General features: G+C 33.0%; 7 protein-coding genes and 1 long non-coding RNA gene across 8 annotated transcripts; 4 read left to right on the top strand and 4 right to left on the bottom strand.

The window, feature by feature from the left end:
* Window positions 1-2178: 2178 nt before the first annotated feature.
* On the bottom strand, window positions 2179-26816 carry LOC123662099 (ubiquinone biosynthesis monooxygenase COQ6, mitochondrial). The gene is made up of 9 exons (XM_045596986.1): window positions 26225-26816; window positions 25765-25955; window positions 25033-25281; window positions 10518-10625; window positions 8687-8857; window positions 7124-7326; window positions 6076-6191; window positions 5709-5875; window positions 2179-2358 (listed from the first exon to the last, which is right to left on the bottom strand). The coding sequence occupies exons 1-9, from the start codon at window positions 26391-26393 to the stop codon at window positions 2329-2331; spliced, it is 1404 nt and encodes a 467-aa protein (XP_045452942.1). The 5' UTR covers window positions 26394-26816; the 3' UTR covers window positions 2179-2328.
* Window positions 26817-30909: 4093 nt separating this feature from the next.
* Window positions 30910-35560, top strand: LOC123662086 (protein FAM161A). Its single transcript, XM_045596975.1, has 6 exons — window positions 30910-31748; window positions 32123-32287; window positions 33812-34033; window positions 34206-34485; window positions 34616-34911; window positions 34984-35560. The coding sequence occupies exons 1-6, from the start codon at window positions 30910-30912 to the stop codon at window positions 35354-35356; spliced, it is 2175 nt and encodes a 724-aa protein (XP_045452931.1). The 3' UTR covers window positions 35357-35560.
* A 572-nt stretch (window positions 35561-36132) lies between these two features.
* LOC123662501 (CLIP domain-containing serine protease 2-like) lies at window positions 36133-44057 on the bottom strand. Its single transcript, XM_045597343.1, has 7 exons — window positions 44054-44057; window positions 39015-39169; window positions 38626-38872; window positions 38402-38492; window positions 38111-38295; window positions 37907-38011; window positions 36133-36735 (listed from the first exon to the last, which is right to left on the bottom strand). Exons 1-7 carry the CDS (start codon window positions 44055-44057, stop codon window positions 36416-36418), a joined length of 1107 nt encoding a protein of 368 aa, XP_045453299.1. The 3' UTR covers window positions 36133-36415.
* Window positions 44058-51927: 7870 nt separating this feature from the next.
* On the bottom strand, window positions 51928-64898 carry LOC123662502 (CLIP domain-containing serine protease 2-like). Its single transcript, XM_045597344.1, has 7 exons — window positions 64880-64898; window positions 62245-62391; window positions 59474-59582; window positions 58482-58663; window positions 58083-58219; window positions 54362-54493; window positions 51928-52115 (listed from the first exon to the last, which is right to left on the bottom strand). The coding sequence occupies exons 1-7, from the start codon at window positions 64896-64898 to the stop codon at window positions 51972-51974; spliced, it is 870 nt and encodes a 289-aa protein (XP_045453300.1). The 3' UTR covers window positions 51928-51971.
* A 4395-nt stretch (window positions 64899-69293) lies between these two features.
* Window positions 69294-70232, bottom strand: LOC123662503. Its single transcript, XM_045597345.1, has one exon. The coding sequence runs from the start codon at window positions 70230-70232 to the stop codon at window positions 69294-69296; it is 939 nt and encodes a 312-aa protein (XP_045453301.1).
* Window positions 70233-73526: 3294 nt separating this feature from the next.
* Window positions 73527-79439, top strand: LOC123662507 (CLIP domain-containing serine protease 2-like). The gene is made up of 7 exons (XM_045597350.1): window positions 73527-73554; window positions 74725-74894; window positions 75550-75841; window positions 76921-77111; window positions 77522-77627; window positions 78557-78734; window positions 79198-79439. The coding sequence occupies exons 1-7, from the start codon at window positions 73527-73529 to the stop codon at window positions 79433-79435; spliced, it is 1203 nt and encodes a 400-aa protein (XP_045453306.1). The 3' UTR covers window positions 79436-79439.
* Window positions 79440-83916: 4477 nt separating this feature from the next.
* On the top strand, window positions 83917-86860 carry LOC123662187. The gene is made up of 2 exons (XR_006744448.1): window positions 83917-84014; window positions 86617-86860. It is a non-coding gene; the product is annotated as an uncharacterized LOC123662187 (long non-coding RNA).
* Window positions 86861-97317: 10457 nt separating this feature from the next.
* Window positions 97318-102636, top strand: LOC123661993 (CLIP domain-containing serine protease 2-like). Its single transcript, XM_045596892.1, has 5 exons — window positions 97318-97491; window positions 98031-98136; window positions 99664-99851; window positions 100349-100450; window positions 101539-102636. The coding sequence occupies exons 1-5, from the start codon at window positions 97356-97358 to the stop codon at window positions 101847-101849; spliced, it is 843 nt and encodes a 280-aa protein (XP_045452848.1). The 5' UTR covers window positions 97318-97355; the 3' UTR covers window positions 101850-102636.
* Window positions 102637-115650: the final 13014 nt, after the last annotated feature.

Genomic DNA, 115650 nt, shown 5'->3' on the forward strand with positions numbered 1-115650 from the left:
ATTAGATATAACTAGAAAAGACCTGGTCAGATCTCGATTAAATTTAAATAGGATCACATGACAAGCACCTCAACCGATTCGATTAAAAAAAGAATCATCGAAATCGGTTCACCAGTAAAAAGTTCGGAGGTACTTATCATAGTACATAAAACTCCTAACTGCGTTCAAGCAAATATAATCTGTAGGAGTTATAGATCACGTTCCACGTGACGAAAAAAACTGCCCCCTTTAAAATTTTACTTTGTTTCAACATACCAGCTACTCTGGCAAGGTACTTCTGAATAACAGTCCAATACTGTTTTTTAGCCCTAAAAGCGTAGGTAGATAAACTGAAATATTATTACTAACTGCCGCATATAAGGGTAATTTTTAATAAAGTCAAATTTAAAAAGGGGCTAGAAATTGTTTTTTCACAGAAAGTTATCTATTTGAATATATATTTTTGTTAGTTATTTTTTAAATATTTATATTTTGATCACTTATATATTTTTTTATGAACCGAAGATATTAAGAGTTTGTTACTTTTTTACATTGCGTGCAATTACAAACAATATTCCCGACTTGGGAACTACCTCGATCTTACAGAAAATCACAGCTAAATAATATTGTTTTTAACCAGTGTTGTGTTCTTGGTTGGTGTATAAGGTGATCAGAGCTCCTGGGGGATTGGAGTTAAGGTCGGCAAGACGCCTGCGTACCATCCATCAGGTGAACCGTAGGTATGCTACACTTGTTTACGCAGTACGATTGTTTGCCGACCTAGCTGTATAAAAAAAAAATACTATGACACTGTCTAATTACGACATTTCTAATTACTAGGATCCCCTAATAACATAATGTAATATTATTGTAATCGATTTCTTAACGTGTTTTTGGGCAATACCAAATTATGATTGAATTTTAAGTTTCAAGAAATATTAAAAATAAATTAAAAGATTAAATATACAAATAGTAATAAGAAAAATATATAATAAACTATAATAAAATCTACCTATAACTTGTTATAACAAGTACTTTTTATTGTATACTAAAAAATTTATTCACAAGAAAAATATACGTAGGTACAATAGACCCTTCTCTGGAGTAATTATCCAGGTAGCATTATGATTCAACAATCGTAATGAAGCAAAAATAATAATACTTACGTTTTTTCGTTTCTTTTTGTGTTTTGTAATGTAAAATAGCGAAGTGGTAAGAATAGGGTAAGAATGGGTATCCATTGATATAATATATATATGTTTAGGCTACATATTTAAGAAATATAAATATCGAAATAAAATAGTTTGAAAATGAATACATTCTGTTTACAGCCAGTTGTCTAAAAGAGTAATTGATTCATCAGTGTTAGAAAAAGACCAAAAACAAAAATAATAATATACAATATTTTCGATTTTAGCGTCTTCGGTGCGTCAAAGCCGGCCCTGCGGTCACCAACCCGCCTGACGCCTGCCCAGCGTGGTGACTATGGGCAAAACACAGTCATGAGTTCACGCCATTTTTGGCACGAACTTGTGGAGGCTTATGTCCAGTAGTGGACTGTATTAGGCTGAAGTGACGATTTTGATTTAAAATATTATTATTTTGAATTATATTTTCTATATTATACAATAAATAAAACAACAATTGTTTAACAAAAATTATAATATTCCTGTCAATTACTCAATATCTTATACTATTAAACGAGCAATTCTTGTATATATATATATAATCTGAATCTCGGAAACGGCTCCAACGATTTCCATAAAATTTAGTATATAGGAGGTTTCGCGGGAGATAAATCCATCTAACTAGGATTCATTTTTAGAAAATGACGTTTTATCCCTGTTTTATCCCTGTGAAAAAATAGCTACAATATCGTTAGAATACGAAGGTAAATTTCGCAACTGTCATTAAAGTTGTAATAGCTCGGTGGGAAATCGGCCGGTCGGGATCAACCGAGGAGATCATGGTTCAAATCCCAATGTTCCTGATCAATTATTTTTTTCCTTTTTTTAATTGCACTCGTTATTTAAAAAAAAATATTAATCATATTTTATAAATATGTAATTCGAATTTAAATATGAATTCCAAAAAAAACGATTTACTAAAAATACCGAGCTAGGCTCGGTCACCCAGGTACTACTTATAAACTAGGGAAAGAGCAATGTTTAGTGTTTATGAACAAAATAAATTTTAAGGTTTATCATTATACAAGATCATTTTAATACCTTTAATAAAATATGTAAAATAGTAGTAAAATATTATTAAGTATATTTTTATTCATATTCTTTATTCACTACAAATCTTTTAATTATTTAGTTGTAGGTATTCAGGTTTTCTCTTCATTTTCTATGTCGCAGCATGAGACATAATCAATTTCTGAAAATAAAAATAGCAAGGTTATTTTATAAATATTATACAATTATATGACTGGGCAAAATGTTGTTTCTGGCATAAAAGCAAAATGTAAAAATTATCCAATTTTATATAAGATGGAAACAGCTGCGTCGACATCAAATTAAATTTAGAGTCTAAAATATCATTTACTACATACAATATGACAGAATGTTTTTCTGGAAGTCAAGATTTCGTCTTGCTTATTAATTAACTAACGACGCACCCCGGCTTCGCAGGGGTGCAATGCTGATACTAAATATAAAATAAATATTTGCAATGTAAGCGCAAAACAATGTGTTTATTTACAATATTACATTAGAAACCTCTATAACTATTAGTGTTCCTCTATTATATTATGCACGTATTATACATATAAACCTTCCTCTGGAATCACTCTATTTACTAAAGAAAACCGCATCAAAATTCGTTACGTAGTTTTAAAGATCTAAGCACACAGACAGCGGGACGCGACTTTGTTTTAAACTATGTAATGATAGCACTTTTACTGAATCTCATTACAAGCAAATACCTCACCTACATATTTCAATATAAAAACTGTTATACAATTGTAACATAAACTTTGCGTATTAGCCTCCTTTTATTTTTTTTTTTTAGTTATGTAATGATTAAAGGATTTTGAATAAATATCTCATGCGTAAAATATGTTCGTAAATATGGAGGGAGGGATTTTGCTTATTGTGATGAGATAAGACGTGGAAATGTTACAATTGCAGTTCTTTTTTTTTTGTCAACTTTTTTCATAACATTAATTTTTTAAGAATATATTAAAAATGTTTAAACTGTAAACATCTGCCAGTATGCTATTTTCAACCACGTGTGGTCAAAAATCACGTGTGGTTTTGTGATGTAATATTTGTCAAGAGGTCGCTGCAAGTGTGAATTAGCGTGACACAAGGGGAAGGGAGTTTTTCGAAATGGTAAAATTCCACTTGCAGTATATTATGAAGATTTCCTAACATTCCGTAGAGAAAGTTCATTATTTTTTTTTTCATTTTTTATATCTTAACAGTTCATAAAAAAAAAATTACACAATAGAACGAACATTTATGCCTACCTATATTTTTTTTTATCACGTGCCATATAAATCACGACTCACGAGTGATCAAAGACAGTACCTATTCAGGTAAGTAAATTGTTCCATCGTTGTGTGATTTTTAGACTCTTCTGTAGACGTGGGTAATAAAACCGGGGTAATTTTTTTAGGCCGACGCATCTATTTTGTAGTAAAATCTTTTGTGTTATCTAATATAACTGTTTATTGGAGAAAGTTGTGGATAAGTGTTTAAAAAGTTATGACAAGAAATTTAGGGTTTTCATGTAGTTATGGGCTAAGACGAAGCAAACATAATACTATGACTTATAAGACTGGAATGGTAAATATAAAAGCAGGTAAAAACCGGTGATTCTATCTATTTTTACAACAACATTGGAAACTATCCCAAGATAATATAAATTAGCCTGTTTATATGTTTTTTAGTAATGTAACGATTAAAAGATTACGAATAAATACCTATGTCATGCGTAAAATATGTTCGTAAATAAGGAGGGAGAGATTTTGCTTATTGTGATGAGATAAGACGTGGAAATGTTACAATTGCAGTTCCTTTTTTTTGTCAACTTTTTTCATTACATTAATTTTTTTAAGAATATCTTGCATAGTATAATATATATAATAGTATACATTTGCCTGTATGCTATTTTCAATCACGTGTGGTCAAAAATCACGTGTGATTTTGTGATGTAATATTTGTCAAGAGGTCGCTGCAAGTGTGACGTAGCGTGACAAAAAGGAAAGGAGTTTTTTAAAATGGTAAAATTCCAAGGTCCGTATTTTATGTAGATTTCCTAAGAATCCCTAGAGAAATGTGGTAATTGCAGTTGATTATTCTTTTTTTTTTAAATCTTGACAGTTCATAAAATTTTTACACGACAGTATAATGAACACTTTATCCGTATGCTTTGTTTTATCACGTGTAATAATAACCACGATTGATCAAAGACAATACCTAATCAGGTAAGGAAATTTTTCCATCGTTGTGTGATTTTGAGATGTAATATTCTTTTTTTTTTTTTTTTTTTTTTTTTTTTTTAAATATATAGACTAGCGCTTGACTGCGATCTCACCTGAAGTCAAGTGAAGATGCAGCCTAAGGTGGTGCGCGCTTGCCTAGAAGATGCCTATTCACTCTTGATTTAAAGATACCCAAGTTATAGTTCGTTGGAAAAACGGAAGCCGGAAGGGCATTCCAAATTTTTGCGGTGCGTATTAGGAACGAGGAAGCAAATCGTTTAGTGCGAGATCGTGGGATTTCAACCACATAGCGGTGCAGATTCATGCGATGCCTTGCGGTTCGGTGGTAGAAAGGTGATGGTGGAACCAAATTGTATAGTTCTAGAGCACACTCTCCGAAATATAACCTGTAAAATACCGACAAACAGGCAACCTTGCGCCGATGCTCGAGACTTTGAAGTCTAGAGCGAACCAGCGATTTGTCACCGATGAGTCTTCTGGCGCGTCGATCCACAGAATCCAAAGCAGCGAGCTGGTACTTGGCAGAGCCATCCCATAAGTGGCTGCAGTACTCCATACACGATCGAACTTGTGCTTTGTAGAGAGTAAGAAGCTGTTCCGGTGTGAAGTACTGCCTGACTTTATTGAGGATACCAAGTTTCTTACCAGCAATTTTTGCCTTGGATTCTATGCATTGTCCGAAGTTCATATTAGACGAAATATTTATGCCTAGAAGATCAATACTATCGGTGATCAGTACAGATACACCCCGGAAAGTCGGAGCCAATGGGAATGGACTCCGTTTAGCGGTGAAAAGACACGCTTGCGTTTTGGAAGCATTAAATTTGACTAGGTTGGCGTCACCCCAATCGGATACCTCTTTCAAAGCCAAATTCATGCGTTCAACCAGAGCCTCTCTATGCTCATGAGTTTCAGCCCCACCAGCTCGGGGACCGGACACGTATCTCTCCGTAACAGTGCTGTCATCCGCGTATCCAAAGATACCGATTCTTCGCTACAAGTGTGACTTAGCGGGACAAAGAGCCGTGGAGCAGTCCAAAGCGGTAAAATTTCACATGCCGTGTTTAATACAGACCTCTAATCAATCATAAATATTTTATATTAATTTATAATAGGCTTTATTATTAATCAACGTTACGCCCCTAATATCTACCTTGTATGAGAAAGATACAGACTATTTTATCATATGCGTTCTATATCACACTGTATGCTCCCTTCCACACACTCTGCAAGTTTATGTAAATATGTAATGTGTACCACTAAAATAAAATTATTATACCTTAATAGGATGGAAAGCATTAGTTAGTTGCAAGCCGATGCTTCGGACTAGTACGAGGGGAGGCAGTTCGATGCCATAAAGACGGTTCAAGGCGTCTACTGCTAGTTGAGTGGGAACATTATGTCTCTGACGAGAACTCTCATATTTCTCCATCCAGCTTGGGTGTGCTGAAAAAAAAAATACTTTGTATATTTTTCATATGTGCTTCTGATCGATACTACATTTATATATTTATCTACATTAATTTATTTTTTGTGATCGTAATTTTTTTGTGAAAAAATAAACAATGTGGTTAATACTACATACACTCAAAGATTATAACAAATATATGTAAATGTAATTACATAACAATACAATAATTACTTACTGATATCTAGTCCAGTGTAGATAGCGTCAGATAGAAATTGTACTAGGTCTTTAACGTCACCAAAACCTAGGTTCAGACCTTGACCAGCCAAGGGATGGACACGATGAGCCGCGTCACTACAAAATTAGACATGCTTTTTTAATACATAAATTAAAATAGGTTTCTTTTCACTAACTTTATAAAAAAAACTGAAAGGAAAAAGGAATGAACAGTAATAATAAATTTATAATATAGGACAACATAATGGTTTATCTTGTTTTGTTGACTTCAATATTTACTAAGATATACGCTTCAGCCTGTAATATCCCACTACTGGGCATAGGCCTCTTTTCCCCATGTAGGAGAAGGATCAGAGCTTAATCCACCACGCTGATTCAATGTGGGTTGGCGGATATATTCCCTACTATGAGTAACAATCGCTATCAGGTGTACATGATAACGACCGGGACTGGGGGATTTACTAAGATATATTAATTTGTAATTAATTAACTCTGAAACTACTCAACCAATTCGTACGATTTATTTTTGTGTTACCCACACATTAGGAAATTCTAAACAATTTTTTAATATCATATCAAAAATCAACTGTTCCAGCGGGGATCGAACCTGAATCTCCTTAGCCAAATTAAGCTATGGAACGATGTACCCGCTAGATCGAAATTATTGATATGATGATTTTCATATTCGGTCTAAGCGCTTAGGCTAAAGCACCGACACGGTAAGTCGGAGATGCAGGTTTGATCCCAGCTGGAATGGTCGATTTTTGATATGATATTAAAAAATTGTTTACTCAACCAATTGTTATAATTCTTTCGCCATTACTAGGCTACATTATTTATACGTAAGAAAGACATCTTATTAATAGTAATAATAGACGTTATAAAAACACATCTATGAAACGTTCATTGATTGATTTATCCTGTAATAACCCACTTTTGGGCATATGCCTGTTCTCATGTAGGGGAAAACAAAAAAGAAAGTAAAATAAAAGAACTAGGGAAAATAGAGAGAACGAATAATATAAAATTCTTAAATATAATCTTATTACCCAATGAGAGCAACACCTGGAGCAACATATCTCGTACTGTGACCAAAACCGAGGGGGAATGCAGCCCTTGAGCCCGGTACAATTGACTGAACACTGGGAGGCAGTTGCCTTTCAGTACTGTCTGGTAGGTCGAAACGTTTCAAAACTGATCCCAACCATGATGTGCAAGCGTCAACTGCACTGTTGCGAGGATATTGTTTCCACTGGAATTTAACAAGTTCAAGGGGTAAATCTCTGATAGATAAACGGACATGTGGTAGTAAGTGATTAATTTGGTAGTTAATATTTTTAAATTGCCAGAAATTCAGCATAGCATTTATAGATATAGCTTATTATTGGATTAAATAGTATATCAATGATAAAGATGAGTTAATTTAGTGGCGCTGTTTTTAGGCAGTATTTTACTAATTTTATATTAAAAAAATTTGTTTTTAAAGAGTAACTGCAGAGTTTCTTGTCGATTCTTTTCGAAAGAAATTACATTAAGAATTGGTAGGTTTACATTTAACTATATATAACATATAGCTGTGCCCGCGACTTCTTCCGCGTGGAATTTTACAAAATAGTTATTGTTGAGTTTGCAGTTATTAAAAAAATACTAAAATAAAAGTAGCCTAAGTTACTCCCTTATTACATCAGCTATCTTCCAGTGAAAGTCCCGTCAAAATCGGTCCAGCCGTTTTCAGAGATTAGCCATTAAACAGACAGACAAACAGACAAAAATTTAAAAAAATGTTATTTTGGTGTATGTATCGTATGTACCCATATGCATTTAGTAAAATGCGGATATTTTAATATTACAAACAGACACTTCAATTTTATTTACTTGTATAGATTAATAAATTAAAGGTGATATGAATTGGATTTGTAAAATGAGGATTCAAAAGTGATTTTGCTTTTAAACCTACTTGAAAAAATTGATTTTTGATTTTTTTTTTTTTTTTTTAATATACAGACTAGCGCTTGACTGCTATCTCACCTGAAGGCAAGTGAAGATGCAGCCTAAGGTGGTGCGCGCTTGCCTAGAAGATGCCTATTCACTCTTGATTTAAAGATACCCATAGGCCTGTTTCTCAATATAGAAGAAGGATAGTTTTATGGTACTTATTAAAAAGAAATTATGGACATAAACAGATCAGATTTAGTAAAATGTTTTTTCTTTCAATTTGATAACCACGTGTTTGATTTTACAATTGACACCATTGATATTTATGTTTCTAGTAAAATGTTACAATGACATGGTTGTACGAATTCAAAAGATATTCTTAAAGTCGTATATATTACATCTGCTTTTGTTACAATTCAAAAGAAGTTAATATTTGAAACAGATTTGAGCAAAGCATGTCTGATGGATATAGAATCTTAAATAGTCTTTTTTATTTGATGTTTTAAATATTGAAACTTTAAACTAACACGATTGCTATAGCAACAAATATTTTAAATTTGTCAAATAAATTTTAAATGGAAATGGTCAAGACAATATATTCTTATCACATACGAGAGCTACTTGAATTCCCTTTTTTCTATTTAATGGTAGAACTAATCATATAGCTTTAAAAGTACCATAGCATCGTTGAGAGCATCAACGAATCTTTCTTCTGGTAGACTCAATAGTTCTTTACTGAGCGACTTGGGAGTGGTCCAGACGAGAGAGCTCTTTGTCGAGTCGAGAGGAAGGAAGGCGATAGGTCCGGTAGGTAGGAAACGTTGCCAAGCTGTTGTATTAGCCGATTCCTGAAAATATTAACACATACCTTTTACTGCAAAATAACAATAAAGGAGTTATTGTTAGTATTAATAATGAAATGTCCTCGTCTGTAATTTTTTGGAAGGATATTTTTAAACAAATCATATCGTGATTGAGAAATTTAAGTGTCGTCTTTTGGTAGTAAATGTAGTATGTAATGTTTACCTACGTTTCACTTAAAAATTAAAACCGTCATTAGGATAGCTCGTTAATTGAAATGAGTTTATTATTACAGTTATATTGTAATGAATACTAATGTCTCAAAACGACAAAATAACTATGCGATAATAAAATTGAACTAATAAGTTCATTAACTCATTGGAATTAATAGCTATCGTAACGTAGATTAGATACGAAGGAAATTATTTTATGAGGTTGAAGTAACAAGCTCAATATAATTTCGATGACCATTGTAAAAAGGCTAACCCTTTAATCCATTAGAGTTATGTGACTATAAACAACATTATGTAGCTATTCATTTGGTAACGGACGTAATATAGCAGCTGGTTGTTGTAAAAAATTGCAGACTTACCAATTTTTATTTTTATTTTTGAACAGTATGGCCGATCGTATTTTTAACTTACTTCAATAAAAGGAAGAGGGTCTTAATTCGAGTGTATATTTTTCATATGTGTGTTAACTTATAACTTTTGACTGGGTGTACTGATTTCGATGATCCTTTTCTTATCTGAAGCTGGTGCTCGTCATGAGCCGTTTAAATTTGATTGAGATCAGTGAGTAGGTACTTTTTGAGTTATCACTAAATTGCATATTAAAATGACTATATTTTCGTTTACCTACGGTGTATTACTTATCAATGTAAATTGAAATCAGTTTTTGTTTGTTTAGGAGCCAGCAAAATTATTACTATTGGATGTACGATTTATAGAGTTTATTGAAGCATGTTTTCGGTTTTATAACAACATATTGTCTGCAAATAGAATCGGAGCAGTAATCGAAAACATCATTTATTCTAACACCTAGAGAAAATCAACATCTTTCTTTATATGCATACACACACATATACTATACTTGCATGTTCGGGCTTCTGGACAGGTAACCGTGCTGGTAAGTATTATATAAATATATTTATTTACTTATTGTTCACAAACAAATGTATATACTTTTTTATAAATTCTTTTTACGTATACTGCACTAAGTGAGTAATAAAACCGGGGTATTTTTTAGGTCGACGCATCTATTTTGTAGTAAAATCTTTTGTGTTAATATAACTGTTTATCAGAGAAAGTTGTGGATAAGTGTTTAAAAAGTTATGAGAAGAAAGTTAGGGTTTTCATGTAGTTATGGGCTAAGAGGAAGCAAACATTATGCTATGACTCATAAGACTGGAATGGTAAATATAAAAGCAGGTAAAAACCGGTGATTCTAGCTATTAAATTTACAACAACATTGGAAACTATTCCCAGATACAATTTACTTAAAGTAATAATAGTAACCATAGACGTATACCAAATGTATAAAAAATTAAGATAGAAGAAACCGCGCTAGTCGTATTTTTTATATATTTCACTCAAACTAAATAGATTATTCACATTTAGCGATGTTACGTTGTTTACGTGAAACTTCGATTAATTACGAATATCGATCGTGCAATCTTACTTAGGAGTTTATGTGTCTGGACATTACCTCGGCCAAGTGTAACGTAGCAACAATGCCCATTTGATCGTAATTCCACGAAACGTACTGCACGCCCATCGCTTGACGGACCGCTGAATTGGCGCCGTCCGCTCCAATCTGGAAAACATTACGAGATAATTGAATCTGGATACTGATAAAAATATTGCAACTAAGTATAATTATGTATAGTAAAGATAATATGAATTTTTAAGGGCATTCGAATCTGAAATCTAATCTACATTTTTTTTTTTCTAATTTTTGACTGTTTTATTTCTCATCTTGGCCACAAATCATCTCAAACTAATCAATGAATTTAAATACAACTTGGTATGATTTCGAAAGAGTAAATCAGTTAAACTGTCAGATATAAAAGTGGACGAGAAAGGGACTAGATATAAGTACGGAAAAAAAGAGATTCTAAAAGCAGTCTACACAAAAAACCTATTTCATAGAACAAAATAGATAGGTGTCTTTTCAATTAGGATGCTAATAAGCAATTTGTAAGCGTAATTTTACAAAGTATACCTACAATATTCTTCTACTCATTAAGGTAAAGCTACTTCTAAGTCGGAATAGAGATTCTACTGAGAAGAATCAGCAAGAAAGTTCACAGTTACGTCATTCATCATTTCAGCCTAAATACACAGTTATAAATGCTAAGTATACATATATAATGTTTTTTATAATGTTTATTTACTTTAGCGTAGAATTAATTATGTAATTAACGTACGAGCGTAACGACTATAATTTCGAGCCCCATCACTTGCTTGTGATTTATATTCATAACGTATTTATCTCACACATTTAACTTTAGATTGAGTATTTTAATGATTTAGTCTAAAGCACATTACTGTTGACAATTTACAAGTGAGAAATATTTAAGATCCTAATTAGAATAATAAATATTATATTGTAAGGAGTCTGGTAAAACACTAAAAATAATACACTTCGTGTTCTACACCCAGTGGATGTGCAAATGTATGTATGTACGTGAGTATTTTATTCTATAAAGATAATGATGTTTAAAGATATATGAGTACAGTCAATTACTCGTATCTCGAGTAGCATATTCAGCGCCGTAGTTCCTTGAAACATTGAACCATCCATGTATTACTTTTGAGGACGATTGTGGCGTATGAAAAGTAACCTTTTTGTGGTATGCTTACAAAGGGAATATTTGAGAGCGTCTCAAACGCGATCTTATTCTATAATCATACTCGACATTCTCATAATAAACAAATTCAAACACGCCATTATAAACAAACGCTTTTCGACATACAACATTCAATTGAAATAACACAAGGTTTATTTTTTCATTCAACGTAGGAAGGTTTTCGGTTCGGAACAGTAGTTTCAGACATTCTGTGGAAGGGTGAACTATTTTGCGTTTACTGGAGTAAACAACTTTTGATAAGTACAAAGTCAGAAAAAGTAAAATTTGTATGGTGAAAGATTAGTTGAAATTCGACGATTAACGAGTGGCGTAATAGCACATTTTTTTTTTTAGAAAAATGCAAATTCTTCAAAAATAATCATTAGGTATACGATAATAGTGGACATTGCAAAAATAGTTGAGTAAAAATTCTTTGCTTCGAAGAGGTATACGTATATGTACTATTTCGCGAAGAAAATTTATTTAAAGAGTTCTTAGAAAACGAATCTAAATAATGAGGGCACAACTTCTCATTTAAATTTCCCGTTATCATGACCGAATCCTTTTAATTTCTGAGAAAATACTCGCTAAAAATGTTAATATTTGACGTCTTCCGGCCAATTGCTTGTGTTAAAGACAGGCACGTGCTGCTGGTGCCAATGGGGTTAAACAAATATATATTTTAATTTATTGACTGCAAAGGTGCAGGTGCTGGAAATCGTTAATATCAATTGATTTTGAAACAGCGAGAGATTTACTTCAGAAAAATAAAGATTGTGAAGTAATGTTTCGAGAAGCGGATATTGACAATGGTCAGGTGAGGGTTTAAATTGTTTTACTATTCATAATCAAGAGATACAAAGTTACTATCATAATATGCCGTTTTAGGTTTAGAGATTTCGTTTATGTTCTTGTTGAATCAGCTAATTGAATAATTATTTCAATGACACATTCAGATTAACTTTTATTCATTACTATCCCATAAATTCGCATGATTTAACTATTTTTTTTTTAAGTTTAGTCCCCATCCTTTCACCCTCCACTCTTAAGGGCACAAAATGTAAGATGAAAGTGTGAAATTAATGTTTTAAGTTTTTCACTAAACTAAACGACGTAAAAAATACGGAGTTTTTTTATGCGAGCAATTTAGAAACCGACGGCTAGATTAAGTAATAAATAGTAAGAAATAATAGTTAAGAAATAATCCAAACACACGATGCTCGTCAGCAAGACGCATGTCTAAACAGAGTCTAAAACAGGCCCAAACTTTGAATAGGTAGTGTAAACAGTGAAGCTATAAAAGAGCACAAAAATTTTTCAGAAAAATATATACAAGACATTAAAAAACTACTTAAAGATAATTTTATTATTTAATTTAAAAAACTATTTAAAGATAATTTTGAATAATGGTCGATTAAATCCTTAACATAAAAATTTTAGAACACATATCCGACATGTTTGAATTGCTTTGTGCAGAAGAAAATATTAAAAAAAGTCACTAAAATGTAGTAGAATCACATATTGACAAAATTAGGAACGAAATGAAACAAGGGTAAATTTGATAATACTTCCAAATTAAATACAAATTTTACTACATATAAGAGAGTTCTATACCATTCCATTGCGGTTTATTATATAAAAAAACTGAATCGTTTTTCTTAAAACATCATACCGACATTATCTATTCTTCAGACTGTTTTCATCATTCAAGATATAAAAACTATCGCTATTATTAGTTTAAATATAATTCATACATTCATTGCAAGACGTTGATGCCTCTCATTTCCTCATGTCTGTTATGTCTCTCGATCGTTATTTTTAATACTTTTTTATAAACACCAAAAAATCAATGTATGTATGTATGTACGTATGTATATGTTTTATTATTTTAATATTTATTATAAATTTATTGTAATTTGTACACCTATGCTGACACGAGACTATTTCCTTTGCCCTAAGGTTGCTTGGAAGAGATAGCTTTTTAGCGATTAGGCCGCCCTTTGTATCTAATGAATATATTGTTAAAATCTTTCTTTATTTGCTATGTTAATTTTAGTAATAATAGACGAAATAACATTAAATTATTTCTCTTTTTGGTGTACAGTAAAGTGTATTATTATTATCAAAATTCAAAATTCTTAGAATAATCTACTTGGCATCGATCTTAATAGCCAATTAATTGAAGTGAATTTGGTTCATTGTATCGACGACTGCCAAACCAAAGAAGTATTTTTGGGAATATTGTGTGCAATAGTGTATGTTACTGGTAACGACCAATAATAGCGAATATTATGATGATGGTACATCAGTAAACTAGTTCTATAGTGGCTTGCAGACAACAGACAACAACAAAAAAAAAAAAAATATTTTCAAGTCCATAATATAGTATTAACAGGTTAAGTTCCATTTTTCCTGTCAGGGTTAGGTCAAGGTATAAAAAAAAACTTCCTCTAATAAACTGTTAAAATGAGTACTAGTATTTCTCAAGATACGTATTGAAAATTTTCTTTGTTTCAATATTGAATCATTTTTCCTCAGTATGAACCAGTCACGTGTATAGATCCTTGAAATGTTTACATTATGGTAGGTGACAGTAAACGCGCCCTTTTTAGTGACTTTTCCGCAACTTATGTGTATAAAATTACTCACACAGATTGTTTAGACATTTGTATAAACGATGTCGAGAAGTTTTTAGTTGAAGGTTATACAGCACACAAGAATGGTTAAAAATAAAGATAATAACCGATATGTTTGAACGCTTGATACATGTATTTTTGTTAGAGAAGTTAGGAGATTGAAGAAAGGAATGTATACAAAACTAAATGTTCGAAACGTTACTACTCAATTGAAATCATCCTCTTATCATATTGAGACAAAACAGATGTAATGGTATTGATTAGTTTTTTATATCATAGTATTAGAATAATAATTAGCATAAATGATAATAATCAGGGTTACAGTATGAAGTCAGTGCAGTCGTAATGTTGGCAAGTAGTGTTTTTAAATCAACGATTTATTTTAAGAATAATTGTGCAAGTACGGAACTTGGTTCGTGGAAAAATTTACTCACGCTAAAATTTAGCCACCTGCACTCCATAATTCTATTTCTACTGCACTAACTAGACTACAGCACGATTGTAACAGGGCTTAATTCACGAGAAAATGTAAAAATAAAGTAATGCATTTAAAATTAATATATTTATATATACTTTTAAACAACCATTTTTGAACCATCGAAATTCGATTTTTTTTTTGATATTGGTGTTTCTATACCTATACTTTTAAACAACCATTTTTGGTCCATCGAAATTCGTTTTTTTTTTTTTTTTTTGATTATTGGCGCATTAAAAATATATATTCTAAGAAATAAAACAAGCTGTTCTTCAATCGATTGGCTGAAAGACTAATTCGTTTAATTTTATATCTACCAATCGTATTTTAAATTTTATATAGAATTTGTAGATGACTTGTCGTGTTAAAAAGTATGGAAAATGAAGTCCACAATAAATTATGGTAAAACTAATATTCGTGATTAAATTTACATTGCTACATTTTATTACAATGTTGAAAATAGAAGTTTGGATTGTTTAAACATTTGGCTCATACTGTTATCGATACTACCAATACGTGCTTACGCATATTGACAAAAAATCATAACTTTTTTTGATAAAAATTGCATAAATATATATTTTGTATTTTTATGAGAAAAGCCTAATTAAATTTAACCGTTATTAAGTAATCACCAACATAACATATACTAAAACCTTCTCCGAAACACGCTGCGTCTTATGGTGTAAGTATTATTCCGATCGGTTCAGTAGTTTTACCGTAATTACTACGTTCTATATTTTTCTTTACTTTTTGTAACGCAAATATATTTTAGATTGAACTGTCTATTTTCTTTCAGCCCTAAGGAAGTTTTAGGTTCTAGGGTCTAGGGTAGGTACTCAACATAATATTCCTCTATCACACAAGCTAAATCTAATAGCAATACCTATTTTAAAATTATTTCAAATGGTTATTTTACGTATAAGAAAGAGAAAGTATACAAATATTCAAAATCTCTTGTAACTTCCAGAAAGTATTTGTTTTCTTTGAATACCTAAATGTTTAAATAATATTATAAATAAAATTTGAACCCGACCACTGGTAAACCGTTTGTTCGAACATTGACTAACATCAGAATAAAAATGCTGTGATCAAAAAATAGCTGAAGAATGTCATCAAGGACGTAGATTTTGCAATAAAACTAATGCTATAGACGACATAACATTATATTTTGGTCCGACTAGACATCGTCCTACTGAACTCAGAAAAAATACGTTACGTAATCAAATAATTAATTGTTTGTAATAAAACTATATTGTATTCCACTACTAATCTTTTTTGGCGGAGACGATTCGTAAACCGAAGCTTTCAGTTTTCACCGAAGCGCGGGCGGACGATGTTTTGATATGCGTGCGTGTTTTAGTGAAACGTTATGCCTTCTGTGAAAATTTCGAAACGTAAAAGGAGCAAAAAGGTTAATATTTTTGAAATTATAAATAAGTGTGTGAACGTGCACTTTTGTAAATAGTTAGGATGAATATTTATCGGATTTAAAAAGTGTTATATTATCAAGTTTTACAAACATTTAAAAAATGTAGCAATAGGACACCTTCAAATAACTCTTGAAATTAATGCAATAATTGGAATTAGTTAATTTGTTTAACGGTCGTATACTACGAAACAATGTGTCATCGTTAAATTAATCAATTACTTACCTAAAACCTATCGTAAATCACGATCTGTATCCAAAAGTAATTAAATAAATATTTCAAATATTTTGATTAAATAAACCAAAAATTTGTTAAAGATGATACTTAATATTATGTAATTGTTAAAAAAAACCAATATTAGTACTATGATACAATTATTTTTCTAGTATTATTTATCAATAATTTTTGTAGATTAGAGGGTGAAAGGTAGGTTTTCAAGTCTTCTACGCACACGCATCGTGATTTTCGCAAATTTTGTTATTGTTTATAGTAGGTTTACATTCCTAACACGATTGTGCATACAGAGAAAAAGTAATATTGACAGTTTATTTGTAATTTCGTAATCAACCTAGACTTTTTTTTAAAGTTAAAGACGGCTAAACGTGGCTTCTTAACCTAAAAATATTTTTTAAAGTATAACATTTTAAGTTTGATTGCGATGTGGTAAAAAACAAAACTATATTTCTTTGCCTTTTTAACCGACTTCCAAAAAAGGAGGAGGTTCTCAATCCGACTGTTTTTTTTTTTTTTTTTAATGTATGTTACATCAGAACTTTTGACTGGGTGGAGCGATTTCGACAAATTTTCTTTTAATCGAAAGGTGGTGTGTGCCAATTGGTCCCATTTAAATTTATTTGAGATCTAACAACTACTTTTCGAGCTACTTTTATATCTAATAATGCGTTTTTACTTGACGCTTTTTTCGTCGACCTACGTTGTATTATACCGCATAACTTTCTACTGGATGTACCGATTTTAATAATTCTTTTTTTGTTGGAAAGGAGATATCCCAAGTTTAGTACCATGATAAGGAAACCAGGATCTGATGATGGGATCCTAGAGAAATCGAGGGAAACTCTTGAAAATCCGCAATAACTTTTTACTAGGTGTACCGATTTTGATAATTCTTTTTTTGTTGGAAAGAAGATATCCCTAGTTTAGTACCATGATAAGGAAACCAGGATCTAATGATGGGATCCCAGAGAAATCGAGGGAACTTCTTGAAAATCCGCAATAACTTTTTATTAGGTGTACCGATTTAAATCATTTTTAATTTAATCGAAAGCCGATGTTTATCATGTGGTCACATTTAAATTTCATCGAGATCTGATAACTACTTTTTGAGTAATCTTTAATAATTCGTTGTTACTTGACTATTTTTTCGTCGATCTACGTTGTATTACTCGTCGATGTAATTGAAGTCGGTTTTTTTTTCGTTTGCGAGCAAACACAATTATGTCCATAAATTTATCATTTTTTTTTTAACAAAAAATGCTGTTATGGTAAGAGGAATAAAATATCTGTATGTTCAAATTTTGTGAAAAATATACCTACCTACTATTTAAAACTAGTATCTCAAATTAATGAATTATTAAAAAAAAACAGTATTGCATAGTTATTATGTTAAGATTAGACAGATCTTAAGAGAACGAGATAACACTACTAATTTTAAATGTCCTAACTGTTTATGGATAAGGAAGTAGACTACACATTTGTAAAATGAAATAATAAATACTGTTAATAGTGCCTACTCAATAATAGGCGATTATTGTTTAATATTGACAAAACACAACTTCAATATAAACAAAAGAATAGCAAATTAATGAATATGGATTTAAATCATTAAAAAGGAATAGAAACAAAAAAAAAAACAATAATAATCATACGAATTAAATACCTAAAATAATAATAATAATCAATTACAAAATGAATCCTGAGAGATGCTGAGACGAGTTAATTATGGTAGATGTTAACTTAAAAATTATATTTTAACATTAAAAAGTACAAAATTGATATTTTAATAGGGATATCGCGAAGGTAGTACGCGATGGAGGGAGGAGATAACTGAGGTAGCAGAGGACTCAGAGGAGGGAGAGGCTGGCTACATATCCAGTGATGAATCAGCACACGCCCCTGATCTTGGGAACCGTTTAAGAGTTAAATCTAAAGACATTTGGGAGTGTGGTAAGGGTCTTAAAAACTTTTTTTTTTTTTGTATAATCAACAAAAGAATATTAATTAGCTAAATTCTTAATTTATTTGTTTGTTTTGAATAGAACTTATTTATTAAAAATAATTAATGAAAGTACGGGAATATAAAACTATTTTTTTATTTTTATATAACGATGTACCACAAAGCTCCCATAAACAATCGGATAAAACCGTAAGTTAAGTAATCTATTCTAATATTAAACAATAAAAAAGTTTAGTTTTGTTTGGATTAAAATAATGGATAATTTCAATAACTACTAGAGCGGTTTAAAAACTTCTATCATCAGGAATGCTATGTTATCACTGAGTAACATAGACTATATTTTAACGGGAGAAAACGGAACAGTCAAAAACTTAGTCAGTAGAAAAGCAAGTTATAACAATATTTTATTTTGCAGAAGAAATACAATTTTCGCTACGACATTTACCCTATGCTGACGAGTTAGCAAATTTATTAGAAACGGGACATTACGAAGATGTTTTGACTTTTGTGTCCCAAGAAGACCCAGATAAGATTCGCACTGCAGTTCTATGGGCTTGTTGGTTGGGGCGCAGTTCCCTGCTAACAAAACTGTTGAAAGCGGGAGCTGACCCCAACAGTTGTGATGATGCCGGGAGGTAAAGGTTCATTTATAAAACTACCAACTTTAATCTCAACATTTAACTGTTTTAAATTCATATATAGAAAAAAAAAATTAAATTAACGAATAAAAATGAATTCATACGAATTGACGCATACTTTGCATTGATATCGTTAATTGTAATACATTTTATTTCAGATCATGTTTACATCTTAGTTGTTTAGTGGACAAAGTGGAATGTGTTAAAATTTTATTAGAGCATGGAGCAGATCCAAACGTATGGGATTCCTTAACGGATAAAAAAGCAACACCATTACATTGCGCTGCGAGCGCTAAATCTTTGTCTTGTGTCGAGGTAAGAACATTCTTCTGATGTACGAGAAAAAAAAAATTTTCAAACTTTGATTTATATCAGCAGTCAAGTAGATATAGATTTAGTACTAGCTGTACCTGAGAATTCGTTCGCATGGAGGATCCTATGATCTCGTACGAATTATGGGATAAAAGTATATGTTGCCATGTGACCTCCTTTACCTTATTTTAACCGTTCCAGAGACAGATGTACTGACATATGGACTACATTAAAAAACATTTTAACTTATCATTTCAATTAAAAAAAAAATACGAACAGTAATTTTTAGTATGCAGAATATAGTATTTTAATTTTATTTGTTTTTTACAAACCAAAGAAAAAGAGTCGCTTAGAATATCTTCAAAATACCTGATTTTTTTTGCAGTTCAGTATATACATTTTATTTTAAATATTTTTAGGGTTCCGTACCTCAAAAGGAAGAAATGGAACCCTTATAGGATCACTTTGTTGTCTGGCTGTCTATCAAAACCCTTTTTCTCAGAAACGCGTGGAGGTATCAAACTGAAATTTATGTCAAATAATCAAGTCTACTGCCCCTGAGAGCTGTGAAAAAAATCAAACTTTTATGTCAACCGAATCAAAAGATACAGCCAGATTATATAGCAAAAATAGAAGAAAAATTGCAAAAACAATAAAGTTTTAATTACGTCATATAATATTTTTTTTTTAATAATTTTGTTTGTATGGAACCCTCGGTGCGCGAATCCAACTCGCACTAGGCCGTTTTTTTATAATTTAAACCATTTGGGATTTAAGTTGTATTTGATAAATGTTTGGTAATTCCATATCTATTTGGGCGGTTACTGCGGTTTTTCGTGCGGTAATCCCGATTTGGCGGAAATTCCGGGATAAAAAGAATAATCACAGACAGACACTTCAATGCTCTTTATATGTATAGATAATATGAAATATAAACCAGCGGCTTCATGGTAAAACGTTTTGTGATGTTTTTGACTCATTTGACGTATTTATATATCTATATAGTTATAAAAAATGATGATATATAGTTATAAAAAAAATATACTAATATTAGGTATTTTATGTACAACTATATTTAAAAAAAAAAGTTATCATCATCATCACTACAGCCTATTGCAGCCCACTGCTGGACATAGGCCTCCACAAGATCGCGCTAAAAATGGCGTGAACTTATGTGTGTTGCCCATAGTCACCACGCTGGGCAGGCGGGTTGGTGACCGCAGGGCTGGCTTTGTCGCACCGAAGACGCTGCTGCCCGTCCTCGGCCTGTGTATTTCAAAGCCAGCAGTTGGATGGATATCCCGCCATCGGTCGACTTTTTAAGTTCCAAGGTGGTAGTGGAACTGTGTTATCCCTTAGTCGCCTCTTACGACACCGACGGGAAGAGAAGGGGTGGCTATATTCTTTACTGCCGTAGCTACACAGCTTAAAAAGCTTTAAAGCAACTTTTAAAAGAAAGTACAATAGACTATTGTAATTTCAGACTTTAATATGTCACGGAGCAGATGTTAACGCGGGACTAAATGAACATTCTCCCTTACACTACGCTGTACTTAGTGACGCGCCGGAAGTAGTAAATGCGTTGTTGGAAGCCGGCGCATGCCCCGATACACCGCAGGTGCGTCTGCTTTTAATCATATCTTGTCAAACAATGTTCTTAAACAAATAACTGAGTCGAAGAAGGCATTGATGTTGTATAAATGAGGAAAATCGTGTGTTATGCTTATGGCTCAGTGTTGAAATAAAAATAAACATATTTGCAGTAAATACCTATCTTTTGTATAAAAGTTACAATTTTTATAAATGATTTGACATTTTAGGTTTTCACTGAAACACCTTTACACGTAGCAGCATCTTTAGGGTCAGCAACTTGCATGAAGCTTTTATTGGATGCCGGTGCAGATGTTCGAGCAGCTTTAGGCCCTGGTCGAGCCACATCGTTACATTTGGCAGCGGTCGATGGACACGCTGAATGTGCTAGTCTTCTACTCGAACACGGAGCACATATAGACTGTATAAATTCTAGAGGACAAACTAGCCTTCATCTAGGTAAATAATATAAAATGTCAACGTAGTGTTGAAATTCTTGCAGTGAAATGTTACAGTAACGCCAATGTTCCTTAGGAAATTATCATCGCCAAATCATATACCTATGGTATTTTCATAGTGTAACCTTCTTCAAGACTTCATAAGATCAGCTTATCAAAGAATTCTCTTTCTTTTCTGTTTTTGTTTTGAAGAAAATAAATTTCTCCTTTCAGCGGCGTTAGCCCAATCTGTGGAAGTAGTGGAACTTCTAGTAGCAAAGCGTGCTGACGTGCGCGCCAGAGATGTTGATGGCAGAACTCCTTTACACGGAGCTATAGTCAGAGGTGCTCGAGCGTGTGATGTTGCCCGGATGCTTTTAGCCGTGGGAGCAGATCCTAATGCTCCCGATAATTTTGGATACACTCCAGTCCATATAGCGGCTTTAAACGAGTTCTCTGCATGTGTTCTATTGCTTTTAGGTAAGACCAAACCCAGATACATTTTGCGGCAACTATCTGTAGTAAAATTATTTAAAAAATTCAACACATTACTGATGTTGTAGATTATGGAGGTGATGTGACATTGCGTACAAATGGTGGTGTATCGGCTCTGTCTTTCATTGTTCGACGAGTCCCTGACGTTATTCCAAGATATTTGTGCAAGTTTGACGACGCGGTTCATGTGAGCGAACATGAAATTGGTGACGTTGATTGCGAACTCACTATTGACTTCCGACCGTTGGTGCCGTCTCTATCGAGAGGAGAGGCTGAGTTACTACTAGCTTTTATCGAGGTAACTATATCGTACAAACCTTGATTAATACATAGGAACATAAATAATAGTATTGACAAATAGACTTTATTAGTAGCTACTACCGAGTTTTGTTTTATAAGAAGATTTATTCTAATTTACATATTTTATTTCTGTCTTAGAAATGTGAAGCCGTGTACATATCAACATATAAATTAACTAGCTGACCCACCTACGCATTGCTGTGGCTCAGTAATTATAATAGATTAAATAACTTAGATGTCCAACCGCCATCTAATAGGATTTTATAGAACTAACCGATAAATAATAAGCATTTAATTTGCAATAACAAATATTGAGGTCAATAAGTTGTACCAAATAACAGACTTGAGCTTACTAAATTTGATAAAAATCGATTCAGTAGTTGGATGTAGTGGAGCGGAGTTTATCACTAACATATATCGTGATACGAAATTTATATATATTAAAATGTATGAAAATTGTACTTATTGCTATTATTTTTGTAACTGATATTTTTGTTTTTGTCTTTTCATGAGGTTGGCCGGAAAGATGTTTTAAAGCACCCAGTAGCAGAGACATTCCTATTTTTAAAATGGAGAAGAATAAGAAAATTTTTCGTTTTAAGTTTTGTATACCATGCGATATTCATAACTTTATATAGCCTGTACATACTACGTAAGTACAAACTCATAAAGTAATGTACATATCTTTTTTCTAAATTCCCCCATACTAAAATATTATTTCTGTTTCTAGAGTTGTTCTTGTGTGAAGATGAAACGTGCGATGTTCCAAGTTACCTACGACCAATACAATATTTAATCGTCCTGTTAAATTTATGTTTTTTGATAAAAGAAATATTTCAAGCTTGTCTTGATTATTCTGCTTACATTCGACAATGGGAAAATTGGTTGCAGTTATTAATAATTATAGGCGTTTTTCTTTGCACGGTAAGATCCTAAACTAAATAATTTTAAGCATCATCTAAATTTATGAGAAATTTTATATATTTTTAGATTCCAACTTGGTATAGAGGAAATGGGGCAGTGCACGCGAATACTTCAAACTGGCAGCACGATGTTGCAGCAATAACGATATTCTTCTGCTGGCTTGAATTAATGATGATTATTGGGCGTTTTCCAACTTTTGGGTTGTATGTGCAAATGTTTACAACAGGTATCTATTTCTGTTATACTTAAAAGTTTACGCGTGCCATTATTTATCAATCAAGCAGTTCAAGGATAAATTTACGAAATATAATTTCTCTTTTTCAGTAACGGTGAATTTCGCGACGTTTTTATTGGCTTACAGTTGTCTACTAATTGCGTTTGGTTTAGCATTTAGTGTGCTATTCAGTAACTATCCAGCGTTTCATTTACCAGCTGGTCTCGTCAAGACGGTCATGATGATGTCCGGAGAATTGGAATACGAGGATATTTTCTATAATAATTGCACACACTCTCAAATACATTATCCACTGACCGCGCATGGAATGTTTTTGATATTTGTGTTGCTCGTCACAGTTATATTGACGAATCTTTTAGTCGGTTTAGCTGTGAGTGATATACAGGTAATAAAATCAATTCATGATTACCTCGTATTTACTGGCCTTAAATGACAATGAATGGCTTGAATATTTTATTGTAAGTTTCTCTTTGTGGGTAAGACGTTTTTTTTTTTATATTCCAGGCGTTACAAGAGAGTGCTGGGCTTGATCGTTTAGTTCGACAAACTCAACTCGTAGCGCATCTCGAGAGTATGCTCTTCAGTACTCTTCTATCATGCGTTCCACAACAACTGATAGCAGTACTCCGTTGGGGTGCATTATTGACAGCTTCGCAGATGCGAACATTAAATATTAGACCGAATGACCCGAGAGAGAATAGAGTAAGAAATTATTTTGGATCTATATTTTTCTTATTTTCTTGTTTTATAACTAACATTTCGTAAGTCCGTCTTTGTTAATCAATTTTGTAATATTAATAATTCTATAAAAGGTTCGTCTTATTAAATTAGCTCTATTTAAATATAGTAACGCCGCAACACACCTGTTAACTTTTCAATTCCTCAACCTCTTATATGTTTAAATTATAGCATCAAAAGTCATAATCCTTTAATTTTAGATACCAAGAGATTTAATATCATCGATTTACAAGATGGTAGCAAGTCGAAAAGACACAAAGAAAAGTGTTCGTAAAAACAATAATTATGAATTTCGAATAAAAAAATGTACAGATGACGAAGATATCGAAAGACAAGTTGTAAAAAGGAAGAGTTATCTCTACGAACGATTCTCTTTGGAAAGTCAAAATGTCGAGCGGCGTAAACGAAACACATCCACATCCGCAGAAAATAGAAATAGACCGGTTTCTTTTAGTATTAATGCGATCCAAGAGATATGCATGGTCGATATTAAAAACCAATTACTAGACTTGACAAAGAAAATAAACAAACTGATCGAAACGACGGATGTTAGGTTAAATTTGATCGAGAAAAAATTGCAAGAACGACCGCCTTAACATTTACATACAATATATAATATACCTACTTTAAAAAAATTATTATGTCATTAAAAATGTTGATTGGTAATTGTTAATAAATATTTTAATAGAATATAGTTTTTTATTAGCTATATAAAATAATATTATTGCATAGAGATTGCAAGATAAGCGTTTATTTACGTCTTCTTGTATTTGTAATATTAATTAATTTTCTCCACAATTTTGAAATTTAATTTAAATTTTAATAATTATAGAAAATAGAAGATATGATTACATCACCAACTTGTTTTTTATTAATGTCACCAAAAAAAAAGAAAACATCAGTTCAGCTGATCGCAGTCTTAAATTCGTCATATTCATTCAGTTAGTAGTCAGTATAATTAGTTACTTACCAACAGATCGCAAGAATAACTATCTCCATTATTCATTTTGACTATGTTTCCTTGACATCCGGATTTTGACAATTCATATCCAGTTACTTTTGCTTCATAAAGAATATCTACATTTTTAACAGATGATGATTTCAATTCGATATTAACAGCTTCAAGTAAGACATCGTTTTCAACAATGTATGCAACATCATCATCTAAAATTTCACGACTACTAAATGATATTAAGGCATCGGAACAAGCATCCCAAACCTGAGAACAAAAATTTTCATTATTTGAAATAATCATAAATTTCACTTGAGATATTATGTAGTGTATTAGTATTATTATAAATATTACTTTTAACTATAAACAAAAAGCGTATCAGCGTCTTCTCTATCAGCGTGGTGACTGTGGTATTTTCACTGGGTGTACCAATTCGGATGATACTTGTTTTAATTAAAAGCTGATGCTTGTCTTGTAATTTCATTTAAATTTGATCGAGATATAATGAGTAGTTTTTGACTGATTGTTGATGACACGTATTTATTGTTTTATCGTTAGACGCTACATTTATTTAATTCTACAATATTTAAAATCCAAAATTTTTTATAACTACAAATTTTTATAGTTTACCTAATCACCACACAAGCCTTTAATGAAATATTGCTACTTATATCAGTTTTCACAATTATGATTTGTCTTTTAAATTATTTGAATTAAGCATGTTTTGTTACAACTATTTCTACAACTTACTTGCATGTGTCTCACTGGTTGTAGCCTCATTTTTTCAACGTGCTGCCATATTTCTAACGAGTTCATTAGTGATTTTGTACTTTGGTTTAGAGCTACCACTCTATTGCTATACTCTGGTTTTAATTGAAACTTCTTATCAGTACTACCTTCTAGTAATAAGATTTTCAAATTTGAAAATAAACCATTCTTACCTATAAATTTTTTTAAATAGTTTAAATGACATTCAATGACAATTTAATATTACAATAAAAAACAGACTGAATATTTATAATTTATTTTCTGTTATGAAATAAAATATTTATTATATTAATCTATAGGTACAATATCTGCCAACCCACAATGGAGCATCATGGTAGATTAAGCCCTGATCTTTCTCTTACATGGAGAAAAATGCCTATACCCAGCAGTGGGACGTAACAGGCAGAATGAAAAAAAAATTAAAATTAAAATCCATACATACCCATAGCACATGCTAATGTACAGCCTACCATACCACCACCAGTAATTATAACATCATATTTTCCCCGGAATCTCTGCTCATTTGTATCACTATATTTTCGACATGAAGCGAGAGATCTGACTCTAGTCACCAGTATATTATTATATCGAATACTTTTTGCAATCAACATTTTCGTAATTATATGCTTATGTCCATAGAACACTTAGACGGTAAATTTTTTTAATACTTCACTCTTTCAGTAATAAAAAATGCATTTGCCTTTTTATTTAAAATCTTACACAATAAGGGGTGTATTTTTGCTATCTTTTAATAATGTTATTTTTGAATGTTTTTAAGTGTATTCTAGTTCTCCTTTTGTTGTTTTAATGGTTTAGTTGCGGCAAATAAGTATAAATAACTATTAACGAATTAGCTATTACAAATTCTACTCTTCACTTCTTCAGTAAAAAATGTTTTTTTTTTATTCTTTAAGTGTCAAATTTTGTTGCAATTGACATTTTGTTTTTTGACAAATGACATTAACTTTTTCGTTCAGTTATATAAAGCATGTAGGTACATATTTTTACAAAAATTTGAGTTGCAAAATATATTGCAATAAATACCATTAAATGGCAAAGAATACAAATTATTTTAATAATCATTTAATTGTAGTTGTAAATTTATTTCTTTTCAGCTAACAATAAGAGAGACCTATTAAATATATCAAAAGTATTATACTTTTGAATATGGAATATGCGAGAAAGATATGGTATGGGCACCTAAACACCGGTTACAGGTTCGAAATATTTCTTTTCGGAGTCTGTTCTTGTGTATCTTCCCACTGTGCCTCGGAGAACGCGTTAAACTGTCGGTCTCAGTTATTATCATATACCTGTTAGCAATCGTTCTCGCATTAGAGCTCCGCCAAAGTGAGGTAGGGCAGCGTGGTGGATTAAGCTCCGACTAGAGGTGGCTCATCCTAAAGAGCGCTGGTGCAGTGCACTGCCACGAATATTACATAAGTAATCTTAAATCTATATTTCTTTATAATACATACTGTCCTTAAATCACATTCTTTGTAATCTACTGTACCTATACAATAGTAACGTAACAACATTATCTATACCTACGCGTACATTTGGCGTCAAGCTAACAAGTAACGAGTGGAGCGCTAGCAATTGTAGTCCTGTGAAACGAAGTTTAGTATGATTTCTAGCACTGTATTCAATGAGCGCTAATGTGAAACATCGACACGGGCCGGCGAGTGTAACAAAATACTTCGTATGAGAAATTAGCCTAATCTGGAGCGCCACTCACGCGCGACCTTACGTGGCCTTAAGAAACATACAAAAAAAAAAAATTGCCGAATTGGTCGAGCCGTTCTAGAGTTATGCGCCTAACAATTACGATACCTATTGATTTTATTATAAATAGATTAGATACTTATTTTATCTTTTTTCAACAATATTTAGGTTGTATCAAAATATTATACAAAAGAAGTATCTAGATAGTAAGAGAAAGCAACTCGTCTTATAAGTAAGTTTTGAAACTAGTTAGTTCTGTTTCTATTTTGCGTTGGAAAAATCTCAGTAAGTCAAATGTAACAAATTAAAATTACATATTTAGATATTTAACATAAGTGAACAAAACATCGAAATTGGACCATCTAATCAAGAACGTTATTTTAAAAAAAGAAAACCTCATGGATTCTAAATATATTATCCAACTATAGCTTGGTTATTATAATATACACGATTAAAATGGGTCAAAATAGAAAAATTGATACAATTCTTGGACACATTCCACGCTTAAACCGCTTGACTTAAATACCTGAATAATCTATACAAATGGAATCTCTGAGATCCCATCATCAGATCCTGGTTTCCTTATCATTGTACCAAACTAGGGATATCTCCTTTCCAACAAAAAAAAAGACGACGGAGTTATCCCCGACAACTCCGGGCACACAAAATAAAACTAATAATTACAAAAAAAAAGGATTACAAACGAGAATATAAAAAAGGATTACAAAAGAGAATATTAAAAAAGAAAGAAAAAACAACTATATTATTTGTGAAAATGAGCAATAAGTTTCCGTTTAAAGGCATTATAATGATCACCAAATATGTCAATGCCTGGTAAATCTTTTGCAATTTTGTTATAATTCAAACACAGATTACCCACGGGTGCCTGATTTCCCATATGAGTTTTTGATCGTGGAATATAAAAGATGTTATGGATTATATTTCTTGGGAACCTACGTGGTACTGAAAGAGATATACGCTCGGCCAGTTGCTACAATGTACATCATGATGCAGAATTTTATATAAAAAGCATAGCTTGAGAAGTGCGCGCCTGTCCCGTAGGCTCATCATCCTAAAACAAGCCAATCGTTGATTATATATGGCTGTCTGTGTGAGATGTCACTGGCAGAAAAAGCGAGATACCTCGTAAAAGTACGTTGTATACTTTCTACGCTTTATGAGTGCACAATACAGGTGGGGCTCCAAACAACACTAGCATAATCGAGAAGGCTCCGAACCAAGGCATTGTACAAAACAATTTTTGTAGACCAAGAGAAACCGTTGGTATTACGTCTAATAAACCCTAGCAGAGCCGCTTTATTTTACTCATTTATGGAATGTTAGGATTAGAAAATCTGGTTGAAGAAGCATTATTGTTATATGTGAAAATGGACGAAAAATGAACGGCAAAGAGATTTGTGATTTCGGAACCAGAGTTAGCTGTTACGTTATTCAATGTCATTGATGCAAGTAGAGACAATTCGTCATCATTCTTATTTTTGAAAAAACTCCAGAAAGCTTTAGGTTTTATATGAATATTAGTCTGAGTCCTGTCTATATATTCAGCGTAACAGTTATTAAAAAGCTTATGAGAGCGCTTCCGAAGTATTTTAAATTCTAATTTATCCCTAGGATTTTTGTACTTATTGAGTTTTGCACGAATTTTATCTTTTTCCACCAATAATCTAATCAAATTTCTACTAAACCATACGGGATACCTGGCGTTGCGTGGTTTACGTGTCGGTACAAAATTTTTCTATAACACTAGACAGAGAAGTAGAAGTATAAAACATTGCAACCATGGCATAAACATTATCACAGGCACAAAACTTTTCAAAGCAATCTATGCTTTTTAAGTCACTTTAAGTCAGAAGACAGGACACGTGAGTATCACTAATAACTATTAACAAATTTGGATGAAATGGATCTAGTTTACTAAGCATATCTGGAGAGTTGCGTACTGAAATGCTCGATAAATTACTTAATACTAGGTCTAGAATCTTATCCATAGAATTTTTAATACAATTATATTGGTGAAACCTATTAATAGACAAGAAGTCAACCAAAGCATAACCCAATGTAGAAACAATTCGACGGTTCGTAGTATATAAAAAATTATCATTACAATTCCAATTTATGAAGCTCATATTAAAGTCTTCCAGAATAACTATAGCCTCTACATGATTAATTACATTATCAACACTCTCAAGAAATTTATTCAAAGTTTCTATTTTCACTGGTGGAGGTAAGTATACTAACTACACATATCGCAATTGTTTAACCCATAATGTCTCTAAATCGCCTTCCCAATTAAGTATACGAGAAGAAGATATTTCACATGCTATCGCAATCAGTACCCCTCCTCTATCCTTCTTCCCAGTCTGAAAACATAACCGATCTTTTCTATACACAACATAACGAGTATCAAATAATTCCTTACTATAAATATTAGAATTTAGCCAAGTTTTTGTTAAAGCTATTACTTTATAATCCGAAATTAAAATATTCTCAAATACTCCTATCTACCTCTAACCTTTTGGTAGTAAATTTCAAGCATTAGAATAAAACAAAACACTGTCACTTGCGTGAACCATTTGTTTCTCAATTTATTAATTTTAGACAATCTTCATTTTTTATTAATTTAGCTTGACTGAATTCATCTTTTCTCATATAAATTCTTCCATTGCAAACCCAAGTAAAACGGTAGTTTAATTGTTTGGCCTTTAAACGCGCAGCTGCGTGGAGAGATTTCTTTGCGGGAGTTAAATGTTCAGATACAAAGACAGGGTTCTTCTTACCACTAATACCTAGATGATGAGAGCTTAATTTGTCGCTAACACTAGCCTTGTTAAAATTTACCACTGTCGTAAGAAGTTCATCACGCTGCCTCGCATTGCGCAGTTTAACAACAACGGAGTGTGGTTTATCATTATTTTTATTAGGTTTAGCAACTCGAGTTATACAGTTGAATTGAGTAACCTCCTCCTTTTTTAGAATAAGGTTAATAAGCGCTTTTTACTAAATGCATATGGATCACACAGTACATATACCAATTTTTATTTTTTTACAATTTGTGTCTGTCGGTCTGTCTGTCTGTTTGTTCCGGCTAATCTCTGAAACGGCTAGATCGATTTTAACGGGACTCCACCGTCAGATAGCTGATGTAGTAAGGAGTAGGTAACTTAGGCTACTTTTATTTTAGAAATTTATTTATTTTATAGTTCTGCTAACTGAACAATAACATTTTTTTAAACGCGGACGAAGTCGCGGGCACAGCTAGTAATACCCAAATACATTTGTTTATACAACTTACCTTTGGTTACCATGACAACGTTCCTTGTACACAAATATTTTGTTCCTTTAATGCAGATGATTAGTGTTTAATTATGACATTAGAACGTTATGCATCGTTATAGTGTGTTTACGAATTCGTGTCTCAATGTTCCAGTCGATCCTATTAGCAAAATGCCAAAAACTGCGTATGAACGTAATGAAGAAACTACTACCGAACAGTGCTCAATTAAATCGTCAACTTCTTGGTCAGATACTGGTGTTGATGTTGACGCTGAAAAACTAAAGGATTTTTATCGAAGTATTCCTGATTATAGAGATATTAATCATCTATCAGAGAGTGAATTTTATTCAACCCTTAAACGTTTAAGGGAGAAAAAAAAATTAATGCTTGGCCTCGCTATCGAACATATTGACGATTGTAAAACATATTATGATGACAAAATATTTGCAAAATCAGAAAGAGATATTTGTCCTAAAACTAATTTAGATTTTTTTCATGAAACAATTTCGAGTACGAGAGATAATGAAAAATTGAAACAAAATTCTAAGAATTGTGAAGGGATAAAGAAAACTACCAAAAGAGGTGTGCGACAATCGAACAGCGCTGTTAGTAAGAATATAGGTGAGACAAATGACACGAATCTTCAAGTAGAGCATACTAAAAATAGCGCAATGACATCAAAAGAAATTTCTAAATCGAATCGACCCAAACGTAACCATTCTGCGTGTTCAATATCTTGGCACGACGATAAAGTTGATGAAAAAAATAATGAAATCGACAAAAAATTTGAGCAATATTTTGACGGTGACAGGCAACTAAATGATGACGATTTATATAGAACACAAAGTATGCCGTCGAGCCCTCTCAGAATAAGAACTGTGGAATCTAATTTACGACGCCATCGGAGAAGTATTACCGTGCCAAGGCCATTTAAGATGACAGAAAGGTATGATATATGATTAGTTCCAATAATAATAAGAGAATTTATTTATCTAATTGAAAAAGAGTTGATGATTACCAAGCGTTTGATTATCTGAGGTATTTTCAATCTAAGTTGATTCTCGTAGCTAGAGTTTCTTGCTAAAAGGTTGATTCTTCTAAGCAGTTAAAATTATTTGCATTTCTTAAGGGTACTAAGAAACATTCCAGCCTTTCGATTATATACTACTTATACTGCTAACCCTAGTTGTTATATAGCTGCGCCGTTAAGCAAAACCATGCGTATTCCTTCACTAATTCAAATACAACTATTTACATGCTTTAATCGTTCTAATGTGGGTATACATACAAATTAATATTAGTCAATTTGAATGATTTAAGAGATGAAGATGGTCGTATTGTTAATGAACTTCGAAGTCTACAAAAATCTCTTTCGGACGATATGCTTCATCATAAAAAGGAGAAAAAGCGTTTCCGAGCTAAGCCTGTTCCAATAGAGTCTCGTATACCTTTATACGATAAAATATTACAGGATCAAGCTATGAGGTATGTATATTGCTTATCTCGGCATAAAAGGTGTAATTTCAATGACTGTTTCTTAAATGACTAACGACGTTTTATGATTACCACTAAGGAACTGCTTAAAAACACTCATACTTATAAGAGAGGAGCAAGAAACATAAACGTTAAATAATTCGACAAAAAAAAATGTATGCACCAATGTCTATTCCTATTGAATAACTACGACAAAATATAGCAAATAATGTATTCGATAATATCTTCAGAGTAAAATGAAAATGAGTGACCGCATCCTGTTATTCTTGTTAAGGCTTAGTCACATATAATATTTTAAATGTTTTATAGACTAAATATCCTTGGTAGTTCCAAATGCACTCAGTAATCAAGCACATCGCATAGTTTAAAATACAGTTGCTGTTATACTCTGTCTAATAGCCTATAGACAGCTTAAAAAAGCAGGCTGTGTTAAAAAACCAAGCGTTTTTAAAACTCAAAATGGTTGTTACTGCTGTGTTTAAATATAAACCCGCACCGTCTACTTAACTGTATTATTAATATAAATATAAACTTGGAAATCCCCAGCAATGTATAATGTTTACGAGTCACAAACACAAACACATACGTATATTATGATAAACTTTTTTATCTCATCTTAATACGAATACACGGAAAAAAATCTTGTTCTTACCAAATATTTTGTGTAGTACATAATGTATATTATGACTCAGCCTGTAACATTTCACCGCTGGGCATAGACCTCTTTCTCCATGTAGAAGAAGTATTGGAGCTTATACCGCCGCGGGAGCTTGCTCCACTGCGGGTTGGCAGATTTATTATCCACTACGAGTAGGTAACGATCGCTTTAGGTATTTATGATAACTACTGGGACCGACAGCTTGACGTTCTCTCCGAGGCATGGTGGGGAAATCCATGTGGACAGAAATCCAAACAGGAAAAAAATATTTGTACAATTTCAAATATCCATCCCGAGCAGGAATCGAATCCGCAAACCGTCGGTGTTTTAGGCGTTACGTAATGTATATACGTACGCGTATATATCTATACTTATAATAAAAGTGTAAGAGGTCAAATTTACGTACATTGAAGATATTTAATATAACTATTTTTTGGCTCTGTAATCGAAATCCTTAGAATGTACCGCTCCACTTAAACTGGCGTAATTACTGCAGCTTATAGGCTCGACAAGCAAGAAGGCAAAAACGATCTCGCGCGTAACCTAGCACTAGCAGTATCAAATGATATATGTATTATTAATATTTTCTTTCACGAAAAGTTAAATGTTAATTTATTAATATCTCTTTTTCCCCGAGTAGCTATTTACCTTATTTACCTATACCTATTATGTATTGGTATTTATTAAGACATGTGCCTTTTAATGTATTTTTTACAGTGATGTTTTCCTGCATTTAAAAGATCGATTATGTAATATTATTTTATGTATATATAATAATATCTAAATTAATATCCTTATTAAGAATCAAGTAATTAATTTTAGAAGCTAGATGTTAATTTTTTATATTTATTCAACAGACGAGCAATAACGAAGATTAATAGTGAAGCTGAGTTGAGGGCACAAATGAAACCTTTTAGTTTTACAAGAAAAGAAGAGGCTGGTGTAGGTAGCATGTGCGAAAGAGCTGCCAAGATTTTACCTAAATGTAAAAAAAAGAAACGCTTCCGAGCGCGCCCTGTGCCTAAGAATCTTTTTACAAATTACTTCTACGATAAAATTAAAGAAGAAAATTTTTTTCGGTTAGCAATTCAAATGTGTAAAGTAACTTCATACGATCTATGTTCAATTGTAGTGAAATATTAATTATCAAAACGTTTATTTATTAACAGATTAATTTTCCGACAAAGACAATTTTAAGCCCATTTTTTCTTCACTGTAACATTTAAATACTTATTCTCTTTATATTTCAAGTGCTATGAATCGCCGTATACGTGCAGAAGAAATGCTGAGAAATTCTAGTTTGCCAGGTAGTACGGCTCGACGGGATCGAAGTCGATTATCGACGCCTGCAGCACACAGTGATCTTCCTATTGATCCATCACCAGCTGTACCTTCTATCTCTTCATCAGATAAATACAGATCAACTAGTCCCACGAAAAATAAAAGAAAATCAAAAGCATATAAAGATAGCTTCATAACAACGAGTCCTCAGCCTTTTCACTTCAACACTGCCGAAAGAGCTTCTAAAAAGGTAAGCATCATCGTTATTACAAAGCCATCGCACAATAATGACCTTAGACGTGTCCTAACCCTTGATCATATGTGGAAATAATAGTTATCGCTGCACGAATATCATTTTATTTGTTTAATTTGGGTTTTAGATAACTGATATTTCGAAGCAAATTTATCAAGATTCTAAGAGTAGTGGTAGCGTCAATAGCAGTGTGGGTAAAACTGGCAACACTGTTGATAAAACTGAAGTTTATAGTGCGTTAGACTTGAAAGGAATTGTGGCGGGGAGATCTAATTTAGCTGCATTGTTGAGGGCCGAAGCTGTTAGACAAAAATTTGAAATGGAAGATGCCAGACGATTAGCAGAACAACGGAAACGAACTGAGATAAGGAATCGCGGACGAGTACTACGAACTAATCCCGCCTGGCATTTAGTTAAAAATAAGTAAGTATAAAAACTGATGCAAATATTTTTACTGTAGAAATGTTTCAACTAATGCTAAATTTTGAACAATAGCCACGAAGAAGATATAGCAATGCGACTACAAACCCGACGCGATGAAGAAAGAATGAGAAGAGAGGAATTCTTACATGAAATGGAATTAATGTACGGTAGAGTGCAACAACAGCCGATGTTATTTGAGCGATACTACGCTCCTCGTTCTGGAGCGACAACTGCCGAATCAATACAACTATCTCCAAGAAGAATTCCCACTAAGAAGCGAACTACAAGAAAAAGTAAATCTTATCATTTTACCAGTCCTAGTAGTATATCACCCGAATTTCGAGGCGATTTATTAAAATATTTGGACAAAACAGAAACAAAGAAGATATCTCATTCGCAATTGTACGAAGGTAAAGGGGACGCGAACAGCTTGGACAGAGAATAACTGAGCCGATGTTTCGGGTCCATCTTGGTCCGTTTTGGTCTTTGTTAATTGTTGTTGTTGTACGCCTTAAACCTTATCAACTCTTGTAAATTGTGTAGGGAAAAAAATAATGTCTTATTTATCGTATTAATTTATTTAACAGACATACGTAACGAACAATACATAGTACAGTGAAATATTTGAAATAAAAAATAAGATTGCTAATTTCATGACTTATTGCATTATGATAATGTATTCATTTTTGAAAAATAACGTAAAATTCGTAATATTAATGACATTTTTGAAATGTAGGTACATAAATAGTTACAATAATAATAAGTAATAATGTCGAAATAGAAACTCAAAATTTATTTAAAGAAATAAAAGTATTTTTTAAATAACTTAAATATAATTTATATAAAAATAAAAAAATTTGTTTTTGTAACTTTCGGAATGCTTTCGGAACGAACAGTGAAAACGTTGAGATTGTTGCTAATTTTTGTAATTGTTTGAATATCAATAGTTTAAAATTATTTGTTATATTATTTAAATATGTATTAATAATATATTAAAAAGAATTATATTTCCTTTGGTCAAGTCATAACTCAAGAACTACTTTATCAATTTTATCCACCTTTTATTTAAAGATTTCTAATACTTTGTAGAAAGTTTTACGGATTGAAAAATTACAAAAATTAGGTATAAAGGTTTAACTGAGGGGAACTTATAAAGGGTAAACTGAATGGTTATTTATTTAAACTTCACCCGTTTGGCAGTCGCAAATAAGACGAAATTTGTTAGGTCATCAAGTATTATATAATTAATTTACATAATCATTTACAATATAAGTTATAATAAATAATACTGTTAAATGACTATCCGTGCTAATTTGCTATTATGATGTTCGAATTATCTTCTACCAAGATGACATCTATACAAGTGAGTTGAAATTTCACATTTTTGTGTTCTTCCTAAGAAGACTTCTAAACTTATAGCTAGTCGAGTCAAATCTGTAAACCTATATATTTACATCTCATAGGAATTTAAATAATATAAACTAATAATTAATTATTGCCTACTTCAATTTTTACTAATAATATCTCTTATCCAATTTATGTATTTTGAAACTCTAGTATAAAATCCAGGCAGGCCTTCAGTGCCGCATCTTCCAGAACCCAAACTTGTTATACCGAATAAATACCAATTGTTTTCGTAATTTTCCATAACTTGCCTAACAAGTGGTCCACCTGAGTCACCTCTACAAGTGTCTTTTCCCTCTCTACCCCCAGCACATATCAAGTATGGGAACGATGTCTTTGGAATCAGAGGGAATATTCCCTCACAAATTTTGGTGGGTACAGCTTCCAATTTAACTTTACGTTTGATGGGTGATGTTTGACCTGAAAAATAAAATAAAATCAAAACAACGGTTTTGAAGTTTTTAAATAATACGACTGTATGGTATGGTAAAAGTAGCTCACATCAGCGACCATTAAAAATCAAGGTGTGCTTGAGGCGTGTTGATGCTCTATTCGATCAATCAAAATAAAATATTAAATACTTATTGCGTTACAAACGATGGATCGATGGAACGATGTTACTTTATCATGTACAAAGAAATGTTTGCTCGTCCTTATAGATATTTTGGATCTACCAAGAAATTTCTTTAGATACAGCGTAGTACTTTTACATTTATTGTATTACATTTACAATTTAACAACTAAAAAACTCTTGTTGCCAGACAGGCAATTGCCTCTAGTAATAGAGATGAAATTGGAAACAGGTTTTGTTACATAGGTCAAAAAATAAGAATGTCAAACTATTGTTATATAATTATAGGGTCGAGTGCTTACTGTTTTTAGGTCATACTTGAATCTTTAGGTTTACAGAAGCTTAAGTACCTACTAAGTTATTTGTAGGGACAGATATTCGAATCCTTATTTATAATAAGTCCACTAATGGAAAGTTTGATTGAAGTAGTACTTTCTTGATGTGTGGTTACGACAGTAAATAATATAGCCACCCTTTCTCTTCCCGTGGGTGTCGTAAGAGGCGACTAAGGAATAACACAGTTAAACTATCACTTTGGAACTTAAAAAGCCGACCGATGGCGGGATAACCATCCAACTGCTGGCTTTGAAATACACAGACCGAAGACGAGAGGCAGCGTCTTCGGTGTGACAAAGCCAGCCCTGCGGTTACCAACCCGCCAGCCCAGCGTGGTGACTATGGGCAGCACATATGAGTTTACGTCATTTTTGGCGCGAACTTGTGGAGTCCTATGTGCAGCAGTGGACTGCGATAGACTGAAGTTATGATAACTTTCTTAGTCATTCTATATTTTTGACCAGCTAAATCTAACTAGGTATTTTTGCAAATTTTGATGTGGATATGTTTCATTTTTCCCAAAGGACCATTTATGATGTAATTTTCTTTTGTCTTTATTATTTAATATTTGCACATCTAATTTTATAGCTTGCCTTGATTGAGAATTATTTTGGTTAAACGTCTTCTGCAATTTCTATACACGGATTTTTAAGCCACAATAAATGTGAAATTTTAATAAATTACCATATTCCGTTAATCCCCATCCTGCAGCCCAATAGGAACTGTCCTGTAGGTAATCTTGCATCATGACGTATTCCGTTGTTGGTAAGCAAACTGGTTGTATGAAGTCTGTTTAAAAGAAATTAAATTAAGTATTAATTCCATCCATTCTTTAAAGAGATCATATTACAATTTATTGTGGTGTAGTGGGTACACTTTCTTTTATACCTGTAAAATTAACCGGTTCCTCTAACTTTAACAAAGCTATATCATGTACTGTTTTGTTTTGGACATTGTATTCGGGATAAAAGAAGTAATTAGTGATGTTTACGTCTACGGGCTTATTATTGCAAATATTTTCAACACAATCTATTTCTGTTTCTTCATCCCAGTCGCCTAAGCGCACGCTTGTTCTAAAAGGACAATAAAAATTATAAGTTGTAGTAATGCACTGTATGTACCACACATATGTACTTACATAATGTACTTTCTATAGTTTAAGTAAAACTAATTACTAACGGTTTACCGATGAGGTTGTCTTGTACGCAATGAGCGCTAGTAATAACATAACGATCCGTTATAAGTGACGCTGCACAACCGTAAAATTCATCTGAAACACAATTTTTATTAAAATCCATATATGAGAAATGCTATGAAATATATGAAAGTTTTTATGGCAAGTAATTACTTAAAATAGAAGACGTGACTTTCTAGTTACGTATTTTCATTTTGATTTAACTTACTTTCGTATTTGAGACGTGCTATCCAGGGGAATTCCCCAATGTCAGTGTTCTTTCCACCGTAAATTCTATTTTGAATTTTAAGTTTACCACACACTTCTCTGACTGGTAAGGGATCTAAAGGCTTGTCTGTAATCAAAGGTATATAATCTACTTGTTTCGCAGTGGTTACCTTATTGGGTCTATTAGTTGCTGTTTCTTCCGTATTTTTATTAAATACGATAACACTTTCTGATAAAGTGCAACATACCTGAAATTGTATTATTTTTGGTATATTACAGATATAACCTAGTTCCCACCATTTTATAAGATATAGTTTTTGAAATGTGGTCGAGATATTTTCATTACTCACAGTTTAATAGAATATTATTTAAAAAAGTATAGTATAGTACCTTAGGAGAATCTTTTTCAAAACCGCAAGAAATATTAAATATTGTCTTTAAATCTCCAAGCTTCAGTAATGAAAGAGCTGTAGGACATTCTGATATTGGTACACACGTTCCATTGTTTGTTTTTGTTGTACAAAGCTCATTAGCTGTGTCGCTTTCTGAAATTATAGATTAGCAGATTTAGCAAATGTGGCAGTCTTAGTTAATAGTTTTGCTCCCTTTAAGCAGAAAAAGAAGGAGGTTCTCAATTTGGCTGTATTTTTCTTTTCATGTGTATTAGCCATCATAACTTTTTACTGGGTGAACCGATTGTGATGATTTTTTGTGTGCTTTACACGTGATTGTATTTAAATTTGATCGAAATCTGACAGTTACTTTGAGTTATATCTAATTATTCGTATTTAATTGACTGTTTACTTGACGACGCGTTGGCGCAGTGGTCTTAGTATTGGCTGTTGCGCTGGCGATTGCGGGTTCGATCCTCGCCCACTACAAACATTTATATTAGCTACTAGCTGTGCCCGCGGCTTCGCTCGCGTTGAAATCAGTGTGTCACAAAGTTTTCCCGGTAAACCTCCAGTGAAACTATCATCAAAATCGGCTTAGCCGTTCCGGAAACCTTCCTCTTGAAGCTCTCTCTCCATTGGTGAAACCGCATAAAAATCCGTTCAGTAGATTTTGAGGGAATCGATCACATACACTTTTGGGGACTTTGTTTTATAATACCTGTTACTACAACTGTTACCCGCGACTACGTTCGCATAGTTATGAAGATATGTACTATTAAGATTTTTAACGCAAATTATTTTTTTAAATAACCTATCAGGCGAACTTATAGCTGCTGTATACGTTTCATACAAACTATCATCCCCAATTAAACCCCCTTAGCGGTGGAATATCACAAAATCCGTTCTTAGCGGAAGTCTACTAACTATAATCTACCCCCCTCCCCTGCCAAATTTCATCTTTGTCCATCCTGGGTGGATGGGACCATCCAGCGGTTTTTGAGTTCTCGTGATGAGTGAGTCAGAGACCTTTCTCTTTTATATATATAGATCACGATGCATTATTTGGACAACTCCTCACCATCTATAGAGCATACATTGTGAATTTCAAGTCTCTTACTACAAAAATATAGGACTTTCATACAAACTACCAACCCCCGTTTTACCCCCTTAGGGGTCGAGTTTCGTAAAATCCGTTCTTTGCAGATGTCTACACCCTATAAAGAAACTATCTGTCAAATTTCAAGTTTGTATCTGTTACAGTTTCAAAGATTTTCTGATGAGCGAGTCAACCTACCATCCCCCGTTTTAACCCCAAGAAGGGGTTGATTTCTAAAGGCACATAATTTAGACACCTTCTCACCATCTATAGAGCATACATTTTAATTTTCAAGTCTCTTACTTCAAAAACATAGGACTTTCATACAAACTTCCAACCCCCGTTTTATCCCCTTAGGGGTCGAATTTCGTAACATCCGTTCTTAGCGGATGTCTAAGTCCTATAAGGAACCTATCTGCCACAATTTAAGTTTGTAGGTGTTATAGTTTCGGAGATTTCGTGATGAGTAAGTCAACCTACCATCCCCCGTTTTAACCCCAAAAGGGAGTTGATTTCTAAAGATACATTATTTAGACACCTTCTTACCATCTGTAGAGCATACATTTTAAATTTCAGTTTCAGTTCAAAAACATAGGACTTTCATACAAACTACCAACCCCCGTTTTATCCCCTTAGGGGTCGAGTTTCGTAAAATCCGTTCTTTACAGATGTCTACATCCTATAAAGAAACTATCTGTCAAATTTCAAGTTTGTATCTGTTACAGTTTCGAAGATTTCGTGATGAGCGAGTCAACCTACCATCCCCCGTTTTAACCCCAAGAAGAGGTTGATTTCTAAAGGCACATAATTTAGACACCTTCTCACCATCTATAGAGCATACATTTTAAATTTCAAGTCTCTTACTTCAAAAACATAGGACTTTCATACAAACTTCCAACCCCCGTTTTATCCCCTTAGGGGTCGAATTTCGTAACATCCGTTCTTAGCGGATGTCTAAATCCTATAAGGAACCTACCTGCCAAAATTTAAGTTTGTAGGTGTTATAGTTTCGAAGATTTCGTGATGAGTAAGTCAACCCACCATCCCCCGTTTTAACCCCAAAAGGGAGTTGATTTCTAAAGATACATTATTTAGATACCTTCTTACCATCTGTAGAGCATACATTTTAAATTTCAGTTTCAGTTCAAAAACATAGGACTTTCATACAAACTGCCAACCCCCGTTTTATCCCCTTAGGGGTCGAGTTTCGTAAAATCCGTTCTTAGCGAATGTCTAAGCACTATAAGGAACCTACCTGCCAAATTTCAAGTTTATAGCTGTTATAGGTTCCCTACCCACCCCGTTTTAACCCCAAAAGGGTGTTCATTTTTAAAGATACATTATTCGAACACCTTCTCGCTATCTATAGAGCATACATTTTAAATTTCAGGTCTCTTACTTCAAAAACATAGGACTTTCATACAAACTTCCAACCCCCGTTTCACCCCCTTAGGGGTCGAGTTTCGTAAAATCCGTTCTTAGCGGATGTTTATGTCTTATAAGGAGCCTACCTGCCAAATTTCAAGTTTGTAGGTGTTATAGTTTCGGAGATTTCGTGATCAGTGAGTCAACGTACCATCCCCCGTTTCAACCCCAAAAGGGAGTGGATTTCTAAAGATACATTATTTGGACACCTTCTCACCATTTATAGAGCATGCATTTTAAATTTAAAGTCTCTTACTTCAAAAACATAGCACTTTCATAGAAACTTTCAACCCCACTTTTAACCCCTTAGGGGTCGAGTTTCATAAAACTCGGTATTAACGGAAGTCTACGCCCTATAAGGAACCTACCTGCCAAATTTCAAGTTTGTGGCTGTTTTAGTTGCGGAGATTTCATGATGAGTGAGTCAACCTACCATCCTCCGTTTTAACCCCAAAAGGGAGTTGATTTCTAAAGATACATTATTTAGACACCTTCTTACCATCTGTAGAGCATACATTTTAAATTTCAAGTATCTTACTTCAAAAACATAGGACTTTCATACAAACTACCAACCCCCGTTTTACCCCCTTAGGGGTCGAGTTTCGTAAAATCCGTTCTTTACAGATGTCTACATCCTATAAAGAAACTATCTGTCAAATTTCAAGTTTGTAGGTGTTATAGTTTCGGAGATTTCGTGATCAGTGAGTCAACGTACCATCCCCCGTTTCAACCCCAAAAAGGGGTTGATTTCTAAAGATACATTATTTGGACACTTTCTCACCATCTATAGAGCATACATTTTAAATTTCAGGTCTCTTACTTCAAAAACATAGGACTTTCATACAAACTTCCAACCCCCGTTTTACCCCCTTAGGGGTTGAGTTTCGTAAAATCCGTTCTTAGCGGATGTCTACGTCTTATAAGGAGCCTACTTGCCAAATTTCAAGTTTATAGGTGTTATAGTTTCGGAGATTTCGTGATCAGTGAGTCAACCTACCATCCCCGTTTTAACCCCAAAAAGGGGTTGATTTCTAAAGATACATTATTTGGACGCCTTCTCATCATCTATAGAGCATACATTTTAAATTTCAAGTCTTTTACTTCTAAAACATAGGACTTTCATACAAACTTCCAACCCCCCGTTTTACCCCCTTAGGGGTCGAGTTTCGTAAAATACGTTCCTAACGGATGTCTACGCCCTATAAGGAGCCTTTCTGCCTAATTTCAAGTTTGTAGGTGTTATAGTTTCGGAGATTTCGTGATCAGTGAGTCAACGTACCATCCCCCGTTTCAACCCCAAAAAGGGGTTGATTTCTAAAGATACATTATTTGGACACTTTTTCACCATCTATAGAGCATACATTTTAAATTTCAGGTCTCTTACTTCAAAAACATAGGACTTTCATACAAACTTCCAACCCCCGTTTCACCCCCTTAGGGGTCGAGTTTCGTAAAATCCGTTCTTAGCGGATGTTTATGTCTTATAAGGAGCCTACCTGCCAAATTTCAAGTTTGTAGGTGTTATAGTTTCGGAGATTTCGTGATCAGTGAGTCAACGTACCATCCCCCGTTTCAACCCCAAAAAGGGGTTGATTTCTAAAGATACATTATTTGGACACTTTTTCACCATCTATAGAGCATACATTTTAAATTTCAGGTCTCTTACTTCAAAAACATAGGACTTTCATACAAACTTCCAACCCCCGTTTCACCCCCTTAGGGGTCGAGTTTCGTAAAATCCGTTCTTAGCGGATGTTTACGTCTTATAAGGAGCCTACCTGCCAAATTTCAAGTTTGTAGGTGTTATAGTTTCGGAGATTTCGTGATGAGTGAGTGACCTTTCGCTTTTATATATATTATTATAGATATAGATTTTTGTCGAGGTCTAGGCATTTGTGTTTGTGTGTTGTGTGTGTTTCTGGACCCCCGACACAGGAGAAAATCCTACTGGGGGCCGTTGAGTGTGAAGCGTTTAGTTTATTAGTTTCGTTTACTGTATTATCGACAACCGACGTCGTAATACTTGTCGATGTATTTTTTTTTCGATTGCGGGGACTAATAAATAAACTTGATTTAGCATCATTACAGCAAAATTAAAAGTCTGTCAGTCTTTGCAACTTTTTTAATCATTCTGAAATTTCTATACATCTATACAAATTTAATGTTAGCAATTAGTAAGAAGATTAGACCGTGAGAGACACTTGAACAAAAAACATGTTTGTCATCCGGTGTAACTTTTTAAACATAAATGCTTTGGAGCTTTGACCAAACTATCTACATACTTAAAACTTCAAATATCCTTATTTTACTAATGTGTTATTTGTTAATACTGTGAATATATTACTAACAAGTAACAAGACAAAAACATAAAATATATATTCGTGCAATAATAATGCGAGGACAGGAAAACCAGAATGAGAATAAAGTAACATTAAAGTATAAAAAAAATTACTCACCGCTTAATCCAGTGGTTAAAATAATTAAAAAACACATTATCCTTAATATATTGTCACCCATTTTTTTAATGTTCGTATTGTTTTTTATTCAACGGGTATTTTGTTTTGTTTTATATTTTTTTGCACAAAAACTACCGAACGGTGATCGTTTCACTCGAGTACTGGCTGTGACTGGTTATGTTTGTCAGAAGTTAATATTATTTATACATGGCTATATTACGTTAGCAAGATGTATAAATATAAATTGTCAATACCTATAGCGTATATCTAGTAATTTTTTATCTTGAATTTACTCGGATTTAAGTAAATACGTATTTAAAAAGGCAATTTTTAAAAGCTTTTGTTGAACTTGCAATACATATATATATATATATATATATATATATATATATATATATATATATATATATATATATATATCTATACATTATATAAAAGCGAAAGGTCACTCGACGACACGAAATCTCCGAAACTATAACACCTACAAACTTGAAATTTGGCAAGTACGCTCCTTATAAGACGTAGGCATCCGCTAAGAACGGATTTTACGAAAGTCGACCCCTAAGGGGGTAGTGGGTTGGGGGGGTTGGCTAAGTTGGTTTTGTGAATTTTTCACATGAATTTTGAGGTTATGTGAAAAAAGTGTCGAAAATTTGCAGCATATACGGGTCAACTTGGAAACTTTAGTCCATAAGAAATAATTGCATATTTACATTTTAAGAAACTAACTAGCAGATAAAAATATGTGACATCGATTCTTCAAGATAAATCTCAGAATTTTCCTAGTCGTTAAAGATATTTGAAATACCTAAATAGTATAATGTTAAATTAATTGTTAGTAAATATTTTGTTATCTATCTTAATATATATAAATCTTGTGTCACAATCTTTGTCCTCAATGGACTCCTAAACTACTTAACCGATTTTAGTCAAATTTGCACACCGTGTACAGTTTGATCCAACTTAAAAGATCAGATAAGGCTATACTTTATTTTCATATATTATGTTATTATTCAGAAAAGAATAAGGTGATACGAAGTTCGCCAGGTCAGCTAGTAATCTATAATAATAATAATAATATATATAAACGCGAAAGGTCATTCATCACGAAATCTCCGAAACTATAACACCTACGAACTTGAAATTTGGCAGGTAGGCTCCTTATAGGACGTAGACATCCGCTAAGAACGGATTTTACGAAACTCGACCCCTAAGGGGGTAAAACGGGGGTTGGAAGTTTGTATGAAAGTCCTGTTTTTGAAGTAAGAGACTTGAAATTTAAAATGTATGCTCTGTAGATGGTTAGAAGGTGTCCAAATAATGTATGTTTAGAAATCAACTCCCTTTTGGGGTTAAAACGGGGGATGCTAGGTTGACTCACTCATCACGAAATCTCCGAAACTATAACAGTTACAAACTTGAAATTTGGCAGAAAGGCTCCTTATAGGGCGTAGACATCCGCTAAGAACGAATTTTACAAAACTCGACCCCTAAGGGGGTAAAACGGGGGTTGGAAGTTTGTATGAACGTCCTATGTTTTTGAAGTAAGAGACTTGAAATTTAAAATTTATGCTCTATAGATGGTGAGAAGGTGTCCAAATAATGTTTCTTTAGAAAGCAACTCCCTTTTGGGGTTAAAACGGGGGATGGTAATTGACTCACTCATCACGAAACCTCCGAAACTATAACAGCTACAAACTTGAAATTTGGCAGGTAGGTTTCTTATAGGGCGTAGACATCTGCTAAGAACTAATTTTACGAAACTCAACCCCTAAGGGAATAAAACGGGGGTTGGAAGTTTGTATGAAAGTCCTATGTTTTTGAAGTAAGAGACTTGAAATTTAAAATGTATGCTCTATAGATGGTGAGAAGATATCTAAATAATGCATCGTAATCTATATATATATATATATATAAGAGAAAGGTCTCTGACTCACTCATCACGAGAACTCAAAAACTGCTGGATGGCCCATCCATCCAGGATGGACAAAGATAAAATTTAACAGGCAGGTAGATTAAAGTTAGTAGACGTCCGCTAAAAACGGATTTTGCGATATTCTACAGCTAAGGGGGTTTAATTGGGGTTGATAGTTTGTATGAAACATACACAGCAGCCATAAGTTCGCCTGATAGGTTATTTATACTGCAGCCTGAAAATAAAACTAAAAATGTGGTGTATAGAGAGGTTTTATAAAAATAACTATTAAATTATACTAAATTGTGCCTTTTAAAAAGTTACTCAGTGTGATAAGCATTTCAAGTGAATGACAGAAAAAAAAATGCGTTAAACATCTTGATTGTAATGCATATCTTTATAACCACGCGGACGTAGTCGCGGGCAACAGTTAGTGTATCATAAAACAAAGTCCCCAAAAGTGACACGTGATCGATTTCCTCAAAATCTACTGAACGGATTTTCATGCGGTTTCACCAGTGGAGAGAGGGCTTCGACGGAACGGCTAAGCCGATTTTGATGATAGTTTCACTAGAAGTTTGCTGAGAAAACTTAGTGACACATTGATTTCAACGCGGGCGAAGCCGCGGGCACAGCTAGTATATATATATACATATCTCATATATGAAATTTTGAATTCACGTTTAGTTTGGATGACAATGCATGGTTGGCTCGGTGACGTAGTTTTTTTTCTAAATTCCATATATGGCGGAACACCCAAGATGGCGAAGTGGTTATTTTTAATGCACTCCTACAATATGGGTATCAAATGAAAGGGCTTGCTGAGACTAACTCGAAAATTAAATTGAGGCTCTCTAAATCTATAATGGCGGACTTTTAAAGATGGAGGACTAGTTATTTTTAATGTACTCCTACATTAAGAATATCAAATGAAAGTACAAAGAAAAACAAAGTGAAATTAATCTCAATTCAATAGGACGGGCTTTTAAAGATGGTGGTCTAAGTTTTTTTATGCATTCCTACGGTATGGGTATTAAATTTAAGGGCTTGCTGAGATTAATTCGAAAAACAAACTGTCGTTACTCTAGATTCAATATGGCTGACATGTAAAGATGGGGAATAAGTTCTTATTCTTTCTTACATTTTAAGGCTATCAATATGAGTGGTAAATATTAGGTCCTTACATATGAAATTGGCGTTTTGTCGTACTGGCCACTTTGATCTCAAATATTTCCTCTTTGTTTGAGAATTCCAAATTGAAATTTATACAGCTCATGAATTTGCATATCGAAAATCGTTATTCTGTGTTTTTTCCTCTTTTGTTCTTCATTTTTGCGTCACTCAGTTTACAAAATTGAAAACTTTAAATATCATGTTATTTATGAGTACGAGTTCCACCGTGGCACCAGTGCCCCAAAAACGGCTTGAAGGTTTAATGAAGTGTATGGCTGCGGTGTCGCAAAAGAAAACACAGTGCGTTTTTGTTTTCAACGTTTTCGTTCTGGAAATTTCAACTTGCAGAACAGTTGATAATGAAGAACTGAAGGCTAATGTGAAAGTTGATCTATGAAAAACCACGTCTGAATTAGCTGCAGGCTCCGGTGTCAGTGATAAAACTGTTTTAATCCACTTGTAGCAAATTGGGAAGATAAAAAAGCGTGAAATGTGGGTACCTCATGAATTGAGTGAAGCAAACTGACAAACGCGCTTAGATTGCTGTGTTACATTACTCAGCCGGCATAATAATGAAGGAATTTTAAATCGAACCCTTACATGTGATGAAAAGTGGATCAAGTACGATAATCGGAAACGCTCATCGCAATGGCTGAATCCTGCCAGCCAAATCCTGCCTCAAACGAAAATTGACTCAAAAAAGTTACTTGTGAGCGTTTGGTGAAATAGTTCCGGTGTCGTTCACTATAGCTTTTTTAAAGCTGACCAGACGATTACGACAGATGTCTATTGTCAGCAACTGTAAATCGTGATGGGAAAGCTAGCTGCTAAACAGCCGAGGCTAGTCAATCGCTTTAGGCCACTGCTGCTTCAGGACAACACTAGACCACACACTGCACAACAGACGGCTGCCAAATTAGAGGAGCTTCAATCGGAATGTCTAAGACATCCACCGTACTCTTCGGACCAACAGAACAGATAACCATTTTTTTCAAAATTTCGATTTTCAAAATTTTTTCTTGCAAGTTCTTGCACGGGAAAAAATTCAACTCCGATAGGGCAATTCAAACGCCTTCAAACATTTTATTGGTTATTGTCCGAATAGTTTTTTAGTAAAGGTATCAATAAACTATATTATATACTTTGATGAATTAAATATATTATATACAAAAAAATCGACTTTATGTTCCGACCATACAAAACGCTAATTTTATATGTAAGGACCTAAATACGATTTGTCATAGATTTACGTCATATGTATGACGCTATCTTTTTTTAAAAATTTTCGTTTAAAAGGGACTTACCACGATTATTATTTTGAGCTTCCCTACATTGACGCGCGATCTGGGGTAGCAATTGGGCCTCTAATGTATTGTTGTGAATATTTTAGTTCGTTATATATTTTGTCAATAGTTTTTGTGTAGTGATGCGTGTAGTCACCTAACTGCCGGTGGTCACAATTTCGATTCCTGCTCTGGGTAGATATTTGTATTTGTAGAAATATTTGTTTCTAGTCTGCCTGTATGTTCTTGTGGATCTTAACGTACAAAGAGCACGTGTAGTTATCGTTCTCGGTTGTTATTATACCGGTTGACATCTGACACCTGATAGCGAAAGTTACTTGTGATAGGGACATTAGCCGCCAACGAAATAGGGGCATCTGTCCAGCAATGAAATGTAACAGGGTGAATAACTCCATTAATCAATCATGTCTATTTCTATTTTAATCATTTCTATTTTAGCTCTACCATATTTGTTTCACAAGCCGGCTTACGATAAACAGTTTTTCAAATATCTTTAAGCAGAATTTCATAAAATTCGGATCAGCCGTTTCGGAGGAGTATGTAACTAACATTGTGACACGAGAATTTTATATATAAGATAAGATTAACATTTATAACTCTACTAGCGGACAAGGTAGATGTTTATTAATACGAACGTTTTACGAAATAGCAGCTTCTGTATTTGATTTATAACGTACCGAAAGCAACGCCATCTACCGGGTCAAATTGTGTTTTCAAACCATCTATGAACCCATTGAAATAGGCCCCGGGCCTCGAGGCCCGTACCCGGACGGACCCTCGGGCCTGTCAGAAAGATGCACACACCCACCCCATTGAAATATACACACCGAATTTCAACCAAATCAGTTTAGTTAATTTAAGAAGAAGTTACGACACACAAACACACGAACAGTAGAATTACTTATATAATATATTAAGAACTTAATAAAAATATATGTTAATATAATTTAAATCAGGGACAAAAGTCTCTAGTATATGTTAGTGTATACGTAGTAGAGCAAATAAATTTTGTTTTACAAAAAGGCCGACCTGTATTTATTTATTTATTACTAGCTGGCCGGACAGACTTCGTTCTGTCAAAATTTGATAGTAAATATATTTTTTTTGTATTTTTTTATTTTTGTAGTATAAAAACCTTCCGTGGCTCTTAAGGAACATACAAAAAAAAATTAGGCGAATTGGTCGAGCCATTCTCGAGTTTTGCGCTTAGCAACATTCATTTTTATTATATAGAATATATATCATTTCAAACCTCATTGGATTATTTTTTAATTTGTACTTTAAGCAATAGGTATTATTACGATTGATTTATAGCGTATAAATTATGCTTTTCCATTATATGTTTACAATGTAAAATGGCATTGTATCATCATTCATCATCATTTCAGCCTATCACAGTCCACTGCAGGACATAGGCCTCCCCAAGTTCACGACAAAATTTTTTTGACATGAGCTTGGGGCCATTTATACAATTATAATAATTAATTCTTCAGCTGAAAATTAAACAGCTATATTTAAGGTAATTATGAAAGAAAAATTGAAAAAAGTTTTTATTAATTAAATCGGAGTTAATCGTTATATGGATGAGGTGTGACGTATGGTAAGTAAAAATATATTCTTATTACTTATTGTTTATACAGTCTTATCTGTGTTATAATAACAATTTTACACTTTAACAAATTTTTACTTAACTCGTTTATCTTAGGAAAAACCCAAAAGTATTTAGGTATTACAACTGAACTAACCAGTTTATAATTTAAATATATATGTTTGTTGTATGATAAGCCTCTTATAAGATAATAAATGTCTTATACGACACTAATTGGGAATTTGTTGTTGTAAGTTGGAAGTAGAGATCCCTGATTTATGAAGAAAAATAGAAACACTATAAAAAAGTACGAGTCCTTTAATCAAGTTATCTGGTATGATGATTATTTTTTATAACAATTATTATTAATAATAGATAAATAATAATATTAGTAGTAAAAAAAACGAGTGTGCTTTAAAGCGCACGACTGAAGTGAAAGTTCTATAGCTCCACCTAAATCAAAATCAAAAACAGCTTTATTCAAATAGGCCCCAAGAGTAATTCAAATCGTCATTTTACAAATTAAAACTTTAAAAATAAATTATTATTTTTGTAAAAGTAAAGCTACCACCGATTCGGAATGTAGATTCTGCAGAGAAATATCGGCAAGAAACTCCGCAGTTACTCTTTTGAAAAATATTATATAAACTTGTGTTTTAGTACAAAATTATTAATATGTTGCATAAAATACAGCGTCACTAAGTCCACATATCTTAGTTATCAGCTATGTAATCCTACACCGAATAATAAGCTTTATCTTTTAATTTTTTTTAATAAAAACTTTAAATTTATGTTGAGACAGCGTCACTAAGCCACACATCTTAGTTATCAGCTATGTAATCCTGCACCGAATAATAAAGCTTTATCTTTTAATTTTTTTTAATAAAAACTTTAAATTTATGTTGAGACAGCGTCACTAAGCCACACATCTTAGTTATCAGCTATGTAATCCTGCACCGAATAATAAGCTTTATCTTTTAATTTTTTTTAATAAAAACTTTAAATTTATGTTGAGACAGCGTCACTAAGCCACACATCTTAGTTATCAGCTATGTAATACTGCACCGAATAATAAGCTTTATCTTTTAATTTTTTTTGCTAAAAACTTTAAATTTATGTTGAGACAGTTATCAGCTATGTAATCCTGCACCGAATAATAAGCTTTATCTTTTAATTTTTTTAAATAAAAACTTTAAATTTATGTTGAGACAATTCCAAAATTGTTTGTGGGATTTTATTATAAATACGAATACCATTACCCAGAAAGGAGACGTTTACTTAGCGCAGTCGGAAACTTGGAGTTACAATTTTGTTATTCCTTCTCGTGTTTACAATGCGATTATTACTATTTATTTCAAAACAATGAATATTCTGGTGAATATACATAATATTGTTATAAATATACTGCGACGCAATTGTTAATATGTCTACCTATAACTAACTAACTTATATCTCCCTCTCAACTTCTGTTCGCCTCATCCGATCACACTTTCCGTAACGCTCTCGTCACGCATTCACCAGTTCATTTCGGAAGGTAAGCGTGCGTAAAGAAGTTTTACTTAAAAAGTATGAAGATGTTTTTGGGAGAATTTAATTAATTTGTCTTCTGTCCAAAGTTATATAAGCCGCAGCACAATCAATCGAACTGTTTCGAGATTGAGGACATCAACAATTTGAAAATATTATAGCACAATATAAGTACGACTATCATTATTCGCATAATTTATATATTACTAGCGACCCGCCCCGGCTTCGCACGGGTTGCAATGCTGATAAAAAGTGTTTATGTACGACATCACATTAAAAACCTCTAAAACTATCAGTGTTCTTCCGTCGTTCAATCCGTTGGGTAGTTTTACAGATCTAAGCATACAGAGGGAAGCCACTTTGTTTTATACTATGTAACGATGATATGTAAATCGCAAACAACAACAAGAAAGAAAAGCCATGATAATATGTCGGATGATTTATTTTACGTAAATAAATGTGTGTTTTTTACAAGGTAATGTTATCTAAAATCCATTTGAGGAAGTGAGGAATCGAAGTGTAAACAGCTGGCTTCTTAATTCCGCAGATAGTCGGACCGAACGACACTACACCCATCAAGAAATTTTTCGGTCCATCCAGTGTATCTAAAACCTGAAATATTAGAAATTTAGAAATATAATAATACCTTTCCCTGATATTCCGAAAATAGTATTGAATATTTCCACGTATCTTGCAAAATTTTAAAAAGTATTTTGATTAAATTTTAAGCAATAATAATAATCTTTATTATACAAAATTAAAAGCAACATAATAATAACAAATAAAATATGATTAAGCTAACAGGTTTTAACTCATTCAAATCTCGTAGTATTTTAAGTGTATCTGCAACATTTTGTTTATATGAATGGTTTTAAAAGTAAGTATCTATATATATAAATCAATTGCTGTTCGTTAGTCTCGCTAAAACTCGAGAACGGCTGAACGGATTTACCTTATCTTGGTCTTGAAATGTTCGTGGAGGTCTAGGGAAGGTATAAAAGGTGAGAAAAATTCGAATAATTGCCGGGAAAACCCTAAAAACAGCCCTTTTCTTTTTCCCATATAAACGTTTTCTAAATAAAAAGTAGAATCAACTTGAACTTTATTACTATTCAATAAAGTTCATGTTAAATAATATATTAGTGCGCACTTTACTTAAGTTATTAATGACTAGCCAACCCGTGCCCACTTCGTTGGACGTTAATTATTATTATATTAACCAAATAACATACTTTAAAGAACAAACTTTATAGCACTTAAATAAATACTATGTTGCTCCAACGCCATGTATCAAAAATCGAGAAAACGTCGTCGATAGACTAAAATAAGACTAAATTAATAACGTCGAAAGACTAATAAATTGTTTTCTAATAGCGATAGATGGCGCTAGTTTATTTACTATTTTAATATTATATTTCAATCTTTTTCTTATTTACTGAAGTTTTTGTTAAATTAGAATAAAATATAGCCTATGTACTGAATACTGTAGCTTTCTGTTAGTGAAAGAATTTTCATGATCGGATCAGTATTTGCGAAGATTACCCCCTACATACAAACAAAGTTATAAACTTTACCTCTTTATAATATTAGTATAGATTAAATTGATCTTATTCGTAGACCGCATTTTAATATAATTTACATACAGTAAAAATGGTATTAACTAGCTATTTCATATTACCTATTATATTGTTGCGGGGGCGTTAACAATGGAAAATTCACATTTTTAAACTATCGACTCCAACTTTGGTACTAATCTCTTATATGTGATGTAAAAATGATCGATGAGCAGATTTTAGGATACCTCATGCCCAATAAGGATTACGGGTGGCGTTAACAATGAAAATTTTAAATGTATGTAACTCCGAAACTACTGAACCAATTTTTATCAATTTTTTTAAGCATTTGTAATTTGGACCAACTTGGGAGACATGGTAGTTTTTATCTTAATTGGACCCGATAGGTGGCGCTGCTATTGGTATGTAACTCCGAAACTAGTGAACCAATTTTTATCAAATTTTGTACGCATCTATAATTTTGTCCAACTTGGAAGATAGGGTAGTTTTTATCTCAACCAAACCTGGTAGGTGGCGCTGCTATCAGTATGTCACACCGATACTACTGGACCAATTTTTATCAAATTTTGTAAGCATCTGTAATTTTGTCTAACTTGGAAGATATGTTAGTTTTTATCTCAATTGGACCCGGTAGGTGGCGCTGCTATCGGTATGTAAGCTATCAAATTTGCTAGCTATTTTCCGGGCAGGAAAACGTCTGCCGGGTCCGCTAGTACCTTATAATATAAGCGAAGCTAACAGAATATAAGGAAAGAATATTAAGGGAAGTAAATTTTAAGGATCTGTCCAGATAAATTGTTGTTTATTACCTTAATTAAAAAATCTTGGCAAGGAACAACAAAATCAATATACCTGACCCATCTTTTAAAATAAAATGTATCTATAGGTATACAAAAAAAAACATTGTTTTAATTTTAAACTTGATTACGGTAAGGGGAGCGACTACATCAATTCTAGACCTGACAATTTTTTTTACACTAAGCGTAGTTTTAGTACTAGTTCCTAACGTACTAGTTATTAATAGATATTGATATTTAGCAATACTAAAAGTAATGCTTAAGAGTACTTAAGGTTAGATTAGGTTACATTTTTTCGTTTGAGAAATAAAATGTTATTTATTTGCATATCCAGTTCCAGCAATGCAATGGTAAATGTCCGGCAATGTCTCGTTCTCCATCCCTCACACTTATGGAATCAGGTAACGATAGGGATAATCAACTATATTTATTTTGCAATTTACCGTGAGTCTTTGTGTATTTCGCTTTAGTCCGTGTAACATATTACCTTCATCAAGGGCCCTCCTGAATCACCGACACAAGCGTCCTTATTTCTCTGTCCTCCAGCACAAATTTCCTTTTCAGTCAGTTTAAATCCTTTTCCGAAAAAATTACAATTTTCGGCTTTTATTACAGGTATCTGCAATAAATAATGTTTTCATGTAAAGAAGTAAAATCATTCCTATTTCTTCATTTATTACTCTTTCTAAAATCTAGTGGGGATGTAGATTATAAGTTTATTTGATATTTTAATCTAAAGTATTCGTAAAAGTAATATCTGATAATACTCGAGCTACTACAATTATGGAGACGTTATTAGCAACTGTTCCTTGAAACCATTCGAAGATCTATCGTATCGATATTTGTCTGCGATCTTTTATAGTACACTCATTTAAACAAATATATATCTTATATCATTATCATTATATATATAATAAAACTAAGTTGATAAAATGTGCAGGCCGATAAAACTTAAAAAGGAGTCCCGGCACGATAAAGGGACTTATATAGTATGATAGCCCTTTATCTCCCCTCGAACAAGAAAGTTCCCGTTTTAACCTAAAGGCGTGTTTTTAAAGGTATAAGGGCTTTTCCAACCCTTCAACTTGGAAATCAAGTGTAGTGGCGCCATCTGTTGTCGAGTATTTGAACTTCATTCAGAACAACGATTATTTGGGTTGCATTTCGAAAGGCGCTGCGAGCAATTGCAGCATGTGTAGTAATAGCGCGAAATTTAAAATTCCAATTTCAATAAAGTCTTAAATTACATTTGTTACTATAATAAAGTTATTAAATTTTATGTATTTATACAGCAATAGCTAACTTATATTTTGGAGTTAAAGCGACATAATTTTAGTTATTCAAATTAGTTCTGAAAACATTTTAAAATTTAAGATTTAAAATTTCGCGCTTTTACTACGAATGCTACAGCGATAATGTCGAGAACATTCTAGATGGTGTGAGAAAGAAAATATTCTCAAACTTTCTCAAATATCTTACAGCCTAGCTCTCTGAATACATAAGAGCTCGGTCTCGCCCGCCAGAGTTAGTTCGATTTGAACAGCGAAACAAGCGATTTCGAAACGAAAGGGAAAGAAGTTATCGGTGAGCCTTTATTTTGAAGTATCACGTGTGAGTATTTTTAATAATGTGTTTAATTAATTCTCGATTTTGAAGCGAAGAAGAAAAAAGTTTTCTGTGAGCCTTTATTGTGAAATATCAAATGTGAGTATTTTTAATAGTGTGTTTAATTAATTCTAATGCTTTTTTTCTTTTCTTTTAATTGTAATTCCTTAACCTTCAAGAAGTCCCGCGACGTTGAATACCTAGAATACCATTTCATACCTAGAATACCACTGATCTCTTCTGAATTGCCATTTCAATTTAAAAGATTGCAGTTTCCAAGTAAATTAGCCTTTAGTTTTACAATTAACAAAGCGCAAGGGCAAACTTTAAAATATTGTGGCAATATATATACCCCGGACAATAAAATGAAAAATGTTGTTTATAAACAAGTAGTGTAAATAATGAGAGAAAATGTTTTCAATACATTTTTTTTTACTTTTTACGTCGTCGTTTATTTTTTTATTTCAACTAGCACGTAATCTCATATCAACTTCCGAGCGAAGCCGGGTATCATAGCTAGTAAATATATATAGTTTGTGAGGAAGAACTTCCTTCTTTAAAGTTTAGAAGTCTGCTTAAATCTTGCGTTTTACTTGTTTACGCCTATTGTGATCATAATACGATGTATCGCTCAGTACCAAGCTATATAGGTAATATTTAATATGTACCTATAATGAAGTGTGTCTGAAAAAAATCGTAAACATAGCTATTCACACGCTTATGCTTGTTATATTATCCAATCAAAAATAAGAAAAAAATCATACTTGTCTCATTTCACAATATCTTTGCTGAAGGATATGCGGTTTTGCTCGCAAACAAAAAAAAAATCGACTTCAACTGCATCGACTAGATACGACATAGTTGGTAAAGTAGTCAATTAAAAATTATTGGGGACAATTCAAAAAGTAGTGGTTATATTTCCATCCAATTTAAATGGGGCCACATGACAAGCGCCTGATTTCGAATAAAAAAGAATAATTAAAATCAGTAGACCGAATAAATTTTATGAGGTAACACACATTAAAAAATACAGTCGAATTGTCCTTAAACCTCCTTTCCTTGAAGTCGGTTAAAATGTAATACCATCAATCCTATACAGTGTAAATAGCAAAGCGGGATAATGATACCATTGTTTTCCTATTGACGTATAGGAGTAACATTAGGTACTAAAATCATATTATATTAACTAGTTATATTACCTACTAACGATAAGTTATGACCCATTTTTTTTTTTATAGAATACTAGCTAGGACTGGCACGAAATTAGCTATAAACTATGTCCGTTTAGAGATTTTTCTTTAATTATTAATATTTAATTTAATTTTTTATTTGACATGATTGATATTTATATTAAAAAAAACTGACGATGAGAGTATGTACTATGATATCGCCGCAGTCTCCTCCGCAGCATTTCGACTGTTGGGGGGGGGTGTATGTAATTTAAGCATCGCTATTATTTAGCCACAAATCAGAAATGACTCCCTAGCATTAGTCGATTCAGTTATTTTGAATGAAATTGGAAATTTAGAGTTAAATCTCAAACTAATCAGAGATTACCTAATATTTAAATGTTATCTGACCTGAGATATATTTTTCAAAAGAGCATCTTCCAATATATAAAATTCACGGGTCGCGGTGTTTGTTGCCAAACTACTCCGAAACAGCTGAACCGATTTTTATGAAATTTTGTGTGCATATTGGGTAGGTTAAGTAAATGCCCCTTAAACTTAAGGGGAAAATCTATAAAACGATCATAAGACCTGTCGTAATGTATGGATCAGAATGTTGGGCAACGAAAGTGACGGATAAGAGAAGAGCGCACGCAGCCGAGATGAGAATGGTAAGATGGATGTGTGGAGTGACGAGGAAAGATTGGATTAGAAATGAGTATATAATGGGAAGTTTAAAAGTAGCACCCGTGACGGAGAAAATGAGGAGCAATAGGTTAGGTTAGGTTAGCGTGGTATGGGCATGGAATAATTAGGGATGAACGCTATGTTGGTAAAAGAATGTTAGGGATGAATGTTGAAGGACGAAAAGCGATCGACAGACCAAAAACGCGATGGATGGATTGTGTGGGTGAGGATCTGAGAAAGAAAGGAGTAAGCGCTGAAGTGACGAAAAATAGAGAGAAATGTAAGAGGAAAACATGTTGTGCCGACCCTACATAAGTGGGATAAGGGCAGGAAGATGATGATGATTGGGTAAGCCTGAGAATAGAATCGGCCAACATCTATTTTTTTATACCCCTAAATGATAATGGTGAGCTTTATTTTTTTTTACAAAATTTTATATTATTATTTTATTATGATTTGGAATTGAAACATACTGTATGTATTTTTCAACGCCAAACCTAAATCCCTTCTACTACCAACATCTACTTTTTAATAGCGGCAAGACAACGTTTGCCGGGCCAGCTAGTTTTCATATAAAAATAAAAATAGACAAAAAAGGCTTATAAGTAAAGTAAACAATTTATAAGAATGTATCGTAATTGATAAGTTGAACGCACGACATATTATATTCGCCTAGCTGAAATGTGAGATGAATATAATGGTATTAATTACTATCGTTATGGTTTAAAAGTTCAAATGAAATCTTACCGACACATATTGCAAAATTCTCGCTTCATCTTCAGTGGTCATGTTCATTTTTCCCCAGCCGGCTACTGTCAGCTGTTCATTTACATCCAGGCGCTGTAGCTGTTCTCCATGAGGTAAGCAAATAGGTATCACGTAATCTATAAAAAGAGATTAGAGCGTTGTTTGTATAAACTACAGAAAAATAAAATTTAAAAATTTTGGTTCACTTGGAAATTTGATTTACTTAGGAAAATTTTTTCAGTATCATTTATGTAAGCGGATGAACTGTTGCGGGTCACGAGTGCGGGTTTTTTCGTTCTCAAAAATGACAAAAGTGTTTTATTTATTTTTTCCACATCTAAACATCAAATAAAAAAATAATAATAATAAATCATAATTAATTTTATTCAAAATATGTACCGTTTAATTGAACAGGTTCATCTAATATAATCATGGCCAGATCGTTGTGAAACGGGGGTTTGTTGTAGCTTGGGTGAATTTTTATTGTTTGGATTTTCCTGTCCTGCAGTGGAGGTGCGCATATATTTAGTTGACAATCTGGATTATTTTTCGTATCGTACTCTCCTATTCGAATATTTGACCTGTGGGACAAGTAATGTACTAAATATTTCCTTGAGTGAGAGTAAAATTTATGATTATGTTATAGTAAGCCCAATGCGTCAGAGAATTGTATAAATATATAATTATCTATTATATGACGATGAGTTGGTCTCACATTATATGGCTTTTGCGAAAACTGTCTCAATTTGTTCACGCATGTTGCGTGCAAACGATTAATTTTGTGTACTTAGGCTTTGCTTTAGGTAAATCCTTGTAAAATGTTGATACTATTATTTTTAGTATCCAGTAAGCGTAGCGTATCCAGAGTAAACTTTTAAGATAGAAATTTCACGTGCCCAACGGTTTTATATTGGTCTGATCAATACCCTAGATTGATGAGAAGATTGGTGCGATCTGATAGCTAGGACTTAACGAATTATTTTTTAGTTTTTAGTACATAACCTAACTACGTTTTTTTATTGTTATAAAATCGTTTAACATAAAAAAAATATTTTATTTTACATATCATTATTTTTCTTTAATGAAAAGTCTGATATCGAATATTTTATTATTACTTCACTCGTCAAATAACTCATTCGTAAAAACTGCTCGATAAAAGAAATTTCTCCGAGGTTGTTATTACGATATTGGGATCCAGAAATGATTTATCAAAGAAAATTCTACATACTGCTTCATGACAAAATTGCTGCAACTACCTCTATCTCCAATAACCTCACTCATTAATGACGTAACGTTCGAATTGATTACAACAATGACTATTGGGAGATTCCGTTGATCAAAGTAATGAATAGTATTTTAATTATGATATTTAGTATTTTCACAAAACTTACAGTTCAAAGTCTTCTTCTGGGGTTTTCACACAATGCGCTGCGGTGACAACGTGACGGTCTGTTACAAGACTTCCTCCACACATCCAGTTAATTTCTTGATCTCCTTTTACTACAAGAAATTATTCCATTAAAAATAAAAGTTTTATTGATCTTAAACAATACGTTGTGGTTTCGTCTTGCTAGTGAGTAGTCATAGGCATAAGCTTGGGGTATGGTTTTTTACTTTCTTACATATTATTATATCACAGATTTGGAGACTTATTATTATAGTAGATACTAGCTGACCCCGCAAACGTTGTTTTGCCATATGTGTTATTAACCCCCTTAATCCCCCCCTTAACTTCGGGCTATGAAAAATAGATGTTGTTCGATTCTCAGACCTACCCAATATGCACACAAAATTTTATGAGAATCGGTCGAGCCGTTTTGGAGAAGTAACACCGCGACACGAGAATTTTATATATTAGAAGAATGTATTTTTACTAATCCCAATATCCACGTTAGAAACAAGGTGCATAACGATATTAAGTAATATACAGTCGTTCATAAGCCCTCACGGCTCTAGAAGAGCTACAAACGCATTATTGGCTTAATGGTAAAGATGGTTGATAAAAAAAATATCCGTTGGCGGTCTTTGTGTTCCAGTCAGGCCCACAGACCCTTCAAATAGTAAACAATTAAAATTAATCTTTTATATATATAAAAATCGCAAAATGTGTTGGTAAGCGTATACGCTTACTCAACAATGCCTGGACCAATTTTACCAGTTCTTTTTTTCAAATGTTGGTTGAAGTCCAAGAATTGTTTTCACGGCGAGAAAAATAAGAATAATTTTCGGAAAAACCCTAAAAACAGCCCTTTTCTTTTCCCATACAAACATTTTCTAACTGAAATGTAGAGTCAATTTGAACTTTATTCAATGAAATATTTAATAAAGTTCGTGTTAAATAATATATTAGGGCGCATTTTACGTAAATTATTAATAAATAAATTGATCTCAATCGTAGACCGCATTTTAAATTAATATTTACATACAGTAAAAATGGTATTAACTAGCTATTTCATATTATTTATTATATTATTGCGGGGGCGTTAACAATGGAAAATTCCTGTTTTTAAACTATAGTTCCTATCGATTTCAAATTTGGTACGAATTTCCTATATGTGATGTAGAAATGATCGATGAGATGAGATAACTCATGTCCAATAAGGATTACGGGGGTGGGCGTTAACAATGAAAATTTTAAATGTATGTAACTCCGAAACTACTGAACCAATTTTTATCAATCTTTTTAAGCATTTGTAATTTGGCCCAACTTGGGAGATAAGGTAGTTTTTGTCTCAATAGAACCCGATAGGTGGCGCTGCTATTGGTATGTAACTCCGAAACTACTGAACCAATTTTTATCAAATTTTGTACGCATCTATAATTTTGTCCAAATTGGGAGATAGGATAGTTTTTATCTCAATCGGACCTGCTAGGTGGCGCTGCTATTAGTATGTAACTCCGAAACTACCGAACCAATTTTTATCAAATTTTGTAAGCATATTTAATTTGGTCTAGCTTGGAAGATATGTTAGTTTTTATCTCAATTGGACCCGGTAGGTGGCGCTGCCATCGGTATTTAAGTTATCAAATTTGGTAGCTATTTTCCGGGCAGGACAACGTCTGCCGGGTCCGCTAGTAGCTGTATAAAATCTCAATTTGGTATTTGTATAAATTAACACATTATTATTTACATTTATTTCACGTAACAATGGTTTTATAAACAGCATTGTAAGTCATCACTTTATTTAGATTTATGATCTAAAAGACTTAAAATATAATATGTACCTATATGTGTATAATAATGTATATGTTCTTTGAATCAGGATATACGTATGTATGTGTGAGATACAGAATGATGATACAACTGGCTTTGCAGACTCGACCGACTCTAATCACAGAAACAGATTTTGATTTTCTATTCGTCTGGTAATTCTATTAGTTAGAATGGGATAAAACATTTTTATTACTGACAAAATCAGTAATTAGGTATACGTTTTTATTACACTAGACTCCTTTATCCCGTCTTTCTCTCTGATTTGTGATTGTTTTTGTCATTGTTGTTTCTTGATTCAAAATAGAAATAAAAACTAAAATATTGTCGTTTTATATACTTACACCTTTTATATATCTTATGAAGTTTTATCTGTCGTCTATATAATATTTGAAAACCTATAAGAAAATGGTTTTCAAGAAATGACAAGGCACCACTGAAAACTAATAACCCTAAAGAAAAAAAAATTAATGACAAGGACAAGGTACATAAGTATGGTGCCTCAAAAAAAATTTTCACTCCAACGGTATTACGAGACAGGAATAAATGTCGCCTACGCATCCTATTTCTTGTGGCAAGTTGGTAACTAAATGTGTGAAAGTTACCACCCTTGTAAATGAATTGAACGAAAATGTCTGCTGTGAAAGAAAAACTGGTAGCCACACAGCTAGTGATTGTTATCTATATGTTATGAAACTATTTCTATTACTTTTTCACAATGAGTACCTAAGGAGTATGGCTCACAAAATATTACACTAAGACTAGAAGTAGTAGAACGCTACCATAAATGTTAGTAAAACCATCTTATACAATACAACAAATAGCATACACGAAGTGTACTATTATCTACACCAAACCTAAACTATTCTCTATATTGGCTATGGTTTTTCTCGAGCAGACGCAGGAACATGGTACCTACATTTCTAATTTATGCAAAATTCCTTAACATACCAGTGTAACCTAATCGCACCATCCATGGAAATTGACCCAGAGCTGCATTCAAACCTCCAATGATGCGATCGGAAGCACTAAAGCCGCACTCGAATGAATCTATTTCTTTCCATGCTGGATGACTTTCTATATGGTACGAAATATTTTCTGAAAAGAATAAAATTTTACAAAAATAAAACACTGCTATGTTGGTTGTTTTGAGGCTTGGCCTAATAAAAATTAGCATGTAGTTGTAAGTAATGTGGCCATAAATGTGAGTGAAGGTAGTTAGTATCACTGTTTCGAAATGGGCCAGACGTGCTAAAGATAGAAGTGAATTTCCTTGCCCGCCTACAAAATAATAAATTAATGCTATGATATGTTATTATTTTAATACAACATGTATTATATTATACATACAATATACGTTATTTACTTTCCAAAGCACTTGTTTGACATATTTTATCGTGATGACATAATTTCTAAAGGCATTTTATATATGATTAAAATATACGTATGTATTGGTATATATATTGCATGTTCTATTATTATATAGGAAGGATTACTGTAAAATATTCCTGGTGCAGTTTCTATATCTACTTTAAACATTAAAAAAAAACATTACTAAATTACTTAAACATTACGCATCAAATAATAAGAACTAATTACAGAAATCGTAATGTTCCAAGTGCTGATTTAATAATTATTTTGTAAACTGGGCTTTCTGGTACAACTGCAACTAAAATGAATGTGCCTACAATATTGATAAAAAACACGGTTTGTGGTAACAATTTTAACCGCCTTGTCCTTAAAAAGCCCACGACGTCAATCGTCAGTAAAATAAAACAATTTTTCAAAAAAACGCACTGTATCGACTACGTAGGTAAGTCTTAAAGTGTCAGAAGGATGCGAAACGTTCTATCTGTACATTTAAAACACAGAACCTTCTTAGATTCTTATTTAAAGTTAAAATAGATATGTCAATAAAAATAAAATGCACGCGTCAGCTCTGATACGCGATCGCGTGTTATCTATACTCTTACTAATAAATAAAATTGGAGTGTCCGTTTGTAATATTAAAGTAAGCGCTTTTTACTAAATGCATATGAATATTTACAAGGCACATATACCAAAATAACATTTTTTAATTTTTTTGTCTGTATGTTAATCTATATATGTCGATCTGTCTGTTTGTCCCGGCTAATCTTTGAAACGGCTGGACCGATTTTGTCAGGAATTTCACTGTCAGATAGCTGAGGTAATAAGGAGTAGCTTGGGCTACTTTTATTTTAGAGATTTATTTCTTTTATAACTCTGGAAACTGAACAATAACTTTTTTGTTAAATTATAGCTAGTGTAATAGTATATTTAGCAACGTTGACGAGACGCAAGAAACGTTGTGCGTTAACCCACTCCTCATACTTTTTTCATACCATGGACTTCATACCGCTTATTAAGGAGTAAGCCCCAAAAAGTGTAATAAAATGATTCCTATTTTACTAAGATAAGTAATGTCCGTCACATTGTTATTGGATATTACAATGACGCATACAATGAACAGATGCTTAAAATGGACGTTACACCTTCTAATTTATATGCAAAATGAGTAACTATTCTAAAAATGTTCATAAGTATAAAATCTGCAATCCTGTGTGTGGATGTTGTTGTTTGTTTGTTTAAGCGCACTTATCTTAGAAACTACCGGTTTGAATTGAAAAATTATTTATAACCGACTTCCAAAAAAGAAGGAGGTTCTCAATTGGATTTTATTTTTATGTAGGTATGTTACCTCATAACTTTTGACTGGGTGGAGCGATTTCGATAAATATTTTTTATACTAAAGGTGGTGTGAGTCATGTGATTTAATTTAAATTTGAGATACATAAAAAAATACAATCGAATTAAGAACCTCCTGTTTCTTTGAAAGTCGGTTAAAAAAAAAAGAAAAAAATGCTAGACGAAGTTCGTTACATGATTAGCTGATTTTAAAAAGAAATTGTTGCATGTTCTGAAAGTTTCTTACTTTTGCTGACAAATAAGTTATCTAAGTATTGGAATTGATTTTTCAAAAAATTTAAAGAAATAATTATGTAAATACCATAGTACCTATGATATTTTTGAGCGACAATCTTAATAAAAATGTGAGGTTCCGTCTTCTGCTGTTACACGTTCTAAAAATAAGAAGGAATTCAAAATAATTGCCATACGATGTACCCATAGCCTATATACTGTTGGAAATAATTATCACATAGCACCTAAGTATGTATAAACTATGTATATATGTATAATGTATAATAATTTGACAGATGGGTTGGTGCACCGCTCAAAGCACTGACCGTTTTGTTAAAAACCCAGCCAATGTGAAGTACATTATTACTTAGCTATTAATTAATATTAACCTAAACAGTGTAAATACGCATACTTTGAGTTAGGAAGTGCTATATGAATCAAATAAGTAAATTTTAACTTTTTAAAGGATTTTTATACCGTTTTACTTATTTGTGATATCTTTTGCTGTAAAACTTTGCCTAGAAAAACTCCAATGCTATTTTAAACCGTGGCTTTAATACTATTGAATGTTCATAAAAATCGCGATATTAAAAAATGTGATAACGCATTTACTTATGAGTAATAATACGTGGAATAACAAACTTACCAGGTCCTACGTGACGCATTGTGAATACTACTATAATCAAAGTACCAATATAGTAATTCATGATTTTGGATAATTGAAAATATTATTTACCGAATATTTCGAAAAGTGTACTTTTTATTGTGAAGAGAGAGTAACGACTGTGTTGTTAGACATAATAAAGGCATTAAAACAAAACCGTTGAAATTAATTTGTTCCGGAATTGATACTGTTTGTATATTAATCTTACACGTTAACGTTTTGATTCAATAATTGTGTACTGATATTTAATGAAGTAATTGTTAATTTGCTGTTACAGTTTTACGTGGTACAAGCTGTACCCACTACTTCGTTCACGATATGTAAGGTAACGACCTTAATCAAGCATATATATAATTAATAACGAAGGCCAGAATAAGATGATTTGTACGATTAATGTTTTCTGTTCAATAATATTCTCAAGTCATCTGGACCTTATATTAAGGGTTCTGTTATGTTGATGTTTGTTATTTCTGATCATATAATCTACATTCCTCGAAAATTCGTTGTGATGCGCTGCCAAACGAGAATATTCTAATAGAGGCGGCAAAGTTCGACTGGGCATTTATTTGTGACTTTAATGTATATAAATTACACGTCACGTTGTTTGTCCGCGATTGACTCCTAAAGTACTTAACCGATTTTATTAAAATTTACACACCGTGTGCAGTTTGATCCAACTTGAAAGATTGAGCTATATTTTATTTTGATATACATATATATTATATTTAAGGAAAAAAAAATAGGGCGATATGAAATTCGCCAGGTCAGCTAATCTTAATATATATAAATCTCGTGTCACAATGTTTGTCCTCAATGGACTCCTAAACTACTTAACCGATTTTAGTCAAATTTGCACACCGTGTGCAGTTTGATCCAACTTAAAAGATAGGCTATATTTTATTTTGATATATTATGTTATTATTATATTTCAGAAAAAAATAAGGTGATACGAAGTTCGCCAGGTCAGCTAGTAGTTATATATAGATGTATTGTTAGGTAACTACACGCGCTTAAATCGAATAGAAAATTATTGCGTGGATGTATTATATACTAATAAACAGTATTTCTTAAGACAAGTATTCGATACTCGCGTAGGTTTTTTTTAAGTGCGTCTTATTAGCGTATCTTTTTTTTAATCAATGGATTAAAAAAAAACTTACTTTACTTACTTACTACCAAACGTACATTTGCTAAACTACGTGTACTTTGCCTTTTTTACTTATCAATTTAGTTGGATTGCCTTTAGTTGTTTTTTTACTTATTCGTTAATTGCTTTAAGCATGTATAAAATTATATAAGTACCTAAGGTTCATGGTCATCATAAAGGATTGGAAAGGAACTAAAAGCAATGTTTTTTAATGATTTTAATTTTAGGGTTTATTTTATTGTATTAGTTTTGGAATAAAATATTGTTCGTTTTCTATCAAATAAATAAATAAATAAATAAATTGGTTGTCTGTAAAATTGGTTTACGGACGATAGTTTAACGTGATAACGTCAGAACAAAACAGCTCCTCGGACTCATAGGTTAATCAAATGGAAGAAGCGTACAATGTCATCCTTTTTCGTGCTTGCAGCTTGCGTTGATCGATTTATTAGACGTTGTCACGTCAAAAAAAAACGACCAACTAAAACTATTATACTCTAGTAATTTTAATATTAAAATCTTCTTTCATCAGAAAAAGAACCTGATTATTAAAAATTAGTCAATACATGGATACAAGAAGCGGGTTCGGTTTCATCGGTTACAACCCAGTTCGGTCCCGGATCGGTTATGGTGCTGTCTACATGACGTGGCGCTGTGTACAGTTTTAAATATGATTCTGCATATAGTACACACATATTGTGTAGTCATATGATGTACTATTTATGACGATGAATTGATAAATTGTTTCAGTTTCGAGGTAGGGCGCAGTTGGAAATATCTGGCGTAAAATCTGGTACAGCCTGACTGGAAAACTACCTTTTTTTTGTATCGCACCGGAACCCATTTACGGGTGATATCCAGGAAACCCGGGTAGACATTCCTGGTCCGTATAACTGCTTCAGCACTTGAGGGTGCAATGCCGACCAAACCCCTGCTGGAGCCTTCAATCGCTTTAATTGGAGGGTCCCGGATCTTCATCCCTCCAGCGACAGGCTGGCGACGGTGAAAAGGCTAGACTTTTCCTCCATGGGGACTGCCCGACTCACCTCTGAACAATCCCGAAAACGCCGTGTCTAGCAGGATCGGGTTCTACTACTAAAACTACCAAACATTCACAGCTTTACAATACTGATCTCAAGTAAAGAGTTCCGTTACGTGTTTGTTAAAATTAAGGAAGCTATTTTATCTTTGTATACAATACCTTGTGTGTTGTGCGTAAGATAACGTTCTACTGTAGGTAACTTTTCCTCCTGTTGCAATAAATTAGGCTAAAGTATAGTAACATTAAGTAATCTAGTCTCGTGTCCATAGTCTGTTGAGGAAAGATAATTGTAATATTTTAAATATCTCGCAGTTGAAGGTACAGGAACTAAATGCAGAGAAAATCAAAATTAGCTCTTACAATTCTTTAATTTTACAATGTAATTGTTAATATACACCGCGATTGTAAATAAATTAAAAAAAAATATAGTTTTTTTAAATATCAAACAAAATAGTAGTAAGTATATGCTGATATGTTTCTTTTCTGAAATCGACGAACTTAAATAAAAAGAAATTAAATGATAACTGTTTAGTCTTTTACACATTTTTGGTACTTGTTCTGCTCGTATTCATTTGTATAAAATCTCTGTTAATGAGTTCGATAGCCCGTTTGCTATCACAATATACGCATTATGATGTTTTATCATAAAACGTGAACCTTGAGGGCAACAAATTCCAATAATAGTAATTCAATATACACTTTACCCTCAACGGCCTCTAGTATGACGTGAATCCTGCGTCGGAGGTCCGGAAACATATACAACATACAAGCACGAACTTACAGAACAGAACAAACATTTGTAATACTTATACATATATTCGTCTTGTGTGGGAATCGAACTTGCGACTGCTATTGCTTTAGTCAGTTGCATTTAAGAGTATAATATGGAAAAAATATCATAAAAGATGGACAAATGCAGACCAAATTCTCATACCGAGTTATGAGAGCATAAGAGATCTCGTAGACTCTTATAACTCGGTATCAGAATTTGGTCTGCATTTGTCCATGTTTTATGAGATTTTTTTTTCCATAGGTTACGCAAACGTGTCGTAATTCAACAATTCTTTGAATACTATTTTTTTAAATATTAGGGTTAAATAATTTAATATTAGGAATTCGGTGGTGGCGTCATCTTACACACAACTTTAAATGTGATATATTTGATGATGATTTGATTTGTCTTAATTACTTTGTAGTTCATAGAATGTTCATAAATGTTATTCTTTAGTAGATACTTTGAAAAAAATCATCATTTCGGATAAATTTACATTTAGATACGAACGTATCTACTTATTCAACTATAAAATAAATAAAAATAAAAAAGCCTTTTATTTCTTGCGAATTTTAGACGCAAATACAATAAATTTAAACATATATATACTTGATTTCACAAAACCTAGAAACCTTTATTTTTCTTTTATTTATTTTTTTTTTATGCAAGTAAAAATAAGAATTATAACACACTATTAATTGAAATTAAATCAAACAGTAATATACCCAAGTACAAATATCAAATAAAAAAAATAATTAAATCTAATTAAATCAAGTGAAATTATTCAATTAAATCAAATAAAATGTTAGCTACACAATTTCAATGTATTTCAATGTATTTCAATGTATTTCAATATAAAACAAAAACAATCAACAAAATCAATAAAATCAAATGAAATTAAAAAATTTCATGTGAAAATTAAATTAATGTAAAAACAATTTGAAATATTAAAAACAATAATAATTAATAAATCATATTTAAAACATATTATTTACCAAAATCATTTCCCATTTGTAATATAATTATGTAACTAAAGTATGGTTAATACATTGCATTGAAAATTTGATAAATTTGATAATTGACATTGAAAATTATAATAAAATCTAAAAAATAAAATTCATAATTTTTTTTTTATTTTATAATTTTTCAAAATTTATTAATTTTTAAAGATTTATTGTAAAAATTAAATTCAAAACTTCAAAAAAAACCAAATTCAAAATTTCTAAATTATATCTACTTATTTAGTTAATGCATTCATGCAAGAACCCCTCTTAATCGAGGGTGAAGGCCTCCCCCAGACTTAATAGTTGTCATATTAATGGATTGATGTGCCTACACGTCTGACCGCCGATGCGAAATGCCGATTATGTCATATTCTGTATTTTCCAAAAAGTTCATTCTATCAGACGGCTTGATAAACTCACGTTATATGTTGCTATGTGTAATAGATAATTTTTAGAATGTCTGTTACTGGTAAGTTTTTCTGGGGGGTTATGGTCGGACTCTCCCGCGGTGACCAACCGTAATGGGAGACGTGGAGTTGGAGGGGAATTTTGTAATTTTCATTGCTTATTGACTTGTGTGACGTTCTCATGCTGATCTTGAGGGTTGATGACGTGATTATAAACTTGATTTGGCTTCTGAATAATAAAATCTTTAATGCTTGAGACTTTATTGTTTTTATTTGTTTCTTTTTTCTTTTGATTTTGCAATTTGTTTTTAACATGTATTGTCTCCGGAGATTCAGATAGATATCTTTTATTTGGTTGTCTATGAAGGACTTGTTGATCTTTATCTTTAATACAATTAGTTTGTCATATCTGATGTAGGCCTTATGGCCAAGTTGTTTTTCTTTTTTTAATTGAACTAATAACTCTTTACGCTTATTTAGGATATCTAATGGGTAGTCTTCTTTGAAGTAGAATGGCGTATTTTTCAGAAGTTTCTTATTTCTCAAGATGTTTATTTTTAAACCCATTGTAGTGAAAGTAATTTTTATGGGTCTAATCGCGTCTTTCTTTTTTCCCAATCTTCTGACATCTTCTATACTGCAATTATTATACTGGAGGTTAAAGTATTCATTTATAAATTCGATAACTGTCTTTTCTAAGTCATGGTATGATTTTTCCTGTTCCTCTACACCAAACAAAATCAGATTTTTTCGTCGCAAATATCTGTCGAAGTTCTTTATTGCTGTATTTTGTTGTTGAAGTTTAGTTTCCAAAAGATTCTGTTTTGTCTCTAAATATGTAAATTTTTCATTTAAATTATTTATAATGGTTGTTGTTATATCTTCTTTCATTGCCAACATCTCAGATTTTGTTTCCCTATTTTCTTGCTGCATATTGATTAACATCATTTTTATTTCTTCCATGTTTTTATGCTATATGTAGCACCCTCTAGCGCCCTCGATATGTAGCCCGGAGTTATAATTGCTACTAACGGCAATAGATGTCTTGGCCAGTACTGTTATGACTGTAATAACGTCCTATTACTTAAATAATTGTCTTTGTAGACACTTTTTTATGTTTTGTTCGATTTATATCTTTATTTTAATACAAAAGACAGTAATATTTTGCACTGAGTTAACTTTACAATTTATTTTTGAAGCTACTTTCAATGACACATAACCTTTCACTATTACACAGTTTTTTAAGTTTATTCACCGAGTACTACATATAGTTCAGTCTGTATTTGCACTGATCGTATATATTTTGCACTTTTTACACCTTTATAACTGCTTATTTATTTAATAATGCAAATCAAAATACGAGAACAATGACAACCGTGGTATTGTAATCTACCCTCTATTAAACTTATTATTAAACTTATTCAACTATAAACATAAATATACATTTTAATTAAAAAAAATGTGTTTGTACTTATGTACGCACGTAAGAAGTCATACTTTACAAGTTTCTTACATTGACTAACTTCAGGGTGTCGGTTGTGACGTTGTGCGCGAACGTCTTAAAAATTTACTCTCATCATTTTTCCCTAACGCGCCAAGAAGTAGAACTCAAAAAACCTATAACTTGACAAACAATGTGAGTCATTAGAGATTCTGAATTTATATATAAATTTCTACGTCTATGAGCATGTCTAATACGAGTCAGTTATTGTAAACAAAAGGACGCAACCGTTGCGGCATCATTGTATGTTAAATAAACCTCTCACGGTACGATGTGTTTCCCCAGATAACTGGTATCGGAACTGTACCTACAGTTGCTCCCCGCATGCAATTAACATTCATTTATTTAATTTTGACATTAACGACGCAATTGATTTGAAGATTTCGCTCGAAGTAATCACTATTAGATAAAATAAAAACTCGTTTACAAACATGCCGGTCATTATGGTCTGAACGTCATTTTATTGACAAGAGTTGCTGCGATCATCGCTCGGATATATTGGCGCCAGTTATAATTCTTTTACACAGTCGACTCATGTCACTGCTCAGTGACGTCATTGTTAATAAAATAAAATTAATTAAAGCGATTTAATTGATATCAGTATACTTCTTTTGTCGGTTTGAAACTGACATGTGATTGTAGTGTGTTTTTAAAATGTATTAGTTTGTGTTAAAATAATACATAATGATGCTTATGTGTTTGCTGTGTTTTGTTATTGCTTTTGTTTCGATAGACAGCTGTAAGTATAAATAAATTATGTAAATAAAAAACTATGCATTTTTTCGATCAATAGATTAAAAACAATGACAATTTGTTAAGAATACCCGTTTCTATTTGAATATCGTTATTTAGTTACGTTTACCTATTACTTACGGTTACATCAAGGTAAATCAGCGGTATTATCGGTAGATGTAATTTATTGGATCGAGTTTTGAATCTTGAAGTAATTATCTCTAAAGCATATTATAAGCACTTCCCGTTAACTACATATATAATTTTTCTAAATAATTAATAAAATAAAATATATAGTTATATAATTATTTATATAATTAAGGAAAGTAGTTGAAGGTTATACTTCATCACTATATCTCTATATCTTCTAATGATTGTCCCGTAAAAATTCAACACAATTATCTAAACAAAAGATTTGATCCCAAAAAATTGTCGTATTTAATAAAAAATGTTTGGGTATATTATATCTATCTGGGCGTTAGGTACTCGGACACGGTAAACATGGTTTTTCCCGCGTAAACCCCCGATTTAGCGGAAATTTCGGGATAAAAAGGAGCCTATTTTTTGCCCCCCAACCTTTTTTTGTATACTAATGACTATCCCATAAAAATCGGTTCCCATAAAAATCAGACAGACAAAAATTAGAGACTACGGTACGGTACGTGAAATGATGATTAAAATAACAATAGTAACTATGAAAATGAAAAGAACGGATCGTCAGAGAATGTGTCGCAGTGTGGCATGCAAAACGTGCATTTCAAGACATGTGCAATAAATAGGATTTGGTCCTAAATACAGCTCGACATTTCGAAATAGATAATATCGTGGCTCTGCGACTTGTCAAATCAAAGGGTTTGACGGTGCACACAATTTTTCATGTAAAGCTAGAACGTCAAGTTTGAATTTACCATCTTATGACCAGGAAATACAGGCACCACGCGTGCCCAAAGAATTTTGTTCGTATATTGGAGCTAGTAAAAACCTGTATTCTTTAAGTAATTCAAACATCTGTGTCTAATTTTTATTAGGTATAGCTTCTGCGCGCGACTTCGTCCGCGTGGAACAGAGGCGCGCGCAATAGGTACTTGTTCATTATTTTGCTGCGATGTTATTTTAAAATTGCGGTATCTCCTGAGATACTCATTGAAATCGAATTATGTAAAAGGCTATTATGTTTTAAATTAAATACTTGTGATGAATGACGTATTTATTTAGATAAGGATTAATATCATGTTTATAAAAACATCTTCGCAAATAATGCATTATTTTAGAACAAACTTGGTTTGCATTAAAAAGGTTATAGTGAGCCAACCTTAAAAGATAGATATATGCTGTCGCGGACTTTTTTAGAACTTTTAAGGAGGATCAATTCTGTCATACATGTTTTTTGCGAAACTTTAACTGTTTTCACAGCGCACGCAGCTGAAGCTCTCAATAGGAAAAAGTTACCCTGATTTTGAAACATTCATCATTGATGCTCCGCTTCTTTTAGTCTTATCGTGATGATATATAGCCTGTAACCTTCCTCGATAAATGGGCTATCTAACATAAAAAGAATTTTTCAAATCGGACCAGTAGTTTCTGAGATTAGCGCGTTCAAACAAACAAACAAACAAACAAACTCTTCAGCTTTATAATATTAGTATAGATATAAAATATTTTACTTGGCATCTCGTACGTTAACTATCGCTGGCAGACTGCCAACTATGAGTGTACTTAAAACTAATGTATGAAATAAACATTGATTAGAGTTTAAAAATATACACACAATTACTACAATATTTTTCATATTGTTTACTGATCGTGTTTCTCGGATGTTGTTTCTTAGACCACAATGCGAAAACCACATTAAATTATAATCTAGTAAACTGGTTAAATATATAATGTATTACAGATATTTTAAACAAATAACAAAATAATTAAAACAATATTTTATAACAATAAATAATGATTGTTTTAGAATATTTTTAGCTATTATGGTATATTCTATAAATAGGTTCCATGTGTTTCTGTAACATTGCATCATGTGTTTACGAGTACTGCACACAAAACGTGAGTTAATTAAATTAGATTAACGTTTGAAAAAAATCAGGGAGTGGTGTTTAATATATTTTATCTTAATAAATTTAATGAATTCCTATTAATTTGCTAAAGACACCCCAGACACACCCCAGGCTTTAGACAACCAATAACCAACCAACCTTTTCAATATTCTGTTATGTTACTGACTTACTCACTTCAGCCTATCGAAGAACTTGACGAAAGCTACCCAAGTTAATGCCAAACATCTTGGTTTTCCACGATCCTCATCAAGCCTATATTTTATGTAAAAAAGACGTATAGTATTAAATTATAAATATATTATAATAACAAAATATTTACTAACAATTAATTTAACATTATACTATTTAGGTATTTCAAATATCTTTAACGACTAGGAAAATTCTGAGATTTATCTTGAAGAATCGAATTTTCGACACTTTTTTCACATAACCTCAAAATTCATATGAAAAATTCACAAAGCCAAGTTTTTGGTTTGTTAACCAACCCGCCTGCCCAGTGTGGTGACTATGGGCAACACACGTGAGTTCGCGCCATTTTTGGCACGAACTTGTGGAGGACTATGTCTAGCAGTGGACTGCAATAGGCTGAAATGATAATGATATATATATATATATCTCTACACAATACGGTCGTCTGTTCATAAAGTAAGCAACTTAATGCTTGTGTTATAAGTACCAACTGACTGGTATAGCTACATTATTTTATTTTATTTTTTTTTTTTTTTATGTCACTAGGTCGGCAAACAAGCGTACGGCTCACCTGATGGTAAGCGATTACCGTAGCTTATAGACGCCTGCAACACCAGAAGCATCGCAAGCGCGTTGCCGACCCAATCCCCAATCCCCCCCAGGAGCTCTGGTCACCTTACTCACCAACAGGAACACAATAGTGCTTGAAAACAGTATTATTTTGCTGTGATCTTCTGTAAGGTCGAGGCACTACCCCAGTCGGGCTGCTCCATAAAATTTTATGGATAAATATACTTATATATAATACATATGTATAAATAAATATATATTACACCCAGACTTGGGTGGAAATCGAACCCACAACCCCCGACGCAGAAAGCAGGGTCGCTACAAACTGTGCCAACGGGATAGTTAAATATATGTAGTTACATAATATATATGTATTTATTAAATTTATACCGCTTTTCAGCATACCATGGAGAAAGTTGCTATGCGGGCCATCGCCCAGGAACCTGTAATGCCCTATCCAAATGCCCCAGCTTGGTCCGTGAAATGAGAAGAGCCGGGAATCCTCTGCCAAGTTATATGAGAAAGAAACTGCGTAGTTTGGGATGCGGTTTCGAAAATGACGAACCCTTAGTAAGTAAAGGATATAGGTATCAAAATATTCATAATCATTATTAGTGCATTTTAAACATATTTTCGGGATATAAAATGTTTTTTTAACTGACGTCCCCTTGCCATAGCGGTTATAGATCCGTTCTTTTTTCCGTTGCTTTGGCGGTCGTGTAATGATTTGATGAATCCTTGCTTGCACAAAATAGTAGTATAGTCCAATTAGTCCATACAGGTGTACCTATATCGCGGCGCGTTTATACAGAATTGCCGAATGAAAAAAAATAAAACGCACTATACTGTTATAGTGTGTTTTATTTCTTTCATTCTGATTCTTTTGGGTCGCTGATGTTGTTTTTTTATATTTAACTAAATATAGTAGACACGTAAAGATTAGATGAAGTTCAGGAAATCATAATCTAAACTGGTTTGTCTATACGTTTCAAGATAATGACTTTGTGTTCAAAAATCATTAAAAATTAATTATCAGTTTATTTACGTTGCATTGTGGAGATCTTTAGAAAACATGTTTTAAAATACATTGCTTCAAGGATGACCAACTGGATTTACCTGAACTATTTAAACAAATAACCTTACTACTTTATGGATTGTAGTGCTTTAATTACTAATAGTATTCATTAACAATTATTATTTATTGAAATAATTTTATTTATTTCAGGTATGCTGTGATCGTACAGACGACAGCCGAACCGACATTGATGACGATGAAACAAAATATTATAACGATAGTCCTTATTCTAAAGATCCCGAATACAATACGGCAAGTGGCAACGATAACAATGGAAGTGCTAATATTAATGCCAATAAAAAACTACCAGATGTAAGAAACCATCGAAATTTTAATCTATTACCGACTCAATGTGGACCAGTCGAGGGCGAAAGAATTTTTGGAGGCAACAGGACAAGATTGTTTGAAATGCCTTGGATGGTCCTTATATCTTACGATTCAGGTAAAGTACATATTTTTATGGATGAGGAGTTTTAAATAAATATACAGGATAAAATAATATACTACAATTTATCAATAATAAATAAATAAATATCTTATAACATACACACGGTCGTTTGTTCGTATGATAAGCAATTTAATGCTTGTGTTACAGGTAACAGCCGACTGTTATAACTATGTTTTTTTTGATAAATAGACATAGAAATAAATCACATGTAAATATATAAATACAAATATTACACCTAGGCTCAGGCTGGAATCGAACCCGCAACCCGCGGAACAGAAAGCATTGCCACTACAAACTGCGCCAACGGGCTATTCAATCAATGACCACGTAGAATTTGTAATGTCATGAAAATATATTTTGATGACATTGGTACTATAGATTGGTACGATAGAGAGGTAGATTAGAACCCACAAAACAATCAGTGAAAAATATTTTAAGCGATGATATAGTACGCTTATGCTGAGCTTATGGATTTTAAGTTTTGGTGCTCGGTGCCGAAAATGCAGCAGGCGTATAAAAAAGAAAATTTAATCAGCAACCATGTAATATAAGGAAATAGTATTAAATGTGGAACATTTCGTTAACTTTACTTACAAATAGATATTTTAGTTACTTGTGTGCTGCACCACAACCACCATTACAAGCAGCTTTCAAGCAAACAATTTCAATATATGTAATATATAGATTATGGAAACAAAAAATAAAATGTTGCTCTGTAAAGAAAAATTTATTTTTATGATTATGAAACGTTATCACAATTTTTTTTAAACCCAAATTATTTCTACACTTCTGTTTAATATAATTATGTCTAATATTATGTATTAAATAGAGTTAAATTTTTTATTGTCAAATAGCACGAACGAACCGTATAAATTAATATTAAAATATGACTAAAATTCCTAACATTATTATTACTATACTTACTATAATAATAATATATATATATATATATTATTATTTATACTTATGGAATTTTTTTAAATGGTATTTCTGATTGTAAGAGTAAATGTATATTCATATTTGGCAAAATTTACTCTTTAAATTGACAATAATCATAAATACTACTGTTTCAGCTCGGGGTACAAAATTAAGTTGTGGTGGTACGCTTATCAATAAGTGGTACGTCCTGACTGCAGCACACTGTGTCTCTTTCTTGGGCTCCAGCCTTAAGCTAAAGAATGTGATCCTTGGAGAATGGGACGTGAGAAAAGATCCAGATTGTGAGAGAGTTGAAGGAGAATTGTTTTGTGCGCCACGAATACGGGTTCGTACATTATAATAGTAGTTATACTGTGAGTTTTATTTCATAATATTTTAATATAAAAGTAGTTTATTGTCATGATATTTAGTACTTGTACGAAGAATCGATTTTCATTATTATATGTTGCATGCAATACCTTCGTTATGGCACTAAGGCATGGCACTAGTGGTAAAAATATTAATTATTTAATAATATTAGTTAGATATTTTTGCGTATCCTTTAACAAAAATGTGGTACACAGACACGCTTAAAACGACAGTGTTTTATGTTTTTGTACAAATAAAACAGTATGATTCGTTTAATAGGTATGTAGGTATCTACTGCATACATTTTTGTTATATTAATATTTCATTATATTTCATGGCATTCTGTGTGTTATATATTATACTATTATATCTCATATATAATTTTAGAAAGAGCAGATCGACAACATTATCGCCCACCCAGGCTACACACCGCAAGTATTGGCTGACGACATAGCTCTCATACGCCTTGCAAAACCAGCTGACTTTACACTAGGTATGAATGTTAAGGGCCTGTTTTGCTGGTTGATCATAAATCTATCTAGGCTATCTGCTATATATTGATCTAATGTATAAATAGATCTGACTACAGTGGTGTCCGACGGACAAAAGTTTATGACACATTTTCTTTTTTACCATCACCTTCATCTGTCAAATGTGTTGAAATCAAAAGTTTGTAGTTTATCAACTAAGAAGAAAGAGACCGATTTGAAATGTTAAGGGATTTTTGGTTTCAATAATAGAAAAATATTTGACTTGAAAATAAAAAACATTTTTTTTTGTTACATTATAAATTAACTGTCCATATTTAATCCACTTGAACACTGCGTCGGCATAGATCTTATAATCTCACAGTATCAACTTACGATTCATTGCTACTTTTTGTGCATTCATTACCATTGCTAAAATAGGACACAAAGAATTGCACGTATGTTTGAACAATTAGGCAACATAATTATGTCTCTATGCGTTTTTGTCGGTCAAAGATGCGGTTGTGCACTGTTACAGTATGTGCGAGCTCCTGCTAAAATCAAGCGGCAATGTTCCAATTAAGAGTTTGATGGAAAAAAGACATAAGATACGAAGCCGAATTTGTGTAGGCATGTATTCAGCCGTTAACATCCCATTACTGGACATAGCCCTCTTCATCCATATAGGGTAATTTGTGTATCACGTGTAATTGTTCTCCTATATGTATGGAGAAAGACGCCTTTGTCCAGCAGTTGAATTTTTAAACATTGGTGTTTGCAGAATTGCTTGCAACTTAGGCGGCAAATATAGGGAGGTGGTTTTATTTGTAATTCAGGCACGCTGAAGACTACCACTACGCTATAACATTTTAAAAAATCCTTAATTGTCGGTTTATTAGCTATCTTTATGCGTATTTAATAGCTTTCTTTATAATTTATTCTTATATTTTAACAGAAACAATGAAACCAATTTGTTTACCAACGACTCCAGAACTTCAATCAGAAAAACTTGAGGGAATGCAAGGTGTCGTGGCCGGTTGGGGAGCCACAGAAGATGGTCTGCAGTCGTCAGTACTTCTCAGTGTAGATCTGCCTATCATCACTAACAGAGAATGTCAAGAAATCTACAGTGGGTATGTCTTACAAATATATATTTTTAAAATTTACTATTTCTTTTTTTTATAAATTTACAATATAACACTTAACAATGAAGTAAAGGTTTGGGAAAATTGAAGGTTTTTCCAAATCTATTTAATAAAAATCTATTTGGTTTTGTTATCACTCGATATCATGTCTGTTTCCTTGTATGTCTTGGCGTAGTCATTTATTTTTATTTATTTGCCAGAATAAGGTATACAGGTGTCAAATTTAAGTATGTAATCAACATATTCTACCGATTTTTTCAGTGTGCAAATATGAGTTCAACACAAACAATTCTTTGTGTTAGTTAAATTAACAATATAAAGAAAGAAAATAGCAATGATGATGAAATGAAATAAATAACTGTTTAACCATTTATTTAATATCTATTAATATATATCTTAAAATCATTTAAAAATGTTATTTATAGTCCTAATTTTGTTTTTTTTTTCTCAGGTCACCACAAATATTCGATTCGCAATTGTGTGCAGGAGGAGAGCCAGACAAGGATTCCTGTGGAGGGGACTCCGGTGGACCTCTGATGTATCCCGGGAAGACTAGGGTGGGGGTTAGATACGTGCAACGAGGGATTGTGTCGTATGGTTCTAAACGTTGCGGCGTGGGCGGATACCCTGGAGTATATACTAGAGTTGCGAACTACATGGATTGGATATTAGATAATATAAACGAATGATGTATGAGTTGTCTTTTAGCCTTCTGACTAATTTAACTAGTTTAATTTTTTAGGGTTAAGCTCATTTTATCAATTTCACATCAATCATCATCATCAATTTCAAAATCTAAATGATGGCGAGTATTAAATAATAATTTTAGTAAATTGGGTGTTGAAATGCTTATCCATTGTTATTAAGGTAGCTATTAACTGAGGTAGGGCACAAAATATCGAGCAGCCTGACTGGGGTAGTACCTCGATCTTACAGAAGATCACAGATAAATAATACTGTTTTCAAGCAGTGTTGTGTTCCTGTTGGTGAGTAAGGTGACCAGAGCTCCTGAGGGGGATTGGGGATGGGGTCGGCAACGCGCTTGCGATGCTTTTGGTGTTGCAAACGTCTATAAGCTACGTTTAATAAGTTTACCGACCTAGTTATATAAAAAAAGGAAATTAGAATATAATTGTATAAGGTTATAAAAATCCGACTGCTAAACAAAAGCTAAAGGAGGATTGGAAACTTAATTCACTAGCATGGTGGAATAAGTTCTCGCTAAGTTCCATAGCGAGGTGGCGTATAATTTCCGTAGTAATAGTTCCTATCAGTGGTTTGTAATAACAACAGACCCCGACGGTTTCACATGACTCTTTAAGGCATGGAGGGGAGATAACACATTTAGACTAGAAACAAATATTTCTACAAATACAAGTGTGTGCGCCAAATGGAAAAGAAAGCCGGTTTTGGAGCCTACATCAGAACGGTTATTGAAAAAGAAATAGCTTAGCCTAATTTGGAATTATATTTCAAGAGCTCGCAACCAAGTATTATATTAGCGACTTATGTGGCTTTATGCCATACGGGTTAGTTAAAGTATGTAATGAGATTACCGAACTTCATTTGCAATTAAATTCACATAAATGTAAAATATAAGTATGAAATGTCATTATATTTTCAGAAAAGTATTTGCTGATAATAATAATATGTTATATGTAAATAGAAGAGTTATCAATAGTAATTGCACAATGTGGGTATACATTTTTTTCAAAGTATGTGTATATAATTAAAGCAAATGTGTGTCATTAATGTTAATTGTACGTTAGGTTATGATTAACTAGTAAGGGCTAAAAGAATATGGTGACTGTACGATTTAATATTTTTTATATGTTTGTATTTAAATAATTTTAAACTCAAAGTTGTGACCTACAATCTTATAAGAAAGTTTCAATTTCGTTGACATAAACAACAACATAAATAGTACCTACCTAGTTACTATTTATGTAGGGGTTTCAAAAACTATTTATATTTAAAATTAAGAAATAAAACGAGAAGCATGTTGCCGATTTGGAGGCTGTTATTTTCTGACTCTAACAAAGTATATTATTACATTCATGTCTGTACAAGACAAGTAAAAGAAATAATTAATATCTATGTTTTTGTCTCCGTACTTAATTCTATGAATTCGGTGGCAATGCTAAGTCAGCGGAACAATCACGTACTAATTTAAGACGGAGGTCTGGGGTGTATGCATAACTCCTCCCTCCCCTTGAACGAAATTATCGGATTTTTCGTTTTTAATAATTTTCGATGATTTCGCTATATATATAAGCATAATGTTGTATGTAATAAATATTACGTCTGCACATTTCTCATTTCTATTCTATTTTAAAAAAAGAATTATCCAATTTGGTGCAATCTTTGAGAATTTATGCGCGTACATTCATTTTATTGGTTCGTTCTATATGTTTCTTTCTTCCATGTAATACGTTACATGTGTATATACGTTAACTGTGAACTTCATTGAACAAACATTTATATTCGTTTTCTTTACTTGTATGTGGCCTATATGAACTATTTTAAATATAATCTGGAAACCTCAAAATAAAGTTTATCTTTGTAAATTAAATATTAAAACACAAATGAGAAAATAAAAAAGAAATTATTAAATAAAAATTCTAAACGTTTAAATCTTATACGATTCAGCCTGTAACATCCCACAGCTAGGCATAGGCTCTTTCTCCACGTAGGAGAAGAATTGGAGCTTAATCATAGCGTGCTCTCGGATATGTTCGCTACTATGAGTAACGATCGTTGTCAGGTATTTATGATAACAATCGGGACTGACGACTTAACGTGCTCTCCGAAGCATGGTGGGGAGACCCACGAGGACAGACATCCAAATCGGAAAGAAATATTTGTACACTTACAAATATCCATCCCGAGCGGGAATCGAACCCGCAAACCGTCGGTGTTCCAGGCGACTACTACTCCAGAGCGGTTGTTGTAAAATCTTTTATAATACACTAGCGATCCGCCCCGGCTTCGCACGGGTGCAATGCTGATACTAAATATACTACAGAATGTCTTTAATATTTATAGCGTGAAGCAAGCTTATAGAATGGTTATTAACATAATAACAACAACATTCAAATATGCGTCGTTAGATTACCCGTTGTTACAGAATACGTTGAAGAAATAAAGGTTCACTGCTCGTTTCCCGTAGGTGATAGCGTGATATTATGTAGCCTATATGGTGACCCGACTTATTAATAATATTCGTGCCAAATTTGAAGTAAATCCATGCAATACTTTTTGAGTTTATCCCGGACATACATACAGACAAACAGAAAAACAGACAAAAATTCTAAAAACTATATTTTTGGCTTCGGTATCGATTGTAGATCACACCCCAAATATTCTTTTAAAAAAATATTTAATGTACAGTGTTGACTTTCCTACCATTTTATTATATTTTATATTAATACATAAAATCTGTTTATTCAAATTAATTAAAATATTATTTTTCTATTACAACGTTTTGATGGCGAATGTCAAAGTGTCATTAAATGTTATTATTAGAACTATAATCTATTTAACAAGGATACGAAAACAATAATACACGATAAACTTTTAGAAAAATAATTTATACATAATTTTCCATAAATGGTATGTGTGCCTGTAAGTTTTCTTGCACTAGAAAAAATACTGGGTCGGAGCCACTAAATAATGAAGTTTCTGGACCAAGTATATCACAGAAGACATCGAAACCTGCTCCACAGCAAACTATAACTGGTTCTTCAGGTGAACCCCAACAAGAGCGTGCAGCAACAAATCGTGTTTGCTCTAGACCATCATGCGGCGTTTCTGCAAATGTAAGTAATGGTGGTATACTTACAGTAGCCAACTGATCATTTAGTCGTTGTTACTAAAATTAATGAACGCTTATAGCATCATGCTAAGTGGATCAGAATAGGAAATATAATGGGTAAGTCTTTAGACTAAGACCCATCGAATAAAAAAATTTAACCTAACTTATCTAACTTCAAAATTTGACCGTTTTTCGGCATAATTTCGTTACAAAATTAATTTGACGGGTCTTAATCTAAACACTAGCCATGTAATGTTTTGAAAATTTAACAATATACAATTCGTGAAGTGTAGAGTGGTAGTTATACAAAAATATTGCCAATTTAACTAGGACTATTTTGTCACTTAATAAAATGGAACTTAAAATAATTTAGTTGAAATAAAATGGAGATATAGAATAAAAAAACAGAAAATTAATAACAGTGAATTTAAATATTTTAAATCATTATTAGGGTTATTTATATAAAACTATCCAAGCTATATTTTAGCGACTGGTTTGCTAAAAGAAAACTAATATTTTTTATACCTACTTTAATTAAAAAAAAATGTATTCAATATTTTTGTGTTTAAACGTTAGTAATGTAATTTAATGTAAAATTGTGATTGGATTAAAGTAATTGCGGCCAATATAGCCCTTTTCCTAAGATGGTTCACTTTCAATATTTTGTATATTATGGGTTCAAATGAGTTTAAATTTCGGTCTCATGCTCGGTTAACTCTACCGACAAAGCTACAAGTTAATATTAAAAGAAAAGTGGCACCATCTTTGCAATGATTGATAGTTTGTCGGTAAAGTTGCAATTGGCTTACCGTTTATAACCTCATGCTCACACAATTTTTAGATATATGTTAAAAAAAATGCTTTCGTGTTTCTTTTTTTTTAAATACAAAGCTACTTAAACTTATGGGCACTACTGAGAAGGTAAAAGTTGTTTAATTTCTTTCTTAATGTTCAATTATAAGAAGTCGTTACAGCTATTCATTAAAGTTTGCTTATAAGATGGCTGCGGCCTTTATAGGTCTTAGAAAATTATATTTGCTTTGGAACCTGGAAGAGAAAATGAGTATTTGTGGCTAATTTTAAAGATAAAGTTACTTACTAGCATTGAAGTAGACCACTGAAATTTATTTCGAAAGTAAGTAGTAAAGAAAAAGTAGTAGTATATGTATAAAAGTAAGTATTAAAGTACCTAACCTACCAAGTTTCATTTATTTATTTTCAGGTTTTACAAAATGGAATTAATCAGTAAGAAAAAAACATTGTGAATGGACTGTGCCACAGCTTCAATCAGCTACTGAACCAGCAAATTCTATCTCATTCTCTCGCCGACTTCTGTATAGACGTATATTTGTTTTTTTACCGTGATGCGTTTTCGTTTCATCGAGTTTCAAATTACGTCGATTCTAAAGAAGTTTTACTTAAAACAAACAAGCAGATGTGACAACGAGGCGCAGGTAACTTCGTGCAGATCTGTGACAATGTATTGGTTGTTTTTTGTTGTACCACGAAGAATGTTTTGGGCTAACTAAGAAAGACGTAGAAGAATATTTACGTCCAGAATGTAGCTAAGAGCATAATATGATGATGAAAGCTCCTATTTCATACTCTTAGTAAGAACCTGCGAAATTACAAGGATTTTTATTTATGAATAAGTAATTTTACGAATATGCATTTTTTATGAATAAGTAATTTTTCTTGTTCTCTCAGAAAGTGATCGTAAGAATAACAACATAAATGTGATTTTTTGTTGATTTGTTTTTCGAGATTTTTTTTTTTTTAGGAAAGATTAAGTTTTGCTAAGCTCAAGTTGGCCCACCGTCCAATTTAGGCAATTTACAACCAGAAATCTTGTGTAACAGACTCAATACCTAAGAATATCATATGTTAGGTTAAGCTTTACGTATAAATAACTTAATTATAACAAATATATTGATTTCTATTTTGTTTCTATTTACAAATAAAAGAGAAATATTATGAGAAAGTTTGTTTTTATAAATTATTTCCATATTTTTATTTATCCCACTATTGCAAAAAATTTGACCTTACATGGCTCATCTACCTTAAAGAGTGATTGACTTGATTAGATTTTTTGAAACAAATACAGATGGCGTTCGTTTTAGTTCGTAACTTTAAAAGTAATACAAACTTAATTGAATAAATGAAACAACATTTAAATTTAATTGAAAATAACTACAAAATAATTACAGTACATACATTTTAGTATTATTTTATCATGACCAATATAGTTTATTAATTATTCAAAAATTATTATAAAAAAGTGCTAATTACATTCGTATAGGACAGCGGTTAGAACAGCCAATCTGAGAATACGCTTATTCAAGGGGCTACGCGGGATCTAATTGAGGGTAGTTAAATTAGTATCACTGGAAATCCTAAGCTGTTAAGACAATTAAGTTATATAAACGGTACTAAAAGTTGTTTATGTTGGTTACTATAGGTATACAAAACATAAATTAAAAAAAAAATTACAACTAATCACTCTTCGAATGGGGTGAGGGCCCATTTGCGCGGGCATACCTGAGTAGAAATTTTTTCGTCTTCCTTAGAAGGACCGGACCAGGCATGCCTGATCAGGACTAGATAAGGCATGTAATGCAGATGATTGATATGGACCTGATCAGGATGAGATGAGATTTCCTGATCGGGTCCAGATCAGGAAATCTCATCTCATCCTGATCAGCCGGTTCGGTCCGGTCCTTTTAAAAAACACGAATGTATATTCTTGAAAAATTGTTTAACAAAAAGAAAAGCGATTTGGTATTATAAATAATTATGTTACTTAACATAATTATTATATTTATTTTCGTTTCTTTTTTCCAATGTATTTTTTTTTGTTTATGTTTTTACTTTAAATATTAATAATTTTTATTTATTTTTGTTATTAATTAATTATTATTATTATTATTTAAATTTTATTTATTAACTTCTAATAATTAACTAATAATTAACTATTTCCTATTACTTACGACTGCTCCACTGTGTAGAAATGGACTCCCTGCTAGACTGATCTGATAACTGTATATATACTAAGTGCGCTTAAAACATTAATAGCGCGTTTCAGGCTCAGTTCGTGTAATTTCTTTCAGGCTATCTTGATCTGGTCCGGACCGGTTCCTGATCCAGTAGCCTTACCATACTTAATTATATTTAACATCAGACTATCCTGATCTGAACCGGACCGGGTCCTGATCCAGTATGCCTTACCATACTTGATTATATTTTACATCAGGCTATCCTGATCTGGACTGGACCAGGTCCTGGTCCAGTATGCCTTATCATACTTGATTATATTTTACATCAGGCTATCCTTGTTTGGACCAGACCTGGTCCTGATAGAGCTTGCCGGATCTGGCATGCCTCATTCTATCCTGATCCGGTCCAGATACATGATCTGGTTGAGCCTGATCTTTTTTCTAGTCGGGGAGATCAGGCGCCAATACATCCGTGACGAATAGAAATAAATAGTAAGTTCCAGTACCCGTTTGGTGGTATTGTAAAATTCTATCCATAGTTTGGTCTCTCCGATAACAAGCCGGGTGGGTTTTTACTGGAAATAACACACCATCATCAATACATATAATAAAAATATACTATTGTACATTTTTTTGTGAATTGTTTTATAAATTGTAAACTTCTTTTTATGTGTACAATAAAGAGTAAATTAAATTAAAAATGTAACGGATCGCTGTCTGTATATGGAAGATATATGAGAAAAAATGTTATTGGGACCTTTATCAACGCAAATAGCACCAAAACCAGTGATTGTTAGAATTTATGTCTGTTTGTCTGTTAGTCTGTGCGTTTGTGCACGCTAATCTCCTATCCGCTAAAGGCTTATCCGATTTTGATGTGGCTTTTACTAATATATTGTGGTAAGCTTCACTTTGTTTAGTTTTTTTTTTCATGTCAATCGGTTCATAAATAAAAAAGTAAAGCCAATTTAAAGAATCACGTTGGACCAAGTAAATACCCAAATCGCGGCCGGAGGCGCAGGCACAGCTAGTTAAATAAAATATATATTCTTTTAATTTTCAGTTTCTTCAAAAGATGACTCGAAAACTAATGGTTACATGGAGGAATGTCAAAAATTTATGGAAAAAAAGCGGAGACCCATTTCCGTGGCAACTCTTAAAGAGTGTTATTTTCTTTACGTTGGGTCTTAAATTATTCAATGACGTCAATCGTTACATGGCCAATAATTCACTCACACCCTATAAAAATTTCTAAATGAGTAACAATTCCTATAAAGTTGCTTTGCATAAATATTATTTTAACTCAACTGGTGTTTTATTTAAAAAAGATATATTTTCGTTTTATGAAAGTCAATGATAGTCAATAATAAATAGGTATGTTTTTGATCATCGTACATTTTAAACGTTAAATTTGTAAAGATAAATAAACTGAAATTGTAAGAAAATAGCTGTTATTTTCAAAATCTTCTAAAACTTTGTATATATAACTGTAAGTTTTGAACGAATGAATGAGTTTTAGGAATATAATTTTTACATAAAGAAGGTTTTTATGTATCTACCTATCTATACACTTTTTGAAAACCGAAGGTTATTTTAAAAAGTACAAACAATACACAAAAATTAACTGCAATTATTAATTTCGTAGGTAGTCAATAAAACATCTAATAGAATACCAATTATTACGGATAACTCAAAAACCACTCGTCAGATCTTGCTTATATTTTAAAGAGACCACAACGCAAGTATCAGCTCCAGCAGTTAAACATTAATGTTAAGTATGTCTATTTCTGCTTATTCTAAATTTACAACATCTCTGTACTGATTTTTAGACATTTTTTTGGCATCCCTACGGTGGTAGCATCTTGTCCGTGTTATTATACGAAGAAATACACATTGTTTATTCATAAGTTCATGCACATGCTACGTAATGTTCTACGTATGCAAACGCTAAGATGAACTTAAAAATAAATAACTTACGTATTAAAATTTTTTGAGGTTCTACACAGAATGTCAATAAAAAAGACACAATCGATATTAATAAGCTACTTGTTTACCATTATCGATTACAAATGGCATCTTATTTATGGGCGACAATGATAAAATTATTATAAATTGTATTGTAAAATTTAATTATTAAACTAAAAAAAGGACAAAAAATTAAATTGGAAAGTAAAATAAAAATACGAACACTATAGTAGATGAACAATAAATTTCCATATTTTCTTACGCATAGGTACCTGTTAATTTCGTTGATTATATGGATAGGTAGGTTATCATAATGATCAAAATAGAACTATAGATTAAGAATTTATGACTGTTAATGAAATTGTGTCTTTTTAAAGTCTTTTCTTTTATTTCAGGGATTAAAAATAGGGTGAAGGTTAAATATGTCTGTGGTTTTGTGCAGAATTAATGATTAAATTTTAATTGTAATTTAATTAATAATATATTAGAGTTGTACAGTAACGTTTTTTAAAGTACCACTAGTCTCATTCCTTCAATTATAACCTTAGGTTTGAGTGGCTTATAAATAGGTACTTAGTAAAATTAATTTTGTTCAAAAAAACGCTACAGTATATAGATGGAGTGGTAACCAGTTGGCAATATACGCCTGTTTCTGTGACCAACTAATTGTTTCAAGCAAAAAACCTAATAGACCAAGAGACAGTGACATGTTACACATCTTTTAAATTATGTATTCGTAATTAAATGTTTGTGTGTCATTGAAGAAAATGTATGGGATATTTCATGGCAAATAAACCACTGTTGAAAACTACCACTTTCTTTCAGGCCAAAAGATTTCCATTCTTTTCTATCCTTTTAAAATAACAATTGGAAATTTTTTTCAATTTTTTTTATCCAACCCAAAAAAAGTTGTTTAATTTTTATTTAAAATAGGCGAGGCAAGATAAGTATTAGCTTTCGATCAAAATAAGAATCGTCAAAATCGGTAAACCCAGTGAAAAATTGTGCAGTATACATACATACATATGCAGTACAACGTCGTTCAACGAAAAAATAGAAGTAAATAACAATAAAAAAATAAGTAAAAAACCCTCATTAGGGGTGAGACAATATTTTTCTACGGAAATGATGATTTAATTCAGGGATCAATGCTTTTTTATGTAACTACAATATTTACCATAGTTTTCTCTTTTTTAAGGTCTACAAACTATACCTAACTTTTCTATCGTAAAATGTGCTAAGCTATAATGAATTTTGGCATGAAGCTCCTAAAATTCTCCTTCCTGGTTCTGGTAATTTAAGAGATATATCATAATAATAAAAAAAAATGAAGTATCGTGGTGTGTTAAGCGCCACTACACGGGGAAAGAGCCCAGCAGTAAGATTTTAAAGGCTTAATTGTAAAAGTATCACCATCATCACATCAGCCTATCGTAGTCCACTGTTGGACATAGGCCTCCACAAGTTCGCGCCAAAAATTGCGTGAACTCATGTATTTTGCCCATAGTCACCACGCTGGGCAGGCGGATTGGTGACCGCAGGGCTAGCTTTGTCGCACCGAAGACGCTGCTGCCCGTCCTCGGCCTGTATATTTCAAAGTCAGTAGTTGGATGGTTATCCCGCCATCGGTCGGCTTTTCAAGTTCCAAGGTGGTAGTATAACTGTGTTATCCCTTAGTCGCCTCTTACAACACCAACGGAAAGAGAGGGGGTGGCTATATTCTTTAATGCCGTAAATACACAGTACACAACACACAGCAGCAGTGAAAGTATACACAGCAAAAAACGTTTATTGACTAATACAAAACAAACGTAAAATACAAAACATACGACGTAATTAGTAAGAACGTATTGTTTTTGTTTAAATAATATAATAACTCATATATAATATGTAAATTTGAACAACGTTATGATACTGTTTATAGAAATTCCGTGTACGAGGAAAAGAAACAAAAATATGATTGGCTCTTAAATTATAGGCAACGGTGCGGAAAGTATAAGGAAACACAGACCAGATGAGCTTAATAATGTAACGACGAAACACGCTCTGTTGGTTTGTCTGCAAACAGAAGCCAGTTTGTTAGTGTTTGTGTGTATTGATAACCTCTTGTGTCCATGATCGAGTAATAAGCAATCAGTCGCTCGCACAACCTCTCGTCTGACAGTTCAGATGTTTTATTTTTTGAATACGCGTCACAATATACGGTAAAAATGGATGTTAAGAAACTTGTGGTTATGTTACTTGTTGTCGTGTTGTCAAGTGCCGTCGCTAAAGGTAAATATGTTTTGTGTTTAAGAAGTAAATTTTTTATCTTAAAACATGTTATATGATGCATAGAATTGTCAACTTTTGTATGTATTTATGTAATATTTATGCCGTGTTATAGATGTTTGTGTGACGTAGCGAGTAGTTGATTCTTTATTAAATAAACGTCTTCAAGTATAATAACGTTGTGGTTACGATTCTGCCTGTCACATCCGACTGCTGGGCATAAGACTCTTTCTCCATGTAGGAAAAGGATAACATTGATGATCCTGAATTTGGCACATATCTCGCAAAAAAAAAAAAAACGTGGAGATATTTCAAATGAAATAAAAGTGAACATTATGGGTATTTTAATAATCTTTATAATTATTTTTGTAAACTTTATAATTCTATTATTTTTCGGTAGATATTTGTGTAAAAAAAAAAAAAAAATAAATTTTGAATAATTTAAAGACATTAGGAGATTAAAAAAACAGTTGAAATTATCAAATGGGCATTGGATGTTTAATTATTTTTAAGCTCTGGAGAACGAAAACATAATTATTTTTGACTATAAAAATTTATTTTGAATAAAAAAAAATGTTTAATGCTAAACCACATGTAGACGATCCATCCATAAAGTGATAGAGCTTTGTTTTCATTTCAGATATCTTCAAGTAAAAATTCTTTTGTGAGATAAGTGCCAAATTTAGACTCATTTTAGTTATTTTCTTAAATATATAAAAAGTATTTTTAAGTTTATGAGTTACAACTGTTTATTGACTTCTGTTTGCTATTTTTTAAGTTTTAATGTTTTAAAGTCATTTTTATTTTTGAAGAATTGAAGTCATCATCATCATCATTACAGCCTATACAGCCCACTGCTAGACATAGGCCTCCACAAGTTTACGCCAAAAATAACGTGAACTCATTCATGTGTTTTGCCCATAGTCATCACGCTGGGCAGACGGGTTGGTGAATTGACGTATTAAATCATAATAAATAATAGTAGCGAGTCGGACTACAACAGGGGTATCGTACCGCTAAAAAGCGGTAAAAACAGGTTTTAAGTGTGCTCTCCTCTTGTATTAGCCATACTAATATCCATTCTATGCAATTTCATGTTCAACTATTATCCTTTGAAGATACAGTAGCAATGTGACAGATTGACAGACGGACGGATGGACAGCAGAGCCTCGACAAGGTTCCATTAGCGCTCTTTAGTCACGGAACCCTAAAATAAATGATTTTGTATTTCACATTGTTAATCACCAATTAAACAAAGACCGTTAGTGCCACATTTTATTTTTTTAATTTCGTCCGCATGGAAATTAACAAAAAGTTATTGCTCGGTTCACAGAGTTGTAAGATGAATAATTTTCTAAAATAAAAGTAGCCTAAGTTACTCCTTATTACCAGCTATCTGCCAGTGAAAGTCCCGTCAAAATCAGTCCAGCTGTTTCAGAGATTAGCGGGAACAAACAGACAAACGGATAGACAGACAGACATACAAAAATTGTAAAAAAAATATTTTGCTATATGTGCATTTAGTAAAAAGCCGTTACATATTTTAATATTACAAACAGACACTCCAATTTTATTTATTTGTATAGATAACTAGTATTTTATGATTTTAAACTAACCATAAAAAGTATTATTCTGTATGCCTATATGTTGGTAAATTGTGGGATTATGTTCACTTTCACCATTCTTGGAAATAATACGTATGTAAACAAAAAAAAGTGCTTTAGTCCACACGATTGAAGTAAAACTTACGAAACGTAACTCTCTGTCTTTCTGTCTTCACTAAGTTATATATCCCTCTCTACTTTTGTTCGCCTCGCCCGATCACACTTTTCGTAACGTTCTCGTCACGCATTCACCAGCTAAAAAAGCTAGAAAAATCTAGAAAAGGAAAATAAATTAATTTGTAATTAAATATAACATGTCGCAAACATTTTTTTAAAGTTAAAAAAAATATATATAGTACACTTATCCCTTGGTTTCACTCGCGATGACTTTTGGTTAGAGGTCAGGTTTGTTGACATTTACGCTGACGGCTGGCTGATTACGAATCATCACAGTCACCTTTCTTAATAAACAGGTTGTATGAGAAACTTTTTAATCAACTCGGACATTATCGTTTCCAAATAAACACTTAAGCATTTCATCTTTATTTTCATTAGTATACCGAGATAGTTTAAAATTATGCAGCGAAAATATTTACTAAATGTTATTATACTAACTAGAACCTTTTGTTATTGTAACTTTTCATGTGCAATGTTTTATCTAGTTATTTTTATCTTACAAAATATAAATAAAGTATAGTTAACATTTGAAATATTGCTCTTGCCAATACCAAAAGTCAATCATTCACATTTCACAAATACATTTTTATTTAACTTTTATACCTAATAATTTTACGATGCTTACACCTGTAGGTATATACAATCAAAATAATTTCATCTCTAATGTTTCTAACAAATACCTAACTAAATTTTTCTTACTGATATATTTTCAAATATGAATTGTTATTTATTACATTATTAATTTTATCTTGCAGATGATTAATAAATATTTATAAGTTAACCCTTCGCTTACAGTTTTGATAAGAATTAATGGAGTAATTATAACACAAACAAAATATAGTATTGTTAGTTATTTCTCACATGATAGGTATGCAATATAAATATTGTAACTACGATGTTACTAATCTAAACAGAAAAAAACACTGGGTGTAAAAAATCGAATTCCAAACAAACGAGCTTTTTCGCGTACTGTGTGGCTACGGTACTAAAGAATATAGCCACCCCCTCTCTTCCCGTGGGTGTCGTAAGAGGCGACTAAGGGATAAGACAGTTCCGCTACCACCTTGGAACTTAAAAAGCTGACCGGTGGCGGGATAACCATCCAACTGCTGGCTTTGAAATACACAGACCGAAGACGGGCAGCAGCGTCTTCGGTGCGACAAAGCCAGTACTGCGGTCACCAACCCGCCTGCCCAGCGTGGTGACTATGGGCAAAACACATGAGTTCACGTTATTTTTGGCGTAAACTTGTGGAGGCCTGTGTCCAGCAGTGGACTGTTTAGGCTGTAATGATGAGCTTTTTCGCAAATGAAAGTTATTTATATTTATTTCATTTATCTTTTTGTGAAATTACGAGGATAGTAATTGAATATCAATAAATATCAAAATAACTAGTTTATACTTAATATTATAAAGCTGAAGAGTTTGTTTGTTTGTTTGAACGCGCTAACCACAGGAACTACTGATTCGAATTGAAAAATGATTTTTGTGTTGAATAGTCTATTAACTGAGGAAGGCTATATAGGCTACATGGTATCAAGCTACAATCAATAGGAAAGCTGAGCGTTCATAAGAATTGGTTCGAAAACGGGAAAAATATTCTTTTTTGAGAGGTTGTGTTGCGTACGCTGTGTAAACAGTTAAACATACGCAGAAACTATGTATGACTGATTTGCTTATTGACTAATAATTATGTTTAAAATAATAATATTAAATTTTTCTGTTTATTATTGTAATTGGAGTGAGTCGAATAGTCATTATTGTTATTGCGGTTTTTACCGAAACTGATTTTAAACGGTCTCCGAATGTGTGGAAAGAAAACCTGCGGATTTTGAAAATAAAAATGTATACTCGACCGATACCTAATTTTTATCAATTTATATTTTAGTCAAAAGATGTAGTAAACACAAACAAAGTAACATAAGCGTTAAAATAGTTTGTTTTTTGCGTAGCGTTAAAATAGTTGTATTTAATAAAAGATTTAGTAATCTAAGATAAAATTTAGGTAAAACGTGAAGGCAGACATCAAAAAGTATCGAAAATTTAAATATACGTTACATAATGTCGTTATATATTATACAATATGAATCATTAATCGTTGTTTTACAAATCAATACTGGCCACTCAATTTGTCATCAAAATCGTTTCTGATTATTTTTGATGTAAAATTAGATGTAGCAGTGGACTGCGACTCGAACCCAGCATAGCACTAAGAAGTGCGAAACCTCAATAAAGAGAAAAAGCTACAGAAAAATCTGAAACTGATGATAAGAATATAAGTCGAAATTTTTTAAAAATTACAAACTAATGAAATTTCTATCCGGAATTCTTTTATAAGCTAATTTACAACAATAAGAAGAAATAACTTTGTTTATAATTTATTTTAGAAAAAATAAAAGTGGGGAACCTAACAAATTGTGGGTGGTGAAATAATAATTTAAACGCTTCCAAAACAAAGTATTTAAAATTTAGTGCATTTGTTTTCGACATACCATGTCGATATGATAACTAACAAATATAAAGGTACATGTGACTGAAGTTGTGGTATTGCAGGTATTTTCTCAGCTTTGAATGTGGTAATTCGAAGATTCAATCTAAACATATAGGTATACATACATTGCTTCAATTAAAAAAATCAAAATTACTGAAAAATAATACAAAATTTTGTGTACATGTTGTGAAATACATTTAGTTGTGCATGTGGGTAATGCATAAATCAATAAATAACGAATCATAGTGGAATAATCATCGCATATAATATGCTTCTAAATTGGAATGTAGTAGCTGTAAACATTTTAGTAATGGCTATATTATTACAAACATTTCCTATACATTTAAATTATCTTAATAAAACGTTTATTATAAACACAAAGTAATTTTGTGCATAGTGATGTATATCTGCATGATGTAAGTTTGCGCGAAAATTCATCTAATTTTTGCCATTCATATTATATGTAGGTACCTGAGAAATATTTATCTATTCGGACAATCTTTTACAATTATAATACTTGTACTTCGCTAACTGATTTGATTAGTCAGTATGCCCCAGTTTGCAGTGACCCTGATTTCTGCTTTAAGGGTTGTGGGTTTGATGATGCTACGAGTGTGTATAATATAGGGATTTATTTACATATGTAAACTTATGTTGCTGTATCAATCGACTATTATAATAATCATTAATTTTCTTTTTTTTAGGAACGAACGAGTGACGACCGTGTTGTATATATTAAAAATATTAAAAATATATACAATTAAATATAATTATATTTTTGTTATTTCTAGATATATGCACCACAAATGCTACTTGCATAGCATTAGAAAAATGCGAGGGACTCTACAACAGGTTTATACGATCGAGAGATGAAACGTTTTTGAATCTTTTAAGAAGACTACATTGTGGATTTGAAGGTCCCAGAGTACCAAAGGTATAATAATAGTTTTAGATTATATCTCTTTTAAATTCTTAAATGCTCAGCCGGAACCCTACATAAAATATGCCATCTACGGTTCCTAAAACTATAAGGTATTTGACTACAAAAATAAGACATTGCCATACAAATACAGAGAAGAATCACTTTTTAATTTCTTTACAACAATTTAAAGCTGATTTTTTTGATGAAATAGTAGTAAGTTTATTAAAGTGAAACACAATGAAAACTGAATAAACTAAATTAATGTCATCATAACGGCTGATTAGCGTGTATAACACACAAGAACATATAAATATATTGTATAAATTGTACATATAGCCAACTCTATAATTCCCAGTGTGATAAATATGTACCTATGTAGGTATCTATCTATATATATAAAAATCTCGTGTCACGATGTTTATCCGGGCTAACCTCCGAAACTACTCCACCGAGTTTAATAAAATTTTGCATTATATGTAACTTTGTCAAACTTAAAATATAGTCTATATTTTTTTTCTACATTTTATCTTATATATAAAATTCTCGTGTCGCGGTGTTTGTAGTTAAAGTCCTCCAAAACGGCTGGACCGATTCTCATGAAATTTTGTGTGCATATTGGGTAGGTCTGAGAATCGAACAACATCTATTTTCATCCCCCTAAATGTTAAGGGTAGTCCACCCTTAATTTTTTTTTTAATTTTTAGATAAATTATTTATTTTTTATTTTATCATGATTTGGCGTTGAAAAATACATACAACCCTAAATTTTCACCCTTATACCACCAACCCCTATTTTTAAATAGCGATTAGCGGCAAGACAACGTTTGCCGAGTCAGCTAGTTATACTATATACATATTCGTCCCGCCTTATTTAAAAAAATAAATAAATAAGGCGCTACGAAGTTTGCCAGGTTAGACAGTACTTACAATATACTTAAATAAGATATATCATATGATAATCATTTTTTTTTATGTCACTAGGTCGGCAAACAAGCGTACGGCTCACCTGATGGTAAGCGATTACCGTAGCTTATAGACACCTGCAACACCAGAAGCATCGCAAGTGCGTTGCCGACCCAATCCCCAATTCCCCCAGGAGCTCTGGTCACCTTACTCACCAACAGGAACACAATACTGCTTGAAAACAGTATTATTTTGCTGTGATCTTCTGTAAGGTCGAGGTAATCATAACGTTTAAAAATCAAAGCTTACCGAAGATATTTATTTATTTATTTATTTATTTTATAGGCAATCCGACAGCGTTATGTTACAATAGTATGTTACAATATAATTTACAAATATGGCCAAAATAGGATCACACTGATATATAAAAATATTATTCTTTATAAATTACATAACTAGACACTATATTTAAAAAATAACAGAAAGTAATGAAAAGTAAACGGCTATGTTCCGTATCCTCCACTGCAGTTAGAGGTGAGTGTAAGACATGAAAAGGTGAATGCGTGTTAGTGTAGGTGTGTGCATGTAAGACGAAGGTGTGTTAGTGTGGGTTTGTGTATAAATCTGTAGGTGCTGGTTTTGAATATTTTTGATAATACTACGAAAAATGCATCATTTTGATTTCTTTTTTAAGTGCCGTCTTCGTTCTTAGGTAAAACAGGTCTAAGTTTGGATACTGCGTGTTATACGTATTGACAATACGGCAGAGGACCGAGTTACGTGCGTAATTAGTTCTTACTCGAGGTGTATGGAACAATGGTTTAATATGTCTAGAGCGTCTTGATGGTATTCGGAATTCAATCTGGGATAAAAGCTCACTGCAATCTATTTTCCCACTCACGATATCATGCAATAGAATAATGTCGTACTGCTTACGACGTTGGGATAGGGATTCTATTTGGTAGTGTTTACATGAATCAACATAGGTGGGACAGATTCTGTAACTTTTGAAATTTAAAAGTTTTATAAATTTTTTCTGGAGTGATTCAATCCTGTCGATGTGTACATTGTATACAGGGGCCCATATACTACAAGCGTATTCCAGTATAGTTCGAACGAAGCAGAAGTATAAAATTTTGATACAACCTATATTTTTAAATGTGTTGCAAACTCGTGATATGAAACCTAGTTGACTATATGCTTTAGAAATTATTGTATCGATATGATTTACAAAAGTCATTTTGGAATCTAGTATCACCCCTAGGTCTCGAACAGAATCGACTCTTACGATGGGGACATTGTTTATAGCATAAGTATATAATATAGGATTCTTTTTACGAGTGAAAGTAATTTGATGACATTTAGCTGTGTTTACAGTGTTTTTTATATCTTCAAAAGTTAAATCTTGATATACCCCTTTTTAGATTTGCTGTCCTTCTGATTTACAAAACGTTAATATATACACCCGTATGGCAGATTTCAAACCCTTGGACTTATTACCAGATTTGAAAGTTTGTGGTATTCAAAACAACGATCGAATCGTTGGAGGAACTCAGACAGAACTAGACGAACATCCTTGGATGGCGTTGCTTCGTTATGATAAACGTAAGTAATATTTTATATTTTTATCCAATAATCGAAAATAGACTGTAATTATATTTTAAATTAGCTTTTCGTCCGCGGTATCAAACGCGTGAATTATACTATTTTGGCTGTTCCTTTTTCTCTCGCTCAATTACATCCTATGTGACTCAGTGATTACATACCTATTTTCCCGGTTAGAGAATTTTTGAAATCGGCCCAATAGTTACATTTATTAAGAAAAAAGTAGTTTAAGTTTATTCATTACAAACGAATAAAAAAAATCGAGTCATTCATCGGAATAATATTAAGGTAGGAAGTATAAAATGCAGGGTTACGTATACTGTACTATTTTATTACAATAGTTTAAATACCTTAACACGTATTTTTAATAATATTATTATGTTATTTGTATATATATAAGTAAATATTTAGAGGTGAAACTTAAATAACCCGACATTAGTGATATCCATTATATGTATATAAGTTTTACCTGTTTGTTTTATGATGTTTACGCATCGGTATTGCTTAATATCTAAAAATACCTATATATTATGTTACAGCTAAAGGAAGTGGGTTTTACTGTGGCGGAGTATTGATTTCTTCGAGATATGTTTTGACTGCTGCGCACTGCGTTAAAGGAGCTGATCTTCCAAAGACCTGGAAACTGTAAGTGCACGGTAAAAAAAATGTTACAACTACATCAATTTACTTGGACGCAAACAGCATTTTGTTAAGGGGATGGGCAGGCGAAAATAATAAATGATTTTAAAATGTTTATTAATAGAAGATTTGATCGCTCAATCTCTAATCTACAAGTGTTAAGTACTTAATAAATTAATTAAGAAGCCATTTAAATGCAATGCCACTTTGCTTATTTCTTATTGTAATTTAACTCCTCGAGTTGTTTACCTTATTGTCATTAAGACCTCTGAAATTTGGTTTTACTAAATGACTTCTACTCGTATCTACCTACTGACACCAGCTACCTTTAATACCTTTGTGTACATTATTACTATTTCTAAAAATTTGGTGATTATTAACTCAATGCTGTTTTTTTTAAACAGTTAAGACGTCAAATAAGCGCACTGCTCACCTAATGGTAAAGCGGTTACCGTAAATTATAGACGCCTGCAACACCAGAAGCATCGCAATCGCGTCGCTGACTATAACCCCATTTCCCCCCCTCGCGGGAGCTCTGGTCACGTTATTGACCACAGAAACACAACACTGCTTCAAAGCAGTGTTACTTTGCTGTGATCTTCTGTATGGTCGCTGTGCTTCCCCAGTCGGGCTGCTCCAGATTTAGAGCTGGATATTTTCTGCAGTACACATGTTGTTATAATGTATTCAGTGCTAATAAAAATTGCAAAATTTATCAAAAAAACATATCGTGTTACGTTCACGATTTTACGTGTTTGCTCACAAATAAAAAGAAACCGACATCAATTACATCGACAAGTAATAGAACCTAAGTAGACAAAAAAATAGTCAAGTAAATACGCGTTATCAAAGATTACTCAAAAAGTAGTCATTAAATCACGATCAAATTTAAATGGGACTAAAAGACAAGCATCGGCTTTTGATTGAAACAAACAAATCATCAAAATCTGTACATCCAGTGAAAATTTATGCTGTATTAGTAGATATATTAGGTACAGTTTATATAACTCGAAAACTTCTTAGATTACAATCTAATTTAAATGGGACCACATGACACGCATCACCATTTGATTAAAAAAAATCATCGAAAAAAATCGGTCCACCCAGTCAAGTACTGAGGTAACACAAATAAAAAAGTACAAGAAAGTTGAGAATCTCGTCCTTTTTGGATGCCGGTTAACTAAACTTCTCTCTTAACTTAACTTTTCTCGGATAATTCTAAAATAAAAAAAGTTATATATTAAAAAAAATACGTGGTACAAAGCTAATGACAACGTGTGGACAAATTTCTTCATTTATAAAATGAAATATTTTATGCATATAATTTTTTTGCTTTTGCTTCACTTTGTAGTTGCAACGTTAAGGCTAGCGAATTTATCACGAACTTATAAAAAGTTAATAAACTTTTATAGTTGGATATATAAGATTCTGCCATCTAGCTATACCTATTGATAAGATAAAAATTGAAAAAAAACGGCGTTAACAATAACAATTAAGACATCTCAAATATGTTTTATTAAAAAAATATTTTAGATCTCAAGTTAGACTTGGAGAGTGGAATGTGACAAGTAAAAAAGATTGCGTCCATGACGACTGCAGCCCAAAACCCCTCGATGTGCCCATAGAAGAGATAATTGCACATGAAAGTTACGATCCCACTGATGGTCACCAGCAAAATGATATTGCGCTGTTAAGATTGGCTCAGGCTATAACATTCAACGGTACGCAAGCTTCTTTTAAGTTTTATTAACATGCTTAAATTCTTATCCTAATTCTATTATTTCTAAATTATTTATGCATAATTTTACGCAATAAAATCCATGTAAAGTAATATAAGTATACAGATCTATTATGACTTAAAAATGTTAATCAGTCTTTGGTTTGGTAATAGCTAGCTATCCTTAGTATAAGGTTAAAATTCGTTGACTATTTTTTACAAGAAATTAATCTGTAACAAACTGTAAATTCTATCGCAGGTTAAATAAATACGAAGGATTAGTTCTTACTAGATCACGTTTGTCTCCTATAATTTAGCGCATTTACAATATAATTTGTAAATAAACGTTACATTAGTCTCCTGTAAAGGGACATAATGTTTTCCTTCTCTAACTGACCGTACTGAGACAAATTTTGTACAGGTATTGCTGTATAGGCCCTGATCTCATTCTGCCGAGTACCTTAGCGAAAATAAATTATTACAAATTAGTATTTATTTCAGATTTCGTTAAACCAATATGTCTCCCTTATACTGAAGAATTACGTAAAAATTCATTTGATGGCTATACAATGGAGGTAGCAGGATGGGGAAAAACAGAAACAAGTAAGTTTTCACTTACAATCATTATTTACATTTAGTACAAATAATTGTGTAGTGTGTGTGTTTGTCTAGCTGTATTCTAGAAACGGGCTAATTTTAGTGTAGATAATTTTGTGCATTTCGCGATAGCTCTCTTTTACTTTATTTTGATACCAAGCATTTTTAAATGCTATCAACACTTATTCGCATTCATTTTCTTATTAGGCAGCGTTATATCATCACATTAAAAAAAAGTAAGCTTTAATTTGACAAAAACATGAATTACGTCATGAAAGTAAAAATACAACAAATACCTTTAGTAGTTTACACCTGCCTTTCAAAATGTTTTTGGTAAATTAATTAAAACCATTTTAATTAATAGTATATTCAGCTACTTTTCCACTGGCACCATGTTATCAATGTATTTTGTCTATTCATAAAGGTATATATAATTTAGAGTTGGATTATCTACGACTTTACGTGATGAACGCAATGATTTTGCAGCGAGATCTTAGACTATAACATTAATTGAAATTTTATTTTGTTTTGTGCTGTGTGGCTACGGCACTAAAGAATTTAGCCACCCCCTCTCTTCCCGTGGGTGTCGTAAGAGGCGACTAAGGGATAACAAGGTTCCACAAACATCTTGGAACTTAAGAAGCCGACCGATGGCGGGATAACCATCCAACTGCTGGCTTTGAAATACACAGGCCGAAGACGGGCAGCAGCGTCTTTGGTGCGACAAAGCCAGTACTGCGGTCACCAACCCGCCTGCCCAGCGTGGTGACTATGGGCAAAACACATGAGTTCACGTTATTTTTGACGTCAACTTGTGGAGGCCTATGTCCAGCAGTGGACTGTATAGGCTGTAATGATGATAATGATTATTTTGTTATTCTACATACACATGCCACTGCACTGTCTGTTGTGCTGGTGATTACAGTTTTGATTCCGCTCATGACAAACATGTGTGTGTGAACAACAATCGTTCTCGTATTGTTTGTATTGCTGGACCTCTAGTAACGGAGTTAATTTTCTTGGGAGTCCTTGAGTATGGGTCATTAATTTATTTAAATAAATTTAAATGTATATAATTTATGTCTCGGTTGCAGGGTCAAGTTCGGACGTGAAGTTGAAAGTTCGTGTACCAGTAATAAAAAACCAACCATGCAATGATATTTACAAAAGAGCAGGACGGGCGATCACAGAGAAACAACTTTGCGCTGGCGGCTTGCAAGGCGAAGACTCTTGTAGGGGAGACTCAGGCGGACCACTCATGGGCCAGGTGTCTACAATGGAAAATTGGATGGCCATAGGTGTCGTGTCCTATGGACCCTCACCATGCGGAACGCCCGGTTGGCCCGGCGTCTACTCCCGCGTTACTGCCTTTATTGACTGGATTTTTGCCAATATAGCACCGTAATAATATATAGAAAACATTCGGAATATAAATCTGTCAGATTGCCGATAGACTAAACCATTGAATAAATAACTAATTTTAGGAAAAAGCCTATTAATAAGTTTGTATGTTTTAAGTTTTGTATTGTTAGGGGATATCCATTAATTACGTGAGTTCAGATTGGGGGGCGAGGGGTCCAATGAAATCTCACCAAATCTCATTTAGACCGAGGAGTGGATAACCGAAAATCTCACGTCAACTTCAAAAAATATAAAAATTACAGATGTTAAAACAATTATTTTGAGTGTTCATTTTGCCCGCTAAAATAAATCTAATGATTATTAAAATCATTTAGATTTGCTTTCAATTTTATTTTATTTAAATAAAATAACTATAGTATACTTGGATAGTTTATTATTTCCCGTCAACCTCTATTATATTCAGTGTCAATCTCAAGTAAGGGGGGGGTCCAAGATATCTCACTAAATCTCACCTAAGGGAGGGAGGAGTCTAAACTTGTCGAAAAATAGCAGCTCGCGTAATTAATGGATGCCTCCTTGCTACGTGAGACAATATCAGAAATAATCGATGCTAATTAATAAGAATGCTAATTAATAAGAATGTGTGTATATATGTTTATTTTAAACGCCATATTGTGGTGTTTTGAAAATTTTGAATGGCAATTTTGTCTTTTGTGAAAATATTCAGAAATTTTCGAAAAAAACATCTTAAAATACTCACAACGAAGTGCCATGACATGTATTAATATATTTAATACAAAGATCTGAATTTAAATAAACTTTTTATTTAAGTTTCTTTATTTTTACAATATCCTCCTTAATTGGATTGAAGACCAAGAATTCTTGTGTCACAGTACAGTATTTTAACAATTAATCATTATAAAATATTGATTGAATTTTAACTTAGCCAACGGGCGAAGTTTGCAGTTACTTTATACTTTCTATTTATTATTTTTATTATTATTTTCTGGATTTTACAGAACTAACAGATAATATAGCGTCAATTCTGGATATTATTGTATGATATACAAATATGGTATAAAACAGCAATACTATGATAGATTCTACGCATATAACAACAACGTGCATTTTTGCTGCGTAGTCGATGAAAAAAAGTCATTGACTGAAGATTAGTCCACAAGGACCTTCTTAAACCTATCCAGTCTGGCTTTCACATCGTTTCAGCCTATCGCATTCCACTGTTGGACATAGGCCTCCACAAGTTCACGCCAAAAATGGCGTGAAGTCATATGTATTGCCCATAGTCCCCACGTTGGGTAGGCGGGTTGGTGACCGCAGGGCTGGCTTTGCCGCACCCAAAGGCTTCCTAATCTTCTCCAATCCGGCTTTAGTAATTATCATATTATAGTTTTAGCTTATATGTGGTTTGCTCGTATGTAGAAAAAAAACTGGGTTTAATTCACATCGACAAATAATATAACGCAGGTAGCCGAAAAAATTGACAAATAAAAACGAATAATATACTTACATTATATTAGGGATTACTCAAGAAGGGACCATACGACAAGAACCAGCTTTTAATTAAAAAAAGAATTGTCAAAATCGATACTCCCAGTAAATAGATGTCTTAACACACAAAAAGGAATATACTCGAGTTTTGAACCTCATCCTTTTTTGTAGTGGGTTGATAAACATCTACAATTTAGACTTGTTTTAGATTTTGGTAACAAAAGCAACTAAATTGATTGTTACGTTCTTCATGGAACTTGCAGATTCTTTCTAGGTATTCTGATCTGCAAGTAATATTAAGATTTAATCTTACTTGAGCTATGACATGGTAGTTGGTAAGTTAGAAAAAAAAATATTATAATGACAAAGGCGATAATACGATATTAAGTCTTTAACATGCTTAAATCGAATGCGTATAAGTCAAAGTTCAAGCATTGCATACATAATATTTATTTTTATATCGTGTTTCACATATAACTTAAGATTGATAACAAGAATACGTTTTATTATAATTAAAAAATTAATCTAACCCGGCTGAAAATCCAAAATACAAAAAAATTATTTGTATAGGAAGTCATTGTAAAAGTATTGTGTTTGAAACAGGGATTCCAAAAATTTTATTCAATTTTCATACGATTTTTATCTGGGCTATCCAGATAGATCTATCTGGATCCAGATAGTCCAGGAAGAATTACATGGAATTGGATGAAGGAACTTCATGGAACTGGAATTGGAGGAATTTTATGGAATTTTCATTGGAAGGATAGGAAATTCACCGACTCAAAGGATTGCGTTTATACAAAAGGAATGAGAATCGTCAATCTATGTGAATGTCAATAATATATATAATATATACGGATAATGTGATTTCTGGAATAATTATTTTGTTATTGAAGAACTTCAAGTAAATTATGTACAGGGAAATACCAAAACGATAAATAAATTCTTAGTAATGACAAATTTATTTATAAGCATTCGTTTTAGTACCTAATCTTTGTGTGACATTATTGTGTGGTCAGTGTAGTCAGCCTGTAGTCGTCAACCGCTGACGATTCAGCGTCAAAATTTGCGACCTGTCGAATGCAAGATCGTGATAGAACAACTGGAGCAATATTTAGAAATATTTTTCTCTGTGCCTTGATAACCTTTAGTTTCCTGGTTTAACAATAAGTAATCAGTCACTGGGGTTCTCTAATATGACAGTTTTGTTGGTTACTTACGATATTGTTTAGTATATACCTATATTGTATTAAATAATGTTCGTTAAGTACAAAATGAACGTGTTCTGCAAAACTATCTTTGTTATAAATTTTTTCGCCTTATTGTCGGATGCCTTCACTGATGGTAAGTTTCACATATTATATATATACGCTAAGGTTTATGATGTTTGCCACCCTTTTGAAAAAAAAGCCTCACAATTATTCCACATAAATTATATATCATTTTATAGATAATAGCTTGCTCTACTGGAGATAATAATTAAAAAAATTGTTATTGCTTTTTTTGTAAATTGATTAATTATATATATATATATATATATATATATATATATATATGACGACTTTAATTTTGAAACAATATCAACATGTCTGACGGTCGGTAATTTTTTTTTGTTCAGTTTCAAATCAACTCACTTATAAATACTTTTTTGTAATTTTGTAAAGTTATAATTATTATAAAGTAGTTGTGCTCGCGACTTCGTCCGCGTAGAATTCAACAATTATTGTTCATATGTACGATTTTTATTTTTGTGTACCCACACATTAGGAATTCTAAACATTTTTGAATATCATACCAAAAATTGACCGCTCCAGCGGGATTCGAACCCGCGTCTATTGTTCAGTTCGAAGTTATTTAAAAAACCAATAAAAGTAGCCTAAGTGACTACTTATTGCATCAGCTATCTGTCACTGAAAGTCCCGTCAAAATCGGTGCAACCGTTTCAGAGATTAGACAGAACAAACAGACAGACAGACAAAAATTATAAAAAAATGTTATTTTGGTGTATGTAGCATGTATACATACATATGAATGTAGTTAAAAGCGGGTATTTTAATATTACAAACAGACACTCCAATTTTATTTATTTGTATAGATAAATAAATAAATAAATCATTATACTTATTTAATACGATTTATTCGCACGAATATAGCTAGAAAGTATATAATTGACATTTGTATATTTTATATCAGTGTACAAAAAATATTATCTTTTTCCGTTTGACTAATAAATACGCAAACTTTCATTGATATTTACTAACTTTTGTTATTCTTTAAAATGAGAACTTCAGAAATACCTTGATATAAATCATAGCATATAAATAATCAAGCATCAAGCATATAAATTATTTCTAGTAAATATTTTGGTAGTTTAATAGAAAATAACTAACTTATTGTAAGTTGGGGGAGTGATATACGAGTATGACTGAAAGAGGATGGAGCGCTGTGAACGGCTGTGGGCGGCCTGTAAAATATCAAAACACCAACATGAATAACTAGCCCGTTGGCGTAGTTTGCAGTGACCCTGCTTTCTGTTTTGCGGGTTGCGGGTTCGATTTCCGCTTAAGAGGCTCCCCCTTCTCAATGACCTTGAGCATTTAGACTTTGCCACACCCCACCCACCCGCACTTCACCTGATCAGTATTACGCAAAGGTTATTAAACTCGGCCATCTACCGGCTCTAGCTTGTACTACTTAGGACATGCGATTGATCCGTTTCCTAGAGCAAGAGCTTGCGTACAAGTTGTGATCATCCATAATTATTATTTAATTTTCTTCTTGTCGTGTCGATCATTTAGGCTATAAAATTATATTAATTACTAGTTGTTACTTGTTGTTCAGTTCGCAGTTATAAAATAAATAAATTTCTAAAATAAAAGTACCCTAAGTTACTCCTTACTATATCAGCTATCTGCCAGTGAAAGTTCCGCCAGAATCGGTCTAGCCGTTTCAGAGATTAGGCGGAACAAACAGACATACAGACAGACAAAAATTGTCAAAATGCTATTTTTGTGTAAGTATCGTGTATACATCCATATGAATTTAGTAAAAAGCGGTTATTTTAATATTAAAAGCAGCCGCTCCAATTTTATTTGTATAGATATACTAAATTTATATTTTATTCTATTATCGGCTCGGTGAAGATCGACTTTAGGTTCGGATCTTAGACCACAAGCTAAGCAGCTTTACATTTAAACAGCTCAAAATTAATAATTTAAATTATTTTTTTATTTGAAGTAAATACAATTGCAAAATTCAACAGTAAGTCTGTCTACCTGTTACATTTTGATGTCTATCTTGGATTAAAAAAAGTAAATAGATTTGCGCGTAAGCAAGAGCAGCGTGCGATGACGAGCGACACAAATTCCCCGTACAAAGGCCTCTGGCCGTCTGCCACGGGCAGTGTTGCAAAAGTGTAAAATAAAAAATCGGTATATTTGGCTCCGAAAAATCGGTAGAAATCGGTAGATTTTCACTCGGAGTAAAACAAAAGTATTTTAAGTCAATAATGAACGCATTTATTTAAATTTGTTCCGTTAAATTAAATCGAATTCTTAATTTCCATGAATATAATTAATACATAAGGTGTTATTAGTTACAATGTCTCACATAATCTACCTTAAATGGCGTGCAAATTTTTGTTCCATTTATAATTATAATTATTTTACATTACAGAAAAAGAAAGTACTCAAAAGCAATACGTTTTATCACTAATAAACATTAATTATAGAAGTAGTCCACACAATGGAGACAAAAAGAAGTCATTTATTTTATTTATTTATTTATTTTGTTAACAAAACCAACAGCCTTATATACTAAACATATAACTCCTCTCACTCACACACTCACTCTACAATCTTATAGTAACCTAATAACAGGTTTTCCTTAATTATCTGAGCATGTAATATTAAAAGGCCTTCTACACGGTCGGGATCGACCGCCCAACATCGTGTCCTTGGTCGGGTTGATATAAAAATGGACAGTGTGGAAAACGGTTGACCCGACCAATATTTGGTTGATGTCAACGGCCTTGGTCGCGAGCGCATCTCTCGCGACAGGCTACGTTCGTGGTCGGTCCCGACCATGTCCCGACCGAGTGGAACGCTGTCGGCCGACGCGAGCGCTTCAGTTTGCGCTTGTCAGTCGTCACGGGTAGCTAGTTTAAGTGTATTAACTATGGTCACGGGCGCATGTCATCACGTATTGCAATGGATTCGCAAAACGAACGCCACGAACGAGAGGTTCTGACCGAATTTATATCTTTATATATTGATTTGCCATGTCTTTGGGACATTGGATCCGATTTATACAAAGAAAAGAACCAAAAAACTTCACTTCACTTTATCATAAAAAAGTTATTGCCAAACCCACCTTCTGTTGCTTTATAATTGTGTTTGCTCGCAAACGAAAAAAAAAACGACTTCAATTACATCGACGAGTAATACAACGTAGATCGACGAAAAAATAGTCAAGTAACTACGCGTTATCAATGATTACTCATAAAGTAGTTATCATATCTCGATAAAATTTATATGTGATCCCATGATAAATATCAGCTTTCGATTAAATTAAAAATTATCAAAATCGGTACACGCAGTAAAAAGTTATTGCAAATTTTCGAGAGTTTCCCTCGATTTCTCTAGGATTCCATCATCAGATCCTTTCTTTATCATGGTACCAAACTAGGAATATCCCCTTTCCAACAAAAAAAAGAATTATAAAAATCGGTACATCCAGTAGAAAGTTATGTGGTATAATAATACAACGTAGGTCGACGAAAAAAGCGTCAAGTAAAAACGAATTATTAGATATAACTCGAAAAGTAGTTGTTAGATCTCAAATAAATTTAAATGGGACCAAATGACATAAACCACCTTTCTATCAAAAGAAAATTTGTTGAAATTGCTCCACCCAGTCAAAAGTTCTGAAGCAACATACATAAAAAAAAATACAGTCGAATTGAGAACCTCCTCCTTTTTTGGAAGTCGGTTAAAAATGCAAGGAGCCATCTCTTCAAATACCAGAGAAGAACTAACAAGTTGAGTCAACCACCGACCGTGTAGAATGAATACAAAAATTGGTTGACCCGACCAAGGACACGACGGTCGGCGGTCGATCCCGACCGTGTAGAACGCCTTTTACATGCCCTTTGATATATGCGAGCAGAACTCTGTTATATGACGTGTTAGTACAATTTGTTTTAACACATCGCGGATTTGAACGGTCATATTCGACGTGGTGGGAAGAATTTCGGGAAGTCCCCGTGCATTGATTTTGTGTTACCGTTTTCTTTTAGTGTTACCGTATTAAGAATATTATTTTACCTTTTTTTTATAAAATTATTTTACATTAGTTGAAAATTCAAAAATTCGGTAGATAGCACTGCTAAATCGGTATATTGGTAGACAAGGGCCAAAATCGGTAGATCTACCGAAAAATCGGTAGCTTTTGCAACGCTGGCCGCGGGCCGCCTGTCGCCCGGCAAATAACCAAAAATTATATTTTTACGATTTTCTAATAAAATACTGCACTTAATAAAAAACCCTTCTGTAGAAATATTAAGTACAGGATTCTTAATTAATAAAAAATGTATTCACTATTGTAAGTAGTAAAATTAGAAAGCCTATACGATTTTTGTACGCGAAAGGAGGTCCAGGCAAACAATTATTTCTCTTTATTTAGAGAATTTTATACAATTATCTTACAGTCACATTAATAAACTGAATCCGAGTTACAACATATATTTATTTGATATTTTTAACGTAACTTTAACGTATACTTTATAGCACATGAAAACGGCCGAATTTTTCTGGGATCCCCTTAAGTCTGGGTGTAATATAATATTTGTATTTATATATGTATTATTTCTATGAATTTTTATCAAAAAAAAAAAATAGTTATAACAGTCGGCTGTTACCTGTAACACAAGCATTAAGTTGCTTACAACAGACGACCGTGTACGACGTACGTGTATGTTATATGATATTTATTTATTTATTATTTTTTTGAATTCATTGTACTTTTATTGGGTATCTTAATTAATAAATTTTATATTACAGATCGATGACAAATTCTTACAATTAAAAAAAATATGTTAGTCTTTTTAACTGAGGTAGGGCACAGCAGGAATTTCCTACTCAAAATATGGAGCAGCCCGACTGGGGTGGTACCTCGACCTTACAGAAAATCACAGCTAAATAACACTGTCTTCAAGCGGTGTTGTGTTCCTGTTGGTGAGTAAGGTGACCAGAGCTCCTCCCCCCCCCCAAACATGATGGCAGCACAGACTACGCAAAGATTACCTCAGGAGGGTACCGGTAGCAATAGCACCGGAGAATCCCTCTCTGGACTTCTGGGCTCAGGACCTGCACCTGATTCCAGAAGCCTAGGCAGCCCCGCGAATTCTGGGGGGGGCAAATCTGTGCTCAACACATTAACTGCCTGGGGTAAACGGAGCAGTCGGCAGAAGTCCCCTACCACTATGACTGTGGATTTCTGTAACATCAGAGGGCTTCATACTAATCTTAACGCCGTCCACTACCACCTCCAGACGGCGAAGCCGGCCTTGCTCTTTTTGACAGAGACGCAGATATCCTCTCCAGCTGATACCTCTTATCTCTCCTGTCCGGGGTACAAATTAGAACACTTTTTTGTACCGCGGGCTGGAGTTTGCGCGTACGTCAGAGAGGATGTGTGCTCTCGTCGCCTCGGCAGTCTTGAAGGTAGGGACCTCTCCATCCTTTGGTTGCGCGTAGACAGCGACGACCATCCCTGCGTCTATGCCTGCCTATATAGGTCCCACAGCGGTAACGACGAAACTGATCGACTCATGGAGCACATTCAAATGGCTACAGACACCGTGCTACAACAGATCCCATCTGCAGAGATCGTGATACTTGGTGATTTCAACGCCCATCACACCGAGTGGCTCGGCTCGCGTACAACCGATCATGCGGGAAGATCTGTTTACGACTTTGCCTCAGCGTATGATCTGACACAATTAGTAGCATCACCAACGCGTATCCCTGATGTGGAAGATCATACGCCTTCCCTGTTGGACCTTTTGCTGACGTCTCGCCCGGAAAATTATGTAGTTTCCGTGGACTCTCCACTTGGCTCGTCGGACCACTGTCTGGTCCGGAGTTCTGTGCCAGTTACACGCCCACGATGGCCCCGCTTTGCGGGCAGCCGACGCGTTTGGCACTATAGGTCAGCTGATTGGGATGGAATGCGGTCCTTCTTCGCATCCTACCCATGGGGGCGAATCTGCTTCTCGCTGGATGATCCAGACATCGTTGCTGATTCTGTCGCCGAAGTGGTTCTGCAAGCCATGGAACTTTTTATTCCGTGCTCTGCGGTGCCTATAGGCGGCAAATCCAAGCCCTGGTTTGGTCGACCATGCAAAATAGCTGCACGCCATAAGCGGGAAAGCTACCGAGCTTGGGCTAATGCATCGATGTCCCAGGATGTAAAGACCAGCGCATTAAAAAAGGAGTATAACTTTGCCTCCAGGTCCTTCAAAAGAGTCATCGCTGAGGCAAAAGCGGAGTACGTGGGCAGAATTGGGGAGAGATTGGTTCGACTTCCTTCGGGAACTGCACGAGAGAGACAGGAACATCAAGGTCGTTGTTGATGGTGCATGCTCGGACCTCAAGTCTGTCAATGCTGGCGTTCCCCAAGGCTGTGTACTATCACCTACCTTGTTCCTTCTGCATATCAATGACCTGTTACAAACTAGTGGCATTCATTGTTATGCGGACGACAGCACCGGGGACGCCTTATACACAGGCCGTCCTAATATTTCTCGGGAACGAGTCGATGAGTGTCGGAACAAACTTGTGTCTGAAATCGAGTCTCTTTTAGCCAAAGTCTCGCAATGGGGACGACATAATCTAGTCCAGTTTAACCCTAATAAGACACAAGTTTGCGCGTTTACCGCAAAAAAATCACCCTTCGTCGTTCCTCTTAAATTTGAAGGCACTCCCTTAACAGCCTCGGCCAGTATTGGGATACTTGGCGTCGACATATCGAGCAATGTGCAATTTCGTGGTCATCTGGAAGGAAAGGCTAAACTAGCCTCGAAGAAACTTAGTGTGCTCAGTAGGGCGAAGCAGTATTTCATGCCTTGCCACCGCTTACAATTATATAAGGCACAGATCCGGCCCCACATGGAATACTGCTCTCACCTATGGGCTGGAGCGCCCCAGTACCAGCTCCTTCCATTTGACCGTGTTCAACGCCGAGCGGCTCGAATCGTTGGCGACAAGATTCTCTCCGATCGGCTCGATTCTTTGGCACTGCGTAGAGATGTCGGGTCACTCTGCATCTTCTACCGTATTTACCACGGGGAGTGTTCTGAGGAATGTTCGGACTAATGCCTACAGCAGAATTCCACCACCGGACATCGCGTCGAAATTCAAAATTTCACCCACATCACCTCGATGTCTGGAAGTCTACGACAGCTCGATTTTTGCGCCATTTTCTGCCACGCACGACCTCTCTGTGGAACCAGCTGCCACCTACGGTATTTCCGAAACAATACGACCTAGGGACCTTCAAAAGAAGAGCATATTCCTTTTTGAAAGGCCGGCAACGCGCCTGCTAATATTCTATGTAGCGGGTGTCTGTGGATGTTGTTTTTCACTTACCATCAGGTGAGACAACTGTCCGTTTGCCCCCTCTTCTATAAAAAAAAAAAAGTCTCTTAGTGCAATGAAGTGTTTGAAATTTTTAGTTAGTCCAACTTTAGCCGACACAAACAAATTGGATGGTTTAGCCGTATATATTGGCCGAAAACGGTTCAGGCCCTATATTTTATCAAGCGAGAGAAAGCTTATTGTGTGAGAACAGTGACAGGAGACCAGCTTTTTCCCTAATCTCTATTTTGTGCTGTTAACTGATAAATTATCGACCGCCGGGAGTAGAAAATAATTTCACAATTAAAAATAGAGGTTGGTGGTAGAAGGCAGAAAATTTCGGGTTGTATATATATTTTGTATATAGTTTAGCTACAAACAATGTGAACGAAATCTTATATATAAAATTCTCGTGTCACAATGTTAGTTAAAATACTCCTCCGAAACGGCTGGATCAATTTTTATGAAATTTTGTGTGCATATCTGGTAGGTCTGTGAATCGGTCAACGTCTATTTTTCATATCCCTAAATTATAAGGGTAACTCACCCCTAAAACTTATTTTATTTTTTGACATATATTTTTTTTTATTTTATTTTATTATGCTTTAACATCAAAAATACATACAACCCTAAATGTTCGTAATATATATGGTAAAACAACGTTTGCTGGGTCAGCTAGTCTTATATAAAAAATTCTCGTGTCACAATGTTAGTTACCATACTCCTCCGAAACGGCTGTATCGATTTTTATGAAATTTTGTGTGCATCGGGTAGATCTTAGAATCGGCCAATATCTATTTTTTAAGAACGTATCAATATCAAAATCAAAATCAGCTTTATTCAAATAGGCTCCAAGAGCATTTTCGAATCGTCATTTTACAAATTAAAACTTTAAAAATAAATTATTATATTTGTAGTAGTAAAGCTACCACCGATTCGGTATGCGGGGTCAGCTTGTTTTTCGTAGCTGATCTCAGCTACGACATGATTGTTTATTATGTACCATAAACTACTTCATTACTTAATTAATTATAAGGAGTTTTATCTGTTTCTTTTTTAGATTTGTGCAAAAACAACGTTAGTTGTGTAGTTCTTGAAGATTGCGAAACGCTCCACGCTCTTATACATCAAAATAATAGTTTTAATGTAATAAATCTATTAAAAGAATTACATTGCGGTTTTGACAGTGGGGACAGACCGAAGGTAAATATTGTAAAATGTGCCTAAGAAACGGCTTATATCTCTATACTTACGCTTACGGTAAATTTTAATAATAAACTGATTTAAATTACCAACAATAAATAATAAAAAATCTTTAACTGAAAAAAAAAAAAACATTTAATGAACTTATTTTATATTTAACAAAAAAAAGTAAGTAGGTAGGTAGAAAACTATATCAATGTAGAAGTTTGGTACTTTTTTGATATAGAGTATGCCTCGTTTTACGCGACCTCACTTTGCGCGTTTTCGCTATAACGCGGTTTTTTAAATTTGCGCTAATTGACCTCGCTTTACGCGAAAATTTAAAAATATATTTCGTTTTTTTGTAAGCTTATAGGCAATAAAAGTAAATTTGTAATGTATTTTGCTTGTTATTTCATTGACCTCGTTAAACGCATCCTTCGCGTAAAACGAGGAATTACCGTATCACGAGGGTGGCAACAAGTGTACCATATCAAATAATGGTAAGGGGTTACCGAAACCTATGGACACCTGTAATACTAGGAGTATTACAAAAATGTTGGTGACCCTATCCCTGACCCTCCTCAGGAGCTCTGGCTCCTATCTCATCAAAAGAATACAATTGTACTCAAAAACTTTAACTAACTACAGAAGGAAATTTCTTGATCAAAAGATGGAGCAGCCCGACTGGGGAAGTATATCGACCTTATAGAACTTTCAAGCAGTGTTGTGTTCCTGTTGGTGAGTATTTAGGTGATCAGAGTCCTGGGAAGAATTGGGGATAGGGTCGGCAACGCGCTTGGGATGCTTCTGGTGTTGCAGAGGTCAATAAGAGGGATAAGCTACGGTAATTCCTTACCATCAGGTGAGCCGTACGCTTGTTTGCCGACATAGTTATACATAAACAGTATTATTTGGTTGTGATCTTCTGTAGAGTTGAGATACTTCCCCAGTCCAGCTGCTCCAAATTTTGAGTAGGTACAATATTTCCTGCAGTGGTCTATCCCAAAAGTATTTCCTAGTATAATACTGCCAACCTTCATTGTTGAAACCCACTTTTATGTTTTAGTATTGCTGTTCACGTGACTTAAAAAATAGTACAGTGAACAGTTACTATAGTAACAATCCAGTGTACTTATTACCGGACTTTAAAATATGTGGAATTCAATACAACGACCGGATCGTCGGCGGGACTCAGACGGACATTGACGAACACCCTTGGATGGCATTGCTTCAATACAAGATTTGTAATTTTTATTTCATTATCTATTAACTTACAAGCAATTATAATTAATTGTCGCAAAATATTAGGTACAAGACTTTTTAATGATTTTGCAAAATACTTTTATACTTTGGAATTCCTCTCTGGAACTCCACCAGACAGTAAATTTTCAATTCTAAGGTGCGATTAATCTTTATTTTGCAATACCTAGTAATAATCAGCTCTGGTGTAGTGGTACGTGTGGCGTGTCAGCGCGGACACACCCGCAGTTTGTGGGTTCGACTCTCGTTCGGGATGGATATTTGTTTTTACAAATATTTTTTCCCGGTTTGGATATCTGTCCTTGTGGGTCTCCACACCGGGCCTCGGAAAGCACATTAAGCTGTCGGCCCCGGTTGTTATGATAATATGATAGCGATCGTTACTCAGTAAGGAATATATCCGCCAACTCGCAGTGAAGCAGCGTGGTGGATTAAGCTCCGATCCTTCTTCTACATGGAGAAAGAGACCTATACCCAGCAGTGGGATATTACACGCTTAATAGTCATAATAATCAGACTGATTGACAACATTCTTAATGTTTGATTTATGTGTGGAAGAATTTAAAATATAGCAAAAGCTTAGAAGATACACAGTCACTAAATTTTTTTTTGCCATACATTATTTATTACGTGATAATCTTTAATACGAGAATTGTCAAATATTGAGAAAATACAGTTAGTAATAAGAAATATTTTAAATACAACAATACAAATATTTTTCCTCGTATGTTTATAGTTTTTCGTAGGTATGTTAAGAATTTAAATAATATTTTAAATTGGTGTTACAGATAAAAGAAATCTTTTCGTTTGTGGCGCAGTATTAATATCTTCGAAATATGTTTTGACTGCCGCTCACTGTGTCGTAGGAGAACAAATTTCGAAGAACTGGAAATTGTAAGTTCATTGTTATTACTATCTTAGTAAAATTTTGTTTTTCTAATCTGTTTCTTCTAAACCAAATAACTTTCATAGACAAAAATGTATAATGTTTGTAGGAACGAGTAAACTAAGACATGACTGCTATATTTTTTTAAAGGCCCGGTAAATTGAAATCATAAGGCAAAAACACATTCTGTTGTTGATCCTACTTTAAGGGAAATTGAGATCTATAGAAATAAGTGTGAGTTAGTAGGTGATTCTAATAACTTTCTCTAAGTCCAATATCCTTTATACACTTCAAAAACTGTGAAATTAGTAGGCATAGTAAGAGGTTCATATAGAAACGATAACTTAAATCTTTTTACAATCAGATCA

Source organism: Melitaea cinxia, chromosome 18 (genome assembly GCF_905220565.1).
Source record: "Melitaea cinxia chromosome 18, ilMelCinx1.1, whole genome shotgun sequence".
NCBI classification, from domain to species: Eukaryota; Metazoa; Arthropoda; class Insecta; order Lepidoptera; family Nymphalidae; genus Melitaea; species Melitaea cinxia.

Excerpts from the sequence above, each read along its gene's own strand:
- LOC123662099 (XM_045596986.1), bottom strand. The coding sequence starts at position 26,393 with ATGTTGATTGCAAAAAGTATTCGATATAATAATATACTGGTGACTAGA. Across the intron at positions 10,626-25,032 it reads GTTATTCTTGCGATCTGTTG|ATTGGAGCGGACGGCGCCAA; the intron begins GTAAGTAACTAA and ends AATGTTTTCCAG. Across the intron at positions 7,327-8,686 it reads ATGCTCTCAACGATGCTATG|TGGAAACAATATCCTCGCAA; the intron begins GTACTTTTAAAG and ends GTTAAATTCCAG.
- LOC123662086 (XM_045596975.1), top strand. The coding sequence starts at position 30,910 with ATGCATCGTTATAGTGTGTTTACGAATTCGTGTCTCAATGTTCCAGTC. Across the intron at positions 34,034-34,205 it reads AAAGAAGAAAATTTTTTTCG|TGCTATGAATCGCCGTATAC; the intron begins GTTAGCAATTCA and ends TTATATTTCAAG. Across the intron at positions 34,486-34,615 it reads CCGAAAGAGCTTCTAAAAAG|ATAACTGATATTTCGAAGCA; the intron begins GTAAGCATCATC and ends TTTGGGTTTTAG.
- LOC123662501 (XM_045597343.1), bottom strand. Across the intron at positions 38,873-39,014 it reads TTGAAAAAGATTCTCCTAAG|GTATGTTGCACTTTATCAGA; the intron begins GTACTATACTAT and ends ATACAATTTCAG. Across the intron at positions 38,296-38,401 it reads GACAACCTCATCGGTAAACC|AACAAGCGTGCGCTTAGGCG; the intron begins GTTAGTAATTAG and ends TTGTCCTTTTAG.
- LOC123662502 (XM_045597344.1), bottom strand. Across the intron at positions 58,664-59,473 it reads CCAGAAGAAGACTTTGAACT|GTCAAATATTCGAATAGGAG; the intron begins GTAAGTTTTGTG and ends CTTGTCCCACAG. Across the intron at positions 58,220-58,481 it reads TGAACCTGTTCAATTAAACG|ATTACGTGATACCTATTTGC; the intron begins GTACATATTTTG and ends CTCTTTTTATAG.
- LOC123662503 (XM_045597345.1), bottom strand. The coding sequence starts at position 70,232 with ATGGAAGAAATAAAAATGATGTTAATCAATATGCAGCAAGAAAATAGG.
- LOC123662507 (XM_045597350.1), top strand. The coding sequence starts at position 73,527 with ATGTGTTTACGAGTACTGCACACAAAAC. Across the intron at positions 75,842-76,920 it reads CCTTATATCTTACGATTCAG|CTCGGGGTACAAAATTAAGT; the intron begins GTAAAGTACATA and ends CTACTGTTTCAG. Across the intron at positions 77,628-78,556 it reads ACCAGCTGACTTTACACTAG|AAACAATGAAACCAATTTGT; the intron begins GTATGAATGTTA and ends ATATTTTAACAG.
- LOC123661993 (XM_045596892.1), top strand. The coding sequence starts at position 97,356 with ATGGCAGATTTCAAACCCTTGGACTTATTACCAGATTTGAAAGTTTGT. Across the intron at positions 98,137-99,663 it reads CTTCCAAAGACCTGGAAACT|ATCTCAAGTTAGACTTGGAG; the intron begins GTAAGTGCACGG and ends AAAATATTTTAG. Across the intron at positions 100,451-101,538 it reads ATGGGGAAAAACAGAAACAA|GGTCAAGTTCGGACGTGAAG; the intron begins GTAAGTTTTCAC and ends TCTCGGTTGCAG.